Raw genomic sequence first — 144,179 nt, 5'->3', positions numbered from 1 at the left:
CGGAGTGACAGTAAAATACATATCCATCTCTCTCTCTCTGCAGGAGTTTGCGGTGGATGGGTGTGATTAAGAAGTTTACGACCCCTTCGAGTGGGCCTACAGAGCCGAGGATTGCGTGCACAGCTGGTGATGGAGAGAAGGAAGCTGTGGAAGGAGATTGAGATAAAACTGGATGGACAAGAAGCTTAGAGCAGACTGGCCTCCTTTGAAAGAAGCACTTCTCTTCACACGTTTTTTGTTTCATAATGGGGGTCAGTGAGTGCTGTAGAGTTGGATTACATTAGCGCAGTATTGTGGGCCAGGCTTTTGCAGCACACATGCACATTAAATGCGAGCAATACAAATTAAAAATAGGTGAACAGCAAATTGCTTTCAGATAATAAAATGGTTCAACTTATGATTATGAGGTCACAGGGGAGCAAAACATTTGGGCACATCTGATGTTCCTCTTGAGCATTAGTGTTCATTTTAATACAATAGCATGTTCATGGAAGGATGTAGAATATTGGGGGAGAAATAAGAGCACAGAAAACATTGTGTGGACAATGTGTTATGAAATGAAACTGCATGTTTCTGTAGTTGATGTTGATGTTGGTGCTTGTAAAAGTATTTATTTAGTTAGAATACTTATGTTTTGAATGATTGTCAGTGGAGAAAGATAGTTTTCCAGGCAGATGACATCAGCATATACGATATGCTATATACGAGAGAAATTAATTCTCGAACGAGAAAAAAATATAGGGCGGATTTTGTAGGACTTGACTTTGTCCATTGTGAATTGATTGGATCATTCGATTATTTTTGTTTGCTAATTGCTGTGATCTCATGTGAGTGACTGGTTGCTGGAGGGGAGGAATGTCCTGCCTTTGCTCCATTGCACACTTCATCAGAGAAGGGTTGCCGTTGTAAGAGGGAGGGGACCATTTATAATAAACACTGCAATATTCCGTAAAAATAAAAATGGTCAATTTTGAGTTCATGATGACTTTAAAAGGATAGTCCAACCAAAAATGAAAAATATATCAGAATTTACTCACTTCCATTGTATGGACAAAAAAATACAATGGAAGTCAGTGGGAACCGAAACAGTGTGGTTAACATTCCTCAAAATAAGTGTTTCGCATTGACCTCCATTCTATAGACAAAAAAAGTCACTGGGAACTGAAAGTGTTTGGTTACCAACATTCTTTAAAATGTTATGTTCCACGGAAGAAAAAAGACATACAGGTGTGTAACGGCACGAGGGTGAGAAAATTATGACCATTTCTGATTTTTGGGTGGATTATCCCGTTAAAACAGACAGTGTGATTTCCCTCACCTGACTGCAGATGGTACATACATCTAAAACTCTCTGCTTCACATTAGAGCCTTTATTAGCTGAGCGGTTTTGGTGCTGTTTTGTGAAGTCTGGCGTTTATCAGTCTCTCGATCAGTAGTTTCAGGTTTAAATGTTTGTGTACTAATGCTTTTTGCGTCTCAACCAGCAGAGGGAACTAAAGAGCTCTGTGACGGAAACAGAACTTTTGAGGGAAGTAGTGTGAGATGTTTCTGCAGGTGTATGATGAGTGTGTGCATGTGTTTGCATACTTCCTGTCTCAGCACATTTGTTGTTCAAAGTGCCTCTATTATCTTCAACCTCTTTAATATCTTTAACCTTTTTTGCTTTCCTACTCCACTCAATGTGCAGTCTGACTACCTCCCAACCCCCTCTGTTGCCCTTCTAGCTCCACATGGAAAAACAGAGAAAGAAAGAGAGGATAAGAGGAGGAATTATGATCCACATATAGCACATCCTAAGATACTCAGACTGAATGGTAAAATGAAGTGATAAATATCGCTGTGTAAGTATACACACACTTGTGTGTCTGTATGTATTTAAAAATGTATATAGTTCAGAACAATTTTTTTAAGAGAAAACTTGCGTTTGTTTCAGTAACCAGTTTTTACATTTGTGATGCAGCACAGAACCAAGCATAACCCATATTTAATGAAGCATGTGTATATGTAAGTATTGTCATAAAACTGCTCTGACACAGTGTTGAGGATCCAAGAGCAGTTGTGGGGTAATCCAGAATCGTAAATCCATATAACACACAGAATAGACAATCCAAATAGACAACAGGCAGGAAACACAGTTAGACAGGGTAATCCAAAAACCAGGTAAAAGAGTCAGAAACACAAATAACCAGAATAGTGCTCAAAATTGAAGTATGACAACAAACAAGACTTAGCGATGAATGATTGAAATGACCAGGCTTATAAAGGTTTAGCTAAACAAGGTAATGGCACACAGGTGAAAGTAATCAGGGCTAATGAGTCCTGGCAATGGGTTATGGGACATGTAGTCCATAGTGCGATATAACTAAGACGGAAGGAGTGCCCTCTTGTGGAAATCAAGTGCAGATAAACATACGAATTATTTATAAAAAGGAAATATAACACAATAATAATATTACAAAGATTGCAATATAGTACAGTAATAAATATATATATATATATGAATGTACAGATATGTTATTTAAAGGTGCACAGTTTAAGATGTTATTTACAGATGTAAAATTTTGAGATGTTATGTACAAATGGACAGTTATGATAGATGAATTTGTGTTTTTGCAAATTTGCACAGGGAAGCGTTTTCCCCTAAAAGTTGATATATGTTTACTTGCAGTTTATTATTTGCACTCAGCTGTTCAGAGCAGAACTGTGGCCCTCTTTTTGAGTCGCAGCCCAACAAAACTATATAGCCCGCTTTACAGCAGTTAAAGGATACAATTTTCATCCATAAAATATCTGAAATGTTAATTGCAGTCTCTATTCATCTTGTTTTTTTTGGAACCATAGTACCAAGAAGCAGAGTGTGTGTTCAATAAATATCATGAGCATCTTCTGAAGCTTGATCTAATTTCTCTCAGTGTGCATTTCAAATCACAGGACGGAGCGTTCTTCACCCTCTCTTTTCTTTCCCTCTGACCTATTTTTGATCTTCTGTGCTGTTTTCCACTCCATGCCAGATTAACATTTCACCAAGCAAGACGAGTGGAGACAAGGAGAGAGCAAAATCTAAGATGAAATGACAGCTCTATACGCCCACACTCTTCTCGCTTTTCAACTCTGCTGCCCTGGTCTCCACCGCTCTTCTGCTTTCTTCCTCTATCCTTTCATCTGCTCTCCTTCCATAATCCAGTCCTCCTTTATTCAACTTGGTCACCCGGCTTCAGATAGCCAAAGAGACCACAAGAAACATGCAAGGACTGTTTTAGCAATTCATTTGTTGCCGTCATCATTAACATTTCAGCTTGAGCGAGTGCTTTTCTTTGTGGGAGAGAGATGGGAGTTTAAAACATGGATGAGAGCGAATTCTCACAGTGAATAATAATAGGTCACGCTGGAGGAGAGAATGGAGGAGTTTCATCACCTTGCTTTTTCTTTTCTCCCCTCTACTCTGATGTGTTCAGGCTGCAGTTATCACTCACGTAACACGGCGGAAAAGTTTGATCATACGCATTGCAAAGCCAGTAATGAATCTGGCCATTTTGGAAAAATCTGCTGTGACACAGATCTGCCCTGATTTCTGTCATCAAAAGCGATGGATTGGCTTTGCGGTGTGAAATAAGATGCAGTGTGGAACAGGCAGGGAAATATTTCAAAGCACATCTGCCTCAATGGATTTCTGTCTCCCTCAGTTCCTTCCTGTATGCCTGTGCTAATGAATGCATGCATGCATTAAACACTTGCACAGCAGCTGTACTGTCAAGGGAGAGAAACTGCATTTTACAACCTTATGACCAAGCACCCCCCTCCCCCCATCTGTTTCAGTGACCTCACAGTTGCTAGGGTAACGGGGATTCCTAGCTCATGGATGGATCTGATTGGTTCAGAGATTGAGAGGATCCTCTAATTGGGTCAAAAGCACAACGAAGAGAATACACAAGATGTAACCAAATTTGCATGTGGTAATTTATGTTTGTGTGAATGTGTACTGGCACTGTAACCACTGACTCGTAATGAATTCTTTTATTTTGTTACCTTGTTACTATTGGTGTTCTTTCAGCTCAAGCCTTCCCCAGAACATTGGTACAAATGTGCTGGTAAGCTAGGCTGATTATAAAGTAGTAAACAGCCAATGGCACATGATTGTGGGTCACAGCTGTTTTGTGTTTGCTCCATGAGTTTCTACAGCCTCATTTCAGGCAGAGTCTCACTGTTCTTCCCAGAATCCTCAAGTGGGTCAACTCAAACAGATTGGTGTTTACAAAGCTAGTGCAAGAAGCAAAGATGCAGATGAGCTAAAGAAAAACAAGTGATATAAAGATACATACATTGGACACTGTTGACCCAGTCTCACACACTGCCCTGAGTCCTCACAGTCCTCCTCAGAGTCCACACTTTGATGACGTAATGCTGCATAGACTGTCCATTGTGAGCACCGTACTGAAGCCTAAAATGTCACGAATGCAAGCCTGTGATGAATGAATGAACGAACGAACGAACGAATGAATGAATGAATGAGGCATTTATATAGTGCTTTTCATATGTACTACTGTACACCCAAAGCTTTTTTACAATCATGTCGGGGTCTCTGCTCAACCACCAGTGTGCAGCATCCACTTGGATGATGCGACGGCTGCCACAGTACAACGGCGCCAGTGCGCTCAAAACACACCAGCTATAGGTGGAGAGAGTGATAGAGCCAATTCAATGGATGGGGATTATTAGGAGGCCATGATTGGCAAGGGCCATTGGAGGGAATGTGGCCAGGACACCGGGGTTACACCCCTACTCTTTACGAGAAGTGCCATGGGATTTTTAATGACCGCAGAGAGTCAGGACCTCGGTTTAACGTCTCATCCGAAGGACTGTGCTCTTTATAGTGTCCCCATCACTCTACTGGGGCGTTAGGACCCACACAGACCACAGGGTGAGCAACGTAGGGTGAACACAGCAGCAACCTAGTTTTCTCAGGAGGTCTCCCATCAGCTCAACCCTGCTTAGCTTCAGTGGGCAACCAGTCTTGGGCTAGAGGGTGATGTGGCTGATGGCCATTAGAATTTCGTGATACTGAAAGGCTCAACAGCAAGCATTTTATTTGTACTTTTTATGAATTTAAATTTCTATTGACACTTATAATATAGATTTTTTTCAATTAATATTTCTATCATGACAACCCTCTGAAGATTTTTAGCATGATTATGGATATGACATTGTTAATGTATTTGGTCTTGGCGGTTAGGGTTATCTGCTACGCTGCTGCTGCTGAATTGCTGCTGCTGTTGATTATTGCCGCTTCTGCAGAGCAAGTACAGGAACTTGCTATTGCAAATACATACGCCAATACGCTGTTGGTAAGACATACTGCTGCTGCACAAATGGCATATATCAATTACCCATATAGCAGATCTGTAAAAAAATTGCTGTAATTATGCAGCTGTTTGCCAGTAACTTACTGTAGATTTAAATTGATGTATATTTACTGGCAACAGTTTGTTCAAAGTTAAATGAACATTAAACATTAACAAGTCTTTGTCTTTACAGAATAAAATGATAAAATAACAATCTAATGCAAAGCATTCTGGGAACCAGAAATCTTCATCAACCTTTTTCTGTTTTTTTCCTTCAGATTTCTGGTTCCCAGAATGCTTTGCATGAGGCTGTTATTTTAGTTTTATTCTGTAAAGATAAAGACTTGTTAATGTTTAATGTTCATTTAACTTTGAACAAACTGTTGCCAGTAAATAACATCAATTTAAAACTACAGTAAGTTACTGGCAAGCAGCTGCCAGTAATACTGTAATTTCTACAGATTTTTTTTACAGTGTAGCGCTGGGGAAGCTGGAGGGTTTTAGATCTGAAACTCTGAAAGTTCGTCTGCTATAGTGAATAATAACCAGACATTTAAATGTTGAGCAGCAAGCTCATTGGCTGCAGATTCGATATGAACCAATCATCTTGTGCCAAGTATAGTTGTACTTTGTAAATATCATCCGCTTGCGTTAAGGACCCATCAGCCTGCGCTATCTAGAGTTATTATTTAGAAATGTATAACAGTCTCTTATGCCCCCCCCCCCCCCCCCCCCCCCCCCCCCGAGGCTGCATTTATTTGATTAAAAAAAAATACAGTAAAGCAGTAATATTGTGAAATATGATTACAATTTAAAACATATGTTTTCTATTTATATATTGTAAAATGTAATTTATTCCTGTGATGGCAAAGCTGAATGTTCAGCATCATTTCTTCAGTCTTCGATGTCGCATGATCCTTCAAAAAAACATTCATATAGGCTGATTTGTTGCTCATTGTTGGGCTGTTGTAGATCATGTAAAGGTAGAGCAGTGCTTAAGAAAAGCACAGTCATGCATCCAAAATGAAGCACTGCCAAGCACTGAATAACTCAGTTATGTAACTCCCTAGCTGTGTGTAAAAAGTGGTGAAAATCTTGCCATGGATATGAGACATTGTTCCTGTTGGTTAAGCAATGTTCTCTACATCTGACACAACTGCTTGTGTCCATCTGCATGCACTAAACGAGAGCCGCTGTTAGGGTGTCTTTAAATAACAAGACACATGATTGGACAGCAACTGCCTGTCTCTGAATCTCCATGTTAGATTCTAACTTTTTATGTCTGTTATTATGTATAAAGAAGTGTAATGACAATATAGATGATGCCGTGAGCATTTATTATGGCAGTGATGACTGAGAAGCATAGTCTGGTCTTCTCGTGATATCTGTTGAGCTGTGTGTATGCATGAGAAAGAATAGCAACTCGCGAACATGCGGTTGATGCCATTCGCGCTCCTCATGACTTATTGGAGCTCTGAAATTAGTTTGAACTGTCTGTTAATGCAGAAAGTATATTTATAAACTCTCCATGGTGAGGTGGTTTGAGGGGAAGAAACGCCCACCCTCGTGCTGGTCACGCTGGACTATTCCTGGTTACTGGGTCACTGGGGCAGGTGAGGTCCTTACTGCTGAGAGGAGAAGAGCAGCTGCTGTTCCTCACCCATCCATGAGTGCTTTGCTCCAGGAATCCATTGCCAATATACCAATAGTTGCTGCTTCATATTACAATTTACACTTTTGTAAACACTTTCAGTGTTTTACACTTTTTTTTTTTTTGGATGGGAGGCGTCATTATTATTATACTTGATTGGTTATAGAGTGATATATAGCCATATATAATTATAATCTGATTTATATTATGCTCATTCTTAAAAATGCTCGGTTGTTTCAACCCATGTTTGGGTCAAATTTGGACAAACCCAACCGTTGGGTTTAAAAACGTAGTTAAAAAACTTTAAACCAAAAGTTGGGTTTGTCCATATTTGACCCAACCCAACCAAATTGAACACAGAGAGGATCTGAGGAAAGTTCTGGAGGGCGATTGATTCTTCTGAGGTCTCTGGAAACACACTCTTGCTCTGTTCAAAACCCAAACTTAATTATGCTGCCTCTTAAGATACCTACTTGTGACCAAATTCTACAGCAGCTTTCCTGAATTCGAAGAATGCACTGTGCCGAGCTCAGTGGGGATGCCAGGCGAGGTGAGAAAGTTGTTATTATAAATAAACATGTTTATTCAATACCGTAAAGTAACGGTAAAAATAGTATGTTGTAATGAAGAATGGATTATTTTATTCATTATTTTTCTGAGTTGTCTGTATTGAGAGTTAGGTCTTGAGGCGGTGCTGTTTGTTTGAGTTATGTTCCATGTAGAGTGTTCCAAATTGTAAATGATGGGTAATACTGTATGTTGCTTTAGAAGGAAGCTGCCTATGTAGGCAGTGTTTTGGAACAGGGCTTCTGTGCCCACTCTGTATTCTCTCAAGGAGATTCTTCACCAACGAAACTGGCAAAGAGAGGTCATGTGAGGAACGTCTGCAGCATTGGAGTGAGGAAGGAAGGGGTTAGTACAGAAGGATTCCTATTTAGGGCCAAGGGTTAAACCTGGCCCTCTTCCCTACTTAGATTGTAGTAGAGAGAAACTGTGTGTGTGGTGTGTTTCACTATGCTAGAGCTTACTGCTTGATGTTGGTCTTTGATAAATGTTTGACTGTCAGATCTACAAGCAGAGTGAGTCATATTCACACTTGTCTGTGCATCACTTGGAATGAAGCTGATGAGTCAGCCGAGAGTTCTTTAAGTAGCACATCAAGGCCCTGTTCTCTGTGAGTACAAACCAGTGAGAACATACTGCTCTGCAAACACACAGCCATTCCATAATCAGCTCTCATCTTATGCAGATAATGCTGTTTTGATTCATTTACAAGATCACTGCATGCTTTTGGCGAATATGGCTGTTTCTCTAACAACATCTAAACCTGTAAAGCAGTAAAAAAGCAAGTAATTATTATTATTATTATTATTATTATTTAAGCCTGTGTTAGAGAGAGATATAGCCATTGGTTAATAATAATAATAATAATAACACACAGTAATGTATGTTGTTGTTGTTGTTATTATTAATTAGCCCCTATAAATTAGAAATTTATTTATTTATTTAAGCATGTAAATCAGGTCTTGATCTTTGTTAAAGAGACAGACATATTCAATGATAATAAAAATAATAATTAGTATTATAATTATAATTATTTAAATTGCTAATCACAGAGAGTCTGTTGTGTTTCACCGGATCACCTGTTTGTTATTAGGAACATTTTGGTACTTTTCTGTCTATTTACTGTCCATTGAAGATCAAGCAAATTTTGTGTTTGCATACCTTATTGGAAGTGATTTGCGTGTGTGTGTGGGTGTGTGTGTAAACAAATATTTATTTTGACATGGGTATTACAACGTAAACACTTCCTGTCCTCATAAACCAAATGGCTTAAAAAACTGTTTTATTGGTTTTTGTTTTGTTTTTTCAAAAAATGGAACAAGTTTGTGATGGGTATGTTTAGGTTTGTATTGTATAAAAACCATTATGCCTATGCAAGTCTCTGTAAGCCACATATACGTGTGTGTGTGTGTGTGTGTGTGTGTGTGTGTGTGTGTGTGTGTGTGTGTGTGTGTGTGTGTGTGTGTGTGTGTGTGTGTGTGTGTGTGTGTGTGTGTGTGTGTGTGTGTGTGTGTGTGTGTGTGTGCGCGCGCTCCATAAGGAGATGGTCAGCTGTAGGCAGGCTGTGGGTGTAGAACACGGGAAGGACACTGTGACTGTACGTGAATTCAGAGGTGATTACTAGTGGGTGTTGATTCACTCTCCCAGTGCAGAAATACAGGCTGATACACAAGCTGTGCTCAAATCTGGGCAGAATCAATCCAACTAAACACAGGCTTAGGTGATTTCCATTGTAAATCCAAATGGAGGATTTGCATCCTGCCCAACATGAGTAAAAAGACATGGTAGACGTTCTGAAAGGTGTGTTAAAATGTGCCCAGTTGATTTGCATGAGGCACTCGCTTTCTTTGGGTAAACAAGCGCCTGCTGGTATATGTGCATCCATGTGTCTGTTGGGTACAGCAGCTGAGAGAGGAGTGCTGGAGCTCATGGCTGGGCTGAGTGAAATCGGAGTGAGGGGGTAGAGTGACTCACTGCTCTGCCTGCTGGTGGGGGCTGGGAGAAGGGCGAGCAATACTTACACAATTCATTCCTGCCCAGCTCTTCTCTGTAATTCTTCTGGTGGAAGAAACCAAATTAAGTTATTCCACTTCTCTCCGCATCTAAACAGCTCTTTGTGAAGATGCTTTTTTTCGATGCCCACTTTTAGGAGCTTGAATGTGCATTAAGTGTATTTGTGCATGCGTATGTATTATGTTTGTGGGTGTTTACATAATCAAACTAAGAGCTGTGTCCAGTCTCATTGTGCTTGTGTGTGGTTGAGGTGAGGACAGACATAGCTCATTAATAGATGTGTCCAAAAACCACTAACTGGCTGAGTGCAAATCATCAGTAATGCACTAGAGCATCGATCACAGCTTGTGAGCTCATTACCCGTCCCCATCTCTCTCTCTCTCTCTCTCTCTCTCTCTCTCTCTCTCTCTCTCTCTCTCTCTCTCTCTCTCTCTCTCTCTCTCTCTCTCTCTCTCTCTCTCTCTCTCTCTCTCTCTCTCTCTCTCTCTCTCTCTCTCTCTCTCTCTCACAGACAGCCATTGCTTTTGCATTGCTCTTTCCCAATCCCTCCATCTGCTCCAGGAAGTTGAAGTGGACTGATGTCATGATACAGTGCAAGCATTAAAGTCATCACGAAATGAAATTTCACCCTATTCTCTAAATGCATGTTATTGATCTTATTGTGAATTTATCAATGCATATGTTTTTTTAACCTATTTTTTTATGTCATAATGTTGAATCAAAGTAACTGGACTTCAGGTGAAAACAACAGAAACTCTGGAGATGTTTGCAGGACTTTTCCAATGATTTTTGGCCGTTCATTTGCACTACGGCATTTTGGGGGCCTGAAAACACAAACTTTTGAAAACGGGATTAAAACATAGACAGTATAAGAAGTGGACAGAGCCATCTCATTGGAACTCAGTTGAGACAGTTGAAGCCCATTTTTAGCGATTTTTGAGCACTTCCGTTCCTGACGCGCAGACTCAAACCGACTCAAACTAAGCTTGATGACGTGAGCAACCTGTCTGACAGACGTTAATCTTCTAGTAGCTGTGCGTGAAAATTGCCAACGTTAATCTTGCAGAGACGGGGAACTTGAGCAAAGAGTTCTTTGGCGTGAGTGAGCAGGAGTAAGTATTCCGTTGCTTTTATGGACTCATTATCTATGGGCTTCTCCCTTGACGGGACGTCCCCCCGATTGCCTGCGAGCTTCTCCTCCTGTCTGTACGGTAATTTCTGTACAGCGCGACAGAGAGTCGAGTGGTTATGACGCAATCGTTAGCCTATTTTTACAAAATCTGTTTCTACGGGGCCATAATGTAACATAGAAGGTAATGGAGCCCTTTATACATTGTCGTGTTTCTTTAGAAATAAATAATGGACAAATGGAGTCTTTAAACGCCTCAGATGTAAAGTTATTCGCTGTCAAAGTGACGCCAAAATGAATGGGAGTCAATGGAAATGCTAACGCAAGTGAAGTTCTGCTACAACATGGCGGCACCCCGGCCGGCTTCAACTTCCGGTCGATGGATTACCCCCTTGGATTAAAAGTGTCTGTTTTTGAAAACAATACTGTTATCGACAAATTGACATCACTTTACAAAGTGACATCGCCAACTGGTCTGGCACCATAATACAGTGTTTTTAGTTGTTTTTGCAGATCCGTGTGAACGGGGATCATTTTGACAACATTGTCGTCTGTACACGAAAAATGCAAAGGAAGTACTTTCCGTTTTTAGTACATTGTTGTCCTGTAAATGTACCCTAAATTTCACGGAGCAATGGTAAATGATACCGCACCTTTACACTTGTATGTATGTCACAATACCGAAGAAAAGATCTGTCAATACTTCTGTTTATTGCGACTTTGAAGTGTGCATGATCATTAGCATGTTGTGGTTGCTAGCTGCATGCTGTGTGTTCTTTATTATGTTTCTGTATATGTATACAGTTGCTAAGGTTCCTGAGTAGTCTATTGAATTGAAAGTAAAGCTTTGAAAAGCAATAGCTCACCTTTTCTCAACAAGCTGCATGAGTGTTTACAAACAGTGCAATATGTGCTAAATTTTAATACTTACTCCCTTAAAAAATGCAATATATTGCCTTAGCAAGCACCAATAATAACTGTATTTTATCTGTTCTTCTCTGTGAAAGAGTACTGAAAATGTGAGAGCACATTAAGGTCTGCACAATCTCGCTAATCCACATTCTGTCTCTTTCTCTTCCATTAGAGCACTTCAGCCCATTTCATCCAACACACCATCTCCCAACACACTTATTTCCATCCAAGGGAAGCGGTAGTAACAGAGGTAAAATGAGGATTCTCTGGAGAGCCATAATTCCCTGAATGTTTTAGTCTGAAGAGCTCCTTATAAGAGTGTGCAATATAACTCTGAGCACTGGCCTCTCTGTCTTTAATATAAAGGTTGGGATTATTGCAATTTTTTGTTGTTGTTTTGTTGGTTTTGGTAAAGACAGAACAGACAGCAAGGTGTGAGCTCTCTTTACACTCCCATAAATCATGAATATTGCGTTTTTTTTCCTCTGTGTTTTTCTCTTTCCTGTTGTGTTTTTTTGGGTACCTGATTAGAAAGTGCAATATGCTTTTTATAAATACCCAGAACCTGTGCCATGGGCCTTCAGTCCTCTAACAACCAAACTAATTAATTCCAGTGAGAGAGAGGGAAAGTAAAAAAAAAAGAGAGGCGGATAATTAGAGAGAGAGAAGTTAGACTATTAAAAAAATATTTGTAATGGTCGAAATAGCTGCCTTGTAGGCAGGATATATATCACTGTGCATTGAGAGAATGTTTCAGGCTGAGTTAATGCTTAACAGGGAAGATGTGTAAAAATGCTGAGCCCAGCTGACCCAAATTATTCAATGAGACAAGTTTTGGCAAAGGGAGCTCTCCGTGCCCTTTCCATGCTGCCAAGTGATTTTGACACTGGCATTTGTTGATCCAACCAAACTCCCAGTGACTTCCTGGGGCCGGTTGAACCAGCTGTGCGTAAGTTACAACTTAGCCTAGTTTTGACGTAAATGGGCACTAAGTTACAACTTACGCACTACTAAATATTTTTCCGTTGCACCATTAAACCTAGTTTAAACGTAACTCTACGTTCCAACTAAATATTTACGGCAGCTCCGATCAGGAGTAACGGTTGGAATAAAATATCAGACAGACTGAACTGCATCAATAAGCTCTTCTTTTACCTGACAGACTTCAATTCTTTAGACATATATGATAATGCTGACATTTACACTCGCTTACATTTTAAGAGAGAGCAGTGGCGTAGGTTTGATTTTGAAATTGGTGGGGACGGGGACATCAATATTTAATATATTTAAAGTTTTGATCGAAAATTTTGCTAGGGATATATCAGTGTCACTGGATGGTAGGGACACGTCCCTAGCGTCCCTACTAAATTCTACGCCCCTGAGAGAGAGAACATTATGTGAAAAGATTACTTTGTTAGCAGCACTTTAACACGAACCCGTCCTAAACGACTGTAAAAAATAGGTCCTACACAGCGCCGCTGTGTGCATTGGTTCATGTTGTGCATGTCAAATATCAGTCATAATCAATAAACGTAATTTCTTGTTTTTTGTATGAATATTTATTTATTGATCCTTATTAATTTCATTTCAAATACAGTTTCTGAATGTTATTTATATATAAAAACACTTATGTTATTCATGATCAAGTATCGTATTAAATGGAAACTTATTTTTACCGTTAGTAACGTGAGGCAAAAGAAGTTAGAATGAAGGATAAACTGAAATTCACGGCATTTCAACACAACTTCTGCTCACGTATTTGAAGGCTGCTATTGGTTCATCGAGGCTAAACGTCATATTATGCGACTACGCATTACTTTACGGAGAGTTTACGACCTACTAGCTAAGTTCTACCTTACGAACAAATGGTGCAACGGAATAAAGTACAGAGTTAGTTACAAACGAGCTAGTAGTTACTAAGCCTCTAGTGTGGACTTTACGTTACAATTTAAGAAAGAAGTTACGAACGGCTGGTGCAACCCTACCCTGGAGACTGACGGGTATGAGAGGCACCCATAGAACGCCCATGTGGTCTCTGCTCTAATTAGGGCATCAGAAGGAAGAGGTTTGAGAAATGGGCAAGGCTCACGTGTTAAGGCCCCGATGCCTACTTCAAGCGAAATCGAAGAACGTACGAACTGATGTGACATCTGTGTTAACATTATAGCAGAAAATGAAGTTGTTCTTCTGATGAAATGAGACACTGACATTGTTTTTCATGTTTAATACGGTAAAGCTGCTTGATTTTAAGCAATCTATTGTATATAGTGCTGTATAAATAAATGTGTCGTGACTTTAAAGTGCCAAAATGCAGAGCTCCTGCAAACATACCCACGTTGCTATGATCTTATGCTTTATTAAAAAAATGCTTACTGTTTTCTCAATTTTGTTGTGTGTTTATTTTGTTATTGAGAGTAAACTGCGCACAGCACATATTTACATATTCATCTAAATGCCACTCTCAGCAGTGTGGGCGGTGTCGGATGTTCGCTTACAGTATACCGCTGCTCACATTTTTGTTAATTGTAAAAAAATATATACACTACCGTTCAAAAGTTTGGGGTCAGTGAGGATTTTATTTTTATTTTTTGGAGGAAAGAAATCAATACTTTTATTTATCAAGGAATAATTAATTTGATCGAAAGTGACAGTAAAGACATTTATAATGTTACAAAAGTCTTTTGAACTTCCTATTCATCAAAGAATCCTAAAAAAAAACAAAAAAAAACTGTACAACTGACAGACCAACAACTGTTTCAACATTGATAATAATAATAAATGTTTCTTGAGCATCAAATCCTCATATTATACTGATTTGTGAAGGATCATTTGACACTGAAGACACTGACACTGGTGATGCTGAAAATTCAGCTTTGATCACAGGAATAAATTACACTTTACTATATATTCACACAGAAAACAGCTGATTTACACTGGAATAATATTTAATACTATAACTGATTTTTGTTGTATTTTTAATCAAATAAGCGCAGCCATGGTTAGCAGAAGAGAATTCTTTTTAAAGTATTTAAAATCGTACCGACCCCAAACTTTTGAACGGTAGTGTATATATTACTAAACTAAATACAAATAAAAATTAGTAATGTTTTCTTGCAACTATAACTGAAATAAGTTTAAGTTGAAGCACTAAAATTACAAAAAAAAAACTAAAACTGAAATCAAAATAAATAAAACCTATAAATCGTAGTATTTGAAAATGACAAAAGCACCAAATAAAATTACAACAAAAAAAACAACCTAAAATGACAACTGAAAATTTTAAAATAAAAGCTAATGCATAATATTAATAACAACTAAAATAGTATAGCACACCCTTCTTCTAATCTCTTTCATTATTTACCTTGGATATCTTTACCAAACAATTCTTTGTCAATAAGTCATTTTTACACTAAAGTACTACTGTATTCATTTCCCACATCATAAATTCTATGGCAGCCTATATGTTGCTTAATTTGGGTTGTAATAATGTAAAACTATAAAAAATGTCTCAAAATTGATAGCCAGTTAGGGATAACCCTTAAGTTTAGCCACTAATACCAATCCAATTCTTATATCTAACCCATCGTTTACTTTAGAGTTGTGTACACTGTAGTTTGTTATCACTGTTTAGCTCCGCCTCCCTCTCCATGATGAGGTTGTGACCCCCAGGGTTTTGGTTAGTGTGAGTGTCATCTCTTGTCCAATTAAGTGAGCGCTGGAGTGTTATGAGATAAGGGACAGATGGATGTAGGTGTAGATGAGGTCAAAGCACTTCTGACCTGCTTTTGTTCTTGCTTGCACACGGGTGTCGACACTTTTACCCTCATACAGACGAAACACAAGTTTAACCTCTGATATCATTTTGAGTTCAGGTTAAGGTCAGACAGGGTTGACATTGCAATAGGACGGATCTAATGAAAAACTCATTGATAATTGATTGGTTGGATGCAATTACAGAGATTATTTGCAGAGATACAATTTACAATCACAAAATAAAATAATGTAATGTAATACATACATATCAAGAAAAAAGATGCATGTAAATCTCAAAACGGCTGTTACTTCGTAGCTCAAATGTAGCATGAAAAATCAAAATGTTGTTCTCATTATTTCAGAGGGTTGCATCACCCAGATACACATGTATAGCTGTGTGTGTGTGTGTGTGTGTGTGTGTGTGTGTGTGAGAGAGAGAGAGAGAGAGAGAGAGAGAGAGAGAGAGAGAGAGAGAGAGAGAGAGAGAGAGAGAGAGAGAGAGAGAGAGAGAGAGAGAGAGAGAGAGAGAGAGAGAGAGAGAGAGAGAGAGAGAGAGAGAGAGAGAGAGAGAGAGAGAGCGAGAGAGAGAGAGAGAGAGAGAGAGATTGAAAAGGCAGTAATAATTGTTCATATACCTACTATTTTCTGGTACCACTCTAACACGCTTTTTCAGTTGCTTTTTTCAAGTATTTCAGTTCATTCAGGTCAGTTCATTCTCGTTATTGCTCTAATGCGATGTCAACCGTGGCCCAAATACACACAAATGTAAATCTTGTCTTGTTAGCATTAGTCTGGGACCAATTTTAATTTTCTGCATTTTGTAATAAGAGAATATTAAGTAAATAAATAAGTGACAACAGAAAGCATAAAGGCATAATATATGCACTATATTTAAAATCATTATTGCATGTAAAATCTATCAGATGTATTTTAAAGGAATTATTCACCCTTTTTTGGACTTTCTTTCACAGAACACAAAATGAGAAATTTGTTTTGTTCTGTCCCACAGAAGAAAGAAAGTAAATGATGACAGAATTTTCAGTTTTGGTTGAACGTTTTAAGTAATTATTCTTTGATAATCTTCTCATTCAGTTGGTTGTCAACTGCTGCGAACATTATTGAGTCAATGAGTCTTGACTTGAGAACCAAATGCATCTAATTCGTTAATGAATCATTCAAACCTGTTTTATGAACTGACTCATTGAAAATATCTGATTCAAAAGAATGATTTGTAGATGACTGCTTCTTTTACGGATGTGATAAGGACAAATAGGGCCGATGTCAAGGTTTTTGAAAAGATTTGATCTAAATTTGACTCTGTTCCTCAGAAAAAAAGAAAGCAGTATAGCACGTGTATGGACCTCTTTTATGATTATTTTAATGGTGCTTTAATGTCCCATTCATTGCAATAACAGTACCTTTTGTGTTCCATCAAAGAAAGAACGTCATAGAGGTTTGGAACAAGGTATTATAATCATCTAATTAATGGCCTTTCTGTGTACTTTAGGAAACCAGTTTGACCTAAAAGTTTACAGCATTAAAAAGGCAGGAAGCACAACAGTCTCTCCTGAGGTTGAGTAAATTTGAGTTTCTATAATTCAAGAGTGTCAGCTGGGCCTTTTGTGAGCTCTGGGTCAATCAGTCATTCCCAGACATAAGTCAGTCACCAAAGAGGAGAAAGCAGAACACAAGGATCGATACACAGAGTTTTAATGAGGATCTCTAGTGATTGCTTCGGAAGCCAGGATGGATTTGAGACTGAGGGGGCGTCGGTCATCTGTTTCTTCTACTATAGTAAAAGCAGCCTGCCATCTCCATTAGTGTGATGCAGACCTGAGGGCATAGCTACACAATTGCAGTGTGAATAATTGAATATTTATTCCGTTGGAATAACCATCTCGCTGAGAATGCACATAAAGAAAGAGAAGAGGCCGGAAAAGGACGGAGAAAGACCGGACTGGGATGAGAAGGGAGGCGAGAGTCAGTCAGAAAAGATCGGCATTCAGATCTCCTTCTTTGTTGTGAAGATTTACGTAACCACCTTGCTTTAAAAATAGACGCGAGAATTTTCAAGCGCATACATGTCAGACATTTGACAACGCGTAATATTTTAATTAGATGGAAAGGAAGGAGAACCACATTGTGTAAGTGACAGTAACTGTTGGAGTTGTCTGGTGCATTTTAGGATTTGTATAATTGAGGTCTTCAACGCGATGACTGTGCTGCTGTCCTTTATAGCACACACTGAAAGGGTCACACCAATACGTCTGGTGCTTTAAAGGATGTTAAATGTGTGTCACTACATGTCACTACATAGTTCTCAGGCATGTTGTAATTATGACTATTTATTGTGATGGTGAGCTTTTTTCCTCATACTTGCTACTCTGTTTTCACAACTCCAGCTTTATTTCGGTAACACTTTACAATAAGGAAGGTTTCATAACATTATTCAATTACATTAGCTAACATGTACTAACAACAACAATACTTCCACTTTACCTGTTCAACTACTCATTAATGCAAATATCTAATCAGCCAATCACATGGCAGCAACTCAATGCATTTAGGCATGTAGCAAACCAGCCCGTTCTCATCCCAAGGCGTCATATACTGACGCTTTTGACATTTCGTCTACATCCAACGCACATGGCACCCTTTAGCGTCAATATGAGACGCAGATAGATATGGGCCAGAAGGCGCCTCCTAGCGGTCTAACCCTATCCCAGACCTAAACCTACCCATATCTATCTGCGTCTCATATTGACGCTAAAGGGTGCTATGTGCGTTGGATGTAGACGAAATGTCAAAATATGACGCCCTAGGATGAGAATGCGTTAAGCAAACTGAGCATCAGAATGGCAATGAAAGGTGATTTTGAATGTAACATGGTTGTTGGTGCCAGATGAGCTGGTCTGAGTATTTCAGAAACTGCTGATCCACTGGGATTCTCTCACACACAGCCATCTCAAGGGTTTCCAGAGAATGGTCCGATCAAATATCCAATGAGCAGCAGTTGTGTGGGCAAAATTGCCTTGTTGATGTCAGAGGTCAGAAGAGAATGGCCAGTCTGGTTCGAGCTGATAGAAAGGGAACAGTAATTCAAATAGACACTCATTACAACAGAGGTCTGCAGAAGAGCATTTGAATGCACAACATGTCGAAGCTTGAAGCAGAAGGGCTACAGCAGCAGATCATCACACCTGTGTCACTCCTGTCAGCTAAGAACAGGAAACAATTTTGCATGGGTTTCACCAGAATTGGACAATATAAGAACATTGCCTGGTCTGATGATTCTCGATTTCTGCTGCGACATTCAGATGGTAGGGGCAGAATTTGGTGTAAACAACATGATGAAAGCATGGATTCATCCTGCCTTGTATCAACGGTTCAGGCTGGTGGTGGTAGTGTAATGGTGTGGGGGATATTGGCACATTTTGGGGCCCTTAATACCAATTGAGCATCGTTTAAACACCACAGTTGTTGCTGTCCATCCCTTTATGACCACAGTGTACCCATCTTCTGAGCCTCTGATTCTGATTTTAAGCACAATGGTACTACATTCTGTGCAACAGCTTAGACATGTTTTATTTTTTTGAGCATACAGTTTATATTAACGATACGTGGCCGAGGTGGACAGTAACGAAGTACAATTACTTGAGTACTGTACTACACTTTTTGAGTATCTGTACTTTACTTGAGTATTATTTTTCTGGAAACTTTTTACTTTAACTTCACTACATTTGAAAGAGAAATATCGTACCTATTACTCCACTACATTTCTGTCAGGGTCCTTGAGTAGAAAGCCGTAACGTCAGTCAAGGGGATGATTTTTTTTTTCATCTCTAAAACGTGATTGTTTTTTTGCAGGTGACAGACAGCCTATCAGTAATCACTCTTGTAGAGTCATTGTAGTGTCGTGAAGTTCAGCGGTTTCCCATCATTTTCTTTGAACACTAATCAACCGGTGGCAAAATGGACGAAGACAGATCCTCGGTGCAGTGCGTGCATCCATGGCAAATATGTCTTTCTGTTGTGCTGTTTGTTCAAGCAGTATTGCTGTTGGGCAGTTTTACAGCTATGGTTGTGTAGCTGGGTTTTAAACCAGGTTGGATTTTTACAGACCACTTGATTCAAATCTGCATGAATGGATACACATAGATGTGTACTTCCTTTGTTGGGGTTGTAGGAGTGTTAAATAAAAAAAATAGATGATTATGGCTGTTTTTTTTGTCAATTCAGTTGTTTAATTTCTATAGGTTTTATAACATTCTAAAAGCTCTTAATTCCACAGATACTAACTGGTAGATGTAGGGGAGAGCGGGGCACGACGTAACGCTTTTTGACTTTCTCAGTTTGTGTAAATCTACTGAGGGTTTAGAGTATTTATTTTTTCCCACATTAATTTCCCACATGTCTAGTACAATTATGTGGTTTTGTTTTATTAATACAGTGTATACTTTTTTCTTAATTTACCCCGAAAGAATGGAAGTGAAATGTGACAACATGCCCCATAGGTGGGGTACATTGTAACATGTGAGGGGCACATTGTAACATGACCATATGACAGCTTAAAATCAAACCAAAATATTTTCTTAATAAAATACAATTATTAACTTTTTCATATAAAATAATGGCATTTTTTAATAATTAAAAATAAACTAATTTTTGAGTTTGACAACAAACACACCGGAAAACACAGCTATACAGCATAGTTCAAAACAAAATAATAATTAATAATTTCTGAACATTGACTCTCAGTCTTTATTTACATGTTTCTCGTGTTTTCTCAATAGAATTCATAAAAGTATAGAATATAATAGCATATTTCTAATAGGGGCACATTGTAACGCAGTGTTACAACATGCCCCAACTGCACAACTCGGGTTTAAACCCTGCTAGTGTCTTCTGCTAGTTAGCGAAGCATTAAAGAACCATATCAACTGCTAAACAACAGATTGAAGATTAAAATAATATCAGATTTGTCTAATTTTAAATAAACACAAAAAATAGAGATGAAAAATTAACTTAAGAAATGTACTTTTGCTATGGTTAAATAAATGTTCAGTGATATCTTACAAAGATTTCTGAATTTTGGCGAATTTTTTTCTCTATATAGTGTTGAAATGACAACTAGTAAATACACCAAGTTTCGTCATCCTGGCATGTGTGGAAGTATTTAAAACAAGTGTGTAACAACTAGCCCCGCGTTACGTTGTGCCCCGCGCTCCCCTATTCATTAGGTTGTGTCAGAGGCATAAGGTACTGTAAGTATTACATACAACAATGCAACAATAATAAAACAATGCATTGACATTTACTTTTGATACTTAAGTACTTTTAAAGTCCCCGTGAACCGGAAGTTGCAAACGACTTTTCTCCAGTGTTGTGAAGTATTTCCGAGAGAAACGGAATACTAAATGAGGCAAAATAGTGGGCGTGGCTTTTTTCCAACTAGCACCTGATTGGATCTAGAAAAGTAGGTGTTTTCATTCAGCCTGTCTACTGTCAGTTGGAGGGGCGTGGTTATGGATGTTAAGCAGACACCCTAACCGTAAAGCCTACGTCATCGGGCAAGGTCCTCCAATGCAGAGGGGAGGGGCATTTTCAAAATTTGATTAAAGATTACGAAGCCAAACATTTTTTTGTGTGGATTGACTTGCATGGATGAATTGTTCACCACAAAACGATCAATTTAGGCAAACAAAGTAAGTATGGTCAATTTTGATTTCATGGGAACTTTAATAACGAGTACTTTCACTTAAGTAAAAATCGGTCTTTACAACTTTAACTTGTAACAGAGTAATATTTGACAAGTAGTATCTGTACTTTCACTCAAGTAAGTAAGCTGTGTACTTAGTCCACCTTTGCGTGTGGGCCTGACAATTAGGAACAAAATGCATCATACAATTCTACTATACCTAGTGTTGTGTACTTGATTTTCCCCTCCCTTTACTTTTTTTCCTCTACTAACCAGACAGCAACTTGTGAAGAGAAGTAACTATGCATGAATTGTGCGTCACGAAGTCTTCATGCGTGGCCAGCAGACGTTCATCCTCCATCTGTCCTGATCAGAGTATGTTACACTGCAAAAACTAAAAATCTTGCCAAGTATATTTTTCTAATTTCTAGTCAAAATATCTCATCACACTTAATATAAGACAAAATCACCTAAATACCAAGATTTAAGTGAGATAAAGGAGCTTGTTTTTAGACAGTGCATCTTGAATATCTTGTTAAGTGAAACTGTCTTAAAAATATCTTGTTTTGAGTCATATCTCAGATGAAACAAGCTTTTTTGACATGTCATAAGGTTTTTAAGCTGCTGTGTTATTTGTAAAAGATGAATCGTCTTGTTTCAAGAAACAGACTTGACTTGAATTGAGACAACAAATCTGCTTTATTGAAAACTGCAGGTCAACATGCCCAACTCACAACAACTCACAATGACATATATTGACGGCAAAAAAACGTAATTTATTTACGTATAAACAACTTTACCGACGTACAAATTTGTATGTATTCCTATTTAACTTATGCATATTAAAATCGTGGTTTTGACTCTATTGCATTCAATTGTCTTATCAATTAAATTTTCAGTCGCATTTATTAATAGTTTAATGTTACACCCCATATGGAAAAGGTTTGCTAAAAACTCCTGTGATTCTTATATGTTCCAACAGAATATTGTAAGGGACATATATGCTGCAAAAACCACATATGTTTTAAACATTTAAACTACACACACAAGCACACATTTTAATTACAAAAATATTTTATTAGAATGTGTTCTACAATATACAGTTGCATATTTCACATATCAATAGTTTTCATTTTAAATCCTGCATCACCAGATTTCATTTTCATTTGTGACAATTTCTCTAAACTTTATCACAGTACTACTAGGTATACAACAGTTCTATTCTTAACCTACAAACATAAAACTTTCCTAAATGTTGAAGTGATTCTTATGCGTATCACTCTAAAAAATAATTCAGTGGCTTAGTAAATATCACAGTAATAATTAACTTTATTACCTAAAATCTCTGAATATCATTTACTTGATAGTTTGAGTTGAACATAGCCTACCGAAATAATTGACTAAAACTCCAACAATAAATTTTGTCTGAAATTTACAGTTATATTTAAGTTTGAAGTTTTTCACTAAAATAATTTAGTATTTGACTAACCAATTATTTATTTAAAATACACTGAGCTAAATTTGTGAAATTTCCATCACAATATTTGAGAATGGATAATTAAACTAATCTGTTTCAAGAACCACAAATATTACTTAAATAAAATCAATATTATTAATATTTAACAAGCATAAGAAATTGTATTTTACTGTCTATGATTACAACAACGCACCCCTCCCCCACCCTCTGACGTGACGACAACTCGACGGTTGAGTGAGCGCGCGCTGTTTGAACTCCAGTGCAGAACAGTTCTCCTCTCCTCAGCCTCGCAGAATTGGTGCATTTCCTCTGTGAAATTCAGGTGTGTATGTTTTATTTTATCCGTATAATCATTAATGTGCTTTAAATAATTTTATTTAATGTGAAGGAACATACAGAGACGCAATGTTACTCGCCTTAAACGAGTGTCGACTCGCGCCTGCCTTTTCGCGTGATTGTAAGGCCTCGCATATAAAACACACGACTATATTCTTAAAGATAATGAATTATAACTAATTTGGATGATAAAATGTCCTCAGAACTGTGCACTGTTTGTTTATTGGCAGGTTATGGAGTCAGTCGCGTCGCAGCATCTTTCGGCTGTGAGTGACGCAGGACGGCGGTGTAAAGTTAGAGGTTCCCCCGCAGAGGCGAGTCCATCTCCGGCACGCGAAACAGCGCTGATCCGGTGGATACTGGATAACAGACCGGTTGATTACACTTGAATTACTTTATTGTTTAGGCCTAAATGTTTAATTTTTACTTCGAAAATGTTTCTTACATGAGTTTAGATGTAGGCAATATTGCATACGTGTTAAAAATAGTATAAAATATATGCTGTTTTGCTGTAATGTTAGGCTACTAATCGACAATAAAGGCCAATGTCATGTAGTTATACCGGTGGTTGTATGGAATATTTTTACAAAGGTTTAGAGGAAATAAAAAAGTTAATATTACTGCCATATAAACACAGTTTATATTACTCATAAATATTTGTTTTTAAATGTTTCCCCCTAATTATTTCTACTCAAGTTTATTTGTTAATGTACCAAATGCAGTTACTCGGATCTATTTAATTTGTTTTACTAACATTTACTCAGTTAATACAGTGTAAGTAATTGCTTTCACTGCTTAAAAATCTAATCAATATTCTAAGTTTAAAAATGTTTCACCAAAAAAATTGAGTAAATCATATTAAATGTTTTTAGAGTGCATCACCACCAGAGTTCATGTCACATACAAAAACATATTCCAGCCAATTTTAATCACTGTTCTAGAAACATATTTGACTCAGCTTTGTTCATTTGCAATAATATGTTATGATTTTGTTCACAAACAACAGGCCCAGACAGTTAACAATTAATACACAATCTTACAATATCATTTCTTTTCAACTGCTCTTTCAAATCCTGTAGTAAAATTAACAGTCTTCATAAAGATCAGTGATATTCTGACAGTAATCCTCTAACCGGCATCTGCACTGTACAATTTAAAGGGATACTCCACTTTAAAATGAAAATTTTCATCATATACTCCCCCTCATGTTGTTTTAATCCTTAATGAATTTCTTTCTTCTGCTGAACAGAAAGGAAGATATTTAGAAAAATATCAGTAACCAGACAGTTTCTGGTCTCATTGACTTACATAGTATAAAAGTCAATGAGACCAGAAACTGTCTGGTTACTGATATTCTTCTAAATATCTTCCTTTCTGTTCAGCAGAAGAAAGAAATTCATTAAGGATTAAAACAACATGAGGGTGAGTATATGATGAAAGAATTTTCTTTTTAAAGTGGAGTATCCCTTTAAGAATCTGCCAACTGCATATAAGTGAATCAGATGTTGGTCATCAAAACATGAAATCTGTACGAAACACATAAACAAATGACACAAAATGTGTATAAATTCTATATGACTTTAATTTGACTAGCATATAATTAAATATAAGAACTTTAAATTATTATATATGAATTTTATATATTTCGAGTAATACCATACACATTTGCATACTTTTGTCATGTAAAACTCATACAAGTCTTTTAACAGTATTCATATATAACGCAAAAATCCCCTACAAGTTGGATGTGTGTTATTTAGTATGAAATGGGCCATAATCGGTCTGATTTTGTATAGGACATGTATTGGCCTTATATGAAACACAGAAGGTAATTCTGGCCGATTTAAGTAAGGAAGATAATATATGGTTGCTGTATATGAACCATGCAGGTTTTTTTCATATGGGTAAAAAATACCTTCTTTAATTGTTTAACCATTTTGTAATATTTGGTTTATTTATTGTGAAACACAAAAGGCATTTTCTCCTATAGACCCATAATACACTAAAACATAAATTCACAAAAGACATCAATTTTATTAGCTTGGTGTAATCCAAATCTTTAGAATCCATGCGTTGTTTGCAAAAAACAGATCCAAATTCAGCTCTTCATCCAGTGATCTTCATAATTTCTCTCAGCAGAGACCGTAAACGCCAAATCCTGGCATCCCGCGCTCGTGGTGAATTCAAATTCAAAAATTGCGCCCGAAGCGTTACGACATGTTTTACAGCAGTGATATCAGACGCTCATTGGCTCTCGCATGCTTCGTCACAGATTGCGACATGCCATGTTTAATTGGTGTACTACATTTGAAATGGAGAATCGCGCGCGCCTTCAAAGAGCGAACCGAAACCGGATTAGCGTTTTCATGGATTAATAACTTAAATTCTGCTCTATAACGTTACCTCATACAAATATATTATATAGCCTACTGCCAGAGAGGACTGCGACACATCGTCCTGTGAACGACTTTTGGTACCGGTTTTGACATTTTCTCACTAAATAAAATTATTGCGATTAAACGTGTAACGTTATGTCTGTGTTTTTCTTTATAATTGTAACATTAGTTACATAGTTTTAAGAAATGGTTAGGTGTAGGGGTAGGATTAGCCTAGTGGCTCAAACTATATTTTAATGCTTTATTGTTAATAAAACTGCCATTTCCCTACACATTATGTTCATTACGTTTGATCCTTTTAATATTGTCTATAAAATGGGTATGTTTAGGTGTGGGAGTAGGGTAAAGGGATCTTACATTTATAATCTATAAAATGTTCTACTATGTTTTCATATTGCAGTTCCATAAATACTGTGAGCCAAAATGTTGAGAAAAATGAAGCTGTTTCCCTTTTATGCAGTCCTCTGGGACTTTTTGCTGTTTAAAAAAAAAAGGTTGTGTATTTTTCACTTTTTCTGTCTAGTAAACAGTAGTTAATGTCTTGAATCTAGTAGGTAAAATGTCTTGAATCTAGAACAGTATTACTTTTGTTGAGCTTACAATAAGGTAGCCTAAATACACTTGAGATGATGACAGGATGGTAAATTATGGCTTATTATGGCAAAAGAGCACTGCCTAATATGAGTCAGGAATGCTAACTTCAAGGCATTTTGTCTCAAAATGCCCGTTTCCAATCTTATTTCAAGTTGGTGGTGACTTAAATCTAGAACAGTGTAACAATTATAGAACTAAAAATTAGTTAAATACACTTGAAACAAACAGGATGACAAAAGAAAATGCTACTTTTGAGCATGACTAGCTTATTATGAGACACAAAACATCACAATACTAGTAAAATATAGCTAAAAATGAGTTTTCCCAGCTAATTTCAAGATCACTCATATCTTTTAAGGCTTAAATATAATGTCTTATTTCAAGAAATCTTACCAAGAGAATTTTCACTTGTTCCATTGGCAGATTTTTTTGCTTATTACAAGCAAAAATATCTTGTATTCATTTTTTTTTGCTTATTTTTGGAGGGGCCTTTTTTCCAGTGTAGCCTGCATTGTGTCTCTCAAAATTTCTTACACAGTCCATGCATGGATGATATAGTGAAACATTTCTTTCTGATTCTGGCCTAGTGGTAATATGATTTGTCCTCAGTGTTTTAGGATTTCCTCATTGCACAGCAGTTTCCAGGCATCATGCCTGAGCGTGGCTTTCTGTCCCCTGCATTTTTTCAATTACCTGTCAAGACTCTCAGGGGGTTGTAATTAAATTCCATTGGTGGGGTAGCATTCCTGTCAATTACGCAATGACAGTATTGAACCCTGCAGCCTGACAGGATAAATGCGCTCTAACAGAGAAGCCTGCTTGCATGAAAGAACTAGCACTGTGTGGCAAACGGTTAAAAACTCTCTCACACAGGGCATGTAAGGTGAGGGCTCCCAGAGGCAGTGTCGATGTCTAATCCACTTATCCTATTCTCTTGTATCCCACACCGTAGATCCCAACAGAACCCTCAAGATCCCCAGGAGAAGATTTCTTGTGTGGAGGAGGATGTGATCATGTTCCCTTTTGGTGGGAATGTCTGAAATCTATACCATCACCTGCGATGTAAAGTCTCTTGCTCTCCTCGCCCTCAAGTGTGGGAGGTTCTTTTAATGCACGGGTTTGTGAAAAGGGAAATCATGTCAGACTTTCACTTGAGCATCCTCCCCTCCCCCATTCTTGCCTCTTTTCTCCTTCTTTACCATCTGTATAATCAGCCCACCTTCCTTTCTCTTCATAATGGGAATATCTTAGTTACGGATGTGCAGTTGCTTAACTGTGATTAACCATTCTTCTAGACCATCAGCTTTGGAGAGAGATGAAAAAGTGTTAAAATATGCAAAGAGAAGACTTTCTCACCTTCACATTTCCATACATCTATTCACAGTATTTATCAGTGTTGAGGAGGAGCAAATATAGCTTAATTACTGTCAGTAGAGCAGCTGTTTTCATAATACTAGCTTTTCCAGTAACAAGATATTTAGTGTAGCTCGACAAAAAGCACATTTAAAGCAATAAGGCACTAAAGGCATTTTTTTTCCCCCCATTGGCACAATGTGAAGTGGAATGCCGAAAACCCCCTTAACTGCAGTTTAATCACTGCAACACTCAGCCTTCAGTGGCTTATTACTCTTGTAAAATGGTGGCAACAGCTAAATAAAGGATACAAATGGTCCAAAAATAATGAATCAGAAAAAAACATTACATACATTAGCCATTGTTCAGTGAATTGTCACATATATAGTTGAAATATAGTAATTTCTATATTAGCATCCACACCAATGGATGATAACATTCTGTTAAATATGAGCGCATGCTGCAGTAATGTTGTCTATCACTTTAAATGCTTTAGCTCTTAAAAGCAATATGGATTCTTATTGGCTGTCAATGTTTTTATGCATCAGGAAAAAAATCACTCTGAAAGTGATCCCAACCATATGATTTCTGTGTGACGTTATCATCACAGCTGTGGTGTGGACTTCCCCATTCTCACAGATTTAGAATGATTAATAAAACTTTGGAGTTGTAGTTATCACCCTTGGTGTGAACGGCCCTCAGGTCTGGTCTAAATTTTGATAAAAATGTCGAGGGTAAAAAAAGTGAATTGTCTATTGTCAATCAAGCAGCTTCTGTAAATCCACATGACCAACTTGAACCAGGTGCAAAATCTGTGTTGGGAAAACTAGCTCTCACATGAAATTCATGTTTGCATGGATTCCTATTGCCATAGTTATCTTTATACTTATTGTTCTTGCCATAAACAGGCCTTTAGGAAGTTTTAACATGGCACATAAATATAGAATGAACGATAATGGGTGTACATAATATCTGCATTTTTTATGCAATATTACTGTAGATGGATTAATTCGGTATGTACAGATCCTGATCCTGCTTGTGTGTTTGTTGCTTGAAGCTTTTCAAAAGCTTGACTACTTTATTATCAGAGGATTATAACTTGCTGACAAACTACAGAGCTTTACCAGCATTGTTATTTCTATTAATGGCATGTGACTGAAACATGTTTTCGAAGCTGTGTGTATCTGTGGTGTTTCTCAGGAGTGTGTCTCCACTTCAAATGCTTTGTTGTAAAGATGTTATTGGTCCTCTGCCAGGAATTTCTGTCTGGCTTGAAGATGGATTATCTAATGTTTTGAACAGGCTTGTGTAACTATGCCCTGCCATGCATATTCATGTCACATAGATTCATAAACATTCATAAAGGGCTCAGGATTTCAAAGTAATTCCATACTGATGAGACTTAGACGTACCTTTACCTTTTAAAAATCTTTATTCAATAATAAATACCATTGGTTTTATCACCTAATGTTTCGTTTTTTTATTTGCTCATTTAAATGATTCTACAGTTCAGCTGCTAATATAGAAAAATGCAAACAGAAATATGCTCTTATCTTATTCTTCAAAGGTGAACTTGGGGCTAACCCTGTTTACAAGCCTAATCAATCTGTTTAAATTTTGGCATAAGCCAGTGGTTTCCCATTATCCTCTGTCTTCATGGAGACATGAGCACTGGATTGGCTTCAAATAACAGTTTTTATCCATGTCCAGTGGCTGACCCAGTGTCTTCCTATAGTAGCACTGTTGGGGAAACAACACTCCTTCTATGTCTGTGGAGCACTGGCCCATTCAAGCTCATCAAAGTTTCAAGAGTCATTCAATAGAGCAGTGCGGTCCATCCAGGGGAGCCCGTGTTGTATAGAGAAAATGGATACTGGGGCACCTGGGTCCGACTGCATTACTGAGGCCCTGTCAGGGCCATCTCATCTGGGGAGTCACTGGAAAAAAGCACAGGTGGGGTTCCAGGCCATGGATAATTCAAATGTGACCACCTCTGATAGCTCTGGTAAGGTATATGCGGTTTCATATCACTGTAATTATCTAATTAACCCCACACACACCACACCAAAAAAAACTTCAATGATATTTCATATCTTTTCTTTTTTAACTCAAGATTTATATTTGGGGGAAATATACACTCACCTAAAGGATTATTAGGAACCTGTTCAATTTCTCATTAATGCAATTATCTAATCAACCAATCGGATGGCAGTTGCTTTAATGCATTTAGGGGTGTGGTCCTGGTCAAGAATATTCTCCTGAACTCCAAACTGAATGTCAGAATGGGAAAGAAAGGTGATTTAAGCAATTTTGAGTGTGGCATGGTTGTTGGTGCCAGATGCGCCAGTCTGAGTATTTCACAATCTGCTCAGTTACTGGGATTTTCACGCACAACCATTTCTAGGGTTTACAAAGAATGGTGTGAAAAGGGAAAAACATCCAGTATGCGGCAGTCCTGTGGGCGAAAATGCCTTGTTGATGCTTGAGGTCAGAGGAGAATGGGCCGACTGATTCAAGCTGATAGAAGAGCAACTTTGACTGAAATAACCACTCGTTACAACCGAGGTATGCAGCAAAGCATTTGTGAAGCCACAACACGCACAACCTTGAGGCGGATGGGCTACAACAGCAGAAGACCCCACCGGGTACCACTCATCTCCACTACAAATAGGAAAAAGAGGCTACAATTTGCAAGAGCTCACCAAAATTGGACAGTTGAAGACTGGAAAAATGTTGCCTGGTCTGATGAGTCTCGATTTCTGTTGAGACATTCAGATGGTAGAGTCAGAATTTGGCGTAAACAGAATGAGAACATGGGTCCATCTTGCCTTGTTACCACTGTGCAGGCTGGTGGTGGTGGTGTAATGGTGTGGGGGATGTTTTCTTGGCACACTTTAGGCCCCTTAGTGCCAATTGGGCATCGTTTAAATGCCACGGCCTACCTGAGCATTGTTTCTGACCATGTCCATCCCTTTATGGCCACCAGCACTTCCAGCAGGATAATGCACCATGTCACAAAGCTCGAATCATTTCAAATTGGTTTCTTGAACATGACAATGAGTTCACTGTACTAAAATGGCCCCCACAGTCACCAGATCTCAAGCCAATAGAGCATCTTTGGGATGTGGTGGAACGGGAGCTTCCTGCCCTGGATATGCATCCCACAAATCTCCATCAACTGCAAGATGCTATCCTATCAATATGGGCCAACATTTCTAAAGAATGCTTTCAGCACCTTGTTGAATCAATGCCACGTAGAATTAAGGCAGTTCTGAAGGCGAAAGGGGGTCAAACACAGTATTAGTATATGGTGTTCCTAATAATCCTTTAGGTGAGTGTATATTCTAAGGGGTGTCATTGTTAATTTTTATTTGCCTTCTGTCTAAATCATTACATCATTTCCTTTGGACAGGTTGATCTGAGGTCACAGAGATTTCATGGGATCTCATTTTCATTAGCATGCAAGTGCATGCAGCTGTATGCAGATAAATATCACCTGTCTCGGTAACTTGAAACAGGAGGGCGTTTTAATCGTAGAATGAAGCGATGTTAGAGATTGGACTATCATGGCAAGGTCACTGGATCAGAAGATTACCCAGTGCATGGACAACAGCACAGAGGAGATTGCTGATTCCTTGGATTTTGTCATTAGTGATCGTTCCAAAGATGACCTGGTAGTACAGAAAGCCATTGTTTAGAACAACACTCTCTTTCAAGAGCTAGCCAAATCCCTTACAGAGCTGTTTTAATCATTTACACTGAGTTATGCCTGTCTGCCTGTGAGATCGCAAACAGAGATCATACAGGGATTATATTTGAGCACAAGCTATTATCAAATGAACTTCATGCCTTAATAACTACAAATCTGACATTGTTAAATAAATCTATAAACTGCTATGCCCAGCTGAATGATATTAAATTGTCTGTCACTCACTGTCATTCAAAAGTTTCAGGTCAGTGAGATTTTCTTTTTAATGTAATTAATACTTTTATTCAGCAAGGGTGCATTAAATTGACTGAAAGTGACAGTAAAGACATTTATAATGTAACAAAACATTTCTATTTCAAATAACTGCTTTTCTTTTGAACTTTCTGTTCATCAAAGTATCCTGAAAAAATGATCATAGTTTCTATGAAAATATTAAGCATTACAACTGTTTAATAATACTAATAAGAAGAACATTTTATTGAGCACCAAATCAGTAGCATATTATTACAATGATTTCTGAAGGATCATGTGACACTGAAGACTGCTGGAAATTAAGCACATTTTAAAAATATAATAAAACAGAAAGCAGTTCTTTTAAATTGTAACAATATTTCACAATATTACTGTTTTTACTCTATTTTTGATCGTAGACAAATAAATGCTGCCTTGGTGAGCATAGAGACTTGCATTCAAAAACATCTTAAAAAATTGTACCGACCCCGAACATTTGAATGGTAGTGTATTACCCAAAAGTTATGAATTACATGGTGATATCTAAGTCTATCAGGCTGAAAATAGTTCTGTTTAGTTATCCTTTGTGATATCACAGACAAAAGATTCCCAACTCAAGTAATTCAGAATTCACTTTATTTCACGCTGCCATTATTGTATACAAAGAATTCTAGCTGGAACTAAACTATGAAACTGAATTATCTTTACATCTTATCATTTGGGTATAATTGCAGGAGTACAATACCATGTGCCGGACATGATTCGCTCATCGATCGGTGTGTCTCACTGTCACTGCTGTAGTGGATCAATTAGAGAAGTCAAGGCCATCCGAGACAGGAGACTGAGCCGTCTCCCTGCTGAGCATCCATAAAATGCCTTAAATGGATTACAGTGTACATGATCACATTAGACTGACCACATCCCTGGCAAGAAACGTTCAAACTCAATTTCAAACCTTTGTAGATCACTGACTAAAGATCACTAACATCTATTGTCGTACAATAATGAACGTTATTCATATCCGATTACATTCAGTTGGGTCATAAATATCTTCGTTTGACCACTTACACCATGTGTCTTCTTGTAAACTAAATTGCCTTTTGTGCAGATGCCAGAATTTCACCTGTGCCAGAAGGTCAAAGGGCCGTGTCAGAGAGAGCTGAATGGTTTTAATGCCGGTCTTTGCACTGGCATCTAGGGATGAGGTGAAAGCACATGACAAATAAGCACACATCGTAAAGCGCAACACAGATTGTTCTCGTGGCTCACATTTTGCATTTAGGAATGCAGGAGGATATATTGCTGCTAATAAAAGTGATTTTGCTTTGATCCAAATTTATGTCGGCCATTATGTCTGGGCTGTTTAGAGATCCCAATGACTACTTTAGTGGTCTACTCTTTCTCATCAGAAGAAGGATGGGCTAATACAGTGTGATGTTGCTCTGGTAATAATGGGAAACACTCCATGGATGATATTAGGGTTACTTGTCATTCAGCCGAAGCCTTTTTATCCAAACCACAGGAACTGTCCCCCTGGGTCAAACTGCCGATAAGTGCATTGCTCAAGGGCACAATGGCAATAGGGCAGAATTGCAATCATATTAAGTCACTGAGTAAGTGGATCTGAATTTATAACCCTTGTGCTAATGGCAAAGGTCCCAGATTATAATATAAGCATTTGTCAGATTGGACATGTACTCACAACCTTGGCATTGCTTTGTAATATATACATGAGGTTGTGCACTTCATCATTAACTCATTTTCATTTTGTTCCAAATCTGTACTACACTACAAATTTTAAAAGCTCCGTTGATCACTCTTTTTTCCATGTAAGCTTCAAATAATAAAAGTGGTCAATATGACTGCACTATATAATTTTCTAAAGCCATTTTCTATTGTTATCTGAGGTAATCTTCCTTTAACCACTGCTGCAAGAGTGAGTGCGTTTAACTCCAGAATCAGATCAGTCTAATTTGTGAATGGATCATTCAAACAAGTTTTGTGAATCAGATTGACTGATTCATTGAAAAATATATATATGTATATGTATATACTATATATAGAGAGAGAGTTTACTGGACACGACAAAGTAACCAAAATCCATTTGTTCTTCATGTCAGAAGTAGCGTGAGCGCTTGGAGTACGACAGAAATAGAAAAGGGCATCACTGTCGGGGATTTGTAGTGTCGCACCGTGCCACATCCAGTGTAGACAGCATCACTGATTATAATGGGTTCTAATTGCTTTTGTCACTCATGTCTGCTGTAGACACGGTTTAAGATTAAGTTAACTACATTTAAATAATTATAATTATTTATTGGGACCTCTGGAAGTTTGATGAGGCCCCCTGGTTAAGAACCACTGATGTAAAAAACTGATTTTTTTTTTGTCAAAGAGGTTTCAAATGAGGCTGTGTAAATGATAAGAGAACTTTCACGTTTTGGTGAACCATCCCTTTAAGGTAAATAGCCTCTTTAAAACATGGAAATAAATCTTTTCTCCAATCAGTTCACCAGGGATTAGTTTGAATGGCAAATATCTTGCCTACTCTGACTAAATCTAAGTCTTGAAAAAATAAAATGTACAGCAGTAAAGAGAAAATTTGGGCAAGGCACCTTGCACACCTTAAATTTGGTCTGGGTCAACAGCACAAGGAAGAATTCAGGTGACATTTTAATTCACTCTCCTCAGCAGGCAAAAACACACGAGTATTAGAGAAAAGTAGCACAGTAATGTCATCCTAGCCGTTGGAAAAAGTGATTACAAAGACAAACTGCAACCCTACAAAACCAGGCTAGCACTTAAACTGTCCTTTTCCTCTTCAATTTGAGTTATATGACCTCCATACTCTGTTTCCAGCACGCTTGGCTTCACCTTTAGAATTATTTTGAGTGGCTCTTGACATAATCTCAGCCTCCGACATCTTTTTTTTTTCCTGAAAAGAGTTCTATGTGGCATTGTGCCAGAAATGAACCACTCCTCCCGACGTCAGATCCCTGTGAGGTACATTGCGTTAACATTACGATTCCCCTCCCCCATTTAACTCCCTATCTTTTTTTTGCTTCTCTCCTGTTTTTTTTTGCTCGTCTGAAAACACAGCTCTTTTGTTTCAAAAAATCTCACCAGTTTTTCCCCCCAGGGTTGAACTTTGTGATATTCTAATTGCTTTCCACTATTTTCAGCAACTTCCACCTCCCACCCCCGATCTCTCTCACTCTCTCTATCTCTCACCACCCCCTCCCTGGCCTTTGAAGGTGGGCAGAAATAGCGCATGTTGCTTGTATCTACAGAGTGCCTTTCTAGACAGAAAAATTAGCCACCATTAATGAAAACAGATTAGTTTTATGACCCAGTTGTGTCCGCATCAGGCCTCCCATGACTCAATCTTATCCGATGAGTTTCCAGAGATCAATTTATGTTGGAAACAGATCGCTTTTGATTTTTAGTCCATTGGATTTCAGTAAAGAAAACGAATGACATTGAGCGATCAGGTGTTTTTGTGGTTAAATCAAGTGCTGGATAGATTACTTACAAATACTGTAGTCCGTTACTGGTTAAATCACACCTAGTAATCTGGTTACACCAGCATTACATGTCATCGGACTCCCAAGGTGGTCACTCAATCCTTCAGAGGCAAGAGGGGTAAAGAGACTCAGGAAGAGGTGTTAATTTTGGCGCATCCAAACCCTGACTATATGGAGAACTGTTGAGGCTGCCAAGTGCTAACCTCATTAAAATAACTTTTTTTCTTGACCAGTTGCCAACCTGGCTGAGAATCGGGGAATTGGATTTGGCTGCCATACAAGGAGGCTAATCAAACCTTGGGCTTCTAGACAACTGGACCTATCTTGTTCCTTTAAATTAAAGCTTTAATTTAGTCTCAGAGGAAAAGGCTTTTGAACTGACCAACACCAAAGCGTTTGTATGAAATAACTGTTTGTTCTCATTGGCGTCCTCCTGTGATTTCTGTTTTTGGCTTGTTTTTTGGTACAAACTGGGCCCTGGGAGTGCGAAGCCCCGAGCCATCCCTGAACCCAGGATTGAAAAATAACCACAAAAGTGCACAGGGGCCCATTAAACACCCCTTTCCCATTTATCATGGCACAACAACAAGAGCAGCTGTGTACTTGCGCTCTCACACACACACACACATACACACACGTATCCATCAGCAACATGTGATAATGGCCACAGCGATTGCCAAACCACGCACAGAGAGGGTGGACAGCCAGGACCCGGGGAGAAAGATGATCTTATTAAGTGTCAATGTGGTACGGGAGGCTGTACGTGAGGTGGCTGACACATTCTGAGAATGGCTGGCATTGTGTCCTTGCTGAGTGATAGCAATAATCATAAGGATGGCAACAACATGAGCGCCAGATGAGCAGAACACTTTTCAGCTGATGCATTTCAAAAAACAAGACAGAGATGGATATTTTGACAGGGAATACCTCATTTACCAGACCCCTTTGTTAATGGGATGATTCAATATTTTCCCAAGCTAAATGTTACCAACAGTTAATAAGCTCAGAATTATGGGAGCCTGATTTTTTTGCATCCGATTAAAAAATAAAACAGGTAATTGGCAGGTTTAAGTATTAACTTAAATTGTGACATATAGTTGCAACTAAGTCACAATTATGAGAAATCAAACTGCAATTGAAAATGAAAATTTGTAAAAAAAAAAAAAAATACAAAAAAAAAAAGGCAACCTTTTTCATTGTTTTACTCTGAGGCAAGATATACTTTGCCACTTCAACAAATTAATATTTAATTTTCAGTTCTTCTTTCTAATAATAAAGAAATGACTAAAGTGAACACCATATGAACTTGTGAGGACTTGAGAGGTTTTTGAGCTATCTTTTATAGTACAGTGATAAAGGTGACCTGCTATCATGATATTAAGGGGAAGGGCTATTGTTAGCCTGCATCACAGTAATATCACAAGGTCCCATGACTCGGTTGTCTAGTGGACTTTGCTGTGCCTTTTAATCCATAACACAGACAGATTATAAAATAAAATAAAAATATGGTTTCTGTTTTTAGTGTTTTCTTCTCCATTTAATTTAATTCTACTCATGTCTCGCCATTGGCTGCAAATGCTGGCCTTACAAATACAAAGTCTGGCCTTGTCTTTTATTTACTCTACCTCCACAAAGCGCCACATCTCCATCGTCAGTCAGTCTCATAGTTACATGACGTGAACATGGGAGCACTTCTCAACTCCCGATGATCCTTCAGAGCCTACTGGAAAAGGGAAAGAGCAGCTACCCGTGAGACTGGAATTCACGGTTGCTAGGAAACGTGGTGGAACATGAATATCACACGTCAGAAAGCTCAGCACGGTGGTAAATAGTTCTGTGAGATGAGATGCACACATATCTCCCTCGATACAGTAAGTCGCTTATGCTTCATTGGTCTCCATCACCATCTCTTCGCATTTGTTTGCATTGTGAATGAGCCTTCGCTCATTCCTCAAACAAGCAGTTCCCTACACGTGATCACTTCAAAGGCCCATCACCATTTGTGCACAGTCGGTTAACAATGAAACACTCAAGGCAGTGTTTGTATTTCAGCCTTGCAGCTACAAAATCTGTTGTGTATCCAACATTGGGAACTCTGGCAACATTTCAACAAGCCCTTTTAAGGAGACTGCAGTGGTCTGATAGAAAAGGTTTAGCAGAATAAGGACCCTTTGAGCAGGAACTGAATTTGCCTGCTACAGGACTGACCAAAAGTCATTTTTTATGAGAATTCGATTTTAAGCTTTTTGAACAGCCGTGCCGTTCGCCGGCATATTATAAAATGTTGTTTCAAACATAGACTAAGCAACCTCAGTGTAAATTTTTCATTCATAAGTGGTTTGAAGTCTGTTATTTTCAATCCTGTAAACGGCAGAGCGATGACCAGGCAAACAGATTGTCACTTAGGAGTTATGTCCAATTTAAACAGAAATTGCACTTTTCAATTCAGAAATTTTGCAAGACATCTCAACTAATTCAGTCATTAAAGCCCAGTTTCACAGACAGGGCTTAGATTAAACCAGGATTAGGCCTTTGTTCAATTAGGAAATTTAAATAGATTTTTATAAACATCAAACATGCCTTAGAAAAAACATTACTTGTGTGCATCTTGAGACAAAACAATGACACCAATATATATTTTAAGATATGTGCCAGTTGCTTTCAGTTAAAACAGCTCAAACATGCATTTTAGTCTGGGACTAGGTTTAAGCTTAGTCTGTGAAACCAGGGGTAAGTGTTTAATTAAAAGCTAATTACACTGAAAATAATCACAATATCACTCTAAAGTTTGTAGCAATGACAAGGTAAGTGGGTAAAACCAAACTGTAGGTACAGTTTAATAACAGCAACATACCTTGTAAGCTAATGCTTAACAACCAAAATACTGACAAATTCTCTTTTTCATTCCAACCAACTAAGCAATGATTTGAAATAAAAGGCAGGGGAAAGCAGTTTTTGGGTAAATTGTTAATTTTATTGGAAAACAAATATACAACTTGGAATGGATTCTGAGGCATGGCTGTGCCATAAGCAGTTACAAAAAAAAAAGTGACTAATTAAAAAGCATAGTAAGAACAGAACAAATACAAAAAGATTAGAGTGTATGAGTACCTGGCGATAAACCCGTTAGTATTGAATTCAATGATGTTGCAATAGTGCAATGCTGAGGACTTTTCCCATTTCTATTTATACTCAGTCCATTGTCCATGCAGAGTTGTGCCTCCACATAAAATCGAAAGAGAGGAAAAAAAAAGTCATGCCAAAATTGTTGAAATGACGACACACTGTCAGTCAGCTGGACCCTTGATGTCACCGTTCGTCAGGTGGGCAGGCAGACAGAGCAACAGAAGGGGAAAGGGGGCTGTGCGCAGTCAGTATCTGTGCCTATACGCATCACCTGGTCCCATAACTGCTCCTTCTAACAGATTGTTTACAACGGTTAGGAGTTGGGGGGAGGCATGAGCACTCAAATATTATAGTATACATGCAAATCCTTTGGACAGCAGGAGAGGATGGGGGAAATTAAAATGAAACATTGTACAGAAATTAAAAACAAGAAAAGGCATATAATTTTATACAAGAAATTCTGTACAAGGCCTTCACTTCGCTGTCATCATCTGTACAAATTCTGCACAGAAAGAGAAAAGGAGAAGTTTTAAGAGTTACCGCAAACAAACAAAACTCAATTCAAAAAATGGATGTAGACTATTGAATTACAACTTTTACCTTCATAATTGACCTGACCATCTCCATCAATGTCTGCTTCTCTAATCATTTCATCCACCTCCTCATCTGTTAATTTCTCCCCCAAGTTTGTCATCACATGGCGCAGCTCAGCAGCACTGATATATCCGTTCCCATCCTGACAAGGACCGGTGAACAATGAACAATGATCCATCCAAATTATTTTAAGTCTAGAATTGTTACCAGCAAAGCCTTATTAGCAGGTTAAATGAATGCAACAGTTCTTCAGAAGCCTTACCTTATCAAAGACACGAAAAGCTTCTCTGATCTCCTCCTCGCTGTCGGTGTCCTTCATCTTTCTTGCCATCATCGTCAGGAACTCAGGAAAGTCTATTGTTCCATTACCTAATTAAAGGGCAAAGTACACAGTCAGATAAGTAACACAGCACTTTAAGTGAATATAATTTCTAATCGTGATAAAATACTTCAGGGTTTCAAGTCATATGCAAATTGGACCCTACTCGCAAGAGTTCACATCATGCTGATGGCTAATGTAGCAGCAAAAATGTGTCCTCACCATCTGCATCCACCTCATTGATCATATCCTGCAGCTCCGCCTCTGTAGGGTTCTGGCCAAGAGAGCGCATGACAGTGCCCAGCTCTTTCGTGGTGATGGTACCATCCCCATCTTTGTCAAATAGCGAGAACGCCTCTTTGAACTCTGTGAGAATTAACAGTGGAGACAAATCAGTTTGAGTCCCATAACCACATTTTTATAAACATGTCAATCACTTTCCCATTTAAGCAGTACTTCAACTCCATGTCTAGCTTTTTAAATAATTAATTGCTTGTGAACATTATGATTCCACATAGCTTAAGGCATTTTGTAGATCCTATATGCAATTTGTCCTATTTGCTATGCACTACATGTCAGAAAAAGCTCAAACTTTAAAACAAGTCCCCAAAGCTAAAAGTAGCATAATTGTCTATAGCCAAGACCAGTAACAACAAACGCCTTCATAGATAAATGACTAAGATGACAGGGTGCCGAGGGAGACACACAAACACCCCAGAGCCATGGCAACAACTGACCACCACTACTAGTGTTAGGCCTTTGAGTTTAACCTGACCCCCCCGAGCACCAGTAGTTAAATGCACAGACATGCAAAATTAGATCACTTTGTATAGATGCCTCAAGTACCATCTACACTTAATTTCACAAGATAACATTTTACAAGAAGGTCCAGCAAGAGTCAGCATTGTCACTAAATAGTTTAAATGGGGAGAATTTATCCTTTAAGGCATAGTCAAGACAAAACTATAGTGACAAGTGAGACTGCATTTCAGCAGTGCATGCTTTTCCCCAGCGGTCTGAACACTAAAGGGTAATACAAACTCCCCTCTGTGCCAACACTGTTCATTGAGTAGAGCTGATGAGACTGTTTGATACTCCCTTTGATATGACATCAGACATTACAGATGCACAACCGGCGTTCCTCTGTTACACAAAACACTGGCCCATTTCAAATGTTTTACTATAAACATGCACAATAATACTAAAGCTTAAGGAAATGCATTAGGCTCACTTATTTCACTGTATTTTTAATGAAATTTATATATATATATATATATATATATATATATATATATATATATATATATATATATATATTATTATTGTTATTGTTTAGGCTCACTTTTTTTCTTAATAGAAATAGCTAAAGTTATGCACAAGAGTCTGCACATTCAAGGAGGCGATAACCCATCCATGTCCACAGATTTGACTAAGATACCACCTTAAAAGGCTAATTATAACAAACTAGAACAGCCAGGCTATTTCAAAACGCTTTAAGCCAACGCAGAAACTGAAGGGGTGTGTAAGCAAAGAAAGTAAAGGACCTTACCGGCTATTTGCTCCTCTGTGAGTTGATCGGCCTGGGGATGGGAAGAGATGCAAACAATCGTATTAATAAATCATGCGTACAATATACTCACTACGAATTCGTAGTGTTTTGGTACTCTTGACATATCTAGCAACCCGTGTGAGACCAAACAAAGACCTCAGATTCCCTCCCAGCTACATGTTACGACATCAGCTCGAGAGAATAAAGTCTCAACACAAGACACTCCTAACAACAGCAGTTCATCCACCCACCTGATTCCTGGTATTTGGTGAACTATTCTCTCGTGGCACTATAGACAGTCATTTTAAATAGTAAATGTAACCTTTTTACTGTTGTTGTAACGTTAGTCCTGACCTATAATGCTCGAGTAACCCGAGTAACTTACTGCAGGCTATTTCACAACGAGCCAATCTGATCACTACGTTGTAACATGCATGCACATAACTTAAACTAAATGGATATAGGAGCAAAATGTGTGATGCTGAACATTAAGATCCTTAAGATGGTTCAGGAATTAGAATACATAAATCCTCCACGACTTCATGCTAAAAAGCACAATACACAAGTTTTTTTGTTTTGTTTTTGTTTAACCGGCTAACTTACTTTTCTTAACGCTTCCCGTTAACGTTATACACCCCACACGTGATGCTGCCCAGTCGGTACAAAACCAGAGCGTAAAGAAAATAAGCAAATTATGTTAAAGGTTGTATAAAATGTGACTTATTGAACCCCATTACCAAGCTTTGTAATGAGGAGCCTACGTTACGATGTGAAGAGGAAACTGAAAGTGAAGGGGCTCAAGCACACCCCTGAAGTTTAGCAATACTCCCTTCGCAGAATATCTTAGGTTTAGCCTGTGATATTTAAAAACCCGAAGCGAAATATAACTTAAAGTAAGTTACATCAAAAACTGAAGATTGCGGAGCGGCGCGTCATGTATTCCTTCATTCAGTCCATCCCCTGTAGTCGTAAATTTGGCGGCATATTTCTGTAAATATTAACAAATACATTCTTTTTCTGTTTCTTGACTTCCTTACTTCCGCAAAAATAGTTGTAAAGATGGCATATATTTTCATTAACGCATATCCATCATTAATTTGAAATATAGGCGTGCACTCACCATTTTCTCTTTTTCTCTGTCAGTCTCCCTCCGTCTCCGTGAAAGATTCACAAATGGTGGTCGGAATATTGGTATAGACCCGCCTTAACGGTCGTACATAAACACCTCCCATCTTCCTGTATTTATCCGCCAAAACGCACTGCATTCTGGCCAAGGGTGCGTCGGAAATGCCGCAATATTTGTCCACGGACCTAAACAAAGCTTGAGCAAAAGTTATCTATGTCATTATTCATAAACAAAATAGTCTTTTTATTGTGCTATCGGCAGATATTGACGCATAAGTACAGGCGGGACTATCTGACGGCGGAAGAATACTGTACGCGTTTCGGTTGTGCGGATGACTCTGATTGGTTCGTTTGTACCTGCAATGCGTCACTCCCTGGTCACACACACTGTAGAATTTGCCCTGTCGTAAATGCCATGAGATAAAATAGGGAATCACCTGAGCCGTTGTGAATTCCACCCTTAGGGTGCCAAAATTATAGTGTTAATCTGCTGGTTAAATGTTAAGATTTTTTCAATTACATAACACATACATTTCAATTACATGTGGGCCTATTACAATGCATCTTCACACAGATGATACAACTTATTCATTAAAGGTTTACTATGTTGGGCTATTGCCTAATTTATGGACATATTGTGCAATTCATGAGCATTTTTAGATTCACGGAACTTTAAATGCTTTAAATGTGTAATCAAAGAAAGGTTGTACAAGTAAATGCAATTATAGGCCCTATATGCACAAGGCCCATTCACATCCAAAACAATAACTAGCCTATATAATGATATTAACTATTATATAAACTATGTTAGCGTATATATTTATAACATTCTGTTTATTGTAAGCGCACGCTGCAGTCTGCCGCTTCAAAAGACCATTTGAAAATAAATTATATTACTTCGATAGGCCTACTTTCGATATTTCGTAAAGAGCTTGTTAAACGCATGATAAAACCCATGAACATGGAATATATTGATAGAAGGGCCACTGTAAAACACAAGGATGATAACTGTAATGATTTGTAAAGTTTGTTCTAAAACTATGAGAATATGGAACAACACAGAGGAACAATATCATTGATTGGAATCACTTTCAGAATGATTTTTTTCCACCAGCTGATGAACAATAAATGCATTGACAGCCATTCAGAATCTTTAAAGCATTTAAAGTCACCATCAAAATTGTTTTTATGGAATATTGCAGTATTTAATGATTTATCTGTGGGCAGCATTCTTTTTTTTTTATGTGCCCCTGTAATCTTAATCTATATAGACAAAATCAAGTTTCAATCAACTACATTTTTTTTTCTTTGTTCGAGAAGGCTTTCACTCGGATATATGTCAGAACAGGGAAGAAAGACTATCACAGCTTCCGTTTCATGAGGACTTTAAAGAAGACACAGCAGATTATTGCTGAAGTGAAAGCACTTCGAAAAATGAAAGTATAAAAAAAGTTATGGAAGTTTAAATTGACTGTAAATCAAATGTACTGTACTAAAATATTTTTATATAAAATATATATTTTACAAAATAACTTTTACTCTAAAATTACTATGAAAACAAAGCCATATGTCTAACCAAGTTGTGTTCCAAATTTGAAGTTGATATCACAAAAATTTAAGTTCCTATGAGATTTTGTTTAGGAGCTGTACCAAACATATCCACCGGGTGTCCAACATATTCCATTGAATTTTGTTTTGATGCATTCTCCTGTGAGAAATTAATAAATGTCTGTCCGAATATCACTTATATCACAAAATATGGAACCGTGCCGAACAAGCCAGTAGCACCTCATTGCAGTACACGAGATCCAGGGGGCGGAGTTGGATCCAGATCTAAGGGGTGGAGATGGGTAGGATTAGGGGTGGGGTTAGGGATCAGGGGGTGGAGATGGGTAGGATTAGGGGTGGGGTTAGGGATCAGGGGGCAGAGATGGGTAGGATTAGGGGTGGGGTTAGGGATCAGGGGGCGGAGATGGGTAGGATTAGGGATCAGGGGGCGGAGATGGGTAGGTTTAGGTATATGTAAGGTAGGAGGAGTTGGATCTGTATCCAACTCCTCCCCCTGGATTTCGTGTTCTGCAGTGAGGACCATCTCGAACAAGCCCTGAAAAGTGAAGCCAAAACGTCTCGATCGCCCCCCAGTGGCCGGTCCTAGTATAGGTCATAAACCCCGCCTCCCCATGTTATTCAACAGCACGGGAGACCAACTAAACAATTAAATTACACTTCAAATATCGTTTTTTCCAAATATGGTTTCTGTCATTTACTGTAGTTTTTATCACGCTGATGTAATTTCAAGTGTTTGTTTTTAAAATAAGTTTGTTTTTAGTTAGTTATTGGATGCGGTGGTGGTGACGTCATGATTGACAGCTGTGATTGACAGGTTCTCTGAGCGAAGTAGTCACTGAAGCACCAACAGACTTTTTTTTCGGGATCTTCGGAGGACTGAGGAGGAGATTGGAGCTTTAAATTTAATATCTAAATTTCTATAATTAATAAAAAAAAAGTGCAGGAGCGTGTTCTTGCGATTGATTCTGCGAGAGTGAGGGCGGGGCCTTGATTTCACGGCTTTACTTCCTGCTCACTACTGCGCAGGTCTGGTCCCGAAATCGCTACTGCGCAGACTCAAGTTCCAAGATGTCAGCGCCATATCGGGATACTGGCGGCTGCACTTCTGACCAATGGAAGAGAGCGAAGGGGCGTCGTCCATCTTTTTTTACAGTCTATGCTCAGACCTTTCCGACGATATGCGTTTTTTTTTTTTGTCAAGATTAGAAAAGGTTTGATTATAAAGTAACCTAGTTAAAACAAATTTTGTAATATGAAACCTGACACCGCCCACTATAGGGGAGGAGCCCGCTAAAATAATTTAGAGTACCGTTTCCATGGTAACACATCGTCCAATTTAATTTCATAACGGTTTACAAATTTTGAGTTTGTAAGCTTTTGAACCTAATTTATGATGAATGAATACTAAAATATGTGATGTGAAAAAAGGCGATAAAAAAGAGTGTCAAGCTTCCCGCTAACGGGATGGTGACACCACATACTGTATCTGCTTTTTGTTATCATTTAACAACCAAAACAATAAGGAAAGCAAACCAAGGTCTATATGATTAAGAGAGTTTGATTAATAAGATCGCAAAAAGCCAGTAATTACAATGGCACCAAAAGTGATGCCGACAACCAGATCCTGCCTTGTTTCAAGGCCTATTCAAGCTTAGCCAGCTTCTCAATGCTTGACTGCCTTAGCTCCAGGCCACCTGTCTCTGGCCATGTCCCAGGTCTGTTGGATATTGAAGGAATGAGAAGACAGACTGTTGCTGAGGGGGGTTGAGGCATTTTTATACTAAAAGAGCAGCAGGAGCAACTGAGATTATCTATGAGTGAACAACAGTCCTCAATATTGTAAATGTGATACATTTGAATAGGTGCTGTTGGATCATGGAGTTCACTATTAATGTTTTCCATGTCTCTGGACCCCCTCACCCCTAACCACCACCACTCCAAAAAGGAGATGACTGAATCAAGCTTCCTTTTAAGAAAACAGTTACGTCTAAAATGAACTTGGGTGGTTCCTGCATACTTGCCTTCCCAGAGGTTGTAAAACCAAGGGAAAGAGTGAATCATGCATTGGTTACACACAACACAGGCAACATGTGTGCTTAATGCCTCTTTCAGATTACCAACAGTTTCCGCCCTGTCTGGAAGGGTGTCTGGTATCTTAAAACCTTATTTGTTAACTGGAATAAAGCAAGTTTAAATTGAAGTGCTAAAATACAAAAACAAAATACTAACGAGTACTATAATAGTATATAAATACTAATACTAAAATTACACCTTTTACACATTTTTCATACAGTCTTGCGCTGAGAATGTTATATGGTTACTTTGGACAACATTGTAGTTTCATAAAATATCATGACATTATTATTGTACAGATATATAAATATGGCATTGTGAAAAATGATCATTATCATGATCGTATTCAAACGAATTAATTCACTCAGGATTTTAATCTAGTAAAATGAGTGCAGGTGAACCATGTGTATGCGTTTAACTATGCCAGGAACTTTGGTAATAAGATGCCAATGTCTGTGAATGGGTAATCGAGGACATAAAAAGCCATGTGAGACACAGATGGTTGATAAACACTGGTATAAAGAGCCCCTGACCACTCAGGTGTTTACTCAGAGCGAGGGCCATGAAACTGAAGACCTATTCATTCTTAATGCACATTGAGGCTTTGTAGCAAGCACTGGCAGACTTTGCAACACCAGGCTCCGGTTTCCCAACATAGACCGGTGTGTGCCTGTATGCATGCGCGTCTGTGTATGTGTGGTTGTGTTCACGAAGCTGTACATAAAGGAAAAAGAGCGTGACTGAGATTGTCTTTCCCTTTCTGAGTGTCCATCTGTTTCCCTCTCTCTTTTTTGAACGACAGCCAAAGATCATGTAGTTGAATAATAGTGAAGGCAGCAGTTATCAATTTTAGGCAAACTTCACAAAAAGTGAACGATACATGGTAATTACGGAGAGGATTTATACCAAACTCACATAGGCTGTCCATCGAGAATGGAAGGAGGATCTTTCAAATTCAATTCTGCAAAATTCAATTCAGATTTTGCCACAATGGAATTCACAAAGGCTTGAATCTTGACAAATAATAGATAAGCTCTGGATCTTTGGCAGTAAAGCCGATTTAAAAAGGGGATTTATATTCATATAATCTACCACCTCTGTGCGATTTCTCAATGAGAACAATAAATAAATCAGAATTAAATGGACAGAAAAAGAGTGTTTTGTGGCAAACGCAGGCTTTTTTTTATTAACATCAGGAGCTTTATGAGATCAGTGGTATAAAAAAGCTTAATTATGGATGGTTTTTGGAGCTTAGTGTTCAGAGAGGTTTGGCATCTTCAATTTCAATCTTTGTAATTGAAAAATGTGTACTGTATTACATAATGCAATCGTTTTAAGTTTACATTATTCTTCATGTTGACATAATATATCTATGAAAAAGGCGATATAATAAACTGCCTGAATGCATATGACAACCTTTGTGTAAACAAAACAATACATTCAATAATAAGATCCAAAGAATACATGACTGCAGCACTAGGATTAGATTTAGAAGGACAGATTTTCTATCTACAAAGGACATAAATTATGTCACATGATCCTTCTTTAATGCCCTTTGCAGATATGCAGGGCTCCACGGTTAAAACAAACCTCAGCGATAGCTTTAATTGCCGCAAATAAAATGCACAAACACGGTGGGTTAAAGTGCAACATAACTGATATTGCAACAAAAGGATTGCTGGAAAACATTTCAATGGTAAAAAAAAGTAGTGACCTTAAGACATGGCTTTATAAAAGGAACAAACATGCAGAGTTAAAAAACAAACTGATGTGTTATGAATATTTATATAATATATTTACCCTAAACTTTTTTGGTCAGCATAGTTGTTTGTCTAAGACATTGTAAAATGCTCCCTGTAATTCAAGTACAGCAGAGGCTTCAGTTTCACAAAAAGCATTAATATTTAACCACATATACCTATTTGACATCACCGAACCCTCCAGATAATTAACACACTTTAAAAATTAGCTTTAGAATATTCTGTACAATTATCCTGTTCTTTATTAGAGGCTGTATATGTATCTATTTATTAACATAATAGCAAAATAAGCATGCAGTATAAGCACATTCAAAATTCAAAATGAATTCTACATTGTATTTAACCACTTAGATTCGCTCTCTGTCTTTTTTTTTCTTGTTGACTCCAGACGGCCCAGTTTTAGACAGCTGATATGCAAGACTTGGCTGTTCTCACACACAAGACACTCTGTTCAGTACTAACTGATGGCCAAGTTACTGAGATGCCATTTAGCAGATAACAACGAGAAGACTAATTATGCAGACATACATTGTGCTGACAAGGGCAATTACTGACATATGACCGAATAAAGTAACAACTGATAGCTTTTTTGGGCTGGTCCTTGCCTCGTGTTGTCCCAGAAATATTTTTTTTATTGCTTCTTGTTGCCTTTTGTGCTGTATATGACCTTAATGATTTACAGTTATTGATACCACAATTGCTATATATATCCTTTTCCAGGATACTGTATTTTAACTGTCACCTGCCTGTATACGGGCAACCTAAATTTACTTCACTATATTACTATTAAATCCTAATAGTCATGACAAACTATATATCGTTGGAAAGGTCTAAGACTCCTAAATAGATATTTTAGCGCTGTTTTTTTCTTACAAATTATGAATGAACAGTAATATATGAATTGATGACAAGAGTGCGCCTCAAAAAATCGACGTCATTACAGGAGTTTCTGACCTTTGTCACAAAAAGTCGACGCACACACTTTTAATAATTGAAACTTTGGTTTTTAGTGCTAAAAGTTCATAATAAAACATAATCTAGTATTTGTCAATAAAAAAAGATAAAATTATATTTTAAAAAGTAAAGTAAGAAGTCCTCTATAAAGTATAATATATATTATATATATATATATAATTTTTTATTATTATTATATCACATATTTTAGTAGTTATCATAAATTAGGTATCATTTGAAAGCTTACGAACTCAGAATTCATCCTGTGAAAACCGTTTTGAAATTGGACGTTGCGTTACCATAGAAACGGTATTTTTTATTAGGCCCCTCCCCTTTTGGGCATCATCTTTCATAATTTATTATCAAAACCTTTTCTAATCTTGACAAAACACATATTGTCAGAAAGGTCTGAGTCTCAAGGTTCCATATTTAGTGACAGAAGTGATATTTGGATAGAAATTTATTAATTTGTTATGGCAGAATGCATACAATTAAATTCAATGGAATTCAATGGCACCCGGTGGCTATTTTTGGTATAACGCCTAAACAAAATCTCATGGGAACTTCAATTTTTGTGATATCAACTTTAAATTTGGAACACAACTTGGTTAGATATATAGCTTTCATTTTATAGTAATTTTATAGTAAAAAATATTTTGTAAAATATTTATTTTATATTAAAAAAAATATATTAATAAAGTGTATTTGATTTACTGTAAATTATAACTTCCATAACTTTTTCATACTTTCATTTTTTGAAGTACTTTCACTTTAGTAATAATCTGCTGATTGTTTTCTTTAAAACAAGATCAAACATAGGTCTATATTGCAAAGCATTCTTGAATTACAACCATTTAAGTTTGTATAGTGCATTTTAATGTAAATTATCAAAAGGGGGGGGTGACAGGTAAAGGGTTAAAGGTAATTTAGTAAAAATCCAAATAAGGGTTCAAACAATGTTCAATTAACCATATTTGCACACGCACCTGTGGAACAGTCCTTAACACACTAACAGATAACAGGCGGTATTAAAATCACAGTTCTTAGGACACTAAAGAGACCTTTCTACTCTGAAAAACAGCAGGAGAAAGATGTCCTCATGTGTGAAGATGCCATAGACCTGCTGCTGGGAGGCATGAGCACTGCCGATGTGGCCAGAGCAATAAACCACAATGTCCGTAATGTAAAGCCAGGTGCACACGATTTATAATAAATAGTCCTTTATGATTGTTGTTTGTCAGACTGCATGAACATGATCCCTGCTGTAAGCCATGTCACACTGTGGGATCCCAGTTGTCATTAATGTCACACTGTAAGCCTGATAGCAGTGGTTTGAGAGGGCTATATGAACTTTATTCTGTTTATATACTCTTTATTTTGTTCTTTTTTTAGTGTGCAGATTACATACATTTCTTCAATTTATGTGTACATCGAATCAATGGCCCCAACAAATGTTTGAGTGCATGAACTGGCACAATACTTGTGTATTTAAAAAGTTTGACAGTATGTACAAATTTCTGTTATATGAACTAGAATTAAAGACTGATTTTCAATGCAACAGTGGGTACTTTAAAATCTGTCTGTCCATGTCCTGGTGATTTAATCCTCTGCAGTGCTCCCAGTTCTGCCCTGTCACAGCAGTAAGAGTCAGACCATTGCATCTGGCCACAGTCCAGAGCGCTGCAGCAGGCTGCCACCCCCTTTAAAGCAGGCCATCCCACCGCGAAAGGCCACTGCAGAGAACAAACACTCTCTCACTCGGCCCTTATGGAATTAACTGAGAACCACTAACACCAATGGCAATGCAACAGTCATGGGTTCTTTACATACTTTGGCATATACATACACTCCTGGGTAACAAAAATGGGCCTAGCCAAAAATGATATATATGTGCAATTCATGCTCATTTCCTGACCAGTGATTGGAAAATGGTTCTCCAACATTTTTGGCTTGGCCCATTTTTACAGTATACTAGATGGAGTAACTTGGCATGGAATAGCCTTCCCCAACTTGCAGACAACTTTATACAGGAAGAGGAGTCAGTGTTGTTCCACTCAATGTTATGGCTTCAAACTAGGGTTCTAATGGATTCACTAGGGTTCAAATCTGGATTCTGACCAGGCCAAAACATGACCCTGATGAACTTGATCTCAAGCCACTTCTTGGTTGTCTTTGCAATTCTGGGCAGGAGCATTGTCTGTTGGAAAATAACATCTGATCATTCCTCTTTAGAGTCAATATTCTCATATACTCCGAAGCATTAAATGACTTTTCACAATGAAGCAGCTCACCAATACCAGCAGCTAAAAAGGCTCCCCACAATGACACTTCTTCCTCCATGCTTCACTGTGGTTTAAATGCATTTCTTATTATATATTTCTCAGCATATTTTTGAAGACACCTCTCTGAAGCATCACCATGCAACTCGTGTTTCATTGTGATTCATCACTCCACACACAACTTCCATATTCTGCCAAAAACGTAATTCTGTCTGTGATGTTTTTCTGAGACAGCAATGGCTTTTTAAGAACATTTGCTTAAATTGAGCTAATTTCAGACCAATAATTTGTGGTTAAGACTATGGGGCCGTTTAAACTTTTTATGTGTTTTGGCCATTCATTTTACACGACAACAGCGTTTTGGGGGCCTGAAAATGGCTTTCAAAATGCAAGTTTTTGAAAATAATACCACTATATTGTCTCCTTGTAAATTACAAAAACGTGAATTTGTGAAAACGGTGACGTCATGTGCATGTGTATTACGTGTTGTTCAGTCTATAGGCGCATAGCCTATAGTGTTTCTTTAATCTTTACAAAGTGACTTCGCCAACTGGCCTGGCATGCATACAACGCTTTTAGTCTCTTTTTGCCGATCCGTGTGAACGGGATCGGTTTGACAATGGTATTGTCTGTGCGCGGAAAAATACAAAGGAAAAACTTTTCAGCTTTAAGGACATTGTTGTCATTTTGGGCTTGGCCCATTTTTTTGTACTTTGTGGCGGTCCCTTTTGTAAACAATACATTCATTTGTAAACATAAAGGTTTAGCCAAACACAATTTTATGTACCTGATGAAATCAATTCTAGGTAAGGCCTTACGTTTAGCCAACCACCCACTATTTTTTCCACTGAACACACACCACTGTATAGGCTACACATCCCAACATTTCAACTTCACTCACAAGTTTGATTAAATGCAGAAGAAGTGATTTTTATTGAATGATCATTGTTGAATGTAAGAAGTGTAATCTTAAAACTGATAGTTTAACCAAAAATGTAAACAAAATACTTAAAAGAAATAGTTCACCCAGAAATTAAAATTCTGTCGTCATTTACTCACGCATGTCATTCCAAACCTGTACAACTTTCTTCTGTTCTGCATAACACAAAAGAAGATATTTTGGTAACCAAGGTTGCCAATTACAATTTTACTTTAATCGTATAGAAAAAAAAAAAAAAAAAAAAAAAAAATCTCAAGAAGTCATACAGATCTGGAACGACATGCGGTTCAGTAAATGATGACAGAATATTATTTTCTGGGTGAACTACTTCTTTAAGAACGAACCCCGAACAGGACAGACGCGTAAAAAGGGATACATTTGAATGAAGGGAGAGGATTGAGAATATAGATGTGATAATAATGCCTCGGCCTCTTTAGTTTGTCCTTCAACCTGTTTTTCTCAAATTTGGAAAGTGACTTTCAGTGGAAAAATGTTGCGTGGGTGCACATACTGTATGTTGGCATAGTGCTTACCTGTGTGATGTTCACATGCAAATTGTGCTTTGTAGGCTAAAATATTTCAAATGTTTGCCACAGCCGATTTCCAGGTCTGTTCATTCAGTGAATGAAGTAAAGATACTTAAGAGGCACACAGCTGAAGTAGCTGTTATGTAAGGAGTCTCTCATGTAGAATCCCTACAGGAATGGATCACTTCTCAGTCTGGCCTCACCAGCTCAGTTCTGACACCAAGTGACACTTACCTGCTATTGCAACTTCTGCACTTCTGTTTGGGTTCCAAAGCCACATCTCCTTAAGGGGATAGATCACCTGTTAAACACTTCAAGCAAGCTAAAAGCTACTATTGTTTTTCAGCAATTTGCCATATCTTTATACAAGCCTATATTTGTTTGACTGAAGCTCAGAGTGAGGGCTCAAATTATCCGTCCTTTAATTACAGCTTCATACAGAATGGATGGTTATCTCGTCCAAGGGAATGAAGCAAATAACCATAATTAAATGTGACCTCGCTGATCTGTGATTAACCCGACACATGCAAAACAACTATTTTCAATCAGATATAACTGCGATTTAGACATTCAGAACTACTGTTGATTATGACAGCTATGCTTGCATGTTAAACAATAAAAGTCCTGTGACATTAGTATCATATTATGAATATAATAAGGACTTAATCATAGTAGGTCTACATTATTATTGTGACAGCATATGGATGATGAATGGATGATATTATTCTCAGTTCTTTTTTAATAAGATGTATGTATGTACAGTATGTATTTCCAGCTCACACTCTGGAAAAAGATTGCTTATACTGTATAATCTTGATATTATATTAGAATATTAATATATTAAATAGCATTATACTGCACATCTTTGATGTGGAAAATTTGTTTCCTTGTATTTTATTCAATGCCACAACACAGAAAAGAGGTGTTTGTTTATAGTAATATTAATAACAGTTTCAGTTGAATAATTTGTTATTAAAAAATGTAAAAAAAAAAAAAAGAAAGTTTTTCTAAAAGGCTAATGCATGACTCAACATTTATTAGATGTGAGCAACTGGGTGTGCAAGGTATATTATTCATATGCATATGGTGTTTACCTTTACCCAATATAATAATAATAATAATTGATTATACATATATAAATAATTATATAACTCTACAATATGCATTTGTTTGTATTGCAAAAATGTCTTAGAATTAAAATAAAATAGCACATCAAATACACTAATTCTTACTAAACATCAAAGTTTTCTCCTAATATAATCTCCAAATACTAGGAAATCAATGGTGCCCCACAACTGTTTGGTTACTGACATTCTTCAAAATATCTTATTTTGTGTGCAGTTTTGAGTACAGCTGAAGAAACTCATACAGGTTTGGAACAACTTGAGGGTGGTAAATGATGAAAGATTAACATTTTTGGGCGACCTATCCCTTTAATGTACATCCTTATATATTTGATGAACTGGCAATAGCCAGTCCTGCAAGAGTTTTCTTGTATGATCACAATGGCAAAAAAACAAAAAAAAAGTATCTGGTTGTGAATCACAAAAAGTACAATTCACATCTATACTCTATTTAAATATTGACACAATGAAGGTTTTAACAGGATAGTAAAGAATCGATGCAAAAGTTTAAAAGAATTGTTACAAAATAACCGTGCTTCATTTGAAGTGTGGTCGTCGTCATTTTAGCTCCGCCCAGTTTGCCTTTGACCCTCCCGGCGCGCCTCGTCTGTGGCGGGAGATTCCAGCATGGCGGTGCAACCTAAACAAAATCTGTCTATGGACAGTGCATCTGAACATGGATTTTTGAATTTTTATTTTTCTATGCCTGTGAAACCTGACACCACCGTGAGAATATTTGATCGAAACGAGTACTATACGGTACACGGAAAAGATGCGGTTTTTGCAGCCAAGGAGGTTTTCAAGACGAACGGAGTCATCAAAAACCTGGGAACAGGTTGGCTGTAAAGTTATGGGTTTATTTAATAAAGTAACAGTTCATTAAAGATATCTGATTCTTTGTTTCTTTCTATTGTGCAGATATAACGTTATGCATCTTGCCTGAACTGCATCAGTATATTATCAGTTTGTTGATTATATTGGTAACGTTATATCTGTAATTAGGTCTAATACATGTACTTTGAATTTACGCAGGAAACAAGAGGTTAGAGAGTGTGGTCCTCAGTAAGATGAACTTTGAGTCATTTGTGAGGGACCTGCTGCTGGTCAGGCAGTACCGGGTGGAAGTTTTCAAGAATGCCAGTAAGAGTAGCAAAGATCATGACTGGCAGATATCTTTCAAGGTATCTTATATTCTTTTCTGTTTCATTACATTATTCTCAGTTTCACCACTCCCAATCTCATCATGTTTGCATTTTTGCATTCCAGGCTTCTCCAGGAAACCTGACCCAGTTTGAGGAGATTTTGTTTGGCAGTGGAGCAGGACCTGGGGAGGGTGCAGCTGGTGTCGTCGGGGTTCGTCTTGGCACCGGGGCTGATGGACAGCGTGTTGTCGGTGTTGGCTATGTAGACAGCACACTCAGGAAACTCGGTGTGTGTGAATTCCCAGACAATGATCAGTTTTCCAATCTGGAGGCTCTTCTTGTGCAGATCGGGCCCAAAGAGTGTGTGCTTCCTGGAGGAGATGCAGGTGGAGACCTTGGGAAACTCAAACAGGTAATTTTCTTATAGATGCCAGTTTGTGTGTTTTGAAACAAGATATGATGCATGGTATATCGGTGCCATGTCAGTTAATAACTGATAATAGAGTTGTTTTTAAAAGATTAAAATTAGGGTAAGCTATTTTCTGAGAGGCTAGCAATAGTGAGTTAGCTTTGAAAGATCCCACCCTCCCTTCAGAGTGTCTCCAAAGCCACATCTCCTTCAAAACACGTGAACACGTTCAGCAGGGAGCAAACAAAAGCGTCATGAGGCGAGAGACGGTGTTGTGCCGAATTTTGACTGCTTGACAAAGTATAACCCCCCTCGTTGAAGTCGCTACCTGATTGCCTAATCCTAACCCCTCCCCCACAACTAATCCTAAACCTACCAATATTAGGGGGGTAATAATTTGGCTGGGGTCAGAATTCGGCACAACAACGGCGTTAAACTACTTCATGTCTCAAAGCACATAACATTATTATAATAATAATGAACATAAACAACTTAAAGAGCATTGACCTGTACCACCTGACTACTGCAGATTAATTTCTGCGTTGATAGTGTTGTAACGTATAAATTCGAGTCAAGAACCGCTCCGAGTAGCCTATAAAGTCACGGGTTTCCATCTCTTACAAATTAGAGTAGTTATCACGTGAATGCAGCATAAGCTGGTTGTTTTGGTTCAGGAGGAACTGTAAAAGGTGGCTGGTGTTTCGGTTGTGGTGCTCAGTGACTGAGGTCTGTCTAACTCTGCATAGCATGAAATGCGCTTATGACGTGTGTGCGATCAGGGTGCACGGAGGTATACGCTGATTTCACGCAGCCGCCATTTTGAAATCGCTCCGGTGGGAAGAAAACCGGAAGTGTCACTTTTAATCATAGGAGAGTCGCGAATGCCATGGCATATTGTTGTGTTTAATGTAGAAATTAGTTATTCTAAAAATGTACATACATTTCTTTCATACTTTAGACTATATACAGTGAAATTCATTTATAAATAAAACATTTTTTTTAATATATAATTCAGAACGGAAAAAAAAGAAGCAGGAACGAACTATATACAAACCCTATATTGGATATTAACATCCAATAGTGTAAATCGCGGCAGCAGCTTCAGGTTGGTAGTCCAAGCATTGTTGTCTATCTGTACTTCCGGGGTTCTTCCCACAGGAGCCTCGCTTTTGATTTCAAAATGGCGGCAGCGTGAAATCAGCGTATAGAAATACATATGTTGACTGGCAGGTAGGATATTGTATCATTGCATTTTGACCAAATTCAATGATTGGATGAACATTTTATGGTCTTCCCTCTACTGACAATATATATATATATATATATATATACATTATAAATACATTTATACAAGGGTTCTTTCTGGCTGATTTTTCGGTTGCGGTGCTCGGTGAATGATGTCTGTCTCTGCATAGCATGAAACGCGGTGATGACGTGTGATGTCTGCGTGAGCAGTGTGCACGGAGGTATGGAAAGACAGGCAGGTAGGACGTCGGATTGGATGAACATTTCATGGTCCTACTCCTTCCAAAGACAATAAATCTACATATAAATAAATAGATTTAGACCACTTAACTTAGTGATTGCTATCAGGGGCCGTATTCACAAAGAATTTTATCTTACCACTAGGAGTACTCCTAAATCGCACTAAAATATTTTAGTTAGGAGTTTTCTCTTAAAAGTTATTCACAACGCCTTTCAGACCTACTCTTAGTAAGGAAAATGACAACTCCTAAACTAAGAGTAAGTCTTCGTTGCTATTGATGACGTCAATTCTCATGCACGAGCTTCTCATGCACTTGGTTGTTAGATGACAGGGCCATCATGCGGAACATAACACAGACGCAACAAATCATGGAATTACGACATCTAAATATGTCTGTGTCCTACACAAAATAATAATAGTAATGTCATCGAAATGCATATATAATGACATGTTTGTGCAGGCCCCAGTGAAGTGTAATTCTAAAAAGGCGAGAGAGAAGTCGTGAACTCAATTAAATTAAATCAAGGTAGCCCAATACCCTAATGAAAACCGCCACTTGCCTAATAATGAAAAAAGACACTTGCATTAACACTTGCTTGGTTAATTGACATCCTATTAGCCTAAATAGACTACTTAAAGCAAGGAAATGTTTCTCCTATTGAAGTAATGTAATAGTTGAATGACGGTGGATTATGAACTCGCCAAAATGGAAAAGAAAGCCCAACTGGACGCAGGATCAGTTACTGCTGCTGGCCCAGTTGGTGCTGGAAAAAAAAAAACATAATAAAAGGGAAATTCGGCACTGGGATATCAAGCAAAACTAAGCGTGAGACATGGGAGAGGATTTATTTGCAGATCAATGCAGCATTCCCGCTTGTGTCGCAGACCCCGGACGACTGCGAGAGGCGGTGGTGTGCGCTACAATCCTTTGTGAATAGGTCTTAGTGAGTTAGTCCTCTCGACTTCTTTTAAGCTGTCCCAGACTTAGGTGCTACGTTTAGGGCTAAAATGCTTCGTGAATTACTCTTAGTGAAAAAAATGAGGAGTCCTAAAGTTAGGAGTGACACGCCCATTATTTTTAGGAGTTGCTCCTAAATTCGCCAGTTAGGAGCTACTTTTAGCCTTAAAATTCTTTGTGAATACGGCCCCAGGTTGTGAAGAGACTTTCAACCAGCATAACGAGAAATGTTTCTAGAACAAACCACCTACCTGCCTTTAAATGGCATTGCTTGATATTGGGTATTTAACTGTGCATGTTAATATCCTATACATTTACATTTAGCCATCATAATACTCACGTAAAGTTAATCTTTAAAAAGATAATTTAATAACACTGATGTTAAATGTAATCTTTTGGGAATCTCAAAATGAATATCCATTTTTTATACTGCACATGCTGAGATGCCTAAATTTACTTTTACCATCTAAAATTATTTATTTTAGTTTTTATATTTTGACAAAAGAGTAAAATTTTAATATCGGCTATAAAATGAAAATGATTTGCAGCTTAAATCAGCCAGAATTTTAAAGGGGTCAGAAAACAGTAAATTAAAATAGTTACTCTACAATAAAAACAAACAAGTTTCATACCTTAAAGGTAACGCCACAGTTAAAGTATGAATTTTGTTTATGAGTTTGTTACAGTTTGTTTGAGTTTTGGCGATCTGAAGCGTGCCCGAGCAAGTTTGACCCCCAAAGTCTGTTTAGTTTGACTAATGTGATCGCTTCGTACCGTGCCCGCTCTGCAAATTGCTCTATCGGCGTTAGCTATTGCTGTGATGTCATGTGACTGACATGTCGTCCTACCCTCGCACCAGTAAACGTGTCATCGGAGAAGACATGTCGTTGCAAGAGAGAGAAGTTATTTTGAATAAAGATTGAGGAAATGAATTTTAAAAAATGCATGGATAAATCATTTATAATAAATACTGCAATATTCCATAACAAAATAAGAATTGTTCATTTTGGTTTCATGATGACTTCAACAACTCATGTGTGTCAATATTGCTTTTGAGTAAGACAGTCCAACGTTGGAAATGAGGATAGAAAATGATCATTTTTATAAATATTTTAACTTTTTTGATGTAAAAAAACTTCACTAACTTCATAGGCTTACCTCCAGAAACATTATTTAAAGATCTGGAAATACATTTCATGTACCCATTAATATCACTGCATCCATAGACCAAGATTTTATAACCATAATAATTCTTTCATACATGCTGGTTGCTAATCATAATTCAGGTGGTACAGCGGGGTGCCATTCTGCTCACAGACAGGAAGAAATCTGAGTTCACAACCAAAGACATTGTGCAGGATCTGAATCGCCTACTGAAGGCCCGCAAGGGAGAGACTGTGTCCAGTGCTGCCCTTCCAGAGATGGAGAAACAGGTTTGGGGCGCTGAAACAAGTTACAAGTGTGTCATTTCGGGTGGTTCGCCTGGAGATTTAACCAGGTTATTGCTTTTCCAGATTGCAATGTCTTGCTTAGAAGCAGTCATCAAATACCTGGAGCTTCTCTCAGATGAGGCCAATTTCGGTTCCTTCAAAATTACCACGTTTGACCTCAACCAGTACATGCGTCTGGATAATGCTGCTGTGCAGGCCCTGAATCTCTTCCAGGTCAGGGGTTATTCAAAATCACAAAAATATGCTATTTCTTCAGCGAAGGGTTATTTTGAGTTCTGATATATGTTCTTCCTCTATGATTTCTCAGGGTTCCTCTGATGATGCTACTGGCACACACTCCTTGGCAGGCCTGTTAAACAAATGCCGTACACCTCAAGGACAGCGGTTGGTCAACCAGTGGATCAAACAGCCTCTCATTGACAAAAACAAGATAGAAGAAAGGTGAGACTTTTGTTTGCTACATATACGGCCTGGGTAAAAAATATTCTTGATTTTAATTGATTCTCATTTTTATGACCTGATATCAATTCTTAAATCCCAAGAATGTCGGGCTATGCTGTTTTCAGTTAATGAATGAACTGAACTTTATCACGCCTCCTATCTAATAAATCACAATAAGCGTTCTCTTTTGTTACTTTTAATGTGAAACAAAGACACAGATTTTAAATTGTCCATTTTATTATAAAATTCAAACAACAAATACTATTTTGGAGCTCTTTAGCGTGGTGTGACAAATCACTGTAGCGCCTCAGTTCAAGCAAAGCGACAGACCCCGATCATCTCTTCCGCTTTACGGCTAGTTACAGCACAAAATAAACTTGAATGAACTTAGTGTACTCACCAAGACAGTATTGAGTAATATAAGTTAACTAAATGGGCTTAGATTAGGTTTAGAGGTAGATTCAGGGTTAGTACCTAGTTATTACCCAGTTATTGTAATTACTACAATACGTATATAGTATGTACATGCGAAACAGGACTGTAAAATAGGTGCTACCAAAAAAAAAAATCACCATTCTGTGATGAATAGTAAGGACAGTGTTAAAAAGAAAAGCATTTGTTTGAAACAAATCGTTTCTAACATTAAATATCTTTACTGTCACTTTTGATCAATTTAATGCATCCTTCTCAATAAAAGTCTTAATTATTTGAAAATATATATATTTTGAACGGTGGTGTGTATGTTTAACGCGGTTATATCCGTGGAAACTGTAGAAAATCAGCGGGTCGGCAGGCCTGGTAAAAAAAATTCAATTGAAATCACGGGTCGAAGAGAGATAAATCATTACTGTGTTGATTAAAATAAAGACACCGAACTCTCATTTCACTGTAAAACGCAACAAACGTGCGTTACTCTTTTACTTTCATTTTCAACAACAATGTATTTCTCTTCAGGGGAACCAATAAAGGAAAAAATGCCTAGAGCACCTACACTCACCTAAAAGATTATTAGGAACACCTGTTCAATTTCTCATTAATGCAATTATCTAATCAACCAATCACATGGCAGTTGCTTCAATGCATTTAGGGGTGTGGTCCTGGTCAAGACAATCTCCTGAACTCCAAACTGAATGTCAGAATGGGAAAGAAAGGTGATTTAAGCAATTTTGAGCGTGGCATGGTTGTTGGTGCCAGACGGGCCGGTCTGAGTATTTCACAATCTGCTCAGTTACTGGGATTTTCACGCACAACCATTTCTAGGGTTTACAAAGAATGGTGTGAAAAGGGAAAAACATCCAGTATGCGCCAGTCCTGTGGGCGAAAATGCCTTGTTGATGCTAGAGGTCAGAGGAGAATGGGCCGACTGATTCAAGCTGATAGAAGAGCAACTTTGACTGAAATAACCACTCGTTACAACCGAGGTATGCAGCAAAGCATTTGTGAAGCCACAACACGCACAACCTTGAGGCGGATGGGCTACAACAGCAGAAGACCCCACCGGGTACCACTCATCTCCACTACAAATAGGAAAAAGAGGCTACAATTTGCAAGAGCTCACCAAAATTGGACAGTTGAAGACTGGAAAAATGTTGCCTGGTCTGATGAGTCTCGATTTCTGTTGAGACATTCAGATGGCAGAGTCAGAATTTGGCGTAAACAGAATGAGAACATGGATCCATAATGGCTTGTTACCACTGTGCAGGCTGGTGGTGGTGGTGTAATGGTGTGGAGGATGTTTTCTTGGCACACTTTAGGCCCCTTAGTGGCAATTGGGCATCGTTTAAATGCCACGGCCTACCTGAGCATTGTTTCTGACCATGTCCATCCCTTTATGGCCACCATGTACCCATCCTCTGATGGCTACTTCCACCAGGATAATGCACCATGTCACAAAGCTCGAATCATTTCAAATTGGTTTCTTGAACATGACAATGGGTCTCATTCATGAAACACGAGCAGAACGAATTTTTGTGTAAATCGTGTGTAAAGTGGTTCTGGCGTAAATTTTCGGATTCATTAAAATGTTCGTATTTTCCAAATGTGAGTTGGTACACAAGAAATCTACACCTGCTCCCAGCCACGCGTAAATAGTGCGCTTAACACCCGAACGTTTTGCTCATTAATAAGGCTGCATTTTAATTCACCTTAATCGGGTACATATTTGCACAGCATTTTGAAAAAATATTATATATAGTAATTACATACGGTTTTTCTTATTATGAGAGCCAGTAATAGCATCTGCGATGGTGGTCCTTCTCCAGTTTGAATACTATTTTTCCAAAGTGAACTAATTCGTTTTTTGCTCTCAAGCTTAATGTCGAACCATTTTCTTCTCACTTCTGGGAATGTTCGATTAACAGATGAAACTCCAGTAACTGCATCTGTAATATGCTGCCAAGCTTACTTTTTTTTTTTTAGGAACCGATACGCCACTATGTACGCTTGAAAATAAAATGTGGTGTTTTGAATGAACGTCTGATAATAAAACTTCAATTTCTGCATCTGAGAATTTTTTTTTTTCATTCGCATTCATGTCATAATATGATGCCCATATATAGTTGTCAGTCGGATTTAATGGGCGGGATTTATGGTAATTGAGAATGAACGTGCACGCGCATCCCATTTACGACTGATTGGAATTCATTAACACACACACACATTTCACTATCACATCTGACGTTTACGAAGTATTTGTGAATCAGGAGAAGAGTTTTCGGGAAGGTCTCTTTACGCGCAAATCACTCGCATATTTACTCGTATATTTACGAATGTTTCATGAATGAGACCCATTGAGTTCACTGTACTAAAATGGCCCCCACAGTCACCAGATCTCAACCCAATAGAGCATCTTTGGGATGTGGTGGAACGGGAGCTTCGTGCCCTGGATGTGCATCCCACAAATCTCCATCAACTGCAAGATGCTATCCTATCAATATGGGCCAACATTTCTAAAGAATGCTTTCAGCACCTTGTTGAATCAATGCCACGTAGAATTAAGGCAGTTCTGAAGGCGAAAGGGGGTCAAACACAGTATTAGTATGGTGTTCCTAATAATCCTTTAGGTGAGTGTATGTCATTATATAAAACACAAAGGCAAAAAACCCTACATTATTGCTTAACTTAATAGCTTTCTAAAAATACACTCAAGCCTTAACAGAAATTATTCATGGGAGCGTTTTACTGAAATAGTTAACCAGGATGAATCAAGTGCTAGGAATGTGATAATGGCTGTGAAGCTCTTCAAATGAATATGACAATAAGCTCATAAAGCCTATATCCAGCCTTTGCTTGGGATGAACGCATTTAATATAGTGTGTATGTGTGTTCGGGAAGTTGCAGTGACGGAAACATTGACAATTTATGTTTGAAGGGAGTAAAGCCTGTGTTTAGGCTATTAGGAAATGCAATTTTTGCCATTTTTAACTAGCATGCTTAACAATGAGAATTTTTGAACAATTGTAATGTATGATGATTGGGTGCGGATATCTATATCAGAGAAAATCATAGGTTCGAGTGGGTGGCGGGTGGATGATAATATGAATTAAAATCAACAGCGTATTTGGTTGACGTTAGAACTGATCCGTGCATTTGTGGTCATGTTGTGCAGACTGGACCTTGTGGAGACTTTTGTGGAAGACTCTGAGCTGAGGAAAAGTTGTCAAGAGGATCTTCTCCGGCGTTTTCCAGATCTGAACCGGATGGCAAAGAAGTTCCAGCGTCAGAGCTCTACTTTACAGGACTGTTATCGGGTCTATCAAGCTGTGGGGCAACTGCCGAGTCTGGTGCTGGCATTGGAGAGATACTGTGGTAAGAAGTTTTTCTTCAGTATTTCTGATCTCTGTATTTTCTGCAGTGGTGGAGGAAGTACTGAATCTCAGTACTTAAGTAAAAGTACAAATAACCAGAGACATATTTACTTTAGTGAAAGAAGAAGTATCACAATGACAACCCTACTTAAGTAAAAAGTACCTGATTTTAAATGTACTTTAAGTATTAAAAGTAAAAGTACTTGCATAACAATTTATTCTCTTAATGTCTATATTCTAATGATTAATAAAACAGTTCATCCTAACTCATTCAACCTAATAATCCTATAATGATGTTCAATAATGATGGAAAAGCCGTTATTTTTAAAGTTTTTGTCACCATTTCTGAACAAGCTTGCAATTAGGCAATATACATCACATCAAGCTTAATGTGACGGGGTTTGGCTGTAAACGCGATTCATTTATGGCTTAATTTTGAACCTCTTGGCTTGCCATACTAATCCTAACCAAACGTATAATAGGCTACACACACACCCCACACCACTACTAAACCTACCCATGCGTATCCTATGCACGTAAAAACAAATTTCCGCGTATAAATTGCACGATAAACACACTGCGTGACCGGGTTGATATGGCAACCAAACTTCACTAGTGGTGAGACAAACGTGCGACGAACGGACGGTCAGGATGACGTTTTGGCAGGGGAAAACTGATCAGAAAATGTAACGAAAATGTAACAGAACGTTGTAGAAATGTAGTGGAGTAGAAAGTATAATAATTGCTGCAAAATGTAACGAAGTAAAAGTAATAAGTATGCACTATTGATTCTACTTAAGTAAAGTAAAGGTATGTGAAAAATGTACTTAAGTAAAGTAACGAAGTATTTGTACTTCGTTACATTCCACCATTGATTTTCTGACCTGAAAAGTATGATCCACGTGAAAAGCGTAAATCCGAGATCATAAATCGTAATTGTATGATGACTGAAATTGTGAAATGGCCTTAAAAACAACTAAATAAACTGCAAAATGTTACGTTTTCTAATACATTTATTTCATGCACGGATTGCTCCTGACATCTATACACGAGCTTGCAGCGGCATCTGCGGGACGTCCTTAGCATGTAACTCGACCTCACAGTAAAAGCCCATGACATTTATTTCCAAATTGCAACTTATTATTTGTGTGTTGCATATTTGTTTGTTTTTAGTTGTCTATGGACCTAATAAAGTTACTATTATTGAAATGTTATTGAAAAAATGGCTCTTTGGTCAAAAAGGGTTCCCAACCCCCTGGCTTATTGCGATCATTAAACCGCAACAACTGTGATGTCATTATATAAATACATACATAGTCTGACCCGCTGCATTTTTAGGGTAGTGTGGGCGGGTCAGGTTTTCCTTCCTTTTTGTCTTTAGCTGTCCACATGGCTGTAAAATGTTGCCTGTTAACCTTCTAATTTGCATTTGAGCAACAAAGTTTGTTGTGAGACACCACAATGAGTGACAGCTGTATTTTAATCTGTTAACAGGGAAACATCAGGTCCTCCTGCAAGCAGCATTCATCTCTCCTCTTAATGACCTCATCTCTGACTTCTCAAAATTTCAGGAGATGATTGAAACCACACTGGACATGAACCAGGTCTGCTTTTGTCATTTGCACTTTGTGCTTTAAGCAAACTTTAAAATCATTAAGTACTCAAATTCCTTAAATGTGTAACACTTTTGGTTTTTTTTTTTGTCAGGTTGAGCATCACGAGTTCCTGGTAAAACCCTCATTTGATCCCACATTGAGTGAGCTAAGGGAGAACATGGATCGTTTGGAGAAATCCATGCAGGCCGCTTTGAGCAGTGCGGCTCGTGAGCTTGGTAAGTGATCAAAGTATGGAAATTAAATGCATTTCCCTATTAAGCATTTTGGTGTTGAACTAGTAACAAATGTTGATCTTTAGGGCTGGAAGCAGCCAAGACTGTGAAGCTTGATTCCAATGCACAAATCGGTTACTTTTTCCGAGTCACGTGCAAAGAAGAAAAGAGCCTTCGCAACAACAAGAAATTCACAACTTTAGATGTTCAGAAGAACGGAGTGCGATTCACTAACAGGCAAGGATGTTGTATGAGATGTTCAAATATTGGTGCAACTAATGGTAGGAGTTCTTAGTAAGTAATTGTGTTGTGTGTTTCACAGTAAGCTGAGCTCTTTGAATGAAGAGTACATTAAAAGCAGAGAAGAGTATGAAGAGGCTCAGAACGCCATCGTCAAAGAGATCATCAGCATAGCCGCTGGTGAGAGTCATTCATTTCTAAGGGTTGTTCCCTGTGGTTTTTGAACTTTTCACTTTAATTTGATTGTAATTCTGGATACAATACAGGTAAGGCTCTCTCTGTAACATTAATACAGAGTATAATATCCCAAAAAAGAGACAATATTATTACAGAGTATAACCCCCCCCCCCTCCTCAAAAAAAATAAAGAAATAAATAAACCTGTATAAAGTAAAGGCCCTTTCACACAAAGGACGTTACCTATATATATATATACTAATTGCTCGAATTCTATGAGAATAGGGACTTCCACACCACAACTATAACAATAATGACACAGAGGAATGATCCCGTTGAAATCTTTTTCGGAGCGATTTTTTTCCAACTGATGAACGATAAAAACATTGACAGAATCCAATCAGAATCCATCCAGCGTTAAAGAGCTCGAGCATTTAAAGTGGTTGGAAGTAAAACACACAAACACTGTTTTGAATGACACATGATTTTAACATTTTATCAACATGGTATTAGTCAAAACAAATGTTGCAATAATATGCAATAATATACTTAAAAAATGACAGGTTAGAGAACAGCTCAAATAATGCATTTTAGGAAAGAATTGTTGTAATATAAGCATTTAAACAATGTTGGCATGATATGGACATTCTGATTTTCTATTCTTACATAGTGATATATATCTGAGTGAAACAGCATCTCGAACAAGAAATATCGGGGTGACTTGTAGGGATGCACGATGATATCGGGACAACATCGGTATCGGCCGATAAAAGCTTAAAATGAGCATCATCGGCATCGGTCGATATGAATATTTCTGCCGATGAGCCTTGCCGATAGGGTGGCGTGTTTCCTATGCGCACGTGACGACCGTGAAGGCGTGAACGAAGCATGAGCGCCAGCAACTTAAACTTCCAACTAGGGGTGTGCGTCTCACGCGGTTTTTGATCGTGGACGATTAAAATGTCTCCACGATCTGCTTTTGAAGAAAAATCATAGTATCGTGCATTCTATCAGTTCAATTCTGGCGCCTTCACCTCAACATACTGTACAACGCGACGTACATTCACATCACATGTAAACGCAGAGGTAGAGTTACACTCACGGGACACTGCAATTCACAAAAGTTCATTATTTGCATGTGCGTCAAAGTCTTGCTAGTTAAACATGTCATTCACGTGCTGATGCGCTGTTCTAACATCTGCTTTTCTGAGCGCGTACACCCGACGCTCACAGGAACTAAAAGCCTGTCACAGCGCCTGCATACTGGACTAATCTTTCGAGTCTTATTGCGCTGAAACTGTCAAATACACACAGTGTATGTCTAAAGTGAAAGCAAACAGAGAAAATCTGCTTGTCAAATGCATGTATATTAGACTGGTCGCGTGCAGTTCTCAAAGAGACAGTAATAATATGCTGCCGCTTGTCCTTAAAGAGATACTGCACCTAGAAATAAAAATTCTGTCATTATTTACTCACTCTAATGTTGTTCCAAACCTGTATTCATTTCTTTCTTGTGCTTAAATATACTATGGAAGTCACTGGAGTACAGCAACTGTTTGGTTAGCCACATTCTTCCAAATAACTTTTATTTTCAACAGAAGAAAGAAACTTGAGAGAGTAAATGATGACAATTTAAATTTTTGGGAGAACTATCCCTTTAATGTTAATAAAACAACAAAACACAGAGGAAATCACTCACTGCTCTTGACTGAGAACTTTAATAGAAGCTTTAATAAGCACTTTCGCACTTAAAAAAAAATACAAATATATCGGTATCGGCATCGGGCAAAATTAGTTTGAAAATATCGGCATATCGAATATCGGCCAAAATCCAATATCGTGCATCCCTAGTGACTTGATTTAGTCCTTTTGCAATTGTTTGGATCGTTGGCTAATTTGGTTGTCGTTTGCTAACTGGTGCGATCTCATGTATAATTTATAATACGGTAATGTTCCATTAAAAACATTTTTCATTTCATTGTGAATTTATGCAGGTTTATCGTTTGAAATTATTTTTTGTTTATCAACATTAATGTATATTTAACACGTTATCCTTTAGTCATTTTGGTCATTAACATGAAGCTATTTTTAATTTTGGTTAATAATGTTGTTGGCTTGTTGAGAATTAATAGTTCAGTAACCCTGTGTTTGTACCATAGGCTATGTGGATCCAGTACAGACTCTAAATGAGGTAATAGCTCAGCTGGATACCGTGGTGAGCTTTGCCGTGGTGTCCCATGCTGCCCCAGTGCCTTACATTAGGCCCAAAATACTAGAGAAAGGATCAGGGAGACTGATTGTGAAAGCGGCAAGACATCCCTGTGTTGAAGCCCAAGATGATGTGGCTTTTATTCCCAATGATGTCACCTTCACAAGGGGCGAGGAGATGTTCCATATCATCACAGGTCAGCTCTTATTTGATTGGAGGATTATAAAAATGAGCTAGTGCGTGATGAGTACTAGCATTAAATTGAAGATTCATGTACGTAAATGCATTCATTAATCCATAATCTATATGATAAAAGGACATTTTCTGATATTTTTAGGTCCAAATATGGGTGGTAAATCTACATACATCCGCCAAGTGGGTGTGATCGTGCTGATGGCACAGATTGGCTGTTTTGTGCCATGTGATGAGGCAGAGCTGAGCGTGGTGGACTGTGTGCTCGCTCGAGTGGGTGCGGGGGACAGCCAAATCAAAGGAGTGTCCACCTTTATGGCTGAGATGCTGGAGACGGCTGCTATTCTTCGGTCAGAACTCACATTTGAAACATTTTGTACTCCCATTATTTTTTAAGGAATTTTCCAGGTTCCGTACAAGTTAAGCTGAATTGACAGCATTTGTAGATTCAGTGGTAATCAACAATCAATATCCACTTTTCCCTAAACGTAGAGTCTGGGTTACAGTTGAGGCACTTACAATGGAAGTAAATGTGGCCAATCTGTAAATATTAAAATACTCTCTATACCCGCTTGTAGTTTAGGCACAAGATGTAAACAGTATGCATGTTAACATGATTTTAGTGTGGAAAGTCACTTACAAAACTTTGTTGCTATAACAAAATCGGCATAAACCCTAAAATCAAATGACTATATAATTAAAATAGTTTTACCAATCGACTAAACAAGTTTTAACAGAAGAATTATGTAAGTGCTTTTATACATTTTTAAGCTTCACATTTCTGCTTTGAAGTCCTCCAAAAATGGTCCCCATTCACTTCCATTGTAAATGCCTCACTGTAACCTTTTTTGAGGGACTAATCTAAATTTTTTGTGGTAATCAACGTTATGCAACAAATGCTGTCAGTTGAACTTAATCGTCATGAAATGGAAGTTACGATAGTTATTTCTTTCCTATTGTGATGTATATCCGAGTGAAACGGCTTCTCGAACAAGAAACAATGTAGTGCGGGACTTGTTTTTGTCCATCGGGAATTGATTGGATTGTTGTTTGCTATTGCTGTGATCTCATGTGAGTGACAGTTTGTCCGGCCCTCGTGCCGGTGAACATATTATCAGAGAAGAGAAATCGTAGTTATTTTGATTAAAGATTACGAGGGCACATGAATTTTAAGAAAAATTGTGCACGGATAAACCAGTTAAAGCCAGTATCAATGTTACCAATAGTGCTACTAATGTCTCAATTAAATACATTTTTTCCCTCAGTTTTAGCCATTAATTATAGCCATTCAACATTACAGTATAATCTAAAGCCATCATTTTCAACATTTAATTTTAACTTCATTTCATTTTAATGTTAATTTTAACATTTACATTTGATCTTTTAAAAATATCAACTTCTAATTTAAGTGAACTTAAAATAATATTCAGATAAACTATAAATTGTATATACATAAATAGAATACATAAACTATAAATTGAATATAGATTCATTCTTATTAAAGCTACAAAGGTTATTCATTCAAGAGCAGTGAGTGAGTTTTCTTCTTTTCCCCCTTCTTTTTCTCGATTAACATTAAAGCTGCAGTAGGGAGTTTTGAGAAAACGTTGACTTAGCCTGAAAATTTGAACAAGCACAACTTACAGGTCCCACCCCCTTGCTCTCTGCTGCGCTACAGCCCTCCCTCCACAGCTCGTCCTCCACAGCGGAGCCTGTTGTGAACGCGCAGGCTAGTAAACAGGGCCACCGATAACAGCGGATAAAAAGTTATATGGCACATTCACTAATAGGGACTAAACGTCAATAATATGCTTTACATTGACTATGGCCTGCCCATACTTTGACTACAAACTTGGTCCTCAAATCATTATGTATTTTGCAATAGCCTACATGTAACTTTATAACGTTGCACTCTTTCTATAAGTTATAAATAGCTAGTAAGATAACGTTAATATAACGGTAACTAACGTTACAGTATGTAAGTAATTATTCTAGCGATATATAATGCTAGATAAGGTGTGCTAGTACATTATTTCAGCAACATGACAAGCCAGTGAATTAGCAGGTTTCAATTGTTGCTTAGCAGAGTGCGTGACATTTTATCTACATGTTATGCGGCTAGAGTTTTGACACCGAGTCAATGGGCTCTGTGTAATTCTTTCTTTTTCGCTTGGTTATCGTCATCAGTCTTTTTCCTTTTACCTCTTTGTTTTATGAGCAGGTGTCACTCGAGAATTGGCAGTTTAGGTTGTTTCTCCGTCATAAGCACAGCTGCAGCACGGCGGCAATCTTGAGTTTGAACGACGGCTCGCGCAACGCGCTGTGCAAGAGAGGGGTGTGATCAGCGCGTACACGAGCGTGATTGACAGTGCTTAGACACTCCTCCTGGCTCTGATTGGTTGTTTCTGACCGGGAGCGTGTATTTCTTGCAAATGGCAATAGGACCACTGGGAGGAGCTAGAGGAGCTTGATTTTTACACAGATTATCTGTCTCATATTCTACTGTCAGGACATAATGACAGTTTTAGCAAATACATGTTTTCAAAAGTTACCTACAGGAGCTTTAATGACATCAAGAGCAAAAGAAAACTCAGTGCGGTACTGGCGCGGCTTTCTCTGCATGCATTTCCGATGAGTGAACACAGAGAGTGCTTTACAAACAGCGTGCCAGTACAGAAATTAGTTCTCTTTTAATAGCACTTGAATGAATGAGAGCATGATCATAAACTGTAACGCTAGCCAAAGGATGGCAGGAGAGAAAAAAACAGATGCTGTGTAAATTGCGTTAAAGGGTTAGTTCACCCAAAAATGACAATTCTGTCAGTAATTACTCACCGTCATGTTGTTCCAACCCCGTAAGACTTTCGTTCATCTTCGGAACACAAATTAAGATATTTTTGATTAAATCTGAGAGCTGGATCACTCCTCCATAGGCTTCTTAAGGGATCGAAACTGGCCGGCCCAAAAGTTATGAAAGACAACGTTAAAATAGTCCGAGTGACTACAGTGGCTCAATCTTAAGTTTAAACAAACAAAAATAACGACTTTATTCAACTATTCATTTCCTTCTCTGTTGGCCTCGAGATTTCACGTAGTGAAACTACGCAAAGCTTCTAGGTTGCACGTCACACGTAGGCTCACTATTGGCCGACGCTGGTCATGTGTGTGATGCGTATGACGTACAACCTAGAAGCTTTGCGTAGTTTCACTACGTGAAATCTCGAGGCCAACAGAGAAGGAAATGAATAGTTGAATAAAGTCGTTATTTTTGTTTGTTTTTTTGCGCACAAAAAAATTTCTCGTGGCTTGATAAACTTAAGATTGAGCCACTGTAGTCACTCGGACTATTTTAACGATGTCTTTCATAACTTTTGGCCCGGCCAGTTTCGATCCCTTAAGAAGCCTATGGAGGAGTGATCCAGCTCTCAGATTTAATCAAAAATATCTTAATTTTTGTTCCGAAGATGAGCGAACGTCTTACGGGGTTGGAGCAACATGAGGGTGAGTAATTACTGACAGAATTTTCATTTTTGGGTGAACTAACCCTTTAAATATTAAAATATATGTTTAACTATTAAAAGTGAAACGTAAAATTAACATGTTGATTTTGATGGCCCTATTTTACAATATGCATTTTGTGCCCTTCAATACTTTTTTGTGATAAATGTATGTCATGTTTTGTATTTTTGTTTTTTTTAGATCGGCCACAGAGGATTCCCTCATCATTATTGATGAATTAGGCAGAGGCACATCCACGTACGATGGCTTTGGTCTGGCCTGGGCAATCTCAGAGTACATCGCTACCCGCCTCAAGTCCTTCTGCCTGTTTGCCACTCACTTCCATGAGCTGACGGCGCTGGCGCAGCAGGTGCCCACTGTCCGTAACCTCCACGTCACTGCCCTGACCACAGACAGCACTCTCACAATGCTCTACAAGGTGAAAAGGGGTATGTGGCTTTTCAGCAAAGCAAAGAAATGCATACTACACTCTTTAATCATTTTGAAAACTTAGATTGGGTTGTATATTTCCGTTGTGCTTGGTGTATGATGTTTTATTTGGGCTTGATTTGACTTAGGTGTGTGTGACCAGAGCTTTGGGATTCATGTGGCAGAGCTTGCTAACTTCCCCAAGCATGTGATTGCTAATGCACGGGAGAAGGCTTTGGAGCTTGAGGAGTTCCAGGATATTTCCGGAGCCGGGGAAGAAGCTGGACCTGAAGCCAAAAGACGCTGCCTGGAGAAACAGGTGAGATGTGTTATTAAAAGAAATGTTTGCATTCTCAATGCATTAAAATATCACAGTTAATAAACTGCTGTGCTGTCTTGTGGATTTATCCATAGGAGGGGGAGAAGATCATTGAGGCTTTCCTGGCTAAGGTGAAATCAATGCCTGTTGAAGGCATGTCTGACGAGGCTGTCAAAGAGGAGCTGCGCAAACTCAAGGCAGAGGTCATCGGCCAAAACAATAGCTTCATCAATGAGATAGTGTCACGTTCTGCCAAAGTCAAACTGACTTCAGTCTGAGGGCTTCAGGATGAGCATTGTCTTAGTGGATGAAAGTTCAACATTTCAGTAAATTTGTTTATGGTATAATGGAAATTGATATAATCTATAGTAGATTAGAATTGTTCTTTCCATTTTAGCACCATATTTCTTTTCAGGTGTTTTTTTCTTGTTATATGCGTTCTGTAGCCATTAATCCTCTCTCAGAGTAAAACATTTCTAAATACTTTTTTTGTTTGTGTGTGTGCACTGTCAGTTAAAATTACAACTTGAATTTTGGTTAGTGGCAATGTCGCCATCTAATGGGTAAATTGGGGAAGGTTTAAATTTTTCTGTTTTATTTTACCTAATTTCGAAGATAATGGTTTAGTATTATAATTATAAACTCTTTTAGTTCAGACAGACCTTGTTTGTACACTTAACTTTAAATGTTTTCTTTGAATTGTGCTTTTATAAATGTACTAAATCTTCATGTTGCCATAGTTCCGGGGATTTCAAATTGGGGTCTGGGAAAAGTGTAAAAAATATATAAATGATAAAATAAGATTAAACTAAAATATTTTTGATTAAAAAAAAAAAGCAAATTGATTCAAATAAAGATTAAAATAAATAATATTTAAATACATCTAACAGTACTATAGTGAGTACAAAGAAAACTAATGTAATATAAACTAAATATTATCCACATAATGTTACTTGTATTCATATATTTTTTCACAGTATAAATTGGGTGTTTGCACATTAAAATATATACAGAGCTGCCTTTTACATTTTTAGGATGGGGTCTCTCGAGGGTGATCATATTTGGATCATCGAATTGAAAATCCATGCTATAGTTTACCTGGTAATTAAAGCTAAGCAGAATAAAGTACACATTTCATTCAGTTCTAAGACAGTTTAATTTTTTAATTGATCAGGTTTGTAAGAGTAATGCATTCAGGCGAGTTTTTCTAATGCAAACATCTTAAACCAGAATATTTGCTGGTTTAAGATCGGTCTAGTCTCCCAGCCTGACCAAACTGGTTCTCAACTAGTAAAGCCAGAACCATAACCCACTTTTTGCTATGTTGACCAGCCTAGGAGATCAGATCTGCCTGGTTTAAGCGGTTTTTTTTTTTTTTTTTTTTTTTATCATCAGGAAAAGCTTTTACACAGTTGTAATCTCAGCGCCATGGCACCAGGGCTGTTAACACTTTGAATCTCAACTTCTCCAAAATTGGAGGATCAATATTTAAAAGCAATTACTCAATGTTACTCTTGCTGAATATCAGTGGTGCCCCCTTGTGCACGTTCTCCATGTCCATGTTAATGGCTCCTCCTGCTAGAGAGAAAGAGAGAGAGAGACACGGAGCTCAGCACAGGGGGGAGCTGTCCGAAAAAAACACACCAACAACACCCCGAATAAGAAAAACTGCCTAGGGTTGGTGTCATTTTTCGGCGTAGACGGGTTATTTGACTTGTTTCAGACCAGAGATTTGTGTAAATGCTAATAACACCAGAATAAGGTTAGAGGGAAGCGTATTTTTTTCTGGGTAAAGTCACCTCGCCAAATGAACTCCGTCAGAGCGAGCAGCAGGAGACCCAGGCGAGTGTCGAGGCCGCGCCCGGTGCAGCCGGAAAGAAACAACGCAGAAAGAGGTAAGACGGGGACCTTTTATTCAACAACGCTTCAATATTGTACCGTGTCGTATACGGTACTTAATCTATCCGACCCGACACGGCCACTCCGAAGCCGCACAACCTGATTAAAAGGGCTTGTGTGCAGAGCGTCGAGGCGCATATATATAGGCCAGGCCGCGCTTTGTTTGGGCTTCACGAGCCCTAATCGTAAACGGCTAGTTTTCAACGCACTCGTCACCTTTACAGGTTAACGTTAAACCTAGAAACAAGATAAGGTAAATGTTGATTTATGTCTGGTATAAGTTATCTGTCGTGGGTTATAGGTGGAAGAGAGACACGAGAAGTGGATTTAAGCACGAAAATCTGCGCTGCGTAGCTGTTAGTATTCAGTGTTGAGCTGCAGTTGATGGCATTGTCCGTTTACACCAAATACTAACACAGTTGCTGCTTTCCACACCGCATTAATATCTACAACTGCATTGTGTTTATTCGGGTTTCGTTAGCTTTAAATGCAGTGGCTGTGAAGTTAACTGTTTACACTGCTAGGTAGCACGCTAGCTAACGTAAGTAGCTGCGCACTTGAGCTTACAGCGAGAAAACGGGGTAAGATAAAGGCTGTCTTTACTGTTTTGTTGGGGATATGTGCGTGGTGGAACATTTATCATACGGATAGTTATTTTTGTTGGTTTGGTTTAATGCTATGTTCACGGCCCTGGGTTCTGCTGGTGAAGGTGCTTCTGCGATGATCAATCAGAAACCTTTGTTTCCACGTTTAGCTGGGTTACAGACCCCCCACTGACAGGCTTTCTGGTCTTTAAAAAAATCCATTGATAAAGTGTTAATGCGTTAGGTTTTCATGCTCTTTAAGCATTTATTAGGGTTTATTGGTTCATTTTAGACCAGTAGTGATCAGTGCATTTTGACTACCTCAATGTTTACATTTGATCTGATGTTTGCAGTTACTGTCTATTTCAATTAGAACATCAGCCTAAGCAATGCATTGACTTGAGTGTAAGGACCATTCATATTCTCAAAGTTAATATTAATATAACCTCTACACTAAAAAGTACCCAATGTTTTTTTGAACATACACCATAGTAATACTATGATATTACCACCTGATAACATCAATGTATCACTGCCAACATAATCCTTAGTTAGGGTAGTTGGGCTTTTAGAAAGGAGAATGATGTAATATCTGTGTATTTGTATTACATAAGGGTGTGATGTTCTAAGTTCTTATTTGGATACACTTTTTTTATTTTTTTTTTATCTGTGCATGCTGTTTTTGGTGAAAAGGAAGAGCATCTTCTCCATACTGTTTTGTTTTTAGACGTTTTGGATGTGGACACTGACTAGATGCACATGTAGGCACAAGGCAGGCAGAGAGAGTGACCAGTGCCATGGCTGAACAGATAAGGATTTCCTTTTGTGTTGATATTTTGCCCTGATGTACTTTTTGTTGCCTTGCCATCTTGTCTGTGAAGTCTGCTATTGATGGACCAGTCAGCTGTGAGTTGCCATAAAATTCGTGACAGTTTAGAGTCAAGTTTTAGCTGCTCTTCTCATCTTTAACTTTTGGATGTTGTCTCCAGGTACCAATTGTGCTGTAGGGAAGGACAGACCGTAAGGCTCTCAGGTGATCAGTACACCAGGTATTGACAGGTAGGTAGGTAAGTCATTTGCAGCTGAATAAAGAATAGCAGTCGTTTTTGCCGTAGTTTTTTTGGTTTATGGATAACATATAATGGTGTTTACATTTGCAAAACCAATTGTATGAAGAAGGTTAAGGCATTTTTACTCTTTAAATGCGTTAAGATATGGAAAAGCAAGCTTTCTGGAAGTATGGAAATTCAGAGTTTTGTACCGATGTGATGTTCTTACCAACTGATGGGCAAAGGTGTTGTCTCCACTGCTATGCTTTTGGAGAAAGCCAACAAATTTCTTTGACTATTTTCCTTGAGAGAATGGGTCTGTTTTGTTCCTGCAGGCACATTTTGCAACGTTCACTGCAAACATGGGAATCAGGAGTTTGTGGTGGAACTTGGGGTCTGAGCTTGTGCAGGGCAGGTTGAGATATGTTTTGCTGAATGGATTGTTTTCTTTTTCTTTCTATGCCCTCTGTAGATGAGGACATCCCTGCAGATATGGTTGCAGAAGAATCTGGTCCAGGAGCTCAAAACAGTCCATACCAACTCCGTAGAAAGTCCCTGTTGCCTAAACGAACCGTGTGCCCCGCAAAAAACAGTATGGAGGTAAAGATCTTACCACTTTTGAGATAAACTAGGCCTAACCCTGTTTAGTTTGCACTTTTGACAAGAGATAGTCCTACTAAAGTTGTTTGAATCTAAATAGCAGTCTAAAAAGTCAATGTCTGATTTGTGCGATACAGGGAGCCTCCACTTCAGCCACAGAAAATTTCGGTCACAGAGCTAAACGTGCAAGAGTGTCGGGAAAATCCCAGGACCTGCCAGGTGAGTGAAGAGTTGTGGTCTCGATCATTAAGTGCATCATTAAGTTTTGTTGCTTATCAAAGGACTATTGCTACTATTGCTATTAAGTGTGCTCTGCAAGCAGTTTGCTTTAGATTTTGTTTTCCCTGTTGACAATGTTTCAGCTGCCCCTGCGGAGCAGTATCTCCAAGAGAAGCTTCCGGATGAAGTCGTTCTGAAGATCTTCTCCTACCTGCTGGAGCAGGACTTGTGCCAGGCTGCCTGCGTATGCAAGCGTTTCAGTGAGCTTGCAAATGACCCCATTCTCTGGTGAGAATTTACATACTGACAATAGAATGATTTGCAGAAGTACATTAATTACTTTCATTGGAGTATGGAAGAAAATGTTAAGGGCAGTGTCATGCTGTAAGTGGGATACTAATGATCCAGTAGATTGAGACAACCAGCGCAATGTCCTTAAAAAGTTATGTTATGATGATCATGACAGGGAAACTGCACTAATGGAGATGGTTTGCAAAAAAAAGATGTTACATATCAGAAGAATATAAGAGTATAATGCTTTTACACCGGACATTTCTAACATCTAATCTTGACAGAATTGTCTCTTGAGGCTTTTTGATAACAGTCTTGTTTGCAGCTTAAACAATAGAACAGTATAAACTACTGTTCAAATGTTTGAGTTCTGTACTATTTTTTTAATGTCTTTGAAAAATGTCTCTTATGATCACCAAGGCTGCCTTATTTGGTCATTGTGAAATATTTTTTACAGGTTATAATAATTTTCTATTTTAATATATTTTTAAACATAATATATTTCTGTGATGGCAAAGCTGATTTTCCCACAGCCATTATTCCAGTCTTCAGTGTCACATGATCCTTCAGAAATCACTCTAATTTGTTGATTTTGTGCTTGAGAAACATTTCTTATCAACGTTGACATCAGTTGTGGAAACTGTAATCTTTTTCAGGATATATTGATCAATAGAAAATAAAAAATGTCACCATGCTAGAGTTTTACTCTCACTTTTGATTAATTTAATGCATCCTTGCTAAATAAAATAATTATTTGGAAAATAAATAAATAAATTGAACAGTAGTGTTTAAGCACAGCACTGACCTGAAATTGCCATCAAAATATTTAAACTTTACAAAATGCTTATCAGCCACCATAATGTTTTGTTAGTGGGGGATTAGTTCAGATATGACCTATTCCATAAGGTTATATCTTTAGTGATTGTTTTGTCTGTTTGTGCGTTTAACAGGAAAAGACTATACATGGAGGTGTTTGAGTACACACGACCCATGATGCATCCAGAGCCGGGGAAGTTCTACCAGATCAACCCGGAAGAGTATGAGCAACCAAACCCATGGAAAGAGAGCTTTCAGCAGTTGGTATGAGAGCTTGCGTTTCTATTTTCCTCTTTAACCCTCTAGGCGCCACGGTCGAGTTTACTCGACAAGACGCGGCACTGAAAAAAAAGGCCGATTTTGTCAAATTGGGTGTCAAATTTCGTTCAACCTCCCCTCCACTGGATGGCAGACATGTCATACTTCATCCCCGAATCAAAAAAACGTCATGTTTCTATACATGTTCGAGTTAGAGCGCATTGAATCAGTGCGATCAAAAGCGGAGCTAGTGTGCGAGTAAGCCATTTTATCAGATCCTCTCCGCAATCGCGGCGACAGTATTGTGGAGGAGACTTTGTCTAATACCACTGGGTATGTTAGACGAGGTCGAAGACGAGGTCGAAGTATTCATAGGACAGTTACGAGGCAACGTGGAGGCAGGGTGAGGAGTCGCAATGACAATGACAGTAGTCCGAGCTGTGCACACTCGGCGCGCGCGCGAGGCAGATCTGGCCGCGCTGCTCGTATCATGTCACTCGTGATCTGTGCGAGTGAGCGTTTGAACTAAACAGGTCTTGTCTACTTGTGTTTGTATGTCATATGAATAAAATATATTTGCCCCATACATGGAATCAGAGTGCCTACTGTATTTAGTAAATGGAAAATCTCTACAGCAAAAGGCCAATCACTACATGCATTCGGTTTGTTTCTACCATTTATTAGTAATGATTTACACAGTTTGTTTACTACTTACTATATACCTGAGCATTCAGTATTGTGCAATATAGCATACAGAAGGTGATGGACATTTTGGGGGGAAAGAAGTGCTGCATTTTATCATTTAAACGTGACTTTTCATGAAAATTCTATAATCCAAGATTGCCACCACCATATGACGTCATAATATGCAAATTAGATGGGAAAATGTAATCCCTACATACACTTTGGGTCATCCTTAATATTTCTCTAATTTACAGAAAGTCTCTATCTTTTTTCACTTTTAAGATATAGCCTTTTGAAATTAAGATGTCAAAATCGAACGTTTTAGGAAAAAACCTCTGGCGCCTAAAGGGTTAAATCAGGATGATGTGAATGCTTAGATGATTTTTCCAGTCTGATGCATTTTGTTTGTGATTTGTCAGAGTAATAATGATATTCACTCTTCGAAAGTTAATAAAGTGACTAAGGCCACATTTGCACCATGTTAACTGTCCATCTTGGGTGAACCAATCAAAAATGTTAAATACAGATGCAAAAAAAATGAAGTGTTCATTAAGTCTTTGCTTTTTCTTTTCCACAGTATAAAGGAGCACATGTAAAGCCTGGTTTTGCAGAACACTTTTATAGTAATCCAGCCAGATACAAAGGCAGAGAGAATATGTTGGTATGGATCGTTGGCTTCAGCAGTTTAATTTTATTTTTATTTTATTTTTTTAAAGTAAAGCAGGCATTTTCAATAAGGCATTTTCAGCTTCATTGTAATGACAGCACTTTTCTGGTTTTCAGTATTATGACACCATTGAGGATGCACTTGGAGGGGTGCAAGAGGCCCATTTTGATGGCCTGATATTTGTGCATTCTGGCATTTACACAGATGAATGGATCTACATTGAATCCCCCATCACAATGATTGGCGCAGGTGAATCTGATGACCCTGTTTTTGTTACCTATATCCTTTAACTTAAAATCTTGACAATAACATCAAATGTTTAACCTTGCATACTTTGACTAAAGTCACTAACACCCCTGTTTTCTTTCCTTTCAGCCTCAGGGAAGGTAGCCGACAAGGTTGTTATTGAAAACACTAGAGATTCAACGTTTGTGTTTATGGAGGGATCTGAAGATGCATATGTGGGCTACATGACCATCAGGGTGAGTAACAGTTTTTACAGCTTTTTCTCTTTTAGCTCATTGCATGGTGTCTTTTAGATAATAATGCCGTCTGATTTCTAATTCACCCTTAATGCTTTTGATCAGAGGTTGCAGCAAATCATGTTTTTGAGTGATTGTAATATTGCTTTTTTTGCTTCAGTTCAACCCTGATGATAAGTCAGCACAGCATCATAATGCTCACCACTGTTTAGAGATCACGGTTAACTGCAGCCCCAATATCGACCACTGCGTTATCCGCAGCACCTGCACAGGTACGCTTCATTTACACTACCATCTGCTTCCCTAGCATAATACACTTCTGTTCAAAAGTTTGGAGTCAGTAATATTTTAAAATGTTTTTAAGAATACATTTCTTGCGCTCACTTAGGCTGCTTTTATTTGAACAAAAATTCTGGAAAAAACTAATAATAATGTTGTATAAATGTAATATTGTGAAATTATTATTTAGTTTTCTATTTTAAATGTATATTTATGTTATTTATTTCTATGAAATCAAAGCTGAATTTTCAGCAGTCGTCACTCCAGTCTTCAGCGTCTCATGATCCTTCAAAAAACATTCTAATATGCTGATAAGAAATGTATGCTGACATATCTTATTATTAATAATGAAAACTAGGGCTGTCACGATTCCTCGACTAAATTCAAGTTCTCGATTTTAAAAAATCATTGATTGCAATTTACCCGTCAAGTTACCGCTAAAATACCAATAACGTGCATTTTGTAATGCACATGAAGTCTGACTCGCTTTGTGTCATAGCGTTTTTGTTGCACGGTTGTCATTTACATGCGTGGAGCGCGTCTCAAACTCCATCTCTGCAAATGCTGTGAGTTTGGGTTTCTTATAACAATGCAGTATGCGTCATTTCTTCAGATTTGTAAGGTAAATAATTTATAAACCTACGCCATCACAGGAGAATACATCAACATCTTTCTAAATATGCTAACTGTTCATCGCAATTCTAAACGTTTAAAGCCTCGCTTTGAGTTTGCATGTTTTAATGTCCACATATTCTTGTTAAAGAAATTGCAGTGACTGTAGCATTTATATCATAAAGAAGTGGTCCAATATTAAATATTAATTGGACATTTTAATGCCAATATTAAAAAAGGATTTGACACATGTGACAACAACAATCACCAGGCCTTTGGTGCCCTCTTCAGCCATTTGTTATAATACATAATGCATTATGAAGATAGCAATGTGCTGAAACGTTTGCTCCTGTTCATTTGTTTTTAATTCACCTTCACACAAGTTTTGATAAACTTCTGTAGTCTGTACTGAATTCAGTGTGTGGCCAGCCACCTTGCTCGTTTTTTATAATACATAATGGACATAAGTTGATTGCTAAAATACATAATGTAATATACATAATATTAACATTGTTCAATAAAACCCATATGATTATTTTATAATTATAATTACTAGATATAATTGCTTTATTGTTATTATATGTATTTTAAGTAATTTTAAAGGTTATTGTTTGCTGTAGGTAGGGGTGGGCGATATGAGCAAAAATTCATATCACGATATTTTTCACTGTCCGGACGATATCGATATTATATCGCGATATGAGAAAAAAAATTGGAATCACATTTTAGTACACCTTAGTTAAATTACAGGCAAAATATGTATTTTAACACTAGTTAACTAGAAAAAGGTGAGGCATTTCATTGGACATAGACCTGAAAAGTTTTTTTTTTTTTTATTGTGCCATTTTTTTTTTTTTTCAAAAAGTGCAAACGTGCAACATGAGGTAGGCCTGAATGCACTTGTTCTGTCTTTTTGCTCGTCTTGTCATAATGAGAACCGGCAGCGAATGAAGACTTTATTGATTTCTGAGTGAGAGCCGTCTTCGGTTGTGCTCTGTCTCCGCCGGGAATATCTGTTGTTATAGTTTTGCTTTTTTAAATTAGTTTTTATTTTAATATCGTTTTCAACTTTGCTTTAAATTTCCGTTTAGTTTTAGCTTCATTAATGGTTTTGTTTTTATTTAGTTTTTATTTTGCAAACACATTTCTATATAGTTTTTATTTTATTTAGTTTCAGTTTTAGTAATTATAGTTTAGCTTTAGCAGAGCGAGCAGAACACTTCCAGTGTAGACCAAAGCGAGACGTTTAATTTAAGTTTAATGTTTGCACAGATTACAGTTAACTCTTGTGCAGACATGTAAATAATAAAAATAAAATAATGGTTTGAGATTGAACAAAGCACCAAATAAATAGACCTTAAAAGTATACAAGAAAAAAACAATGAAAATTGTAAGGAGACAGAATAAAGGCCTACAGTTTGTACAGTATGAAACCCATTACGTCTATGGAGAGTCCCCAACAAAGATAGTGGACCAGTGTGTGTGTATGCGCGCGCTTATGTGTGTGTCGTGTGTATGCGCGCGCTTGTGTGTCGTGTCCTGTTATTCATAGCCTAACGTTACATTGCGGGGAAATGTCTCCACGTGGATAATATTATTAGCAGTAAATGTTTTATAAAAACAAAGATAATAATAGCAGCTTTCAGCCTTTCAACCTTCATGAAAACATGACATCTCAAACATACAGTAGCCTGGAACTGTAACTTTGTTTGTGCTTGAACTTGTTTTGGTGTTGCACCCGCGTCTCGCAAATGAAACGGCATTCTAAAAATGCCGTTAAAAGTCAAACTTGCGTCTCATTACCTTGTTATTTCCCATTCCACCGCAAAAGATGCATCCTTTATGAACAGCCGCTTAGCACTAGCGATGTGTTCTACGTTACGGTCCTTCATTGAACGCGTCACAGGACAGCGGTTAATCGCCTCAGCAACTTCACGCGTATGAAGCGCCAAATCAGCCATTTCCTTAAACAGCGTATTCGATTCTGCATCGTCATTAGTGTTAACAGTTGTAAAGAGTACCAAATTGAACAAAACAATATAACTGCAAAATTTGAATTTATGAATACGGTATCCTCGGTATCGCAAAATCCATATCATGGCACAACATAATACCGGTATTCGCGTTCACACCGGTATAGCGCCCACCCCTAGGTGTAGGTCTTTTTACTACTGCAAACAAGTTATCCGATTTCTTAGATTTCGTAAAATTAACCGTTAGTGACAGCCCTAATGAAAACAGTGGTGCCGCTTAATATTTTTGTGGAAACCGGTATACTTTTTTTTTCCAGGATACTTTGTTCTTTTGAACTTTCTATTTATCAGTGTTTATTTGAAATAGAAATCTAGAAATGTCTTGAATACTTGCTGAATAAAATGTACTAATTTAAAAGAAAAAAATAGTACTGACCCTAATCATTTGAACGGTACTATATACAGTTGTCTAATCTGTGTAACTAGGCATCATGGATGGATGCTTACTTCATATCTAATGCTTTGTGGCACGATTGTTTTGATCCTCAGCCTAATGTGTTTGTTTCATTAACATGATGAATTAAGAGGGAGAAGTCCTTTTGACATGCATTCAGTTAATTTGGCAGACATTCATTTGACTTGAAATGCATTCAAACTTTGTATATATTTTATCAGTATATGTGTTCTATGAGGATTGATTTCATGACCTTGCTGTTAGTGGCATATTTTAGCAGTTGAAGTATGAGAAATTTTATCAGGGTGATTGAGGTCCTTTCTCTGTCTGCGCAGTGGGATCAGCAGTGTGTGTAAGTGGTCAGGGTGCCGGACCTACCATTAAACACTGCAACATCAGCGATTGTGAAAACGTTGGACTGTACATCACTGATCACGCACAGGTAGGAACCTGTATTAAATGAACTGTTCAAAATGGAAGTTGTCATTGTTTACTGTTAAGTTTCTCACACAACTGTTTTCCATAAAGGATCACACTGTCAAGCCAGAAACAGGGAAGGAAAAAACTTTAAAAGCTCCTTAAAAGTGATTCATATGACTCGTGCACTATATTATAAGTCTTCTGAAGCCATATGATACACTTTTATTTTTGTTTTGACTTTTACGTTTATCTATAGTTACATAGTAGTTAAATTACAAGGCTTACTGTGACTTATTACCCAAATGGATTATTTTGCCATCATGTTTTGGCCAAATCATCTTGTCAAAATGTTGCATTTTGAATATCTGCTTTATCTCAGTGTTGACACTCTGGTTGTTAGTCATAAATTGTAGATAATACGGTTGCAGACAAGACTATTGCCTGCTTTACTGACAAATAATGATTAATCACAATAACGGTATTATGTTGTTGTTTTTACCTGTGTGCTGCTGTTACAGGGTATTTATGAAGATAACGAAATCTCAAACAATGCTCTTGCGGGTATCTGGGTAAAAAACCATGGCAATCCTATCATCAGACGTAATCATATCCACCATGGCAGAGATGTAGGAGTGTTTACCTTTGACCATGGCATGGTAATTGCACCTAATTTTTGTTCAATCAGAGATTTCATCTGTTTTTGGCAGCAGCCAGTGAGCTGATTTCTGTCTCTTTGTCTCCCTCTGCAGGGCTACTTTGAGAGCTGTAATATCCATAGGAACAGGATTGCAGGGTTTGAGGTGAAAGCGTATGCTAACCCGACTGTGGTACGCTGTGAGATCCACCACGGCCAAACGGGGGGCATCTATGTTCACGAGAAAGGCCGAGGCCAGTTCATAGAAAACAAAATCTATGCCAATAACTTTGCTGGCGTGTGGATCACCTCCAACAGTGACCCGACAATAAGGTCAGTCTCCCTCGCCCTATTAGTATAAATCTACATTGTTATTTTTAGAATTGAAAATATTTTTGGATATCGATTGTACTGAGCTAAGCACTCGGCTCACTGTCAATTGATTGATCCAGCTTGTTGATTTATCTATCAAATGAGCTGTCTGCTTTTAATCTAGGGGAAATGCCATCTTCAATGGAAACCAAGGAGGCGTTTACATATTTGGTGATGGGAGGGGCCTCATTGAGGGAAATGATATTTATGGAAATGCCCTGGCTGGCATTCAGATCAGAACGAACAGCTGTCCTATAGTAAGGCACAACAAGATCCATGACGGCCAGCATGGAGGAATCTATGTGGTGAGTGAGCATGCACATGATCTGACTGGCAGTGGTGTTGTAAACAGTACCTGAAAACCATACCACCAAAAACAGGTGGTAATGAGAAAGTCACATGGTGAATCAAAGTTCATCTGCCGCTTTTCAACATGCTGAGAAAGTTAATAATACCTATATAAAAATGGTGCTCAGTGTCATTCACACAAAACACCATCATGGTAAAACACAACGCTAAAGTAATGCAATAAATATTAATTTAACAACATTAGATGTAACATAAAACCCTAATGTACATAACTGATCAGAAAAGAAAAAGAAACAGTTATTTCAACAAAAATGCATCAAATGTGAAGTTTACATTTGAATGTAAGGTTAGATCTAAGGTTATGGAATCTTACTGTTAAACAATTAACTTTTTTATCTTGGTATTTTTACAGTATTTTACCGTTAATAACACATTTTTTTTTTTTACAGTATTGCTTTATTTCAGACATAAACTGCAGCAAAAAAAAAGTTTGGTGCCATGCAAAATTTAATGAGTAATTCTTTACTCCAATACATTTGTGATGAGTAATGCAGAGTAAAAGTTGCTAATATCTTTGATAAACACCAGTAAAACTACAGAGTAGCCAAAAAGTTACTAAAGTACAGTAACTAATTACATTTACTCAAATACTTTAAATCACTGCTGACTGGAATACATTACGGGCTGCTAACAAAAAAAGTATGCACAGTATGCATTGGTCATAGTGTAACTGTCTATTTCTATTTGTAGCATGAGAAGGGCCAAGGTGTAATAGAAGAAAATGAGGTATACAGCAACACTCTGGCCGGCGTGTGGGTGACCACAGGAAGCACGCCAGTACTCAGAAGGAACAGGATACACAGTGGAAAACAGGTTTGGAACTTCAAAACTTCTTTTGATATAATCTAACTTCATTCTTCCCTGTTAATATTGTTTTCGTTTGTTTTTTCTGAAAAGGTTGGGGTGTATTTTTATGACAATGGACATGGTGTACTGGAAGATAATGATATCTACAATCATATGTACTCTGGAGTCCAGATCAGGTAGGGATGAAGTAATTGAATTTTGGCTTCTTCAGGAAGTATCAGGGGTACAAATAAATTTTCAAGAGTCTTGGTTGTAAAAAAAGTCTACTGAATTTATGTATTGGATACCTTTTGGACGTACAAGATTGATGGTTTTGTTTTTTCTTTTCTTTTTTTAAACAGAACTGGCAGCAATCCGAAAATCAGAAGAAACAAAATTTGGGGTGGACAAAATGGAGGCATCCTTGTTTACAACTCTGGTAAGTTCTTTATTTACTTCCTCTCTGTTCTTTCTATTTGTCTTTTTACTCATTATGAAGCTTGCTTATGAGTAAGTTCTTTCCTTAGCTGTAATGCTGTAAATTGTGAAAACCGTTACAGATCTCAGCTGTCATATTGGGGTGGCCAGTTGTAAGAGATGTTTCTGCTTGTTTGTTTAACATAATTTGTTTGTCTATTCTTAGGGCTGGGTTTTATCGAGGACAATGAGATCTTTGATAATGCCATGGCGGGGGTGTGGATTAAGACGGACAGCAACCCCACGCTGCGCAGGAATAAGATCCATGATGGACGGGATGGGGGTATTTGCATATTCAATGGCGGGAGGGGTAAGAATGGATTGGAAAATTTCTTTCTGCTTGAGCACAGTGCAGGAAATGCTACGCCAGCTGATGGAGACTTAAAGTAGAAAAATGTAACCAGAACAGATTCCTAGACACGGATCAAAGGTTCTCTTGCGCTAAATCACACAATTAGTGATTTAATCCCCCAATGAAAGCCCTTGATTCAAAACTGAGCTTAATCTGTCAAAAAAGCTGCCCAATTACGTAATCATATACGTAATGGATGTTTGAATTTGTTCAATGGATGTACCATGTTTAATCATTATCATAGAAACTAATAGCAATGTCTATATATGCATATTCAGGGTTGTTGGAAGAGAACGACATCTTCAGGAACGCACAGGCTGGTGTTCTCATCAGCACAAACAGCCACCCGGTGCTGCGGAAGAACCGGATATTTGACGGCTTTGCTGCAGGTCGGTAGAAGGTTTAAGGTCAGAAGTGCGTACATGCTGCCACTGTGGTGGTCTTATGTAATGGTTATAATGGTGTGAAATAATAAAAAAACAGTGCTATTATAATGATTGTGAATAAAACGCATACGGGACATTCTGGAGTTCTTGGAATTGGAATTTGTGTGTAGTTTTTGTGCCATTTTTCTGATATTTAGCCCAAATAACTTGTGCCATTTTTCTAATATTTAACTCAAATAACACTCTCTCTGTCCCCCACTTTAGGCATTGAAATCACAAACCATGCAACGGCGACTCTGGAAGGCAATCAAATATTCAACAACAGATTTGGAGGCTTATTTCTAGCCTCTGGTGTCAATGTTACAATGAAAGGTAAACGTTAACTTATAAACTCATAGCCGACTATCTTTCTCATTTTACCTCAATAATATATATATATATGTATGTTAATATAAATCTTTTCCATAACTTTCTAGATAATAAAATCATGAACAATCAGGATGCCATAGAAAAGGCAGTGAGCAGAGGTCAGTGCCTGTACAAGATTTCCAGTTACACCAGCTACCCCATGCACGATTTCTACAGGTAATCAGAAGGCAGGCAACTTGAAGCAGTCTGCTTTGAAAACCAACAGTAATGGTTGTATTTCACCATGTTCCATTCTCTTCCATTAGGTGTCACACCTGTAACACAACAGACCGGAATGCAATTTGTGTGAATTGTATTAAGAAGTGCCACCAAGGGCATGATGTGGAGTTTATACGGCATGATAGGTCAGTGCAATACACTACTGTGTACCGTGTATTCTCTTATGCTCTCCAAAAATACAGTAAAAACAATAATACTGTGAAATATTACAATTTCAAGAATAGAAATTGTAACTGTAAATGCCTTTAACTGTCACTTTTTCCAAAAAGTATTAGTTTCTTGTTTAAATCCACAAGAAAAGCTATAGTTCCTAGTGAATTGCAGAATTACAAATTTTCTGTAACTTTTAGTGGACGCATAGATTCTGCTCTAATCCGTTTTATAATCTCTCCCATCTAGGTTTTTTTGTGACTGTGGCGCGGGTACATTGTCCAATCCTTGCACATTGGCCGGAGAGCCGACCCATGACACGGACACTCTGTATGACTCGGCACCTCCCATAGAATCCAACACATTACAGCACAACTGAGAGCGAGCTCATCCTTCATCACAGCACCCTGGTCTTTATCTTACCTGCCTACAAATCCAGAGCGCCTGCCATTTCTGGGCCAGAGAGACCTGGTGTGCAAAGTGTGTGGATAACAAAAGATGTCAGACTTTGAATTAATCATTTTAAGAGAAACTATCTTTGGAAAGGTGAAATGCAGAACTCTGAAACCGTGTAAAGCTGCCTCAGTACTGTGTGCAGACACTCCTGTATATTGCTAACTGAGAATGCAAGGAGTTCTCTCCACATCTGCTTGGGAGCGTGATGGATGATTTGGAAGAGTGAAATATTGTGAAGCAATATGTTGACTCAGGATTATGGAGATTGTGGAGGTGGGTGCCACAGTGGTGGTGTTTGGGAAGGGACTGGAGTAGACTTTATTTGGTCCTTCCAATCGCATAGCCCTACGCTGTGCGCCCTGCCCTGTGCAACTTCAGTTCTATGTGGAGATTCAAGACAAGTTCTGCTGCAGTTTATGTACAGATTTGACCGCGACCGGAGCCACTAGGAGCTACAGATTGCGGTTTCTCAGATTAGAGGCAGAGCCATACCATTATGGCTCCCTGGCTGGTGACTTTTTTTTTGTTTTGTTTTTTTGTTTTTGACAGCAGATGTGCTGAAATATATGTATGATATAAAAAATTAACAAACAAACAAAAAAACAACAAAAAATACCAATGTGATTAGCACTTGCTTTTTTTATTTTAAATGTTAATATGTTATTCTGATCTACAAATATGATTTTAATGCTTTCTCATGTAGTTTTATATTTTCAGGCAAAAAAAAAATCTTACTGTATTTGAATGTCTTTTATTTTATTATATATTATTATTATTATTGTTATTAATATTTTTTTGTTAGCACACATTAGGCTTGCTGTAATCATACACATGTCTCAGCATATAAGTTCTTTCTGTGAAAGAGGAATAACAAAGAAAAGATCAGAAAACGAACACTAAATTTTCCTCCAGCATTTTTCTTTTTAATGAGATGACTTCTTTAAAGTTAAATTCTTTTATGTGAGTGATTGATGTGTGGAACTTACGGTCGTGCATTTTCAGAAATGTTTGCATCACCTTTGTTGCTGCCATTATTAGAAAAGGGTTATTTTTGCCTATTGTATATAACTTTCTCATTCTCAAGTTCCCTTTCTTAGTATTTGGAGCTTTCATCTCCAAGCGGTTTGAAGTGTTAACTAAGGGCCCAAAGAATTCTGAAACATGTTTGACCATTAATCTTACAGAGAATGTAAAGAAAAGATTTCTATTAAAAACAATCCCTGAGCATTTTCATTCAGTTAATTGTTGTTCATGTGGTCATAGCATCACTGTTAAAAGTGCATCCTGACTATTTTATTGCTTTCTTTTGGGCCCATGGCCTGACTTGTGCCTGTTTTGCTGATTTTGAAAAGCCTTGCTGGAGTTGGTTATATCAGAGGCCTCTGGCCTCTTTAAAGCTGAGACAAGTATCTCTACAGCCCCATTGTCTTTTTGCCCCTCAAACTCCATCTATGTGTAATGTGGTGACTGTGGCTTCTCATGCAGCCTGAATTTTATGCATGTGTACCATAACATCTAGACTTAATATATTGTGAAGTCTTCAATAACCATTATGTAGATGCTAGTATGAATTTTAAAATGGTTTAATTTCCTAGAAAAGAACAGAAACTGGTCATTTTTAAGAAAATAAACTTTATTAGATCAACTCTGGTTGTGTTTGTTTTTGTTGAATCTTAACAGTACATTCCACATGTCAAGAGGAATTTTGTTGTTTTAAACACCTGCTTTATAGGTTGCACTACTTTTTTCCTGTCCATTAAGCCATGAAAACATCTTTCACTATACGGTTGAACAGAATAGTATACTGCCTTCAAGAGCTTGTTAAATATGATTCGATTACAGTTATTATAAGACAAAACCACCCTGATTGCAGGTGTCACCTTCCTGCAATATTATAATGCATATACTCGACTTGTGCAAATAACGGAAGCAAGGTCCTCAAAGCAGGTCCTCTCTGTAGGAGACTTTTATAGCGCTGTGCTTTATCTAGTCTGATAAGAACAACTCATGAAATCATAAACCCTTCTCTTTCCACTATTCCTGGGTAAATATGCACCATCATTACAGGCAAACAACCTGAACCACATTGACTTATAGACATTCTGTGGCATACTGGCACACTCTTGGTTCAAGTATTTGTATTTGATACAAATAATTCCTTAATTTTTGTGATTTGGGATCAGGGCCATAACTCTAACCCTAACCATTGACTCAGTTTTGGGTTCTCAATGACTTTTACTTTTGTCAGCCCCCAATCTTCATGCTTAACTGCATCCTTCTGCATAACGTGGCAAAATTGCACAATGGCACATTTATTGCCATTGGACACATTATAGCACAAAAAAGCCATCCTTAAAAGCATTAATTGTTAAACACAGAGTTGTAGTTATGTGGAAAATCATGGCACACAACTTGAACATGGCACACTGACACATCTGCGCAACCACATTAACATTTGATAATTACATTGGAAAATACATGTTTTCCATGTCTGCAATAAATAGGCAAGTGGTTTCTTTAAACGTATTTGGCATAACGTAAAAATACATGAATAAATAAACTCAATGGTCTTGGTCATGTTTTAAAGCAAAATGAAAATATTCAATTTTGCATGACTCTTAATTAACCTGTGAGATTCATGTTGAGTGTGTCACGTGTGAGGACCTTTGAGAATGAAGTCAGTAAGCTGTATCTCCTCTAAACTTTGTCCTCCTCGCTGTCCTCTGCTGAAGACAGGCCCCTTCTTCGCCCCACACTGCCATAAATCAATCATGTGATCACCCAACATGCATGGGGGTTGCATAAACAGCTCCTATAATGAGGCTACAGTTAACTCACTTTTACTTCTTTCTAATTGTTTAATAAGATAATGCAGGCCTGCATTTTAGTTTACAATTAACCCGTTTAGAATTAAAGATATGTTCTCTTTGCTACTGCAAACATTTAGATGTGATTTCAGCAAAACTTAGATATTATTTGGTATTAAAACTGTCAGTCAGAACTGATGCATACATTGCACAATAGAAATAACTATTAAAATATCAAAATGTTGACTGGTTATGGCTGCAGACATTTTTGTCTCTCTAACATAATTTCAGCCAGAAAGGGTTAATATTTACCAGAGGTGAAAACAAAGTAGGCTACAATAAAACTCTTATGGTCATAGTCCTGACTTTCCAAAGAGATGCATTTTTCTGGAGCACAATACTTACATAAGTTTGCCTGGTAAGTTTTGTTAAGCACTTCTCTACTTCACATCGTGCAGTAGCCTGCGATTGGACGACGAGCCTCCAGGTCTCCCCCGCGAAATGACGCAACAGCATCTGACCTCGTTTCCAACGTAAGCTGGTTGGTGGTCATACGCCGTCTAAGTTAGTAAAGCCTTTAAATATAAAGCATATTCTCAATGAGAATGTGACGTCAAAAATATCTGAATCTACACCGACTGGTTAGCGACACCGTTTGAAATAACACCGAGTTTTTTTCTTCACAAACCTCGAATGAATAACGTGGTGCAACGCGGAGCGCGTGCTGAACGCAATTGCTTAGGTTTGCTAAAAAAGTGCTACTGCGATGCGGCAGTTGTCAGGGGGATATCGGAGAGGAGGGGGTGTGATTGGCTGAAGTGGCCCTGTTGCCTTGGCGACGGCAGGGGGGGTACGGAAGCGTTGCCGTGCGGCGTGATCTCCGCGCTGCTGCGTGGATGGAGGAAGCAGCTGCTGATCTTTTGACACAGCGCGAGCGAAAGGCTACTGCATGAAAGCACGGCAGCTTTTGTCGTCGGACGCGACAGTAGAATGCACGAATGTAAGTAAACGCTTTTCAATGGATTTATAATGCTGTTTATTTAAAGGGGAATCGGCGTTTTAAATCAGATGACAAGTATGAAACGTGTCTCGTGAAAAGCATAAATCTAGCCAATAACAAGCCCATTGAGCTCCCTTATTTCGGTGTTTACGTTGATTTTTGTTGTTGAACGAATTAATTATTCGTTCTTTCACCTTTCGTATTGAAATATACACTCGTCAGTTCTATTCCCAGAATCATTTTAGAAACATTTTAGACCATGTGATCTTGCTAGCTAACTTAGTTGAGTGAAATGCATGCGTTTGCCGTCGAGCTGACACGAGACATTAAACCAACCACATACCAGTCATATTCGTATACTTTTCCTGGATGAATACTCGAAAACAATAAGTATATCAATCCCAGGACTTCGCTGTTTTATTTCGCTAGGTGTTCGGAAGCTCTCCGCGAAGCTTCACGCATTAGCTTGACGCTAACTGAAGATCCTCATTCTAAAGAAGACTGGCCAGCATTCTTGTGACATTATCTGCGGAAGTTTCAGAACGCACGACAGATATGCAGTCATAAAATATTTTTTAGATAAAATTACAATTCAAAACGTCAATTGTCGCGAAAGCGCCTTTTAAATTTGAATGCTCAAATATCAGAGAGAACATTCGAATATAACGCATATTCGAATATTACTCTGTAACAACAGAGTAATGCTAAAGGTTACAGTTGAAGGTTACAAATAAATATTCAGTTTGTGGCGAGTAGTAAGAATCTAGGGCAACTATGTAACACGAGAAGTGAGGGAGGGGGGGGGGGATGTTATTTTCTTGTTTTGCTTTGCTTATTACATGTGTTGGTTGTACATAAGCTTTCGTTGAGATCGAAAGCAAAGGACTGATAGTTTTGCTCGTGACTTGTTGATGAAATGCGATGTTCTGACGCAGACGCGCACTCATTATTTCCGGCGGCAGATAACGCCTGAGTGACATTGACACGTGGTCATAGACTAGTGAACGCATAGCTGTGCTTAGGGAAGAGCTGGAGAGACGAGTACACAACTCTAGCTGCGTGTCACATGAGCACATTATTTAGTTCTGCTGTCTACTTTTGCACTTTAGACTGTAGACTCATTCAGGTCATGTTGCGTAGGCAGTGAAAAGGGTGTCTGTGTTGTTAACAGGGTTGTCATGTATTGGCTTTTATTTGCAGTATGACCACATTAGCTGTATTCACAGTGTACAGAATTCAGATGCATGGCTGGCTGTATCAGAAAGGACACAATTGCCTTAAGAGACTTCATTAGTACCGAACCCTGCGCTAATGTAGAGAATGGCAATAGTGTCTGTGCAGTGCTGTTTTCTCTGGAGGGCTTTTGTAGGACACAGCAAATGATCCCTTGCTTATTGCTTCTCTCCTGGCATTAAACGGGAAATTAATTAGTCTCATTATGACTCTCACAATGATAGATAAGATCTGGCTCTTGGCTGAATGCATGTTGCTGTCCCAAAAATGCAGAGTGTACGAGTTTAAATCATTGTTTTTGCTGCAAGGTTCAACCAGGTTTGCGTGTCTTTATAAAGAAAGAATAAAAAAAAAACTGTGTGTATATAGACATCCAAAGCTAGCTGAATCTTTCAGTCAAAACAAAATGAAACCACTTTCATTTTGATGAGTTTGAGTGCATGACAATAAAGTGTTGAGCAGTCAACAGCAGTTTAAAACAATGGGCAGAAACACATGCATTACAGTAGATGCTTCATTCTCTCTGCAAGAGGGGTGTAAAAAACAACAACAAGCTTTGTCTTGTAAGTTAAACCACAAATTTATATTTGGCAACTCTACCTGGTTGAGTAGCAAAACATTTAAACGAACACCCAGTTGCTTTCCTCCAAAGATTATCGAACATGCTTTATAATTGTTTTTGTAGTAAAACTCATCAGCTTTTCCAAACTCAATTGAAAAGCAAATCAAACTTATGTCCAAGCTTTTATTCGGCCTGTAACGACAATGCCTTTGTTTGCTGACCCCTCCTCCTTCCATCCTCTCATTATACCTCCAGCTGCACATATTTCTCATCTGCTGTTAGCCTCTTTTTGTTCCTCGATGCCCTTAACGTTAGACCAGAAGGCGCAACTCGCATCCCCAGGAGGCTATAACGCGGTTGTTGCCATGGCTACATGGTGACACCGGGGCGTGGTAATCAAATATAGGCGACTGCTCTGGATTTCAGTTGCAAATGTGTGCTTTTTTTCCCCCTGCATTTGCCTGGACCGTGTCACACCTCACACCACACGCCCACTCCAACCCCCAACTCAATCTTGGGTTCTTGGACTTGGTCTGTCACACTCCTCGTTTAGTTCTTCGTCTCCTTTCTGAAGGATTTAAGTCCGTCGAGCAGCCGGCAGGCAGTTAGGGCCCCTCTGTCCATTGACAGTGATGCTAATGTCAGGCAGTGCCTTGATGAGAAGAGCTTGCCCCCCAGTACCATAGCCTGTGTCATTGTGATCACAATAGCCTCCATTGTGTTGGTCACTCCTGTGTGAATAAACAGGGTGTGTTTAATTGAGACTGTAGGGTGTGACAATGACACGGGACGAAGTCCAGACAGCACGCTGTGAAGATTGTGTGGAGGCTTGTATGGGTGAAGGTTTGTATGCCACCACCATGGAAAAAAATAAGAAATGGAAGTTTAAGATATACTTCAAGCGAAATCGAACAACAAACTTGTTTGACATAATTCCGAACAAAGTCAGGCTAAAATGAAGAAAAGTTCTCTTCGGCTGGTAAACGGCTTCAAACTACCATTGGTCTATGGCAATTACGTAATAGAGTGGTGCAGGTATGACGTAGGTAGGCTATAAACGAACTACCATGGTCACTAGAATTCAACGTCACCATCACTAAGCTTCTGAAAACTCTGTTTTTATTTAAAAGCATTTTCCCAGAAAGTTTAAGTTAGAATAGTTTTTAAAGGGATACTCCACCCAAAAATGAAAATTCTGTCATCATTTACTCACCCTCAAGTTGTTGCAAACCTGTATGAGTTTCTTTCTTCTGCTGAACACAAAGGAAGATATTTTAAAGAACGATTGGAACCAAACAGTTGTGGGGAACCAAACAGTTGTGGGGCACCATTGACTTCCTTAGTATTTTTTTTTTCTACTATGGAAGTCAATGGTGCCAAACAACTGTTTCCAATTAGTTCTTCAAAATATCTTCCTTTGTGTTCAGCAGAATAAAGAAACTCATACAGGTTTGCAACAACTTGAGGGTGAGTAAATGATGATAGAATTTTCATTTTTGGGTGGAGTATCCCTTTAAGAGCACAATTATAAGTGAACTAGGGGCACGTTCAAGTTCAAAACGGTGCGCAACGTTTTGCTACGGTTTCCGGGTTGAACGTCATGTTTCCTGGAAACGGCGTGCACCGGTGTGCAACGGGTTTTGAGATGCGTTTTCTCTTGGTTGGTGGGTGTGTCAGAACTGCAGTCCAATCAGCAGCAACATGTATATAAAGCACGCGGTATTAAAATAAACTCGCACAATGGGTTCAAGGAAAGTTATTTACAAATGTGTTCGATGCAGCTCGGTATACGCAACAACTGAGGATATTAGAAGACATGTTTGTCGTAAGTTTTATGGTAAAAATATAGGACATCAACATAATGATGTAGTTGTTTATATTTTTAGCTTCATTGCAAGTGTATGACATTTGGTATAGAAATAAACAATGGTAATTAAGTGCTTTTCCTATAAATGAGAAAGAAAACACAGGGTATTAAAACAGTATGAACTACAAATAAAGTCAGTATGTGAGGCTAAATAGATGTGCTTTAGTCTGAATTAGGTAAGATGTGTGCTTCCATTTCAGTTTCCACAAATCCCTTCACTCGACTGGGATGCTCTCTTGTGTTCTGGGCGGCAAGTGCAGTAACTGTAACATCGGGCATATTTTGTAGTATTAAAGGAGAACTCCGGCGCAAAATGAACCTTTGGTCTAATTACACATTGTTACCTAGTCAACCGTTATCTGAGATTTGTTTTCATGATTATCGAATGTAAATAGTTTTATCTCTACACACAGTTTAGCCTATAAAGCTAGTATAACGCTAGTATATTGGGCATAGTGTAATGACAAATAAAAATCGCTTGTTAATACCACTAACAAGGCTCAAAATAGCCCCACACTAACACGGTAGCATAATGAGGGTCCCTACCTTCAAACCGAAGCATTGAGAACTTTGTTAGTGTCCAGACAGTTTAATAAGAAGATATTTTAAACATACAGTCAACTTCGCGTATACAGACAGGAGCCATCTTTGAAATACAGTCTTTACCAGTCGATCTACGAACGCCGATCCAAGCCTGCTGTTCGCGCTCACCTTATCACAACTCATAGCTCGTTCACATTCTCACCAGCGCACTTGGATCGGCGTTCGTAGATCGACTGGTAAAGAACACATCATAAAAATCATCAGACCGATGTGGAAGCGACGGTGCGATCTCTTGCGCGTGAACTGGAGCTCGTCTCATAAATGAACCGAAACTCGTGTGCCCATCGGAGACGGAGTTCACTGCTGATATTCTGAGGATACAACATAGCCAATAGGCTATACTAGGGACTTTAGCCTTTAAATATCTTTGCTGCATGCGCAGTCTCCTTTCTAGAACAGCCAAGAGCTTTCTAGCCTCGCGGCAGCAGCGCCTTGCATCGCTCATAGACCTTAAAACTGATCAAAAAATTAGAAAAACGAAAATTGATCAAAAAACGTTGGTGTGGATGGTTGGCGGACAGATGATGAGATTTGTGCTGCGGTCCCGTTGCGGATGAAATAATAATAGCCCATCCGCGCATCTCTAATACGAATGTAATGCTATGTGTCATGGAACATTGCGCTCCCCAACTCGCGAAAGGGATTTGCTCCATCTTTTGATAAGTTTTGTTTAGAAAACCTTGAATCCATGTAAGACACACTATCATTAGAAATAATCCATGTCATTAGAATCAATGAATCCATATCATTAGACACAACGTGCACACATGTGCAGGCCAATGGTTTTTTTTGCGGTGATGACGGTGACTAGCTCAGACCCGCGGTTGGAGTCACGTGACCGCGGTATTGCGGTAATGCGGTAATGCGGTAACCGTCCCAGCCCTATTAGCAACCGCCTTTAACACATAACAGCTTCAAAAAATCTGGTGGTGTAATTCTGATGTATTTTATGTCATAGAATAAAATGTGAAAGTGTCTTGAGCTTGTGTTCACCACAGACCTTGTTTCAGCCATTTAACCAAAATCCCATTTACAAAACATATTGACTTCGAGACGATGGAACTGGAAGTGCTAAAATTCTAACTCGTGTTTTGGCCTACAAAGTGATGTCATACCTGCACCAATCTATAGGTGTGCTCTGAGGCTTCACCTTCTTTTGGTTCATTTCTTCTAGGGCTGCTCCCGAATAGTTCGACTGAACGTTAGCTGACGAGAAGAGTTCTCTTCGACCAAATTTGAATTAGTTAGTCGCTGAAAGAAAAAAAAAAAACTCCACAGTCATGCAGTGTGATAGACAGATATGTTAACATGGCTTGTATCAATCATATTTTGTCCTTCCGTTCCCCACCGCTTGTGTGCAGTGCAGTGTGTAAAACTTAGCATTTAATTGTTGAAGTGTTCATTCACAGATTAATTCACAAAATTCAAGTCATGTTTTTCTTGTAATATTTGTGAATATATGCAAAAACTGTCATTGATTGATGCTTAGTGACAGAGTTCAAACTGCGTGCTTTCCATTTAGCAAGAAAATTTGTGATAAAAGCACCAACATTTTGATAGCCTGAATGGTTGCTGGGGACAGACAATTTAACGCCAAATGGACTTGTTTATAAATCTCTGCATCTATTATAAATAAATTAGAGGCTTTACGGATGAATTATTGTGAATTTGTTTTGGAATATTAAGTATATATGTTTTACATAAAGTAAAGTTGTTAAGAAGTTAATAAATAGGAAGAATTTATGAAATTAAGGAACTCATTTGTATGTAAATAAGATTTGTTTAAATTAATTTTAATTACATTATTTAATGGAAAATTAAAACAATTCTGACACAAGTTTTGAAATGTTCAATTTTATAAAACAAACTCAGGCATTGTTCATGTGGTGTCTTTACAGCTGTGGATTACGGCTTTCAAGCTTCTAGAATCCTTGCAGCATATGAATGTTTAAGAAGCTTTAGCTTTTAAATGTGATTCAGAGTTGTGGAGAAAACTAGCCCTGAACTAACTAACTAACAACAACAGGGTCTTTGTACTGTATGATTTTTTTTTGAGTTTCTTAGAGCTTATTGTGACTGGAAGTAAATCCATTAGTCTCTGTCAGATGTCTCCTCGACATCAAGGAAAATACCTGAATTCTGGATTATACAGAGAAAAATAAAAAAGTAGTTAATCTCCAGCAGTTTTCTAATAGGGTTAGGTGACCTTCCTGCTGAGCTTTTAGATCAGCTCTCACACAGTGACAGAGATGCGCTGTGAGCCCTTGAGTCAGGACTGATACTTGACAGACCAATACCAACCGCTACAGGAATCGAGGCAGAACAGCTCTCCGCTTGGTGTTCAGCAGAGACGTCCAATTGAAACGGGCTGTTTAAGCATGCTTAAACACGTAGAAGACCCCTTGATCTCCATCTCCAACTGTTTTATTACAGATGCACATGCTCGTCCCAGTACTCTGTTCTGCAAACATCAGCGGTTCAATACTGAATAAATCCTCCTTCTAACTGATGGAATTTAGATAGGGGGGATGAAAAGGAAAAACTGGTTGTTCTTTGTAAAATCCATTGGATAATTTCACTCTCTTTTTTGAGCTTGCAAAAGTTGTAAAATGTGCAATTTTTTTTTTTTTTTTGTAATCTGTTACATTCAGATTTATCTCACAATACTTTACATTTGTCTGTCTGTCTTTACATTTGTTTCATTGCGACTTTAACATTAGAGTGTACATAAACTATTCTGGATAATTATCAGTGACATTAAATAAATGACATAGCTTTCCCAGAGAGCCTAGGAATTAAAATGGTAATTTAGTTGTATTTCTCAGCTGCCCCTCCCATTGACCAAAGTTTATGCATAGTGGGTTTGTTTGGGCGTATTTCTGTTTGAAGTAGTTAACCGTGGTAGAGTGTCACCATTAGCATTGTCTGTATGTGTGGATGGAGGGTTTGGTAATGGGCTAATGAGTTTGTTGAAGGGAGTTTGATTTGTCTTGCTAATGAGTGCCACCATGAGAGCAGAGATCAAGTCTCCTCCTGGGACAGAAGGGAAAGTAGACAGTACTAAATGTGCTATGAAGGACATACTGCTGTCGTCCCTGCCCTTGAGTGACCATGAAGAAAGACATCCAAAGAGAATGGTACTGGAAAACAAAACGGCATGTGGAAATTAACAATTCGTGCTTGTGAAAGCAAATCAACATATCCTGTATCTGAGGCTAAATCACTAAATATTGAGAATGCAACAGCACATATTATATTTTTCAAAAGTCCAAACGATCGTCCACTGATCGGAACCAGCTGATAATCACTTTCTTGGATTCTTATGTCTCAACTTGACGCTTGCATAAATCGATCACATTTTATTGATGCAAAAGACATGCTGTGAGAGACGAAAATGAAAGGCTGAGCGGGGACAGTTTCTCAGTCTCCACCAGGCTAGAGTAAAATAGGGGTCGACCGATATGTGATTTTCAGGGCCGATGCCGATACAGATTATTACAGGTCAAATAGACCGATAACCGATATTTTGAACCGATATATATATATTATAGCTATGTCTGGTGTAAAACTGTAAATTAATGCCAAAATTAAGAATAACAAAGGGTTTTGACAAATACTTTCTTTAAATGATAAATAAAATTGTAGTAATCAAAAAGCATTTCTAATGAATTAAAATCAAACTTATTCAATTTATTTACAGTTTAACAAAAATTTAATTTTTAGGGCCTTGTGAAAAACCGAACTTTTATTTTGACGGGTTGCCGTGGAGATCTTTGAGTTTCTGTGTGTTTATGATATGTCGATAACTTTTCTCAGTTGAAGCATTAAAAAGCTCATGAAGTGACTAAGCGGCTCTGGAGATGATGTTTATGCAATCATGTCCTCATATAATGATGCGGCTGAGGCTGAAAACAGCGCAAGCGTCACGCGTGCTCCAGTGTGTGTGTGTGGTCACTGAAATCACGCGTCTCTGCGCCATTCATTTAACGTTAGAGACACGCAGGATTCATATTTAAATAGTCTTTTTGCGGTTTGATTTGTACTGACCTGCTTTTTATTAATTAATCAAAAAGTTGACAAATTCCGTGATATTCCGCTTTATACAGTAAATTCCGTTTTTATGACTGGATTCCGCGACTCCGTCTGTTCTGCATCGCGGAAATCACAGGGCTCTATTATATTGAGGTATTTTGCAACTTCAGTGTAGTAATCTATTGCTTCTTCAGCAAAGTCTGCTGCTGCCTTAACTTTGAGAGACAACTGAAGCGTGATCAGTGAAGCAGCGAGTGCTCTCTCGGTGTGAGAGTGCAACACTTTCAGTGCCTCAGCTTTCCGCGCTGATTGGCCGGACTCATGACTCCCAACAAATCAGATGTGCGGGGACATTAGTCTAGTCTACAGAGTGGTGAGTTCCGACAAAGGTGGCTGCGTCAGAGCCAAATATAGCGCATTTCAAAATAAAATTATTTTATCGGCAAATCGGTTTTGAAAATGGCCGATACCGATAACCATAAAAATGCTTAATATTGGCGCCGATAATCGGTCGACCCCTAGAGTAAAATACTAACATGGTTTATGTTTATACTTTAAACTACTTTAGATAACTCCTGACCAATCGGCACTAGCTGCTTTTCCGTATACACACTGCTGCCCTCCTTCTACTCTCTTCTGAACTCTTCACCCTCTTCATTAAAGCGAAACAAGCTCTTTAAAATCGCAATATAATAAGCAGACGAGACAAAACTGTACAGGGAACAAATATCAACAATATAACTAGTATTACCCATATCCTACAGATTTAAAAGGCAGGAGGAAATGTAATTGATTGATACAACAATAACATGAGATCATTTAATTTTTACTTCCCTGTTTATTTAAATTTGAGTTAAAATATAATATAATAAAAATTAAAGTTTAAAATCAAATCTATGCATTAGGGCTGCACGATTAATCCGCACTCAATTTGGCAAAGGCTGCGATTATAATTTTATTATAATCGATTAAAGCTGATTAAGCGCGATTAAGGCTGCGAGAAGCAACATCACTTTCCCACCGCAGCACCCTACTGTCGATTTTTTTTTTTTTACATTTTTTTTTTAAAATCATTTAGTTCAGTTAGAGAACAGACACTACAATTAAAAAAGGAACGTGTCTGCTTAATAAATCGTGAGCCGAACGAGAGTCGCAGCACAAATCAGCAACAGAAGTCAAATTTCATTTACCACGAGAGTGAGGAGCTGACTGACAAGATGATGGCGGAATATTTGGTGTCAAAGTGAAATGTAAAATCACTTATTTAAAGCTTTTTTGGGTTAAAAATTACAAGTACATAACCAGCCAGTGTTCAAAACTATCTGCTTGCCTTAGCTCGATTCAAACCTGTAAGCTTGTAATAATGTTTTTAATTCCAGTGGTACTGGTGGATTTCCGCAGGAGATTCGAGCATGTCTTTGCGTCATTACGTCACATCTGTACACATAAAAAAGGTGTCTCGGCTAGTAGGCTATATTGCGTGTGAGGATGTTGGAGGTGGAGATTTATAGCCTTTTCTCACAGCACTTGATATAACTAAACTTATTAATTTGATGGCGGATCCAGAAAGGTTCAAACGACAATCACCAGTGACAACTAGAGATTCACCTGTTGTAAATTGCAAAAGACTTCGGACTTCGGAGTGGCTACAGAAAAAAAGAGACTGCAACTGGGCCCATGCGAAAACAATAATATCTGAAGGGCATTAAATGTAGTCACGCAATGCTGATGTTGTTAACATTAACAATTTGAGAACAAAGGATAATATGCACGGTTTGACGTGATATGATAAGCGATCGTTAGATTTAATTAGCACGATTTACTGCAATGCTTTTTTCCCCTTAGCTGGTCAGAACAAAAGTGGATGTTACTTACTTGTTCAGATGATATTTTCCGGTGAAAATTCTTATGTTTGTCATACTTCCAAAAAGTATAATCTGTGATTCCGAATGACAGTATCCACACCGGCGCGGTGACTGACAGCCGCACATTCTCCTCAAAACATTGGATTCATCCGCGCTGTGCCATGCCGAGGCACAACCCACGTAAAGCTGATAATTCCGCAAATATCTGCAATTGCAGATTTTGAACAGAGGTGGCAACAAACAGGAAAAACTACAGACTGCAGCTTTAAGCGAATTTGTCATTGTACTGTTTTGTTGTTGTGTTTTTCATTAAGAATAATAAGCTAATGAACTCACCATTCAAGCATTCCGCCCCCAAATTGGCGCTAATTTGAAAGATGCTCCTTATGAATGCCCTTGCGGACGTGCACATTTTAGTTTTGCTTTCAAATTAGCTATTTAAAGGAGCTGTATGTAAGATTGTGGCCAAAACTAGTACTGCAATCACTGTCAAATTACTGTAGAGGGGTGTATCCCCTCCCCCTCCTCCGTGACTCGAGGTTGCCAGATAGGCTGCAGGATCCAGCAGGAACGTGACGAGCTGCAGCTGTGGTAACTAGAGCAGAGCTGGCAACCCGGATGGTGCAACACTACTGACTTCGTGATTGGTAGATAGGTGGAGGGAGGAGCATCAGACCAAAACACAACATGACAACATCAACATCAGTTGAGGGCTGCAACTGCACTTTTTAAATGACAATATCCTGGCCAGACTACTGTTGTCAGTGATATAAGTATTTGAAATGTACATGATTTCTTAATGTCTAGTGACATTTCAGGGCCATTTTATGATTAATTGAAATACATTTCTTACATACAGCTCCTTTAAAAGCCTCCACCGGTGATACCGGTATTACCGGTGTTGTGACACTTCGATTAACCGGCGGTCACCGTCACATCCCTAATGCGCAGCTTGTAAGTGCAGCACGGCTCTGTGATCAGTAGTAAATGCTGCTCCATCTGAACGCATGAGGACGCTCTTGCGCAGAAATTCTAAATATGCCCCGCAGAAATAGATAATGCGCGTCATTCCAGGAAATCCCTATGGGCATCATATTATTGCTGTAGCTGAATAAACAAAAGAATTTATGAAATGTTGTCTTTTGTTGGACAAGAGGTAGGGCTGGGCGATATGGAAAAATGTTTTATCACGATATGTTTTTCCATATTGATCGATCTCGATTCTTATCACGATATGTAGTTTTTGCAGATGTTGCCAGTGTAAGGGATATCCTGAAGCTTGAAGAAATAAGAGATTCACTGAAACTTTTGAATAAAGTTTAATAACATAAAAAATTAAACAATATACCTTCCAATAATGAGCACAAAACATTTTTGTTAAGGTCTTCATGCAGACCAAGGATTCACATTACCAGGGTTTATACACATTTTAACCAATACTTTTCCATGACTTTTTTGGCACATTTCCATGACTATGTATTCCTGAAAATGTCATTCACTTGTCCGAGTAAAAAGTTGCTTGTCCGGATTTTTTTGTGTGTGTGTTAATTTATTCTGAAGCAATATTCTCATCAGTGTTCAATCAGCTTTGATATTTAAATTGGCATATTGTAATATCTGCACCTTTAAAGGGCATCCCCTCCCCAATATTATTAAATGTATGCTTCATCTTTCATTTTAAAATTCCTAAATTTGATCAATAAATTCAATTATTTAGAATAATAAGACACTATGGCTGTTACCCTAGATAGGGCTGATCAAATTAAATAATTTACACTTACAAATTACAATTTGCATAAAATAACGTTATGAAATTGATTTAAATATACATATAAGAAATGTTGGAAAGAATGATACTACTTATAAACATAACACTAAACCGCCAGTAGGTGGTGGCAGGCGACCGTCTTAATGAGTGAGTCATTGATTCATTCAATCAAACGATTCGTTCAAACGGTTGATTCATTCAAGAATGAGACAGATGTTTATGAATGGGTCATTGAATCTTTGACTCAACCGATTCGTTCAAAATGCTGAATCATTCTGTAATGAAAACAGGTTGAGTGTTCCTGTGAGATGCGTCGTGGTTCTGCTGTTTTTGTTTGGAACTATTTTCGCTGCTGAAACAGAACAAAAACAGCCAATATTGCATCTAAAATGTAAGTGACTTAATTTTAACTGTTTATTGAACTGTTGTAGGAAATCAATGTCACATTTTCCATCATGATGGTATTCGGGAAAAATAATTGAGGCTGCTTAACATATGTTAAAAATATAAAAACTCCACATTTAGATGTTTTATTGGAAGTAGCCTATGTTAACAGTGTGTGTGTGTGCTGCGCTCATGTGTGTAAGTTAGATTTCTCCTCGAGAGGCTGCGCGAGCGTCAACAGCGCAACTTTACCGTCAGTAGGCTAATACATTATCCACAATCGATCGCAACTTACAATAAATGTAATAAAATCAGAATCATTCTCTCGGTTTAGTGATTCCCTGGTTATTTTTGTTTGTTATTGATGTCATAATCAGGCTGATGTCCTTCTCTTTTACTTGTCCCTAGTTAAAAAAATCCACTTGTCTCCCGGTGAAGCGTTAATGTCGAGCCCTGTTAGAGATGTCAATTATCTAACATATAGTCCACATCTCGCTTTTATTATTGTTCCTGGTCGTTTTTGCCATATCCAAACCACGTCCACACAATTGACGTCGTGTTACCTTTTTTGCAACAATGTATTCGGTCTCGAATGATGTAGTGATGTCGCCTTCACGTTCGGCATTATTTTCGCTGTCCTCAACTTCAGTTTCGCTCATTTTTTCTCCTTTTTCCAAAAATTTCTCCCTCTCTCTGTCTCCTTTTGTTTACTGTAGCCACGGCTGCTCGCTGATACCGGCTTACGGCAGACTCTGATACTGTTGTTGTTGCGCTTACTTTTTCATGTGATATCGAATAATATGTCCCAAGCATATTATCGAAATCGTTCAAAATTTTATCGCGATCCCGTATCGAGATCGAATTATCGCCCAGCCCTAACAAGAGGTTCATAAATGTTTGGAAAGATGTTTGACCTGTGTTGCTTTTTCAAATGCACGTTATAAGCGACTCAAACTCGCAGTGTTTTCACATGGAGCAGCATTTACTACTGATTACAGAGCCGTACGTCACTGACAAGCTGCGCATAAAAGATAAACGCAGCCTTTGTGATTTTTAAAAAAATTTTATCGCAAAAAGCGGTTTGTGCGATTTCATGTTAATTGCGATTAATCATTGCATTAATCCGTAATGCAAAAGCTATTTTATTCTCAGTACTCAGTAAGCTCCCTAAAAACAGAGTTAACCCAAAAAATTTAATAGGCACTTATTCACTTTCTTGTCTTTCAAAACACGAATGATTTACTTGCTTCAGTGGAACACAGTAAATGTGAATGGTGACCACAAATGTAAAGCATTTTCAGTGAATAATGGCTTAATTGTCAGTCTGCTGTTTCACAAAGCTGTCATGTAGCATTGGAACACTTGAAAAAAATCTCAGCTATCACAAGGACTACTTTTATGGTGTTTTTTTTTCCTTTTTGGAGTTGGACAGTCCCTGGTTTCCATACACTTTCATTGTATGGGAAAAAAGCAGCGTGCACATTCTTTAAAACATCTCTTTTTGTATTTCACTGATAAAGGAAAGTCATATAGGTTCATAATGACATGAACATGAGTAAATGATAAACCATCTCTTTAACTTTGTGTAAAAGCTATTGTTTAGCACCTTATGTTACAGTACTCATGTGAAAAGGATGATGTTTATTTGTGTCTGGTTTTTTGAACGGTCTGAAAGAGGAAGTGGAACCCCCTCCCTGTGCCCTCCACTCTATTCTCCAGAGTGGGAGAGAAAGTGATTCAGAGCAGCACTTTATATGATTATTTATTTATTGATGTGCTGTATGGTTTCCATGGCAGTAGGTATAATAGTGGGCAGAGAAACATTCACTCTCCCAGGCACTCAGCCCTCTTTTACTTGAGCTGATGATTTATTTATAAATATTCTGTGTGCTTGCCATGGATGTCCATTAAAGCCATTTGCTTAGTCTGTGGCAGGTAGATTTCTGATTGGTCTTTGTGAGTTTTTCTCTTTTTTCTTCAGGCTGTGTGGGGCCACCATGCCGGCCACAGGTTGGAACTGGATATCACTTATCCTCTCCATCCTTGTCTTTGTCTTATTATATGGCGCTGACAACAGACCTGCACGTCTTCAGTGGCTGTCTAAGAACCCTCTAATCTTGAATCTCCTCTAAGAACCCTAGAGTACACACTGTAGTTGTTCTGGTGTGGTATCGTCTTGAAGATGAGGGTCATGGCTCTCTCAGACACTTGAGTAGATGCCTAAGAGGCCCTTAACTTTGTCCTAAAGGGCCTCTTAATTCCCTCAAGAGAAAAGGTGCAGGCAGAGATGACAATGAGATCACAATGTTTTAGCGATAAAAGAAAGTGGGAAAAAAACAAGATGTCTTGTACTTTTCACATTTTGAAATTATGAATGTTAAAATTTTACCCAAAATATATTACATAATTCTCTCATTGACTTCTGCTATGCTAGTAAATTCATCAATTGTGGTCATATTCTAGAATCCTCCAGCAAAAATTACACACATTACTTTTGCACCAAAATTTGATAAAAAAACAAACAAAAAAACAACTTTCAGCCAAACATTTTGGTTATCAAAATCATTTAGGAGAAACGAAATCATTGATAAAAAGAGTTGGCACTTCTCCAAAGAAGCCTTTTGACTATGTCAGCATATTTTGTGCACACAATGTTAATAAGCTACAACAGGTAAATGTCAGCAGTGCCTATGTGACCAAAAAGGAGCAATTATTGCCCAACGAGTGAAAAAAGTAGTAGCAAAAGAGTTTGACTGAAATATTAAGCATTACTGAAGGACTTTACAACCCTCTACAATGCAAGTTAATCACTCGCACATGCAGGTGACTAAAACAATTCTTTAATTAGCCAATGGCTGGTAAATTGTATGATTACAGTCGCCTGTAATTGAGTTAGAGGCAAAAAAATAAGTTTAGTGCAGATATAATTTCATTGTCTGCTGAGCTTTACGCACTGTGAGCGCTCTGTCGCTTTCTCTTACACACACACATGCATTGCACTCACAGTGATAAAAGAGAGTACATACAGGGCTCGTTGACAGAACTGTCGGACCAGTGCTGCATCGTCATGAAAGTTTTATCATTTGCACGATCAAGCGCAAGAAGACGCGAAAGATAACTCGCGTGTGCTGTGCGCAAACTGCACATCCGAAGCACGTGCCCAGAAAGCCGTGTCTGACAGCACGTGAATACTGTATTGAGCTCTCTTTCACGTCGTCTTGTTCTTGAACTAACAATTTCACACAAAATTATGTCAAAATGCCCATTTTGGCGAGTATCTTAGTAAACATAATATCTTAAGTGAACATAAACAGTCGAGAGAGAAAACGCATGTGTGACAGTATCAGTATGTTGGATCCGTGTATTTTATCTTTAAGTGACAGCAGCCTAATATTCCTGCTGCTGGCTGTGTTTTTAATGTTAATCAAACAACAGACAGACTCACTGCAAAGAATCACTCAATGCTTTCCAAATTTAATTACTGAAACTTCATTTTCGGTTTTGGCTAAATGAGAAATGAGTTTTGGCAAAAAATAAATAAAACCAAATTTATTTGTGATTTGACTGTTGTAGTAATCAGTGCCCTCTTTCTGTTCTCTCCAATGCTCTTCACTTCCACAGACCCTCCTGGTTTGATGGGTCCGATAATAGGGATGTCTCCAGATAAGAAAGCCGAATCTCCTGGTGCGCAGGGCGTGTGTGGAGCTGGAACTCTCCCTGAAGCAGAGAGTGCTTCCAGTCCCATGGCTACCAGTCTGGACCAGATTGTTCGTACTGGAGCATTGAGTGTGGTAGCAGGCGAGTCTGAAGATGACGAACTAACCAACCTGAACTGGCTTCATGAGAACTTGCTGCAGAACTTCACACTCGGTGGACCCGAGGCACAACCCATCAACAGCCCGTTGTTTGACATCGAGGGTGGCGGTGGATCGCCACACAGTAACACCGCCTCGTCTGCCTCCTCTGTCTCTGCGGGAAGTGAAAGAGATCCTTACAAGTCAAAGCCTCCCTTCTCTTTCTCCTTACTGATATACATGGCTATTGAGCAGTCGCCCAGCAAATCTCTCCCAGTAAAGGACATCTACGGTTGGATCCTCAAGCATTTTCCATATTTCTCCAGTGCCCCTACTGGCTGGAAGAACTCAGTGCGCCACAACCTGTCCCTCAACAAGTGCTTCCGTAAAGTAGAGCGAAGCATAGGAAAGGTAAGAACTCAAGAAAACGGAACATTCCCATGTCGTGTATGTAAGGGGTAGACAGTCAGTCAGTCATTAACATCAGGTCTTGTATCATGCTGAAGTAGGGGATGCACAATATTGTTATATTTATTATTTGTATTATTTATTGAATGGGTCAGTATTGGATATTTAATTGTGGACCAATTTTGTTATTATTAACTAAAATTAAAACTATTAAAATTAAAAATGAATTAATGAAAGTATGTTCCCTTGACAACTAAGTGAAATAAAATGTTTAAGTTACCAACATGAATAAAACTAAAATAAATTAAAGCTAATATATATATATATATATATATATAAATAACTAAAATGACAAAAGCACACAACAAAATTACAAAAATTTAAATGAAAACTGAAAATAGAAAAATAAAAGCTAATTCAAATAATATTAATAGATTCTAAATTCTAGACACTTGTTGACATTCATTTCTGCCTCTTTATATATATATATATATATATATATATATATATATATATATATTACTTTTGCTTTTTGTTAAATGTTGGCTTTAGCAAATCTCAAAACATATATACGTTTTGTATTAGACTTTATAATGCCGTGAGGCCTAAATTCACTGGTACAATTTGAAATTATTAATTTTAGTTTTAGTGTTTTTAATTTTGAAAATATTTAGACAAAATAGTATTAGACAAGATTTTAATATGAGCAATTTATTGATTATCGGCCATGGCATTAAATAATTTTAATCTTGCCAGTAGGGATGGGACGGTATGAAAATTTCATATCACGATTATAGTGTCCAAAATTATCGTGATTATCAATATTATCACGGTTTAGTTAAAATGAGATGAAAATGTTCAAAAAGAACTGATGCTCACACTGAAAACATTTCAACAAGTTTTATATTTGAAAATCAACAAACAACAAATAAAACAAGCAGCTCTATGCAGTTTTTTAAGCAAGATTCTAGTCTGTGCCATTTCCTTCTTTATAATGACCGTCGTCAGTAGCAACGCATGATTACACAGCGCACATCCATGTATCACAACGGACGCGCGCTCTTGTTTCATTCAAATACAACTTGCCGTCTTGCGTCTACCGTTTTTGATTGTATTAAAAATGAAATCAGAGTTGATTTATTGTTTACAGAGTTTGATAATATTGTTGTGATCATCTTGTCTGGACGATTGTTTTGTACGCTGTACAAAATTGATTTATAAACAGGTAAGATTTAAAACATTAATCTCAATTCAATATGTCCCCGTAATTATGTGGTAAAAATAAAATCGGTGTAACAAGTGTACAATGAAACTATACATTATACTATCCCTTAAAATGTCACTCTTAATAGTATTGTTTGAAGTTGTTCGTTCGTCTTTGGCTCAAAGCCACTTGCTTTAAGTGCACGTTTATTTCAAGTGGGTGACATAAAATATTTCAACTCAAAACAATATTTCGTGCCCAATTATTTCCCAGACGTAGTTTTGGTATTGAGGTCCAAGTTAACTTGCCTTGCGTTCGCTATACAACACTGGGTGATGGTCACACAAGACGACTCGGCAGATTTGAAGTGTTTCTATTGCAGCGACTTTTTGTGCAGACAGGGTGACCATCCTCGATCAAGTTTCCCTCAGGACTTTTGTAAAAGCCAAAATATGACCACACCTCAGATTTGTTCCTCTTAAAAGGCTAGAAAAATCTCCCGAGCACGGTCACTGCCTTCCGCCATTCCTTCTCGAATAAAAAAAAAAATTGCGCGCTGCGCCTGCGTCAGACTGTTGCTGGCTGGACTGGATTTACAGTGAGTTACTAAAATTGCGATAATCAAACACGGTTTTAATGATAATTAAATTTTAAACGATAATACTAACCGTGAGTACATTTTATCGTGGTTTATCGTGAAACCGGTAATCGTCCCATCCCTACTTGCCAGTATATGCCAGAATTTTAATATTGGTGCATCCCATTCCCTATTACGAAGGGGTTTATTTAGCAATAATGATCGTCTTACTGCACATTATTTCCAAAATTATTAAATAAATGGGCTTAAAATTAGGGCTGTCAAGCGAATCTGTCAAATCTAATTAATTACATGATGCTGATTTATTTTATCTAATTAATCACACATCAAATTTGTCTGAGAAATTACCCCCAAAAGATCATTTTAAGTCATTGTTGTTAAATGTGAAAAGCATTAAATAGACATTACAAAAAGTAGTTTTAGAAAGAAATATTTTATTAGAAATGTATTAGAATTTATTACACATAAACCTTTAGGCTACAAGGGCCATGTTTTCTGTCATAAGCTGCATCTGAATTGGTATTTAGATATACAGACCAAAACAGTTTGATTACCAACATTCTTCAAAATGTCTTCTATGTTACGCAAAAGAAAGAAAGTCATGCAGGTTTGAAACACCATGAGAGTAAGTAAATGTAAATTACCGGTAACTGAATTTTCATGTTTGGGCAAACTATCCCCAAAATATGATTTTTGTTTTTAAAGTGATACTCAAAATAAGAAACTAAAACTGCCAGTAGGTATGTCTAAATGAGTAAGTCATTGAGTAATTCATTCATTGGATTCGTTCAAATGGCTGATTCATTCAGGAGGAATTAAGTAAGTGGCTCTCTTTATGAATGGCCCATTGAATTATTGGTTCACCCGATGTATTCGCTCAATACGTGAATTCATTCAGAAACGAAACACCAGGTGTGTTCGACTTAAGGCGGTGCTGCGCAGACCGATAGGTATATGACCTCAATGTATCGCAAGAGTGATTGTCTGCTCTCTAATCGCTCTCACTGTACTTTGATGTCATATCGCCCTGTGCAGGCACAATTTAGCAAAAGCAGAAAATATTGTCTAAAATACACCACAATGTTAACTTATTGATTTACAAAAGTTCAATAAATAGTATCACATTTGCACTCATGTGTTATTGCACTCGTTACTCGTGATATTGCTTAACTATATCATATAAAAATTCATATAGGGGCATTATCTTGCATTGTAGGGGCATTCTAACTGCATTCTATAGGCTCCATCACGCATTGAGCTGTTGCACTACTTCATGTTCGTCACCAATCAACCGTATGAAATGTAAGATGACCTATGTAGTTCTAGGGCAGGGTGGGTAGGTTAAATGTGTTAAATTATTTTAATCGTGTTCTTTTTCCATACCTAATTAAATTAACACGTTAAATCGACAGCCATACTTAAAATATTAATGAGGGTTGAAATTATTTTTAATATGCATGATCGCAATGTGCTGTAAGAGACATGAAATCAGCAGAGTGGCCTCATTGACCTCAGAATGCTGCAATTGACCAATCACAATCAAGTATTCCAGAGAGCCTTGTAATAAATTAGAATAACATCTTTTTCTCAAGACTGGTTCACACAATATTGCTGCAGAGAACTTGCTCAGACGTTTAACTAACTGGGTCAGTGTATAAAGTAGTGCAGGGCTGACTGCAGTGTGCTAACAGGCTTGTCAAGAGGGATATTGGTTTAGGGCTTTTGGAAAACCAATGTGTTCAAAGCAGGGCACACAGCCAGTTAAATTAAGTGAGGCAGATGTTTTCATTTCTTCTACGTGAACCGTAGATGGTGAAATGATTTATGGAACGGTGAGGACAGTATGTTTCATTAAAGTGTGACATTGTGTGTGAATCTGTGGGTTTCATATGTCTCAGCCTGGTGTCTGTTGCCATGGCAATGTTTCCTCTTTCCTGTTTATGAACACGGCTGGTGAAGTGAGTCAAGGTCATATTCCCCCTGCAGGACCACACCTCAGACACAGGGTGATGAGTCCTTTATTCAACACACACAAAACCCCCCATGCAAACACAGTAGAAGCCACCATTCCACATCCTTCCCATATGGTCATTATAGTTTCATGATGATTTAAAATGATAATTTTGCATTCATGATGTGTTCATGAATGTATAGTGTAGGATCAGACAGACAGATGGTCCTGTTGTCATTTAACCTGAGCCGTTTCCTCACACCACCATGCTGAAATCATTCTTGCGTTTCTGACTCCTCCCCCTCTCTGTTCCTTCTAGACCAATGGGAAAGGCTCTCTGTGGTGCGTTCACCCCGAGTTCCGGCCCATGCTGATGCAAGCCCTGAAGAAGCAGCACTTCCCAAATGCACATGCCTTCTGCACCCCTCCTGCCTCCCCTCCTAGGTATCAACACTGGCCCAATTATACAACAAATTGATAATTCTGACATTTATCAACAATGCTTGTATAGTGCTTACTAAGATTTCAGAAGTATACTCTGCAAACTGTCACAGACAAGCACTTCCAGTGTAGACAGCTTTTTTTGAATTTAATGGGAGTGATATAGTTTTTATCTGTCATGATGCTCTGCTCATGTCCATCATGTTTGGTGTTGACCAAAATTTAGGTTGTTTACCAAAAAACACCACAGCTTGCTGCATTAGTATAAAATGTCTATTCAGCTGCAGTCACAGACTTACAGGTGTGTGTATATTGGTGGTTAGAAATGTTGTTCATTTATAATATAGTGGTTCAAATCTTGATTCACTGGTATTTTAATTCTAGCTTTTTTTTGCAGATTTGAAACTCCGTTTGATTAACACCCATTTTAAAATTCATTTTTAAATAACTTATATCTTAGATATAATGCACATAATGTAATTTAATATTTATTTTTAATATGGTACACATATTCTTTTGCATTATAAATCAATTACCCAGCCTAGCATCTTAAAACAAATCAATATAAACTTTCCATCTTGTAGTTTTTTCCACAAAAGGAGATTTTTAAAATTATATACATGTATTAGCTTTTAGCAAAAGCAGTTGTACATCAAAAGTTTGTATTGACTTTAAAAATGTCATTTAACTTGCATTCTGCAAAGGATTGGAAAAATATGTTCAAATACTCTATCCTCAAATAATCATTAAATGTCAAAGAACAAGTTTATAAATAAATCAGCTTTTTTCATAAAATCTGTAAAAAAAAAATCTCAATATTAATATAAATAAATATTAGAATAATTTATACATGCACCATTAAATTTAGCAGAGATCAAATCAAAAGATCCTTCATATTTTTCTTTTACACACCACAATCCAACAAATATAAAAGTTACAGTTTCTTGTACAAAATCTATAATTTTCTACTATGTAATGTTACTACAGTAAATCCATGGTGAATGTTGCTGATCTGTGGACACTGGATGATAGTTCATTCATGGCACAATGTTTCTTCCTGGTTTCCACGTCAGCGCTGTTTGATCCGTTAATAACGGAGAAATGTGAATGTTTCTCACTAGATCTCGCAGCGATGTTATTACATCAGTGGCGAATTCAAATGCTTTCATTACTGGATCTCGCTGTGTAGTAACAGTGCTGCTTGATCAAGATCGGCTCGCGCTGCATTGGTCCAAACTGATAAACGGTCCGTCAACCACACAATAACGAGTAGCTCAGTTTCGTTCTGCTTATATTACATTTGTCATTTAATGTTGCACAATGTTGTGGTCAAGCCAGCGTCTCTTACATTATGAGCGCGCTTGCGATGCGCCTGAAATAACGAAATCTTGGTCGGCAGGAAAAATGATCCAACGAACCATTCGGTTTAAAAATGCGTACCGAAAACCGAACCGAAAGCCTCGTACCGAACGGTTCAATACGAATACGTGTATCGTTACACCCCTAATATAAATATATATATATATATATATATATATATATATATACACTCACCTAAAGGATTATTAGGAACACCTGTTCAATTTCTCATTAATGCAATTATCTAATCAACCAATCACATGGCAGTTGCCTCAATGCATTTAGAGGTGTGGTCCTGGTCAAGACAATCTCCTGAACTCCAAACTGAATGTCAGAATGGGAAAGAGAGGTGATTTAAGCTATTTTGAGTATGGCATGGTTGATGGTGCCAGACGGGCCGGTCTGAGTATTTCACAATCTGCTCAGTTACTGGGATTTTCACGCACAACCATTTCTAGGGTTTACAAAGAATGGTGTGAAAAGGGAAAAACATCCAGTATGCGGCAGTCCTGTGGGCGAAAATGCCTTGTTGATGCTAGAGGTCAGAGGAGAATGGGCCGACTGATTCAAGCTGATAGAAGAGCAACTTTGACTGAAATAACCACTCGTTACAACCGAGGTATGCAGCAAAGCATTTGTGAAGCCACAACACGCACAACCTTGAGGCGGATGGGCTACAACAGCAGAAGACCCCACCGGATACCACTCATCTCCACTACAAATAGGAAAAAGAGGCTACAATTTGCAAGAGCTCACCAAAATTGCACAGTTGAAGACTGGAAAAATGTTGCCTGGTCTGATGAGTCTCGATTTCTGTTGAGACATTCAGATGGTAGAGTCAGAATTTGGCGTAAACAGAATGAGAACATGGATCCATCATGCCTTGTTACCACTGTGCAGGCTGGTGGTGGTGGTGTAATGGTGTGGGGGATGTTTTCTTGGCACACTTTAGGCCCCTTAGTGCCAATTGGGCATCGTTTAAATGCCACGGCCTACCTGAGCATTGTTTCTGACCATGTCCATCCCTTTATGGCCACCATGTACCCATCCTCTGATGGCTACTTCCAGCAGGATAATGCACCATGTCACAAAGCTCGAATCATTTCAAATTGGTTTCTTGAACATGACAATGAGTTCACTGTACTAAAATGGCCCCCACAGTCACCAGATCTCAACCCAATAGAGCATCTTTGGGATGTGGTGGAACGGGAGCTTCGTGCCCTGGATGTGCATCCCACAAATCTCCATCAACTGCAAGATGCTATCCTATCAATATGGGCCAACATTTGTAAAGAATGTTTTCAGCACCTTGATGAATCACTGCCACATAGAATTAAGGCAGTTCTGAAGGCGAAAGGGGGTCAAACACAGTATTAGTATGGTGTTCCTAATAATCTTTTAGGTGAGTGTATATATATATATATATATATCAGGGTTTCCGTTGTCCGGTAATTACCGGACATTGGCCGGGGAAAAAAATGAAATGTCCGACAAAAATAAATCTCTCCGGTCAAATTGTCCGATTAAAATTGCGTAATAATCCCGCCCCCCTAACACAATATGAATTTGAGAATAAGCCTAAAGTGTATAAAGCAAAAATACACCGATCTTTGGCTATGTTATAAAGGAACAGGCTCTACCGTTTGAAAATTATTAAACAACATCGCATGCTGCATTTCAAATAAAGCGCACGCCAAGAACGGCTGTAATATAGACCTAAAAAACGAACGATTGAGTGAGACGTTTCAAATATGGCCAGGCCGGGCCCAGGCAGCCTAGCCTTAAAGGAACACTCCACCGTTTTTTTTTTTTAATTTTTATTGGGGTTATTCACGGTGTCCCCTACATTTAGATGGGTGGGCAAATGCATTTTTGGAAGCACAGGCGAAGCACTGCTACTTGGGCGCAGAGATATCACGCAACACCTGAAATAAAGCTTGCCACAAATAACCGGTGAAAGTAATGATTATGCATGAAACATTTGAATTATTGATAAAGTTGATAAATTGATCAAGTTGACGATGCAGACTCGCCATCGGCGCCTCCGTGTCCTGATTATATTGTCCACTAGGCCTATATTTGCTTCTTATTTATTAATCCAGGCAAATTTGTTGATGAAACATTGATTAAAATTAAGATACAATTTATACAAAACGAAATTTTCAAGCAAAAATAATATTCGAAGTTCGCTGGGTTGATTATTATTCGAAAATCGCACCCCTCCACCACATGCATTAGGCTACACACCAGAGCATGTGAGCAAAGTGGAGCGGTGTGACGCTTATTATAAGTTAAAAAACTTAAACATACGTTTCATATTTATAAATAATATAATGTTATTATTTTTTTATTTCATCTATGTTGATTATATGAAAAGGGAACCGCATGAGATGAGTAAGATAGGATCATAAGATGACCAATATATTGGAAAACATTTGGAATGAGTCAGATTTTGACCACTTATTTAGTTTTGTTTTGTAGAAAGCCTTTCTTTAAAGTTTATTTCGTTTTGTATAAATTGTATCTTCATTTTAATCAATGTTTCATCAACAAATTTGCCTGGATTAATAAATAAGAAGCAAATATAGTGGACAATATAATCAGAACACGGAGGCGCCGGCGCGTGCACACTTCATATGAAGTGTTTCTCATTTCTCTCTCTAGGCGCGTTCACTACTGCGAAGATGGCGAGTCTGCATCGTCAACTTTATCAATTTATTAACAATTCAAATGTTTCATGCATAATCATTACTTTCGCCGGTTCTTTGTGGCAAGCTTTATTTCAGGTGTTGCGTGATATCTCTGCACCCAAGTAGCAGTGCTTCGCCTGTGTAGAGTCTCCGCAACGGCGATAGATTGAAACGCGCGTCCGAGTGAATAGATTGAAACGCGCGTCCGAGTCCGATTGCGCAACTCGCGCAGCGCGTCGTCCATGCAACTGATAGCAGCGGACACGAGCGCTCAGCTTGATTTCAAAAACAACTGATTTTAGCGCCAGATCTCTTATTTAAAAGCGAACTAAATTAATGATCTGCTAGTTAACTGGAGATGTTTTATTTATTTGTATTAGGTACATCCATGCCTCAATGTTTCAAAAAGTGAATGTGTGTGAAGTGAAACCATAGTAAAAAACAATTGGTGTTGATTGACGCCAGTCGGACGTTCGTGTTTTTTTCCGTCTATTTGAAAGTTAGGCTAATAATAACATGTTGCATTCCATACGGCCTGATTATGTCATTTTTTTAAGTTACATAGCCTGCCTCCAGTTTTCCTCAACTTGACTAATTAAGAGGCGATTTTTGACCGGCATATCATCAAAATGTCCGTTAAACGAAACCTCTGCCGGTCACTTTGACCGGCACCATTTTTTTCTAGCGGAAACTCTGATATATATATATATATATACACACGGTTGTATTGTATTACTATAGAGGTGTAGTAGAGTATATCCAACAGGTATGTTTAATATCTTCTCACTCTTTGTCTTTACTCTGCAGTGCCTCGTCTCCTCCTCATCACCTTTTCACTTCAGAGCAGGGCTGTGCCCTAAAAGGTTAGTAGACTTCATCAGGTCTGTTCAGAAAATCCATGACCTGGTCACATTTTACACACCATTATCTGACATATCATCACACATTGAAGCCTATCACCCATCTCAGCTCTTTTCGTTCCGCTCACCCTGTACTTGAAGTCTACACCGTGCTCATAGATGCCATCTCTTTCCTGTATTTGGTAACCTTGACAACCAAGGCACTGGTACTTTGAAATTAGAAAGAGACTGTTTCGCTCCTGGGTGGAAGTGACTCATTCATTTAAACACACACACATACACATCACATAGTCAATATTTGTGTGCATCAAAGATTTCTTTCTTTTTACAGAATGTGATTTTGATGCTGCCACTGCCATGATGCTGTTAAAGTCTGCCTCTGAGCAGAACATTGACTCATGTAAGAGACCACCATCACATACACCAACACCTCATTTTTTTCATCCTCTGCTTCTTTTTATTCATGTTTTACATCTGGTTTATTTTAATCAAGACATGCAATCATGTATGTGTGTAATGTATATTGGCTGTTATGTTATTGGTTTCAAATGAGGATCATCCAATCAAAAATTAGCGTTAGAACAATCCATTTATAATGTTACAAATTATTTCTATTTTAAATGAAGGCTGTTCTTTTAAACTTTCCATTCATCAAATAATCCTGAAACAAATGCAGCACAACTTTTTTTTTATTTCTTTTTATTGATTATAATTTAAATGTTTCTTGAGCACCAAATCTGCACATTTGAATCAATGAATTCAGAAAGAATCATGTAACTCAGAAGATTGGAGTAATGCCAGCTGAAAATTCAGCTTTGCCATCAAAATAATTCAATCTGATCTTACAGTAATCTTGATCTTACGTAATACTGTCTAATCATCAGTTATCACTCTGCTTATGATTTCTCAGACCCAGACCAAGAAGGACCCATAGATCTCTCCCGAAGGGACTTGGTGGTTGTGAGTCGGGATCCAAAGCAGGATCACAACTACAGCAGCACCCCTGTCCCGCCCTGCCCTCGCCAGATGCCTCTTTCACAGCCGGTCAACTTCAGCCTGAGTTTGCACCATGATCAGGAGAGAGAAGGCCGGGCTCGATGGCCACGCAACCCGCTGCAGGGCCAGCTTTTAGGGAAGAGGAGCAGGAGAGATTCTCGGTCTGACGTGGACGAGGAGCTCAAGGAGGCGGCCGGCTCGCTTCTCCACCTGGCCGGTATTCGCACCAGTTTAGTCGCCTCGAGACGCAAGAGCAGGAAACTCAGTAGAAAATGAACCCAATTCCCAACTCCAACTCCATCCTGTGGCCTGCCCAACCTCTCTCTTCTGGTTTGGTGTATCTTCCTTCTTGTTTGTAGTTGTTAGGGTGTTTTCTTTCCTTTGGTCTTTTTAACTGGGATAACATCCCGGTCCACTCATCAAACATGGCAATACAAACACAGGAGAGAAAAGCCATACTGACATGTTTTATGTACAGAAAAGAATCCGATTTGAATGAACAGCCCACATCAGCTAGTTAATAACTAAGAGGGTTTGAAGATGTTAATCATTAAAAAAAAAGAGAGAGAGAGACACTGTCAAAAAGCTTCAAACTTAGAAGATTTGCATGCTTCCACCTCTAAATCAACAAACTTATTTATACGGAAAATGAATGCATGGATTTTCAAGCTCCCAAGACCTCTCATGCCTCACCATAGCGGGGAAAAAGGCTTATAAAAAAGAAAAAAGATTTTTGAAAGTGCCATTGATTTTGGATCATAATATAAACATGATACAAAAGAAGAAATGCAATAATTAGTCGACCTAAATACCTGTAGTTATTTTATTTTTGTACTGCTGGTTTATATATCGTGTGGTGGTGGTGTGACGGCATGCCCCTGGGAGCCTTTTGCTGCCGCAGTTATGATGTCAAAACCATGTGACTCCTCCCGTGCATCCTGATTGGATCAGTTTTGCATCCCCATCCTGACTACTATGACTGGAGAACTGCTTGAAAGAAACCGCTTTTTGTTGCATGCCCATCAGCCTCAGTGTTTCTCAGAAGCTAGCGATCTGTATAACCAGGTGTTGTGCTATTCCACGTGCACTCACTGACTTGATTAAATCATTGCCCATGCGCATACTGCCTGCTTTTGGAGCGTACTAAATAGCGGCCAATCAAAACAAGAACCTCTTTACCTCTATTATAACACTCTCCTCTCTTCCTGCTCCTTGACTTTTTATTGGCAAGAGCGTCAACTCTACCTGAATCGGGTCTTTATCGTCTTTTTCTTGGTTCAAAATGTGTGACGAAGCCTCCAGTAGGGGGTGCTGTGTGGACCGCCTCTTTCCACTGCTGCTTTTGAGACCTCCAGAGAGTTCCCAGGGCATGAGAGGAAACCAGAGACAATGTGAACTGCACAATAAACACGTCTGCAAGCTGAGACAGACATTCTCCCATCACTGCGGCTCGCGGATGGTGCTGATCATGGGAGAAAGGATCACAGGAACTGAAGCTGGGGAGAGTGGACATTATATTTAATGAGTTAAAGGTGATAGAATATCCAACCGGATGTGAAGTGAGAACTGTGTTACTCTGGACTCCCGGCCGTACTTTTTTTTTTTTTTTTTTTTCCCCTTTGAGATCGCCAAAGTTGCTGCTCACAAAATTCGCCTGGCTGTGTGTACCCTGTGGTCCCGGACCTTTAGGTTGTTTGTTTATGATTGGGTTTTTAAGTGTTTGTTTGAGGCTACATTAGGATTTTATATACCCAAGCATGTGAAATTGTGAACTATAACTGCCACTTGCCCCCTTACACTGGCAAACCAGAACTTCTTGTTTGAGTTGATTATTATAAAACTGCCTATCCTTGTGAAGCTCTTTCCCTGTCACTTTAACCATGGCTGCCAATTCCTCCCCTCCCAGCTGTACATAGTGCTACTACAGAATGCAAGTATTAATGCAGGGAGGGGGACCGAGCAGTAGTTTTAGAATTTGAGGCCAATTCTGAAAACAGCTGCCTATTAATTATTATTGTTATTAATATTAATTATTATTATTAAGATATGGTCCACTAGCTGAGTTGCCACTTCCCATCAATTTTGTCATGTTCGTCTGCCATGTTTGTGGCAGTCTGAACCTGATTTTTGATTTTGTAAGCTAACCTCTGTTAATAAAAGGTTTATACAGTTTATTTTTGCCAAAGATATGCAATTGTTGCATTATATATGGTATTAAAGAATAAAAGAGTTTTTTTCTTTTACTGATTTATTGTGTGTTGTTTGTGATCTTTGACAATGAAGACAAGTATGGGAGCTTTGTGGGGTTCAGTTCATATGCTTATTTGACATTTTCAGATCCAAAAGCTCAAACTTGACATAAACTGTACACTTGTCCCTTAAATCTGATTGGTTGATCGGAATGTTGTTTTCAGATGCTGGTCCAGTAACATGTTGTACTTTGGTGAAATCAAGTTCTGCTGCTTGCCACTCCCATTTATTAACTGACACCACTTGCACAAAAACAGATTCAGCATTCCACAAAATGAATTAAAAACCATAAAATGCAAACTGCGACTATTACGAAAACCAGCAATAAATGCATTTAAATAATACAAATATACTTCATGTAGGCTTTTTAATCTCACTTTATTAACCCATGTAGCCTATTTGCTGCTGACCTTCGAAGATCCAATTCAACCACACTTGTAAGCAAAAATAACTTTAGACAAACCATATTTGTGTCATTTTTATTATTTTTATTTTAAGAGTGTTGAATGTCCTCTACTGTACAGGCCTGCTTTTCCTTCAGCCTGAGGCTTTCACTTTTTGTTGTAAAAGGGCCTTTATTGTAAATAATTATAAGTAATTCCAACGAAATATATTTTTAAATCGTTAGTGAAAAGGATTGTCACCAAGTAGGAGAATTCCCATACAGTATATGCAACATTGTTGTCAAATAACCTTATGAAATTGCACGTTTTATTTATCGAGTATCCAGTTTTAATCTAAGAAATTAAAATGTATTGATCCCGCTTGTGTAAAAATGCCTTAACATTTGGCAGTCCAAAGAAACATCGAGTCAAGAAAGAGGTGTTAATCACGGCTGATAATATTTCAGAAACATCCATCACACTGGAACTGAAAGGTCATGTATTGTGGGATAAGTTATTCCACGCATTAAACTGTTCATTTTGGTATGATTACGCATACAGAATATATGCTGTATTTTGCAGCAACTGTGAGAGTATGCAAGTATACAATGTGTGTAGGTGTTTTTGTGACCTGCTTCTTGCTTTTGGTGGATTACAGCGCCATCCAGTGATCAGTTGAAGCCATAGACTCTTGAAATTCCCAAGAAACCTGGCCTGTTTTTTTATCACCGTTTTGATGTTCTTAATGTGCACAGAATTAAGCCATAATAATATAATCATGATTAGAAACTTGGTTATCATTGAAATTTGGAATCGAGCACATTCAGTACTGTGACAGGCATTACCCTTTTTTAAAGTAGCCTAATGATTAAAAATAGATTTTAAAAATGATTTTAAAGCTATAATAGTTGCTGTATCTGCTCTCTGCCTTCTCCGTGTGTGGCTCTCTCGCTGTCCACTGTTCCCTTGACTTGCGGCATTGAACCCCTGGCCTTGATACATGAGCCATATCTTCATAACAGATTCCTCTTCTTTGTGGACTTCCTCGGCCCATTTGAGGTTTGAGTTCAAGGTGCCGTGTAGCACAGCTGCTGTAACTGCCACACACTCCCACCGCTTACAAACATTGCTGCCTAAAAAAAACCCAGCAGAACAACAGCTCTCTGTCTCAGAGCTTAAACATTATTGCAGGTGCAAAGATAAGAACAGAGGCAGGACTTGGACAGAGTGAAATTCACTCCTAACTTGTCGTGTGCCTCAGTTTGTGTAAAGTAGCCTGCTGCACTTTACTTTAGTGTGGATGTCCAGTGAAGGATTTATTAATGTACCGTAAGTCTGTTCGACTTAAAACTCTCCCATACTCTCAGACATCCTCTCTCATACTGTGGGTGGCCAGTGAAGTTATTGTGACCTTGAACAAACCATTCCAGTGCTAAAGTACTGGAATATTTGCGATAAGAGGGGATGATGGCAAGGGCTATAAATGTCTTCTCAGTTTCAACACTCATGAGAAATTAAATAATACAACAGACAAAAAAAAAACTATTTGAATGGACCTGGAGGTTTTTTATATATTTTGTGTAATTACATTTATATGATGGTTGTTCTTATTTCAAAAATGAACACATATACAAAACACACTCCTCATCTCAAAAACTCACTCCTCAGTTCTCAAAAGCTCCTCAATTTCATGTTTAGCATATTCTCTGTCAGCAGAATCAGCACAAATCCTTAATGGGATAGTTCACCCAAAAAGTGAAAATTAAATGTTGTTCCAATCTTGTATGCCTTACTTTCTTCCATGGATCACAAAAGTGATTCTGTTTCAATTACTTTTGTTATCTTTCATTGTATGGAAAGGCCAGTAAAACATTTTACAAAATATGTGACCCTGGATCACAAAACCATGCAGTCATAAGTCGCATGGGTATATTTGTGGCAATAGCAAACAATAGATTATATGGGTCAAAATTATCGATTTTTCTTTTATGCCAAAAATCATTAGGATGTTAAATAAAGATCATGTTCCATGAAGATATTTTGTAAATTTGAAATGATGGTGAAATGATGTGATGCCAGAATTGTGGGTGAACCATCCCTATAAATTTGACAACTTTTCCACAAGAACACTGAGAAGTATTAATTAAATTGACAATATGTAATGCTACATGATTGTTGAAAGATTAAGAGATCTACATTATTCATACTAAAGATATCACCTAATCTCACTTTTTTAACACTAGTCCGTGCAGGATATGTCAAGAGTAAATCAAGCAGCATCTTGTGAATGGTTTAAGTATACTTCTAAAGACATCTGAATCAGTTGACCTGAGAGGTCAAGCAGTATAATATCATTATGAGACGCCTTCACCCTATTTAATGCCATAGAAACCTTCACGAATTATATATCCAGATTCCACATTTTCCTTATTTATCCTCATTTTTGCCTCAAAGCAGCATATGGTTTCAGCTGGTCACACCTGTGTAACGGTGGATTGAGTTAGTGGTCTGTACTTGGGCGATGTGCACCAGGGAGTACAGTGTTCCATCACTAGTCTTTGGCGAAGGCACCATGGCTCCGTTTTGCCCCGAAGAGATCTCAGTGCGGTAAATGTGCGCACGTGTTTTAAAGCAGCCGAACCGGCTAGTCAGAATGAAGAAATCCCTCTTGAAGGTTTTAGTGAAGAAGGCGTAGAGAAATGGGTTTGAGCAGGAATTTATGGGGTAAAAAAGCACCAGCAAGACTTTAGCTTGAGAAACTGTGATCAGTGGTAGTTTTAAGGCTGCGGAGATGGCGAAAAATGAGATGGGCGCCATACACAGGAAGTCTGTGAAGATGAGCACGGCCATCCGCTTGGCTATGCGCATGTCTGCGTTGGCAGGAACAAAGGCAGGGTTGCGGACAGTCAGGTAGATGCGCATATAACAGACGCACACAACCAGAAAAGCGGCTACATTGAGTATGAGCAACAGCACCACGTATCCTTGTGAAAGCACCATTTCTACATCCATGGGCAGGCAGATGCTGGTCTTCCTGTAGCTGCTCACTCCCAACATGGGCATCAGAGCTGTCAGCAGGGCAAAAAGCCACCCCGCTGCCATCACTGCGCAGGCATGGCGCAGGCGCAGCTGGCGTTCCAGCTCCATGGCATAAGTGATGGTGTGCCAGCGCTCCAGGGTAATGGCAGTCAGGGTGTAGACGGACAGCTCGCTGGAGAAGACCGTGAAGAAACCGGCCACATGGCACCCTGCTCCCATCTGCCAGTCGATGCCATAGTTGTAGTAGTGGGACTGCGTGTAAATATCCACGCCGGCGATGAGCAACAGGTAAATTCCCATGCAAAGGTCCGCGAAAGCCAAGTGGCACATTAGAAACCTGGGAACGGTCAGTTTGTAGTGACTGGTGAGGAGCACCAGGAGAACAACTAAATTTCCCACGATGGCCAGTATGCAGATGAACCAGATCAGAACACGTAGGAACGTAAAACCCATGATGTCTTCGCAAGGGTTGAATGCATCTGGTGTAGGGTAGCAGGTCACTTCTATCACATCCTTACAGTGGTCTTTAAAAAAATCTGGCTCCAGGCTGAGGGCACCGGGGTCGTAACACATTTGATTCTTTACAGATCTGTGTGAAACACAAAAAAATATCTGAGTGTACAGTAGGTTTTTAGTGTTAAAAGATGAAAATGAAAAATGATGTCACCATTTACTTACCCTCATGTTGTTTCAAACCTGTATGACTTTTTTCTACCACGGAACAGAAAAGGATACGTTTAGCAGAATGTTCATGCTGCTCTTTTCCATACAATGAAAATGTATGGTGACCATCTCTTAAAGGTGCAGTGTGTGATTTTTAGCGGCATCTAGCGGTTCGGTTGCGAGTTGCACTAAGGGCTCAGCCCACTGCTCACCCCTCCCTTTCGAAGAAGCTACGGTGGCTAAAACGGGACAAACGTATCGTCGTCTGAGACAGCAGAGAATAGCCAGAGTAAGCCAAGAGTGTATAACATTGTCACTGTTTCTGTACCACAGTCCATTATAAACCACATCATGGATAAAGTTTACAAAGCCATAGTCAGATGAGGATCAAGGGTCTTAATATATAATATAATAATAGTAATCAGCTGATTGTCTCACAAACGTAACCAGCACATTTCTCCCCACATAACAAACCCATAATACAGGGTAGTAAAAGTTTAGCTGGCTAATATGAGCTGTTACTGTGGCTGAGCTGGTTAAAGCGTAAAGCCTTGTTTAAATTCGACGCGTCCACATTAGCCCAAAGGTTCGCGCGGCAAAAATGACATGATAGTAACAGCGCGCGCGCCTCCGCATCCCCTAGACACCATTTACTATACACAATAGGCTTTTTTTCTCTAATTTTGAAAACTCTTCGCGATCGACTTAAAATGCTTCCAAGATCGACTTGTCGACCGCGATCGACGGGTTAGTGATCTCTGTAACGTACTGTTTTACGGTCAATGACAAGGGTACTAATCAGCTGTCTCACGAACGTAACCAGCACATTTATCCCCACATAGAAAAGCCATAACACAGCGAGGGAGAAGAACTAAGTTACATGAAACAATCCAACTACATATTTTACACCACTGACAAGGGAAAAGTCACTACTCACGGTGTCTATGGCTAGCTTCTAGCTTTCTGCGGCTTCTCTTTCAAGGTATGAACGAAACGCGCTCTGTAGCGCTGTTTGTTCACTGTCGGCTACGGTAGAAACATGACGTCACAATATGTCGACCTTCATAGAAGGGGGTGCCCGCGGTTATGTAGATATAAATGTCTCATTCTAAGGTAATAAAAACATTACGGTTTATTAAGTAAGTTCTTTATACACCACTGAAAACATAGTTTTGGATGTCATATTGCATTTCTGTTAATAGATACTCAAAATTATTACACATTGCACCTTTAAAATGACAAAAAGCATCATAAAAGTAGTCCATTAGACATTGGTATATGTGCAATATTCCAAGTCTTCTGTACGCTTCTATATGAGCGCTTTGAGTGAAGAAAAGTCAGTTTGTGTATATTTAAATATGTTCACTCAATATCTTTTACAGCATTTTGGTATCAGTAAGGCCTAAACATCGCTTATTCTTGTTTTTCTTGTAACCTGTTGTGACATTTGAAAATGTGATTTTAAACAACTTGAAAAATAGACCAAAAAGCCAACAGACTACGGTTATACTTTAAGGCCAGTTCACACAAACATTGAATGTTCAACCCGATCTCATAATTATTTGTATTTTTTTTACTATTTTACGAGGTGGCAGTTTCAGATTAATGTGATTTGTAAGATTTTTAGGAAGAAGGAAAAAAAAAACAAGGCAATAAGTTCCAACCCTAACCCCACCCCTAAACCGAACTCAGTGGGTTATGCAGATCGTAAGAATGAAATTGTACAAATTCATACGAATTCGGCAAAAGGTAAAATATTTCAAATAATTGCCAAATAAGTGCGCTGGAATGCGCTGGAACATTCAGTCTGATTTTAGCATGTAATTTGCCTGTTTAGTAGCCTGGTTAAAACCAGACCATTCTCAGTTGTAACTGAGTTATGGTCTGGCAAAGCGTCATAGACAAATCATTTCCAGAGGGGCGTCACCAACGGACGTCGCGGATAGACCTAAAACCAATCAGAGCGATGAAGGAGATGACATATGCAGAGCGGCAGAAACATCCCCGAGTGTTGTTCTTTGCTCGGTTTTTAACAAAAAGGAAACGTTCAAATCGCTTAAAACAGACGCGATAGCTGATTCGAACGAGTGATGTTCGACGGCGGCATCCATCTTTGTAATCTAGGCTACAAAATCTGCTTCAAAATCCCAGCGCTGTCGTCATCGTGTAAAGCCCGCCCCAACGTTTCTGATTGGTGCCTCGATTTCGACGGATTGGAAATGGGCTTGAATGAGCTCTTTGCCAGACTAACTTTCAGAGCAAATCTAAATTTGCCGGAAGTTGTCTGGGTTCTCTTACGAGAGTATCTCTCGTACTGCGTAATAGCTTACGCTAGGGGAAAACCTCTTTTCCATGAGATATTGGAGCCAAAAATTATCCTTAATTTTTTATTAATGTAAAAAGCTTTGCAGCAGCAAGCAGACACAGGCGAGACAGCTCGCGCGCCTATTGGCTGCTCTTGCGGCAAATGCAGCAGCCTATCGAGAGAGACTCTGCGTGACGTAATGACCAATGGGGGCAACTCGCGCCCATATCGTCACGTCCCGCCAGAAAAGGCGTGGTCTCACTCTATAAATATGCTCGTTAGGCTGGTACAAGCTGATTTTCATCTCTTCAGCGAAGCACACGCATCGCTGGATCCGGAGTGAGAAGCCGCGCCGTCGAAGCAAGCTTTTCAGCGGGACGAGCTCTGGAGTCGCTGGCCTCGCCGCCTTCAACTGCCGTACCTGCTGCGCTTTCCGGCTTCTATATCCTTTTATATCACTTTGTATCCTTACTCTGCTGAGAGTGTTTGCTCGCTTACTTGACGCGACTCACACTTCTCATCACAAAAGAGCTGCGTCTTTTTAAAGATGCCATCCTGTGGCTCGTGCCGCGCCCCACTCAGCGACGGGGACCGTCACGTTATCTGTGTGTCCTGCCTGGGTGAGGATCACGCGGCCATCGCGCTCACTGACGGCGGATGCCCTCATTGCGAGATTTTGCCTATGGTGACTCTGAGGACTCGCCTGGCATCATTCTCCGAGCCTTCACCACAGCCCGCCGTGGTGCCGCGCTGCAAGAAGCGCCGCGCCCAGCGCGCTCCCGAGCTCTCTCCAGCCCGCCAAAGCTCGCCGGTTCGCCTGCCAGCTTCGCCGGCTTCGCTCGAGTCGCTCACTGACGGACAACGGCCCCCGCCTGCCGCCGCGTCCGTCCACGAGTTCGACGAACCCACCGAGGCGTGTTCTCTTCTGGCATCTGATAGCGAGGATTGGGCGAGCTCCGTGGACCTCCCCTCCGCTAGCGTTTCCCGCCAAACCACTGGTAAGAGAGCCGGCATTGAGACTGAGCTGATGCGTCTGCTCTCTCAGGCCGTGGAAAGCATCGGCCTCGACTGGGAGGCGCCCGCGCAACCGCCGCGCAACAGGCGAGCTCCGTGGACCTCCCAGGCCATGGTGTGTCGAGTTGGGTCATAAACACTATAAAGCGAGGCTACTCGCTCCAATTCGCTCGCAGACCCCCGAAATTCCAGGCGGTTATCGAGACATCGGTGAGAAGCGGCGTGGATCACGTGCTTCGCACCGAAGTTCAGGAATTATTAGCAAAAGGAGCGATAGAGTCAGTCCCTCCCGCGCTAATGTATTCAGGGTTTTACAGCCGCTATTTTCTAATTCCAAAGAAAGACGGCGGGCTCAGACCCATACTAGATCTGAGGCGTTTGAACAGGGCTCTCATGAGACGGCCTTTCAGAATGTCAACACTCAAACAAATTCTCGCGCAAGTTCGCCGGGGGGACTGGTTTGTTTCAATGGATCTGAAAGATGCATACTTTCATATTCAGATCGACCCTCGTCACAGGCCATTTATGAGATTCGCCTTCGAGGGGAGGGCATATCAATACACCGTTATGCCGTTCGGTCTGGCTCTGGCACCCCGTACATTCACGAAATGTATGGATGCAGCGCTCTCCCCGCTGAAAAACCAGGGAGTGCGTGTGCTGAATTATCTCGACGACTGGCTGGTGCTAGCGCAGTCGAGAGACGAACTAATAGTTCACAGGGATTTGATTCTCAGCCATTTAAAATGCCTGGGTCTCACAATCAATGTTGCCAAAAGCGAACTGAACCCCAGCCAGACTGTGGTCTTTCTGGGCACGGTTTTAGACTCGGTGACAATGAAAGCGCGGCTCACTCAAGAGCGCGCGCTCTCTGTGCAGACACTGGTAGCCGCATTCAGGGCGCGCGAGCGCGCGCCTCTGAAGAGGTTTCAGAGACTGCTTGGTCTAATGGCAGCTGCATCATCAGTACTCCACATGGGATTACTGCACATGCGCCCGCTGCAGCACTGGCTGAAACGCCGTGTGCCAACCCATGCATGGCAGTCAGGCAGCCTGCGCATTATGGTGAATCAGGGGTGTTTAAGAACACTGATTCCCTGGCGGGCTTAGGACTGGTACCGCAAGGGGGTGACCATGGGGATAGTTTCCAGGAGGAAGGTGGTTTTTACAGACGCATCCAACATGGGTTGGGGAGCGCTGCATGAGGGCAAGCCTGCCTCCGGCCTCTGGTCGAGCACGGAGCAGAGCTTACATATCAACTGTCTGGAAATGAAAGCAGTTGGTTTGGCCCTGGAAGCTTTTCTGTCAAACCTCAGGGGTCACCACGTCTTGGTCCGTACAGACAATGTGTCTGTGGTGGCCTACATAAATCGCCAGGGCGGCATCAGGTCAGGCAACCTGTATGCTATGGCGAGGGACCTCCTCATGTGGGCACAGGCCAATCTGAGCTCTCTGAGAGCAGCGCATGTCCCGGGCGTCCAGAATGTGGGCGCGGATATGCTCTCAAGGGGCAACACTCCCCTAGGCGAGTGGTCCCTGAACCCTCAGACGGTCAGACTAATATGGGAGAGGTTCGGCCAGGCCGAAGTCGACCTTTTTCGCCTCGAGAGCCAACACCCACTGCAGGGTGTTCTTCTCGAAAAACAGGGATGCGCTGGCTCATCTCTGGCCCAGCCGCCCCCTTTACGCGTTTCCCCACGTCTCGATGATCCCACAAGTTATCGAGCGGGTCAGGGAGAGCGGATGCCCAGTCCTTCTGGTGGCTCCTCTCAGGAAATCCAGACCATGGTTTCCGGAACTGGTTCAGTTGTCAGACACGACCCCCTGGCCTGTTCCGATGAGGAAGGATCTCCTCACACAGGCCAACGGAACGATATGGCATCCCCGACCCGATCTATGGGCCCTCCATGTGTGGCCCCTAAACGGGTATCCGGGGACCTTCCGGACAGGGTCTTAAGCACTATCTCTGAAGCAAGGGCCCCGTCTACTCGGCGCCTTTATGCTTTAAAGTGGTCGGGTTTTTCCAGCTGGTGCTCGAGAAATCGTATTGTCCCAGAGTCATGTGAGGTTTCGGTGGTGCTCTCCTTCCTGCAGGAGCTACTGGACGCGGGCCGCACCCCGTCCACGCTCAAAGTGTATGTGGCAGCCATCGCAGCGCATCATGCTCTGGTGGCTGGCCAATCACTAGGAAGGAATGACCTGGTGGTAAAGTTTCTGAAGGGTGCTAGGAGGATTAACCCCTCCAAGCCCCCTTCGGTGCCGCCTTGGGACCTCTCCACGGTCCTTAGGGCCCTGAGGAGACCACCTTTTGAGCCGCTCCAGTCGGTTGATCTAAAACCACTTTCGCTAAAGACTGCTCTCCTGTTGGCATTGGCATCTATCAAGCGAGTGGGAGATCTGCAGGCCCTCTCTGTGAGTCCTGCATGTTTGGAGTTTGGATCGGATGACTCCAGAGTCATTCTCAAACCCAGGCATGGTTACGTACCCAAGGTGCTCTCAACGCCGTTTAGAGCACAAGTTATTACGCTATTAGCCCTTCCCCCTTCTGCCGAGGATGGGGAGGTTAATCTTCTCTGCCCTGTCAGGGCGTTGAGAATCTATCTGGAGCGTTCTGCGTCTTTTAGACAATCAGAACAGCTGTTTGTCTGCTTTGGGGGCCGATCTAAGGGTGATCCAGTCACTAAGCAAAGACTGTCTAGATGGATAGTGGATGCCATCTCTTTGGCCTACACTGCAATGGGTCAGGTTTGCCCCTTAGGTGTCAAGGCCCATTCAACCAGAGGTATGGCCTCGTCGTGGGCTTGGTCATCTGGTTTTCCCATTCAAGATATTTGTGATGCGGCCGGCTGGTCCTCGCCTTCCACATTTATGAAGTTCTATAATATGGAGGTACCTTCCCTGCAGGCGAAGGTGCTTTCGATATGATTGAGACCTGTCAGTGGCTGGTCTTGTCTACAAAAATTACTGTGCATAATCACATACATATTTATATAAACCCGCTTCGGCCGGTAATAAAGTTATACTAATAATCCCGACGGTGTCTGGTTTTGTTAGTATATTCTGTTAGTTGTTACTGACTTTATATATATATTATTCAGACCCGACTGTGTCTGGTCTGTTATAAATACATGTATATGCATATGTTATTGGGTTCTGGCTTGTTCTGTTAGCTCAGGGGTCCTGAGTTGCAGTGCAACCAGTTACTCAGGGTGCGGCGTTTTGCATGGCGTCCCCACTGCGTATAGCTACGCAATACGAAGTGACCGTTCGAAAGGGAACTACTCGGTTACTATCGTAACCTCAGTTCCCTGAGAGAGGGAACGAGTATTGCGTAGCCGGCCGCACTATGGTAACTGGTGAAGTGGTCGCTTCAGTCGTATAAACCTGCTATAATGGCGAATTCGGGGGTCTATATAGGCTGGGCCACGCCCCCTCGACGGGCTCTGACGTTGGGCTAGCTCATTGGTCGTGCGTCAGATTCGCCCACGCCATTGGATGTGCAGTTGCTGCAGCACAGCCTATGAGCGTGTCAGACGCTCAGTGTGCTAGCTGTGCAGCTGCAAATGCGTTTTACATATAGGCTTCAGTAAATCGAGGAAAAGGAGTTTCCCCACTGCGTATAGCTACGCAATACTCGTTCCCTCTCTCAGGGAACTGAGGTTACGATAGTAACCGAGTAGTTTTCCGGCCACAGCCGATGGTGTTATAAGTGTAATAAAATGCTCACAGCCCAGTGTTCATTTCTACACACAAACACAGCCCGCCACGGTACAGGGCTCGCACAAATGAAATCGACGCATGTCAATTGTGCATTAAATGTAGTGAATGTGCCCACAAACACTACCACGGTTTCTGTAAAACGAAACCAACACAAGTCTTCCTAGCCTCCTAGGAAATCGACGGTGTTTCAGTCTCGCCGTGGCCAGACTTCCACTGAAATTTTCGCTCGTTCAGTTCCAGAAAATGTGACTGTTCCAGTGTATTTTGCAGTAAGCAAGCCAGTACCATGCCCGCTTGCCTGCACACAAATGCTGTTCCCACGGCGACCCAGATAAATCACATAAACGGTGTATTTTCTGGTATTCCGGCCACAGCCGATGGTGTTATGAGTGTATTGAAAATGCCCACAACCCAGGGCTCATTTCTACACAAACACAGCCCGCAAAAATGCAGGGCTCGCACAAACAAAATCGCCTCATGTCGATTGTGCACTAAATGTAGTGAATGTGCCTACGTCTCAGTGCCCATAAACACTACACACCACATGTCCCACGGGTTCTGTAAAAACGAAACCAACACGCATTCAGTCAGCTCAGGCCGTCGGTGTTTTTTCAGTGCAGTAAATGTGCGCGCTGTCCTGCGCCCACATTCACTCACAGACATGTTAAGCCCCACGGGGCTCGCCCCGCTCTCTCTCCCTCAGTAAACTGCTATAAGGGTTTTGAGCACGGCCAGGCTGCCCGCCGCGATCGGCGCGCCCCCCGCCTCACACACTGTAAACACAGTGTCTGCGTTACAGCACGCCGGAGCTCCCTTGCCGTCACTATGTCTCGGCCAGAGCCCAGATCTCATTCTACCCCTAGCTATTCACGCGAAAGTGTGGGCACAGCTTCCTGGGGTATCAGAATGGGTGCTGAACACTATAAAAAGAGGCTATTCGCTACAGTTCGCTCGACGTCCCCGCCGTTATACGGCGCGCGTCGAGACGACGGTGAAAAACGAAGTATCTCATCTACTTCGAGCCGAGATAGCGAAACTACTGAGCAAAGGGGCTATAGAACCTTTATCTCAAGCTCAGAGCGAAATCCTTCCGCCACGGCTCGATAGTTCCGCTCAAAAGGTTTCAGAAAATGCTGGGGCTGATGGCCTCAGCGGCCTCTGTACTCCAGTTGGGCTTGCTTCGCATGCGCCCACTGCAGATGTGGCTGAAAGCGCGGGTTCCACCCAGGGATGGACAGCGGGTCTGTTTCGCCTCAGGGTCGACCTACAGTGTGTTTCAGCTCTGGAACCTTGGAAAATAACCGACTGGTATCAGTCAGGTGTGAGTCTGGGGACCGCTTCGAGTGTGAAGGTGGTGTCTACGGACGCCTCCACCTCGGGGTGGGGAGCGCTGCTCGAGGGCAGACCGCTAGCTGGCCTGTGGTCAGAACGGGAAAAGCTCCTTCACATAAACTGCTTGGAGATGATAGCAGTCGACAAAGCGCTACGGCGTTTTTGTCCCCAGGTAACAGGCCACCACGTCTTGGTCCGGTCGGACAACATGTCAGTAGTAGCATACATAAATCGCCAGGGCGGCGTCAGGTCACGAAACCTTCACAGGCTGACAGAACGCCTCCTGGTCTGGGCTCAGCACAACCTGCTCTCACTGAGAGCAGCGCACGTGCCTGGTCACCTGAATGTGGGACCAGACAGACTGTCCAGGAAAAATGTTCCAGCAGGGGAGTGGTCGCTGCACCCGCAGACGGTCCAGCTGCTGTGGAAAACGTTCGGCAGAGCACAGGTGGACCTATTCGCGTCCCACGAAAACGCTTATTGCCCGAAGTTTTTCTCGAAAAGCAAGGACGCGCTGCCTCATGTTTGGCCCCGCTGCCCCCTATATGCTTTTCCTCCTGTCTCGCTCCTGCCTCAGGTGTTGGAACGAATCAGGGAAAACGGATGCCCAGTGCTGCTCGTAGCTCCGCTCTGGACAAACCAGACGTGGTTCCCTGCCCTGATGCAGCTGACCAGCACTGCTCCATGGCCTGTACCATTGAGGAGAGACCTCCTCTCTCAGGCGGAGGGCTCGATTTGGCACCCTCGCCCGGAGCTGTGGTCCCTGCACGCATGGGCCATCAACGGGTACCCGCTAGCCTCCCAGAAGGAGTGTTAAACACGATCGCGCAGGCTAGAGCTCCGTCTACCAGGCGGCTCTACTCCTCGAAATGGTCTGTTTTCTCTGCATGGTGTCAAGCCCAGAGCTTTTCACCTGTGGAATGCGGGGTTTCGGAAGTGCTTTCCTTCCTTCAAGAGCTACTGGATAAGGGCAGGACCCCATCCACGCTCAAAGTAGATGTGGCGGCCATAGCAACGTTTGCAAAACCGGTGTCTGGCCAGTCGCTGGGGAAGAACGACTTAGTCGTGCGTTTCCTTAGGGGAGCTCGGAGGCTAAACCCTCCCAGGCCCCCTTCAGTCCCGACGTGGGACCTTTCCACGGTCCTGGAGGCCATGAAAGGCGCCCCGTTCGAGCCAATCCAGCTGGTGGACATGAAACACCTGTCGTTCAAAACAGTGTTTCTCATGGCTCTTGCTTCAGTGAAGCGCAAAGGGGACTTGCAGGCGCTTTCAGTAAGCGCGTCATGTATGGAATTTGGGCCTAATGACTCGAAGGTCATTCTCAAACCTAAGCACGGGTACGTGCCGAAATCCCTCAATACACCGTTTAGGGCCCAGGTAATTTCCCTGTCCGCCCTTCCGGTTCTCAATGAGGAGGAGGACGCGAGTCTCCTTTGCCCTGTCAGGGCATTAAGAGCTTATGTGTCGCGCTCGTCTGTTTTCAGACAGACTGAGCAGCTTTTCGTTTTGTTTGGCGGGCGCTCCAAGGGACTTGCCGCCTCAAAACAGAGCCTATCCAGATGGATAGTGGATACCATTGCGCTCGCTTACGCTGCAAAGGGCCTGCAGTGCCCCTTGGGTGTCAGAGCGCACTCCACAAGAGTCGTGGATTCTTCGTGGGCATGGTCTAGCGGGGTTTCCCTGCAAGATATCTGTACGGCCGCGGGCTGGGCCTCGCCGTCTACATTTATAAAATACTATAACCTGGAGGTACCCGCCTTACAAGCTAAGCTTTTGGCGGTCTAAAATTCAGTGCTATCTGCCCCGCTGTGCGGCCCAGATCCTGAGTTTACTGCAGCCCCATGAGTGTTGACACATGTATGGCCACCCAGATCAGGCTGAAAGCTTTCACCCTGGCTGCGCGTTTTATTGTCATATGATAGCCCCGCTGGGTGCTATTTTATTAGGAATGACGCTTCCAGCCTCTCTTCCTCCACTCTATGTGAGTTTATGGTGATTATGCACTATATGAGCCCTGGGCTTCGGCCCCTGGGACTTTGGTGTTGGATCCCTGTACATTGGGGTGTTGTATCCCTGTACGTGTTGCATTGTGTTCCCCTAGCGTAAGCTATTACGCAGTACGAGAGATACTCTCGTAAGAGAACGTACTCGGTTACTAACGTAACCTCGGTTCTCTCTAGAGAGGGAACGAGTACTGCGTATCTTGCCGTGCTTGGAATACGCTCTGGTTCGCTTCGGCGATGAAAACCAGCTTGTACCAGCCTAACGAGCATATTTATAGAGTGAGACCACGCCTTTTCTGGCAGGACGTGACGATATGGGCGCGAGTTGCCCCCATTGGTCATTACGTCACGCAGAGTCTCTCTCGATAGGCTGCTGCATTTGCCGCAAGAGCAGCCAATAGGCGAGCGAGCTGTCTCGCCTGTGTCTGCTTGCTGCTGCAAAGCGTTTTACATTAATAAAAAATTAAGGATAATTTTTGGCTTCAATATCTCGTGGAAAAGAGGTTTTCCCCTAGCGTAAGCTATTACGCAGTACTCGTTCCCTCCCTAGAGAGATCCGAGGTTACGTTAGTAACCGAGTACGTTTTTCCAGGCTACCTGTTTAGACCAATGCGTAAAAAAAACAGCTGACAGGCTGAATAAAAATGCAAATTCACTTTCTGACAGTAGGTGGCACTTACAGAAAAGTAGAAATGACCCCACAGATTGCTGTGCAACTTTTGGTTTCTGGCAAATGCTTGTACTAGAAAGAAAGGAATTCAAACAGCTGTTCAGATTTTTGTATTAGCCATAGTGTTTATTCATCAACATCAAATACAAGAGTACAGGAACTATAGAGCCGGTTCCAGATGTCGGGCAGCAAAATACCAAATCCTAGTTTTATGTAACAGCAGTGAATCTGAGCATGTGACCAAAAGTGCACATTTTATTGGTTGGCCAGCTTTTCTTCGCTATGCGATGGAAAAGCAATTCTGACGCATTGACGATACACGAATATCTGTGTCAGTCATAACGGACTCACAGCCGCTCATCCAAATTAAAGTGTTTATCGCACCGAATATTCGTCAGGTCGTCCATAAAACAGACCTTTATTGAGCTTTTTTGCCATTTTTGGCAGCTTTTGCGCTTTTTGGGACCATCTATTTACAGTGTATCGAAAAGAGCAGCGTACACATCCTGTCTAATAACTCCTTTTGTAAAGGAGTATATTTGTGTATTCTTTTGTAAAGGAAAGAAACCACATAGGTCTGGAACAATATAAGGATGAGTAACTCATAACAGAATAAACAGTTGTGATGTAATTGAATGTAATTTTGTAACTGACTTGTGCTTCTTGAAGTTTTTGAAGGCGCAGCAGTGGCTGGGGTATGTCAGATTGGCTTGCGTGAGCTCAGTAAACAGCTCAAGGCTTGGAAGCCTCCTTAGAGAGTAGACCGAGGTGGCTGTCAGAAGCTTAAGGGTCCACAGCATGCTTTCTGGTAGCGTGTGGACGGCGGTACGTGAGATGTCCCTGTAATGACAGCAGACATTTCAGTGTCCAATGCGGGATTTGATGTGCGTAGATTGTTGTTGAACTATATGCACACACTAATAGTGTACAAACCAGGTAACAGGTTAGTGTGAGTGTAACAGGAATTGCTGTGAGAGCTTGTCCTGTGGACATAGAGTGGGTGTGTGGTGCTCCAGCTGGTGAGTTGTATTGTTGTTGAAAAGTCAGAGTTGTTCATGCTTACAGAACGATGGGGCCTTCAGCTCCTATAAAGGCGGAACTGTGGATGTGATTCAGCTGCTGGTTTCCCATGAGAAAGCTGTGAGAAAGAGAGAGAAAGGGATTAGACGAAAGATTAGAGGTTTTATGTGAGATGCTAATTTATAAATGTATTAAAAAAATGTAACTGAACTCACAGTTTCTCAATTTTGGTACCATTGAATGCATAGCTGTCTATCTCACGAATCCCATTCTTCGTTAATCTCCTACAAAGAGTACATTAAGATAGACCAGTTTCCAAAAGTTTAGGGCATTTTTAAAGGAAGTCGCTTATTCTCTCCTAGGCTGCATTTCTTTAATCAAAAATACAGTAAAACAGTATTATTGGGAAATATTAATATATTTTAATAAGTAATTTCTTCCTGTGATGGCAAAGCTGAATTTTCAGCATCATTAATCCAGTCTTCAGTCACATGATTCGCTGATTTGGTGCTAAAGAAACGTTTCTTATTATTATCAATGTTGAAAACAGTTCTGCTGCTTAATATTTCTTTTTTAGGATTCTTTGATTAATAGAAAGTTCAAAAGAACAGCATTTAATTTAAATATATATATATTTTTGTAACATTATACATCTTTACTGTCATTTGATCAATTTAACATCCTTGCTGAATACAATTATTATTATTATTATTATTATTTTAATCTTACCACAAAATTTTAAACAGTATGTGTATATTATAAAGTATAAATCTGTTACATTTTCATGTGGTAAACATTTTGTTAGTCATTTTAATGTAATTTTGTGTAATATTATTTTAAAAAAATAGTTTAAACAGGTAATTTAACAGCAGTTGAAAGTAGCGTGTGTTTATCATTTACTCCAAGACAAACTATTCAATTTAAATGTAAGTATAGTGTGCATTATTATTCAATAAATCAACAACCCGTCACATCATTCATTCCTTACATAAAGAATAACTCTTTGGGAATAATCAATCACACAGCTGCACTTACAGCTCAGTTATGGTGGCACTGGTCAATCCGAGGAAAGCGTTACTGGGAATTCTCTCTATGTGCATGTTATCTTGTAGATCACTGTAACATAGATTTGATAAAGCAGATTTGAACAGTATATAGATAATTTATTCGAATAAATATACATTAAGACAGTGACACAGGATGAGTAGAGACTTACAATAAAAATTCAAGAGCAGCAGAGTTGATTTTTGAAAAATCAGGCAGGATTTTAAGACCAGTGTTTGATATCGTCCTGGAGGAATATACGCACATGCACACACACACACACACACACACAGAGAGAGAGAGAGAGAGAGAGAGAGAGAGAGAGAGAGAGAGACAGAAAGGGAGACAAGTGTAATGAATGTAATACGTCAGAGTGGCATTTGTATTTTGTCTTTCCATCTGTAGCCTTTGTTTCCTGTGAGAAACATTTGATATGGAAATTGACCCGTGATTCTGCTTTTATTGATGTCTTTCAGGACACTTAACATAACTTAATTCTAGGCAAAAACTCATGTGGGAATATACTCCCATTAAAATGCTGAACTACAGCTTGAAACCACAATGATTCAGAGTTTACTAGACACAAGAGTAATGAAGACAGAAAATAACTCACAGATACCGTAGCTTTGGAAGTCTCCAGAAGGCATCTCTGTGCATCACAAGGTTTTTGGATTTTGTAATAGTTCTGTCAGATAGGTGGATAGATAGGTTATTGTGTGTTTCATAATATTTACTGCAATATTTGATTCCAATGTGTCGACAAGAACGTGATTGGACGTTATTTCAACTCGCAGTGCACCAATATACATTTCCTGTAGTTCTGTCAGGTTGGAGAAGGCAAAGGCTTCAATTTGCTCAAGAGCACCATTCTCGGACACCACTCTAAAGAGAAGAACAATAATCATAAAGCGACAGATATTATCACGAGCCGTTAATATGAATGCATAAAGCTTATTGCAATACATCAAATTGATACAAAATCTTAATTGCCATGCACAATGTTCACTATTTGCATCTATTGAAGTGCATCGGGGGAATTCGAATCACTTCACAAATACTGATTTGAGAAATAAAATAGAATAAAGTGAAAATAAAGAATCACACTTGTCGATTTCTCTCACTTAGGTTTTGCAGTATTTTCCTGTGATACATATCTACCGTGTTTGGGTCACTGTTAAACATCATGTTCCATATTAAAGTCTAAACATATTCAATCAAGACTAAATATCATGTGTTTATATGCGCTTTTGCTAAACTAAGCCAAAAGCCAAAAAGAGTTGTGGGCATTCAGTAGCAATTTCTCTGGTTTTTGATGTTGTTTGAATGCTTTCTAATCTCCATGTGCATTCTTGCTGAATACGCACTTCCATGTTTTAGTAGTAAACATCTCTGCATCCTTCACTCTTACACTCACATTCTCTTCAGCTCATGTAGTTCAGACAGGGCTGCTCGGTGAATCACGCTGATCTGAGTCAGTTTGATCTCCCTGCGTAAAATTAAATAGAGGAGATGTGATTCACCGTCCAACAAAACAGTTATAAATATCACAGTCTATTCAAATATGAATGTTTTATGAGCAATCAGATATAAAAGTTGGCATAGCTATATCAGATATGGCCGTTTTGTTTAGTTTTGCATCCACCAGATTGCCACTCATTTATTTTCAATCTAATTTAATAAGTCAGTCGACTCTGCAGCCATTTTGGTAAGACATCTATTTTCTATAGGTAATGGGCATATAGCCTACTATCATAGCTGGTATTTACTTGAATGGAGAGTGCGCTATGAAATCTTGCAGTCTGGCTGAAATCAGACACTCTCGTGGCAGTTCATAACTTTTTTTTTACATATCAGCGAATTGGTGGTTATTGTTCTGTAATTTATCATTATTAATCATGGTCATTTACATTAATTCGGACCTTGATGCTTACTTTTTTTTTTTAAATGGCAAAATGTTTCTGTAGGAATCAGTGTATGAATTCATAAATTTTCTCATGAGATCACGCCGCCTCAAATTTAGAGTATCAGTGTGTGGTGTGCTCTTAAAAACTCTTTCCAAGTGTGTTTGTGAACTATATATATATATGTGTGAGCTGTATCCTCATGAAAGTTAGTATGAACAGAATGAGTCATAGCAGAAACTAGGTCATTTAAGATGTGAAATGTTATGAGAAATAGGAACAGTTACCAGTAGCCTATTTACAGACAACTGCAAATGATCTATTTACTGTCAAGCTTTTTGTGTAATTGTTTTTGCACACTGCCATTAGTGTCTGTGTTCTTCCTGTGGATTCATTCCTGTAATCCTTCAGAAATGCAGACAGCACAATTACACAAAGCACACTTAGTGCCTTTTAAAGCAAATTTGGTACAAGAGATATGGATATTAAAGATTAGAAAAATCACTATATCTTTGTTATATCATTTGACTGTTTTGATTCTTATTATGTTTACTTATTGTGTCCCTGACTGAGCTTTGGGAGGGTTTATTTGTATGGCTGACCAGTGGTGGAAGCGATAATTATTTTTATTTTTGTGATTTTGTTTGGTGCTGTTAGTGGTGCAGAAAATACACACTTCAGCTTTAAAGGGATACTCCACCCAAATATGAAAATTCTGTCATCATTTACTCACCCTCAAGTTGTTGCAAACCTGTATGAGTTTCTTTCTACTGCTGAACACAAAGGAAGATATTTTGAAGAACTATTGGAACCAAACAGTTGTTTGGCACCATTGACTTCCATAGTAGAAAAAAATAAAAAATACTATGGAAGTCAAAGTTCCAATCGTTCTTTAAAATATCTTCCTTTGTGTTCAGCAGAAGAAAGAAACTCATACAGGTTTGCAAGAACTTGAGGGTGAGTAAATGATGACAGAATTTTCATTTTTGGGTGGAGTATCCCTTTAAGAACTCATCATGACAGAATCAGGGTTATTATTGTTAACTAAAACCATAAATAAATAAAAATCAGAAAACAAATTTAACATTTAAGTGAAATAAAATCAAATTTAAAAATGTAAAAACTTGTTGTAAAAAAAGTTAACTCAAACTAATCAATAAAAAATGAATATATATACAGTATATATAGCCCAAAGTGAAAATATACAAATAAAATTGAATTCAAGATATTGACAAAAACTATAATAGTATATAAATGACTCTGGGAAGAATCTGATGTTTCAGAGACATTTGCCTTGATCTTTGCAGTTATAAAGAGAGAAAACATCTGGAAAGCACAGACCTGTTCATTCCTGTGGTGCCAAATGGCACGCTGAGAAACACAAGCTGACAAGCTCGTGGTGCTCATTCCATAATGGAAATGTAATGAACCCAAAGCGTAGACAGACATTTGTGTGAAATGTGTGATCAAGCAGAGCATCTTGAGATACATTCAGCTGGGCAGCCTTATCCAAACTGACTGACAGTCGGCTCAAAACAGAAATACAACCCATGATTAACCTGCTTGAGGAGCCAAAGATAGTTTCATCTTCATGTTTACCTCTCTGTCTCTTTGACTGGCTGAAATTAGTTGACTTAAATAACAAATGACTTCATGCGATACATTTGACATAAAAAACACACTCCCCCATACATCAGGCTTGAGAATTCATTCGAGGGACGATAGCCTTGAGATTACAAAAAAAATATTCTGGGTCTCACAACAGAAACATGTGTTCTCTCCAAAACCACAACAACAAGCTCTGGAACAATAATAATGTCATTGAGATTCTCCGATTTTTTTTATAGGGCAGTCAAGCTTTTGACATTACTTTCATTACTATATGTTCATTTAAATTATTATTTATTTAATCATTTTATTTAAAATAAAAGTTTGGAAACTAGCACACAAGTCAGTAAATCAATTTTTAAATTGATTAAAAGTTACTATATAAATGGTTTTAAATTACAAAAAAGTATAGCATTTATTAATTTTTAAATCATCTCTTATTTTTATAGTCTTAATTTGTTGAATATTTAGTACATTTGATATGAGCTTTTGTCATTTCTTATCAGTTTTTGTTTTAGTTTTTTTTTAGTATTTTTTGTAATTTTAGAACTTAAACTTTGTTTATTCCCGTTACATTGCTCATTTCCGTTGCAGTTTTCCATGTAATATTTATTAAATTTTATTTGAAACTTTATTTTTTATAGTTTTAGCTAACAATAACACATACGTAGCTTCAACATCCAAAACAACTATGTGGCAACAAAATATTTGAAATGAATATAAAATTGTGGATATAAAAAGTTTATAAAAAGTCTAATGTGGAACTTCGTGTCCTTAGCTATTTAATACCTGAAATTCTAGATCCAGTTGTTTATTACTATACATGCATTTTAACATGCATTTGTGTGCGTGTTTGTTTATACTCACACAAATGTGGTATTTTTCGGTATATTTCTTGGCATCTCATGGACCTTGTTGCCCAGACAGAAGAAACAGCGAGTTGTACCATTAAATGCGCAGAAATGAGATCCAGCAAACATGCCTTCTGCGTGTGGCATGGACCAGCCGAGACTAAAGCAGAGCATCATCCACCAGACCATTCTCTCTATCATCTTCTCTTTGAGGTGGAAGAGTTTTTAACAGTGTTTGTGAACTGAGGCCTCTAGTGTAGCGTCCTGAAGCAGCTGCAGGTCTCCTCTGATGTTCAGGTGAGTGCTGGGGTGGACCGCTCAGATTGGTCTTGGTAAGGAGTCTATGTGTGTGCTGTTTTCTGGTTGTAATGGTCTGTTCTTGTGAAGCTGAAGCCGCGGGGAGGCTGATCTCTTTCTAAGAGGCGTGTTGGTCAGAAGCTCTACAGCCAGAGCCAAGGGAGACCTTGGGAGAGAGGTCCTCTGATAACAAACAAATGTTTTGTTCATTCCTCCCCTCCGAACCTCATTTCTTCAGAACGTGAATGCGGTCCTCCCATCTATACTGAGCTCCAAAAGTCCTAGAAAAGCTACATACAAAACCTCCTGTGGCAACATTCATTGTGAAGTTACCATTGTTACTTTTTTTGGCAATCCAAGTGCAAACTACTTGCAATCTATTTTCCTTCTCTATTCTATTTGCTTGTGCACAATTTCCCTTTGTGCAATCAGATTGACATGTAAGGGAAGCACATTATATGAATTATAGCCGGTTTGGCACTAGTTGGCTTGTGAGTGCTGGTCTCCCTCAGGGAATGACCGGAGCTGTTTAGTCTTAGAAACTTTGTTTGAGTCTGACATGTGTAAGTTTGATAGTAGTGAACTGTGTGTTCAGACACACCAAACACACACACATGTTGGGTCTTCATGTTTTATGGGGACATTCCATAGACATTATGATTTTTATACTGTGAAAACTGTATATGTTATGCCCTTACACTAACCCTACCCCTATACCAATCACAGAAAACTTTATACATTTTCAAAAAACATCAACTAGTATGATTTATAAGCTTTTCTTCCTCATGGGGACCAAAAAATGTTCCCACAATGCCAAGGATTTCGGATATTGCCTTTTTTGTACAGTTCATGGCATAGGGTTTACCAGGACCACACACACACACACACACACACACACACACACACACACACACACACACACACACACACACACACACACACACACACACACACACACACACACACACACACACACACACACACACTCAATCTCATATTAGATATTAGTAAACATTTTTAAAAATGCATCAAATAATGTATATAGCTGAAAAACCTTGTTAAAATTTACAGTACAACTTGGATTGCCATAAATTCACTGTAAAAAATGTAGTGACATTGTTTTAGGCATTATAGGATGGTATTTTGGTGTGATTGTTGCTTGATTTTGGATTTAAAGGGGTCCACAGGACTCTCAGGGTGGGTTTCCAGGGTGGGCCATGTCCCCCTCCCATACCCCCTGTGGAGCCAGGAGCCGATTTTAATGCCTGTATATTTTTATAACCACATATTTAATTAAATGATATAATGTTATTGTATTAACCAAATCGAAATTGTGTTTTAGGGGTTGTAAGTGGAATTTAAAGTGACAGATTATTCACTTTATATACACTTTATATACACTCACGGCCATGCACTTTATAGGTACACCTTACTACCAGGTTGAACCCCCTTTTGCCTTAATTCGTCATGGCATAGATTCAACAAGATGCTGGAAACATTCCTCATTTTGGTCCATATTGACATGATAGCATCACGCGGTTGCTGCAGATTTGCTGGAAAGTGTGCCAGGAAAATACCCCCCACACCACCACCAGCCTGAACTGCTGACACAAGGCAGGATGGATCCATGCGTTCATGTTGTTTACGCCAAATTCTGACCCTATGTGTCGCAGCAGAACTCGAGACTCATCAGACCAAGCAGCGTTTTCCAATCTTCTACTGTCCAATTTAGGTGAGCCCGTGCGAATTGTACCCTCGGTTTCCTGTTCTTAGCTGACAGGAGTGACACAGGTGTGATGATCTGCTGCTGTAGCCCTTCTGCTTCAAGCTTCGACATGTTGTGCGTTCAGATGTTTTTCTGCAGACCTCTGTTGTAATGAGTCTATTTGAATGTTGCCTTTCTCTCAGCTCGAACCAGCCTAGTCATAATCCCTCTGACCTCTGCCACCAACAAGGCATTTTCACTCACTGGATATAAACCTGAGATGGTTGTCCATGAAAATCCCAGTAGATCAACAGGTTCTGAAATACTCAGACCAGCCTATCTGGAACTGACAACAATGTTACATTCAAGTCACTTAAATCACATTTCTTCCTCATTATGATGCTCGGTTTGAAGTTTGAACTCCAGCTGATCGTCTTCTTGACCATGTATGCATGCCTAAATGCATTGAGTTGCTGCCACGTGATTGGCTGATTAGATATTTGCGTCAACGAGCAGTTAAACAGGTGAGTGTATATTTTTTCTGTAAATTGATATCTACTCAGAAAACCCTTTTATGTTCATATGTAAATGTTCATAGTGAATTGTGTTATTTCATTTTATAAGCACATTTTTACTTTATTTCATGCTTTTTTTTAGTTCAAATATATTTGTCAGACCTTGTCTGGCATTGGGGGAAAAAAGAACTATATTGGAAAAGAAAAAAAAAATCAATGTTGAGTTTTAATTGCTGCGCACTGCTGCTGCTGTGTGTACTTGTGTTAAAAAGTGCTGTGAGAACCATTGGAATACAGCCATGCCAGAGAGCTCTATAAAAC

The 144,179-nt window shown here is 39.1% G+C and overlaps 5 protein-coding genes across 9 annotated transcripts; 3 read left to right on the top strand and 2 right to left on the bottom strand.

Moving 5' to 3' along the window:
- Positions 1-38,075: 38,075 nt before the first annotated feature.
- calm2b (calmodulin 2b, (phosphorylase kinase, delta)) lies at positions 38,076-41,490 on the bottom strand. Of its 2 annotated transcripts, XM_056255598.1 has the most exons (7): positions 41,388-41,490; positions 40,268-40,298; positions 38,941-39,084; positions 38,662-38,768; positions 38,406-38,541; positions 38,258-38,307; positions 38,076-38,094 (listed from the first exon to the last, which is right to left on the bottom strand). In XM_056255598.1, exons 1-6 carry the CDS (start codon positions 41,388-41,390, stop codon positions 38,279-38,281), a joined length of 450 nt encoding a protein of 149 aa, XP_056111573.1. In that variant the 5' UTR covers positions 41,391-41,490; the 3' UTR covers positions 38,076-38,094; positions 38,258-38,278. The 2 variants fall into 2 exon arrangements, with proteins under 2 accessions (XP_056111573.1, XP_056111572.1); XM_056255597.1 differs by lacking the exon at positions 38,076-38,094 and having other exon boundaries at positions 38,201-38,307.
- Positions 41,491-53,202: 11,712 nt separating this feature from the next.
- msh2 (mutS homolog 2 (E. coli)) lies at positions 53,203-71,863 on the top strand. Its single transcript, XM_056255596.1, has 16 exons — positions 53,203-53,453; positions 53,651-53,799; positions 53,885-54,172; positions 57,900-58,046; positions 58,128-58,277; positions 58,372-58,505; positions 62,113-62,312; positions 63,806-63,915; positions 64,019-64,142; positions 64,226-64,376; positions 64,462-64,559; positions 66,715-66,960; positions 67,102-67,306; positions 70,656-70,903; positions 71,033-71,202; positions 71,298-71,863. The coding sequence occupies exons 1-16, from the start codon at positions 53,246-53,248 to the stop codon at positions 71,478-71,480; spliced, it is 2,811 nt and encodes a 936-aa protein (XP_056111571.1). The 5' UTR covers positions 53,203-53,245; the 3' UTR covers positions 71,481-71,863.
- A 926-nt stretch (positions 71,864-72,789) lies between these two features.
- fbxo11b (F-box protein 11b) lies at positions 72,790-88,764 on the top strand. 3 transcript variants are annotated; one of them, XM_056255594.1, is made up of 24 exons: positions 72,790-73,097; positions 74,413-74,591; positions 74,675-74,744; positions 75,207-75,334; positions 75,472-75,553; positions 75,697-75,841; positions 76,795-76,924; positions 78,180-78,263; positions 78,386-78,518; positions 78,645-78,751; positions 78,912-79,023; positions 82,405-82,511; positions 83,008-83,145; positions 83,239-83,456; positions 83,620-83,800; positions 84,555-84,677; positions 84,762-84,847; positions 85,013-85,089; positions 85,294-85,437; positions 85,758-85,868; positions 86,130-86,237; positions 86,342-86,450; positions 86,540-86,638; positions 86,913-88,764. In XM_056255594.1, the coding sequence occupies exons 4-24, from the start codon at positions 75,227-75,229 to the stop codon at positions 87,040-87,042; spliced, it is 2,532 nt and encodes an 843-aa protein (XP_056111569.1). In that variant the 5' UTR covers positions 72,790-73,097; positions 74,413-74,591; positions 74,675-74,744; positions 75,207-75,226; the 3' UTR covers positions 87,043-88,764. The 3 variants fall into 3 exon arrangements, with proteins under 3 accessions (XP_056111569.1, XP_056111568.1, XP_056111567.1); XM_056255593.1 differs by lacking the exon at positions 74,413-74,591; XM_056255592.1 differs by lacking the exons at positions 74,413-74,591; positions 74,675-74,744.
- A 1,783-nt stretch (positions 88,765-90,547) lies between these two features.
- foxn2b (forkhead box N2b) lies at positions 90,548-118,254 on the top strand. Of its 2 annotated transcripts, XM_056255590.1 has the most exons (6): positions 90,550-90,926; positions 106,862-107,445; positions 111,515-111,639; positions 116,493-116,548; positions 116,877-116,945; positions 117,462-118,254. In XM_056255590.1, the coding sequence occupies exons 1-6, from the start codon at positions 90,917-90,919 to the stop codon at positions 117,815-117,817; spliced, it is 1,200 nt and encodes a 399-aa protein (XP_056111565.1). In that variant the 5' UTR covers positions 90,550-90,916; the 3' UTR covers positions 117,818-118,254. The 2 variants fall into 2 exon arrangements, with proteins under 2 accessions (XP_056111566.1, XP_056111565.1); XM_056255591.1 differs by lacking the exon at positions 116,877-116,945 and having other exon boundaries at positions 90,548-90,926; positions 117,456-118,254.
- A 3,975-nt stretch (positions 118,255-122,229) lies between these two features.
- Positions 122,230-141,542, bottom strand: fshr (follicle stimulating hormone receptor). The gene is made up of 10 exons (XM_056255589.1): positions 141,358-141,542; positions 138,396-138,467; positions 137,789-137,863; positions 137,595-137,666; positions 137,154-137,228; positions 136,973-137,053; positions 136,153-136,221; positions 135,981-136,055; positions 135,572-135,757; positions 122,230-123,802 (listed from the first exon to the last, which is right to left on the bottom strand). The coding sequence occupies exons 1-10, from the start codon at positions 141,540-141,542 to the stop codon at positions 122,641-122,643; spliced, it is 2,052 nt and encodes a 683-aa protein (XP_056111564.1). The 3' UTR covers positions 122,230-122,640.
- Positions 141,543-144,179: the final 2,637 nt, after the last annotated feature.

The sequence above is a fragment of the Rhinichthys klamathensis genome, unplaced genomic scaffold, assembly GCF_029890125.1.
Source record: "Rhinichthys klamathensis goyatoka isolate OS25496 unplaced genomic scaffold, OSU_Roscu_1.1 h1tg000121l_1, whole genome shotgun sequence".
Taxonomy (NCBI): domain Eukaryota; kingdom Metazoa; phylum Chordata; class Actinopteri; order Cypriniformes; family Leuciscidae; genus Rhinichthys; species Rhinichthys klamathensis.
Note: the sequence above shows the minus strand (reverse complement) of the source record. Positions and strands in the feature narration are given on the sequence as shown.

Excerpts from the sequence above, each read along its gene's own strand:
- calm2b (XM_056255598.1), bottom strand. Across the intron at positions 39,085-40,267 it reads CACAGAGGAGCAAATAGCCG|AGTTCAAAGAGGCGTTCTCG; the intron begins GTAAGGTCCTTT and ends TAATTCTCACAG. Across the intron at positions 38,769-38,940 it reads CAATGAGGTGGATGCAGATG|GTAATGGAACAATAGACTTT; the intron begins GTGAGGACACAT and ends CCCTTTAATTAG.
- msh2 (XM_056255596.1), top strand. The coding sequence starts at position 53,246 with ATGGCGGTGCAACCTAAACAAAATCTGTCTATGGACAGTGCATCTGAA. Across the intron at positions 53,454-53,650 it reads CATCAAAAACCTGGGAACAG|GAAACAAGAGGTTAGAGAGT; the intron begins GTTGGCTGTAAA and ends GAATTTACGCAG. Across the intron at positions 64,143-64,225 it reads CAGTGCGGCTCGTGAGCTTG|GGCTGGAAGCAGCCAAGACT; the intron begins GTAAGTGATCAA and ends GTTGATCTTTAG.
- fbxo11b (XM_056255592.1), top strand. The coding sequence starts at position 73,010 with ATGAACTCCGTCAGAGCGAGCAGCAGGAGACCCAGGCGAGTGTCGAGG. Across the intron at positions 78,519-78,644 it reads CATCACAATGATTGGCGCAG|CCTCAGGGAAGGTAGCCGAC; the intron begins GTGAATCTGATG and ends CTTTCCTTTCAG. Across the intron at positions 83,801-84,554 it reads AGCATGGAGGAATCTATGTG|CATGAGAAGGGCCAAGGTGT; the intron begins GTGAGTGAGCAT and ends TTCTATTTGTAG.
- foxn2b (XM_056255590.1), top strand. Across the intron at positions 107,446-111,514 it reads TAGAGCGAAGCATAGGAAAG|ACCAATGGGAAAGGCTCTCT; the intron begins GTAAGAACTCAA and ends TGTTCCTTCTAG. Across the intron at positions 116,946-117,461 it reads TGAGCAGAACATTGACTCAT|ACCAAGAAGGACCCATAGAT; the intron begins GTAAGAGACCAC and ends TCTCAGACCCAG.
- fshr (XM_056255589.1), bottom strand. The coding sequence starts at position 141,542 with ATGATAGAGAGAATGGTCTGGTGGATGATGCTCTGCTTTAGTCTCGGC. Across the intron at positions 138,468-141,357 it reads CCGAAAAATACCACATTTGT|GGAGATCAAACTGACTCAGA; the intron begins GTGAGTATAAAC and ends AATTTTACGCAG. Across the intron at positions 135,758-135,980 it reads GCTGAAGGCCCCATCGTTCT|GGACATCTCACGTACCGCCG; the intron begins GTAAGCATGAAC and ends CTGTCATTACAG.